The sequence below is a fragment of the Genypterus blacodes genome, unplaced genomic scaffold (genome assembly GCF_046128005.1).
Source record: "Genypterus blacodes isolate CSIRO-AG114 ecotype Tasmania unplaced genomic scaffold, CSIRO-AGI_Gbla_v1 ptg000154l_1, whole genome shotgun sequence".
Lineage (NCBI taxonomy): Eukaryota > Metazoa > Chordata > Actinopteri > Ophidiiformes > Ophidiidae > Genypterus > Genypterus blacodes.
Genome location: NW_027466956.1, coordinates 957,142 through 1,101,320, shown reverse-complemented (window position 1 = coordinate 1,101,320; position 144,179 = coordinate 957,142). Strand labels below are relative to the sequence as shown.

General features: G+C 41.0%; 4 protein-coding genes across 6 annotated transcripts in view; 3 read left to right on the top strand and 1 right to left on the bottom strand.

Annotated features, from left to right (window-relative positions):
* The first annotated feature begins 16,269 nt into the window (after positions 1 to 16,269).
* Positions 16,270 to 21,961, top strand: LOC143012754 (microfibril-associated glycoprotein 4-like). The gene is made up of 7 exons (XM_076166054.1): positions 16,270 to 16,301; positions 16,872 to 16,938; positions 17,852 to 18,001; positions 18,664 to 18,702; positions 19,786 to 19,882; positions 20,400 to 20,570; positions 21,632 to 21,961. Exons 2-7 carry the CDS (start codon positions 16,933 to 16,935, stop codon positions 21,886 to 21,888), a joined length of 720 nt encoding a protein of 239 aa, XP_076022169.1. The 5' UTR covers positions 16,270 to 16,301; positions 16,872 to 16,932; the 3' UTR covers positions 21,889 to 21,961.
* Positions 21,962 to 28,508: 6,547 nt separating this feature from the next.
* Positions 28,509 to 51,666, bottom strand: alkbh1 (alkB homolog 1, histone H2A dioxygenase). Of its 3 annotated transcripts, XM_076166079.1 has the most exons (8): positions 51,526 to 51,666; positions 43,623 to 43,731; positions 43,345 to 43,507; positions 42,568 to 42,684; positions 40,028 to 40,118; positions 36,196 to 36,389; positions 29,462 to 29,905; positions 28,511 to 29,320 (listed from the first exon to the last, which is right to left on the bottom strand). In XM_076166079.1, the coding sequence occupies exons 1-8, from the start codon at positions 51,661 to 51,663 to the stop codon at positions 29,308 to 29,310; spliced, it is 1,269 nt and encodes a 422-aa protein (XP_076022194.1). In that variant the 5' UTR covers positions 51,664 to 51,666; the 3' UTR covers positions 28,511 to 29,307. The 3 variants fall into 3 exon arrangements, with proteins under 3 accessions (XP_076022196.1, XP_076022194.1, XP_076022195.1); XM_076166081.1 differs by lacking the exon at positions 51,526 to 51,666 and having other exon boundaries at positions 28,509 to 29,320; positions 42,568 to 42,706; XM_076166080.1 differs by lacking the exon at positions 42,568 to 42,684 and having other exon boundaries at positions 28,515 to 29,320.
* A 6,545-nt stretch (positions 51,667 to 58,211) lies between these two features.
* adck1 (aarF domain containing kinase 1) lies at positions 58,212 to 105,193 on the top strand. The gene is made up of 11 exons (XM_076166072.1): positions 58,212 to 58,298; positions 59,161 to 59,300; positions 60,640 to 60,723; positions 65,754 to 65,957; positions 79,496 to 79,654; positions 80,274 to 80,432; positions 81,686 to 81,802; positions 90,020 to 90,169; positions 91,418 to 91,615; positions 99,417 to 99,610; positions 103,059 to 105,193. Exons 2-11 carry the CDS (start codon positions 59,169 to 59,171, stop codon positions 103,285 to 103,287), a joined length of 1,626 nt encoding a protein of 541 aa, XP_076022187.1. The 5' UTR covers positions 58,212 to 58,298; positions 59,161 to 59,168; the 3' UTR covers positions 103,288 to 105,193.
* A 26,687-nt stretch (positions 105,194 to 131,880) lies between these two features.
* Positions 131,881 to 144,179, top strand: part of nrxn3a (neurexin 3a) — a 187,108-nt gene continuing 174,809 nt past the window's right edge. Inside the window, 4 exon segments of the mRNA XM_076166051.1 lie at positions 131,881 to 132,565; positions 140,611 to 140,631; positions 142,169 to 142,195; positions 142,505 to 142,516. Of these exon segments, the coding sequence (XP_076022166.1) occupies positions 131,881 to 132,565; positions 140,611 to 140,631; positions 142,169 to 142,195; positions 142,505 to 142,516 (745 nt within the window).

Below are 144,179 nucleotides of genomic sequence, written 5' to 3'. Positions count from 1 at the left end.
GTTCTAACAAATCCTATGGCCCTAAAATTGTACATTTTTGGATGTTAGTCCAAAGTGAGATTAATAAAATATTTGGCATAGACAAACCTCTAAATCCATATCATTTTGTACTGGGATTAGACTCCAATAACGAATGCAGGTACAGGTACTTTCTTAGAATCGCTATGTATGCTGCACGCCTCACAATACTACAAAAATGGTTAGACAAAGACCCCCCTGATATTTCAGCGTGGTATGAAAAACTTATGTCCATTTTGCCATTGGAAAGGTTGTCACATGTATTAAGAGGTACTTTTGCGGAGTTTGTTAGAAACTGGTCCCCAATAGCAATATTCCTGAAAGAGGAATGATCACGAGTAATAAGTATGGGGGCAACAAATATATAGCAGTTCAAAGTTATGCCTTTGGGCTTAACTAATGCCCCACCAACATTTCAACAAAAGTTGGAGCTGGTGCTCTAGGGTCTTCACTGGAAAGAATGCATGATTTACTTGGATGATGGCCTTGTGTTCAGTCGCTCTTTTACAGATCACATACAGAGCTTGGAAGACGTGTTCAGGCAGTTTTTCTCAGCATATAGTCTCTGATCATGGACTCCAGCCAGACGCAAGGAACCTTGGTAAGGTTCAGGGATGGCTACCCCGGGACAACAACTGAGTTGAGAGCATTTATTGGGCTATGCTCCTACTATCATGGGTTTGCCAAAAACTTCTCCATTATAGCTGTTCCCTACACTCGCTCACACAAAAAGGAACAGTATTTAAATAGACTGTAGAGTGACCTCAAGTACTCCTGAAATTAGCTATACACTGTCATTTGATTAGAGGAACCTGCAGGAACAGCAAAGTGAGTATGAATGTCACAGTACCGTCATTACATGGCTAGAGGACAATGCTTAAAGACCACTAATAGATTGCCTCAAATACTGAGGAAACTCTGGCATGAGTATCCCAAATTGACTATCCGACATGGAATCCTCTGCAGGAATCAAAAACAGCCCTACACACCTGCAACCTTTCAAGTTGTTGCCTTGTTGTTGCCTTGACAGGGTTGCATGGAAATCATTTCAGTGGCCGTTTGAGAGCAAACACTATAAAGAACGAGATGCATCTGTTATTGGCCCCTTTATGGCTCACGATATCCACAGGTTTTGTGCTGACTGCTTGCCATGTCAAACCCACAGCTCCCCTACTCCACAGAAACGGGACCCACTCCAGCCCATACAATCAGACAGGCCATTAAAGAAGATTTATCATGACCGCTCGTCTTGATCATAACAAAAAGGGAAGACAACACAGTACAGGGTTTGGTTCAAACAAAGGTTCGTACTTTTAATTAACCAAAACCAGCCAAAACATCATAGTCAACAAACTCATAGGGCGGTTTAGATAGAACCGAGAGAAGAAGCCGGCTTCAAGGCCTTATCTCGAGGTGGGATCAATCCTGCTAATTGCCTCTGTCACAGGAAAGCAGATACCTGGATAGGAGGAGCAGAGAGAGAAAGGCACACCCATGCAGGACAAACCTAGGGGCCGTCATAGATTGCTGCAAACATCATCGTGCCTACAAGGTAACGGATGTTCTGGCAGTAATGTTCTTCACCTTGTACACCATGGACTTTCAATACAACTCTGGGTCTTGCCACTTGCAGAAGTTTTCTGGCGACTCTGCAGTGGTTGGGTGTATGAGGGATGGACGGAAAGAGGAGTAGAGAAAACTGGTGGAAGATTTCGTAGAGTGGTCTGGTAGGAATCATCTGATTCTGAATGTGGCCAAGACCAGGCAGATGGTCATCGATTTCATAAGGAAGAGGAGGATTTATAAGGCCCCTGTGCATTCTGGGTGAGGATGTTCATGTGGTGGAGGATTATTAATACCTCGGAGTCCACATTGACAACAGGCTGGACTGGAAGACCAACACTGAGGCTGTATACAGGAAGGTGATGAGCAGACTGTTTTCCCTGAGGAAGCTGAGATCTTTCAATGTGTGCAGCAGAATGTTGGAAATGTTCTACCAGTCTGTTGTAGCCAGTACACTTAATTACACTTATTAAAGTTATTAAGAAGGCTGGCTCTGTAATGGGCAGCAAACTAGATACCTTTGGGACTGTGATGGAGAAGAGGTCACTAAACAAACTGGTATCCATCACTGTCACAAGGACCAGTACAGGTGATCCGTCCTGCCCACTGCTATGTCCCTTTACAACTCCTAACCACTGTCTGATAGAGACAGATGATCTATCTATCTATCTATCTATCTATCTATCTATCTATCTATCTATCTATCTATCTATCTATCTATCTATCTATCTATCTATCTATCTATCTATCAATCTATCTATCTATCTGATGGACTATTTAACCAGATTTCACTACTGTTGCAAAGTGAATTTTTGAAGGCTATGTAAGACAACATGGCTTGCCAGAGTCGATTCACACGGACCAAGTTCACTAGTTTGGATCAGACCTCATCAAGGATGCATGTCACCTGGAAATGGTATATCACACACATCACCATACCATGCTTAGTCAGATGGTATAGTGGAGAGACTCAACAGGACGCTGAATGATAAACTTGCTCAGTGCATTTCGTAAATTGGTGGTGAATGGGACCAGTACCTGCCACAATTTGAGCTTGCCTTCAACTCCATTCAATGTCCATTCAAGTACTAGATGTTCCCCTTTCTTTCTCATTCATGGGAAAGAAGCAAATTTGCCCCTGGATATCATGTTGAACTGTAGCCCTGCTGTGACATCTTCCATATCTGCTTAGTCAGACGGTATAGTGGAGAGACTCAACAGGACGCTGAATGATAAACTTGCTCAGTGCATTTCGTAAATTGGTGGTGAATGGGACCAGTACCTGCCACAATTTGAGCTTGCCTTCAACTCCATTCAATGTCCATTCAAGTACTAGATGTTCCCCTTTCTTTCTCATTCATGGGAAAGAAGCAAATTTGCCCCTGGATATCATGTTGAACTGTAGCCCTGCTGTGACATCTTCCATATCTGGTTCACCGTTTGTCCAATACATTTGGGGATGCAGCCAAAATATCTACTGCAACCAAACAGCAGCAAAAGGCTCTGTATGACAAGAAAGTAGTGTTTCACCACCCTCATCAGCTGGGAGACATTGTTCTTCTGGATGACCCAGCCCAAAGGCTGAACAAGCTTGCTTGGAAGGGCCCATTTGTGGTCCAACAAAGAATGAACAGAGGTGGACATCCCCTTGTCACTTAAGCGATGACACATTCAAAGAATGCATCGGCATGGATGTGGATTGTTCACCATAATAGACTAAAAGCCTACAACATTGATGATCTCATGAACTGTGTAACAGGGTACATCAACTTCTGACTGTAGACTGTACGCTGCTTCCCCAACAACAAACCTTGGGTGACCAGAGACGTCATGGCCCTCTTGAACGAAAAGAAGAGAGCCTTCCGTGTCGATGATAGAGAGGAGCTGAAGCGCGTCCAGAGGCTGCTGAAGGAGAAGATCCTACAGGGCGAGGACAGGAGGGGGCTGGAGCAAAAGCTTCAGCAAAACAACCTGAGGGAGAGGTTTTGCGACCCCCCTCAACCCTTCAGCCACGCTGACCTTCCACCCCCACCATTCCCCCACAACAACACCATACCTGCTATCCTCCCCCTGCCACCACCTCCCCCCACCAATACCAGCACGACTCAGCCACCACCTCCCCCCACCAGTGTCAGCACTACACAGCCTCTCCCCAGAGCTGTGCAGACTCCACCCAGGAAAGGCTGCAGGTCCCGACGGCATCAGCCCAAGGGTCCTGAAAGCATACCTTGCCCAGCCGTATGGAGTCCTGCAGTACATCTTCAACCTGAGCCTCAGTTTGGAGGTGCTGTGGAAGTCATCCTGCCTGGTTCCAGTCCCAAAGAAGTCACGTTCCAGCACTCTCAATGACTACAGACCGGTGGCGCTGACGTCCCACCGGATGAAGTCCTTGGAGGCACTCGTCCTGTCACTCCTTCGGTCATGTTCTTGGACTACTCCAGTGCATTCAACACCATCTGGCCTGCCCTGCTCTGCAGTAAGCTGTCGGCGATGCAGGTAGACTCTCCCCTGGTTTCCTGGATAGTGGACTATCTGATTGGTCGGCCACAGTTTGTCAGACTGCAGGGAGGTGTGTCTGACACTGTGGTGTGCAATACTGGGGCCCCACAGGGTACAGTCCTATTACCATTGCTGTTCACCCTGTACACCTCCGACTTCCAATTCTGCTCGGAGTCCTGCCACCTGTAGAAGTTCTCAGATGACTCTGCAATAGTGGGCTCACCGAGGGGAAGGATGAGGAGTACAGGGGCGTTGTGGACTCCTTCGTCGAGTGGTGTGAGCTGAATCACCTGCAGCTCAACACTGACAAGATGAAGGAGCTGGTGGTGGACCTCCGCAAGAAGAAGTCACCCCCCACACCTGCGTCCATCAATGTGGACTGTGGACTCAGTGCAGGTATACAAATACCTGGGAGTCCATCTGGACGACAAACTGGACTGGTCTAAGAACGCTGAGGCAGTGTACAAGAAGGGACAGAGTTGACTCCACTTCGTGAGGAGGCCCCGGTCCTTCAATGTATGCAACACAATGCTGAGGATGTTCTACCAGTCTGTCGTAGCCAGTGCCATCGTCTTTGCGGTGGTGTGCTGGGGCAGTAGGGCGAGGTCAGCAGACGCCAATAGGATCAATAAGATCGTCAGGAAGGCTGGTTCTGTCCTGGGGGTTGCACTTGATTCGTTGGATCTGGTGTTGGAGAGAAGGATGCCGTGCAAGCTACGTAGCATCATGAACAATGAGTCTCACTCTCTCCACCAGGTGCTGGCCTCGTACAAAAGCACCTTTAGTAACAGACTCATTCCTCTCAGGTGTACTACTGAACGCCACAGGAAATCCTTCCCCCTGTGGCCATTGGACTTTATAATAAATCTACCCTGGGTCGGGTGTGAACAGTGGGGACATAGGAATCTGAGGCCTTGCCCCAACGGTGACCTCCCCCCACTCAAACTGTTTCACTGTCACTTTATAGCATATCGCACAACACTTTGCTGCATATATATACACGTGTATGTTGCTGTTGTATAAATTGTAAATACTCTTACCTCCCAGCCAGATGCACATTTTGTACTTTGTACCCTTGTCCTCCTTATGTTCTTAAACGGTTATGTACTTTGTTCCCCTAGTGTATGTACTTCGTACCCCTTATTGTGGGTTCTTTATTATCTGCATGCATTCTTGCACGTTTTTTTTAATTTTAAGGTGATTTCTCCTCTTTTCATTCTGCACTGTAAATTACTGTGCACAGTAATTTCCCAGGGGATAATAAACTTTTATCTAATCATAGAACAGGACAGAGCTGAATAGCACACAGTGTTGTTGGATTTGAGTGTTTCTGCGAATTTTGTGCCTGATGTCTAGGCTCTCTCTCCCTTTTCTCAGCTTCCTCTCTCCACATGCTCCATGCCTCTTTCTCTTTTTCTCTTTTTCATGATCAGTTTTTTCTGTATCTTCTAATTTCTGTTAAAATTGTCTATAACTCAGACTACCTTTTTCTAGAGAACCTATTTCTATCCAAATTCCAATTTCATTGGAACTTCCTACATACAGTATTTCGCATACATGAATACACTCAAATGGTTTAGTTTGAGGACTTCTTTCCACCTCAGAATTCTGTCTACTTTGTGCTTTAACTGTAGTAATGTTTCTCTGAACACCAAAGTTGTTTACACTATTACTAAGAAGTGTCCATCAAAAGCCTTATATACTTTTATACAGTTTAATTCAATTCAATTCAACTTTATTTATATAGCGCTCTACTCTACTCCCACGAGGACATCACTTTTTGATGTTGCCCCTATGATTGGCCCTCTGTCCTGTACCCTAGGCCTCTTCGTGACCGTCAGTGAGACGACCAGCTTTAGCAAATGAGTTGCCTCCTCCAAGCCCACTCCCTGCTTGCTTGATCCTCTACCTGCTAAAATTATTAAGGATCTATGCCCAGTGCTTGGTCATTAAACCTCTGCTAACAACAAAGGTCGAAGGCGGGCCGAAGGTTCCCCACCCCTGAGGTTCCCCACCCCTGCCCTAAAGGCTGGATGACAAAATATTTTTCGCTTCTTAATGTTAGCAAAATTGAAATGCCGATCATAGGGCCAAAGAAGCGGAGATTGAAATTTCAAAACCTACTAGTCGGACAATGGTCCTATCCGTTTCTCTGCAAAGGCAGAGAATCTGAGTGTAACATTTGATGAGGACCTAACATTGAGCAGCCATTAATAATAATGTGACAAGGGTTGCTTATTAACATATCCAAAAGATCGCCAAAATCAGACAAAGCAAAGCAAAGCAGAAGCTGAAACGTTAATTCATGCATTTGTCACCTCCAGACTGGATTATTGCAATGTCCTCTTTCTTGGTTTGAACTCCTCTGCCCTTAAAATACTGCAGCTTATTCGAATCACTGCATCAAGACTACGAACAAAAAGATTTGATCATATCACACTAGTCCTAGCATTGCTACATTGGCTTCCAATCAGTGCCAGGGCTGACTTTAAGGTCTTACTTCTTACCTATAAGATACTACATGGCCTAGCTCCTGTGTATCTTTCTGACCTTATTACCAAGAACCGCACGTTCTTTAAGATCACAGCTGGCAGGCCTGCTTGTCATTCCAAAGGTCAAGACGAAGACCTTTGGAAATAGAGCATCTTTGTACCACACTCCTTTTCTCTGGAACGCACTTCCTGCACTTGTTAAAGAGGCAGGATGCCTAGAAACTGTCAAATCCCTGCCAGAGACACACCTCTTTTCAGTAAATTTTGATATTTGCTCAATGAGCAGGAAGCATAGTCCCCTACTTGCAGGAGAGTGATTAGCCAACCCAGGTTAAACTCAGGGCTCAGAAAGACCCTGTCTACCCTTGGTTAGTGATAGTGTCAGTGTAGTTAGTATGAGGATGAGGGCACATTAGCTGATTTTCTCTCTCTCCATCCTTTGCTTACCCTCTCACCTTACATCTTATGTCTACTGATGTCTACTAATCACGTCTTTGGCCCATGGGCCCCACACCTTTGAGTCTGAGGTGCACAGATCAGCTGTTTTCCTGCTCCGTGGCTCCGTGGTTGTTTCAGCGATAGACAACTGCTTTCCCAGCTCTGTGAAAAAAAGGTTCCCATTGAAAATTTACTTGAAAAGTTACAGATAGAGAGAGGCATGACAGTATTTTCTTTCATTTATTTAAATTAAATTAAAAAAATGATTGCCACTAATGTATCTCTTATTTGGAAATCCATTTTCAGTGCAAAGCAATAACATACACTGGAGTGCACAATGTGTGCAATAACTTTTGTGATTCTGCAAGCAAGCAAGGAGCACCCTTGGTGCAGACAACTTTTCTTCATAATTCGAAATTTAAAGAAAGATGATGTATTTGCTTTTTCCTTGGTGATGCTCCGCTCTTCTAAGTGTGTGAATGATGTAACACTAGCTGTGGTGTTCATCGCTACTGCATATAGCAGCTGAGGAAGTAAATATCAGTGGGAAGAACACACTATCGCTGTGATGAAAGAGAACACGCCTTTGCTGCAGGGAACAGGAACACCTTCGCTGGGAGCAACACAGCACTTGAATAGCAACACAATACAGAGTCTATTTAATCTAATTATTAAATATTTACTATCATACTGGATTACACTGCTCATGTGTTTGAGTTTGAAAACAGTGTCTTCACATAATGTCATTATATTTACATGCTGTGGATTTAAAATCAGCTGGTTGTTGTCAGCAGCTGTACATTCAAATGAATGTGATGCTCCATCAACAGTTTCAGTAATTTTATTTATGTATAAGTTACTTAGTTACTTATTTGCAATATAAGTTAGTAGCTTGCCTTGCCCCTCCTTGTACATTTTTCTTGTTAACATTGACTGTCACTCTTCATGTTCCAGGTCCAAGTGAATGTTTACCATTTTATGAGAATGTAACAACACATCAAAAATAATGAACGAGAACAAAACAGGAAGACAAGGCAGGTGACATTTTCAACCTCGAGTGACCAGGTGATCAGGATTGGGTCATTATTTCTCTTGCTTTAGCTTTAATTTTACTTTATGTACACATTTGTTGAGCAAAGGATTGGTGACTGGCAGGCATGCAGCGGGAGCTGCAAACAAAGATACAAAGAAAAAAGATGGCATATCCTGATAGTCACAAAGGAGCAGCAGGGGTAATAAAAAATAAGGTTATGTCTCAATAGTTCAAAGAGCCCTAACCCAAAGATCTAGACCCCATAAATCATGAGACACTTTACTTAGAAATTAACTGAACAGGTTTACACATCAGACACATGTATAAATGCTTTACCCACTAACCCTTGTGGATTAAAATGACAATCAATTTCAAACAGTTTATACAGTGTAAATTTAATGTCTGACTGGAGAAACCCCCGATAGATCAATACACTTTAACAGATTATACACCCTTAGAGCCAGTTAAGCCCATTGCAAGTGGGCATGGACAGCAGTGAACACAGACCTTTGTGTCTGACTGAGTGGAAGTTTTGATAATTTATTGACTCACCAGTCTATCACAAACAGACATACATCTATGGGCAGTTTAGAGTTTCCAATTCTCCTGCGTGTGTTTGAAATGTGGGAGGAAACAGGAGCACCCAAGTCTGTCCTGGTGTTTAATGCAGCCAGAGTGCCAATATGACCACTTTTATTTAATACATCCAAAAGATACTTTAACTTCTGTACACATTCCCCTGTACGCATAATACCCCAAAACAACATTTGTGTACAATACATTTTTTAAATTTTATTCTTTGAGAATTAATACAATAAAGCGTTGATTTTGAGGTGCGGGTATACATCTTGAACAAGTAAAAACATAAAAGCCATTACCACCTTATTCCTTGAAATGGAAAAGCTACCCATAGCAATTTGAATGATATCATTATCAATATAAGTTTATTCAGAAAACACCGTGTAGCTATTGAACATGCATTAAAATTGTTTGTACTTCATGGAACAGGCTGTACTTATGAAGCGCTTTTCTCCAAATTCACCCATTCATGCACTCGTGCACCGATAGCAGGGGAATACCATGCAAGGTGCCACCCTCCACACCATGAGCAGTTAGGGGTTCATTGTCTTGCTCAAAAACGCTTGGCACACAGGCTCTCTATGAAGAATCCCGGAATCGAACCGGCAATGTTTCAAGCACTCGGCGACTGCTCTCTGTTGTAGATTCCTGGCATGGATGTTTCTGTTGGGAAACTGTGTAGAGATGGATGTTATGTATGCACTAGAGAACAACACCTTGCTCTATGATGGAGTAATTCCAGCATTACCCATCCTATCCCAGACGACTGAAAGCTCCTGTACTGTGCATACCGGAGCTTAGTTAAAGGCAGGGAGATGAAGATTTGTCCCATCAAGTATCATTAACAGCAATGTTAACACTCTCCTCAACCAGAAGAAGAAAGGCTTCAAGGATAGAGACAGGAAGGAGTGGACTACAAGTGGAAGGTAGAGAGTAAGCTGTAACAGAACAACACTAGAGAGCAGTGGAATGGGATTGGGGTCCATTACTGGTTCAACCAGAGGATGACCAATCTCTCTGGGTGGTTCAACTGAGCATCTTGTCCCATCAAATGTTTTGTCGCACAGGCTATTAGGGTTTATTTATTTATTATGTGGAGTCAAATGCACAGTGGGGAATCAATTCCTTTATAGGATTTTCTCATTCTTATCTTTGTTTTCACTACTGGCATGTCGTGGTTTCACCAAAAATATAAATATGAATATATAGTTTGTTTCTAAGTCGAGCAATCATTCAGTCATTCAACAACAAAAGTCCAACGCTTAAAAACCAAGCACAATCCAGAAAAAAAACATCAATAGAATATAAATAAGTTTTGTTAAAAGCCCCTGCTGGTGACATCATCTAATACGTTAAGGTTTACTTTGATGACACTGCTGGTGCAAACTCTCAAATCTTTGTCTCGGTAGATATTTTTTAAAGGATTTGTTTACAGATTCAAACTCTATCTTTTACCACCAAAAACTGACAAAACTACCACTGCAACAACAAACATATATACATTTATTTCAAATAATACAACAAATGAAAATAGCTTGGACAAAACGTGACACAAAATATTTGCCATAAATGCAGTTTCTCAACAAAAGTGTTTCCATAGCAGTTATCACAACGTTAAATAAAATATTACCGATAACTCCCTGTTCCATGAGCGAGCCCAGTCCTCAATGAATGTTTTGAGTACTCTCTTTTTACAGATCAATGTCGTACAGATGAAAGCACTGCCAATACAGCTTAGAACAAAATCCCTACATCATTTACCAACTCTTATAAGTATGATAAATTAGTTTTGAAACATAACGTTGAAGTGGTCCCTTTGGAAACTTCAGAAATAACGTGTAAGCTCTGTGGTTGAAATGTTTAAAGAGCCCCTCTAACAATCTATTATTCTTTTAATCTTGGTTTGTTGGTTTAGGGTCTCAGTAGAAACAAAAATAAGTTAGACAGCATTGGGAAGATGTGCAGCAAGATCAATTGATTCAATTGTCAATTGATGTCGGTGCTTTTGTTTGACTGCTCACTGTACACTATATGTTTGCTTGGGCACCATAAAGATTTACTCTACTCTACAAGTACAGGAAGTCCCCAAGTTACGAACATCACGTTACATACATCCATACTTACTAATCGTTTTCCATAAAGCCTGTTTTCAAATTACATATGTAACGTGGTTTGTGGTAACGAAAGGCACACTACTTTATGACGAACATCAAAACATTGTGCTACTTCAGCATTACGCTGGTATTTCATAGTTAATCTTTCTGATACTTATTTTGTAATTAATGACAATTTTTTTATGTATGCAAGGGGCTTTGGTGGTGCTGATGCTATATGACGCTGTTTCATATTATGCAAAACATCCACACTTACAGAGTAGGAACGGAACTCTTTCGTGATCTGGGATCTTCCTATAGTTGAAATGGTTTCCTTGGAGTGCTGCTTCCTCAAGTTTAATGGAGCCGGTAGAGATATTTTCTCTTTAAGTGAATCCCACTGGGCCACTATTATCTAGAACTGGATGGATAAATAGATTCTAACCCAGTTCAACAAATCCTCTGAATTTGTCCCCAGATTCATTTAAAATCAATGCTGTTGCCACTGGATGAATAAAGATGGACTTAGCCATGGGCCATGGCGTCCACTGTATTTTTGTTGGCATGAAATCAAGACATCAAGCCCTGATTTATACTTCAATGAGTCTGATGGGTAATTGGAAGTCGCTTTGGATAAAAGCGCCTGCTAAATGACTGTAAATTAAATTTACAAAAAATCATGGACTCATGGAGGGCAGATGGGCTGCAGGTTTTAACATGGGCTGAACAGCTGATTTTACGTCAGCATAGCGCCAGTCAATGAGGAAGATAGAATCAGAAAAACCTGCAGCCTCTTGGACATCCATGGCACACAGTTTGAGACCCATGTTTTCATATACGGCCTGTAATCATTCCACAAAAGTAAAAACACCTGTGACACATGTGACTGGTTGGAGCTTTAGGCAACTGCCTGTGGTGTGCTCCTCCTTGGTGTTTGCTCTCTGCTGGTTCAGTTAACACCTCTGTTGATTTTAGATTAAGTAGATTTGCAGTTCATTGCAGGTCACATTCAAAATTCCGTTAATTATGTTAAGCTGATCCAATTGATCATCATTGACATGTAAACCAATATTGTAAACCCCAATATTGAGGGGTGTTTAGGCTGACCAAAAATTTTATTTTGATTAAATCAATCAGGTATGAAGTAAGGCCCTGCCAAATGGTTCTACTGGTACATGTAATTGCTTCTGAGGTCTGATTGGTGGAAAGTAACAAATAATGTTCAACCCTTTAGGATCAACTTCCATGCATTCTTGGGGAGGCTTGATGTTACCTGAGTGATCCATATTCAAAGCATCCATTGCTGAGGCAAGAGGCAAACATGATTACCATTAGCTTAAAATGTTTGTAATCAAACGTTTAATTGTATTTTTTTTAATCCTGTCATAAAATCATGTATTATACTTATACAATGAGACTTCAAAAAAATTATTTCACTTTTTATTTGGCCTGGATTCACCTAAATTAGATAACTAACTTATGTCAATCACAACAACAAAAGTCACCTGAAACAGCATGCACTGCTCATTGAGGGAATCAAAAAAAGAAACCTGGAAGAATTTCTATGTGCTTCCTACTAAGTGAGATACTTTCCCTTCAAAGCATTTGGGACATATATCAAACACCCATCCAGGAGCCAAATCATAACCAATGTTATCAATGGTACTAAATCTGATTGTAGGGTGTGTATGAGAACGCATTCCTGGGATTCATATCAAATGCTTTTAAACTGCAAATACTAAATGGCGATAAAGGAAATTTACAACTGCTCCCAACCTATTGCAAACAACACAAACAAAACTTCATCGGTCCCCTATTTAAGTTATAAGTTATGAATGAACATAATGTAAAGCAAACAATGCTATGACATAGAGTAGAGGACATTCTAGTTAGTTTAATAGAAACTACTTAATACTTCACATGTCACCAGAGTGGCCTGCTTTGTTGTGAAGTAGAGTAGAATTCTGACTGTGCAGAATGGCTAGCCTACCTCCCTGTGGTTCAGCTCTGTCAAGCCGCAAATCATGTGCTCTGACGCACTCACCCTTCTTTTATCTACTGCATTTCATATGCATCCTTTATATTCCTGATCTTGTCCTCTCTGGGTGGTATTCTCTCTACAGTCTCTCTCTACAGTTGATGCCTTTCACACACTTATCCTAACACTAGTGACCATCATCCCGTCACTGCTGCAGGACAAGCTCTCCTAGCTTCACGTGAAGCTGGGGAAACATGTCTTGGATTCACGCACCATCAGCACTGATTCCCCTCAGGGCTGCGTTCTTTCCCCTCTGCCCTTTTCCTTGTACACCAATGACTGCAACTCCAGTCATCAGGCGGTCCAGCTCCTGAAGTTCGCGGACGACACCACCCTCATTTAGCTCATCTCTGATGAGGACGAGTCCGCCCTACAGGCGGGAAATTGACCGTCTGGTGAATTAATGCAGGCTCTAAAGACAAAGGAGATGGTTGTGGATTTCCGATTGAACGCGGCCCCACCCGCCCCTATCATTCTGTGTGGCTCCCCAGTTGTCACTGTGGAGTCCTGGGATCCATCATCCCAGGACCTCAAGTGGGAGCTCAACATCAGCTCCCTCACCAAAAAGGCCCAGCAGAGGATGTTTTTCCTGCGGCAGCTAAAGAAGTTCAGCCTGCCAAAGACAATGATGGTGCACTTCTACTACTCATTGAGTCCATCCTCACCTCCTCCATCACCTTTGGGTTTGCTACAGCCACTGCCAAGGACAAGATCAGGCTGCGTATCACCCGCTGCACAGAGAAGGTGATCGGCTGCAATCTGCCGTCCCTCCAGGACCTGTACGCCTCCTGGACCCTGAGGCGGGCAGGGAGGATTGTGGCCGACCCCTCTCACCCTGGACACAAACTGTTTGCAACCCCTCCCCTCTGGCAGGAGGCTGAGGTCCATCAGGACCAAAACCTCACGCCTCAAATCCAGCTTCTTCCCTTCTGCAGGGGGCCTCATCAACAAGGCCCGGGTCTGCCACTGACCACATAATTTCCTATGCAACGTGGACGTTTCATTTAGTTAATTTATTTAATGTTGTGTGTTTTCAATTTGATTTATTTTCTTTGCACAGTTGTTGTTTTATGTTTTATATGTTGATCGCACCAATAACCAGAAAAAATTCCTTGTAAGTGTTAACTTCATTGTCAATAAAAGCTTTTCTGATTCTGATTCTAAATTGTGGTGTCCTTTTTTTGAGTATTTGGGCATTGACTTATGCTAACCCCCAACTGACTAGAATGTGCATAAAAGATCATTTAGTCTACCAGGGTACAATCAAATTGGGTGTTGTGAGCTAATTTTATGAAACAGATGTAGACTTTTCTAACTTTGTTTGTATGCCTTAAAAATATTGATGAGTGAGGCCCATTGAGTGGAAAACCACATGCTACTTGACATGCTTTGATAAGGACAATCAAAGAGTAGATACATCACATTACCACAAACCTAACTGTCTCTGCTTTAGATGCCAAATTGGTCTAGATTTAGATGCATACACCTCAACAAAAAATAGTTTGCAACCATAGCTTGTTATCACATAAACAAGCAGAGCTAGAACCAACACGCATATCGGAGTTACCCAGAACAATATGGAGTAAATTGTTGAGATGTTTGATGAATGCAATAGTCATCAAATCAATTTCAACATCCCTTTAAACATTTGAAAGACACCTTTTGGTCACTCAAACTGAAGAAGTTAGGATGCAGGTACTGCAAAGTTAGACAGAATGTAGTTTTTCTGGTTTGTGGGAAGAATTTGTGGAGGCAAATCACAACAAGATTCAGGAGGCATTGCCTATTAACAACTTAAGGACAACTGTTGACCTTGACAGGCTGCACGCATGGTACGCCATGTATGTGTACCTTTGTTGTTGTCCAGCAGTGGTTGTTCACATTCTTGCCCAGTTTGGCACAAAGTCCGGAAGCAAGTACACTCGTGAACATGCATATTTTGTTTGTTTGTTTTTATTAGTAAGGGACCATATACAATATTAAACATGGAAGTAACCATTTGATGCATTGTACCAGAGTAAGCCTAAGACTAATTACCTCCTGCTGTCCCCTGGGAGGTCACAATAAAAACAGATAAATAAATAAAATCAGAATATCACGGTAGACAAATAAAACAAAATACATAATACAAATCACATACAATAAAATATCACACACACACAGACAAACACATTGTAAGCACCATGAGGAAAATAAAGAAGCCACTTGAAAACATTAAAACAAAATGCATATTTGAGTATTAAACAAAAAGCAAATAATACAGAGTCAAGGACAATGTATAGAATAGCTACTACGCAACAAAATAAATTATTTTACACTGCAGGCCATATTAATATTAAAATAGTGTATTAACAATATATCAATTTGAAATGAATTTGTTACACATGTTACACTATTCCGCTGAGGAAACATAGTCTAGTAGGATAACGTTTATGTTGAATAAAATTCAAAAAATTTACACATGGCATTTATTCTGAAGTTTATGAATGACAGCAAATTTATGAGCACATCCGATGCCATGCTTCAGTTTTAAAATATAGTTCTATAGTTCTATATCTCATGATCAATAAAACTTGCTAGAAACCCATCCATTCTCTTTGTATTAATATCATTAGTCATATTTACATTAGGGTTGTGGTGCAGTGACTGCAGCACTAGTGACTCACAGCAGGAACGTTGTGGTTACGAGACCAAGATCTGCGTGGGTTCCCTCCAGGCTCTCCGGCTTCCTCCCACAGTCCAAAGATATACAGGTGGTAATTTGGTAACTCCAAATTGTCCATAGATGTGAGAGTGAGAGATGTTTTTCTACTGGGGACCTGTCTAGGGTGTACCCCGCCCTTATCCGTTGACAGCTGGGATTGGCTCCAGCGACCCACGACTGGTGTAGAAGTGGTGATAGATAATGGATGGATATTTACATTACTATTATTTTTGCTGTTGCTGTGCCTCTCTGTGTGTCTCTCTCTCTCCTCTCTCTTCCTCTCTGAACTCAAACAGTCAAGGCAGATGGCCCTGCCTGAGGTGTCTTCCTGTTAAAGCGTTTTTTTATTTGCCACTGTCACCAAAGTCCTTGCTTATTGGGTTTCTTTAAATACTCCATATGTAAAGTGCCATGACAGGTTGTGATTTGGCTCTATATACGGTTTGTTAAAGTATGCCGTTGTCTTCATTACATTTACATTACATTACGATCATTTGGCAGACGCTTTTATCCAAAGCGACTTACATTACATTAACACCCTTCGCAGAGGGGGGAGCAATTTTAGGGTTCGGTGCCTTGCTCAGGGGCACCTCGGCAGGGGCTCGAACCGGCGACCCTCCGGTTCCCAAGCGGAAGCTCTACCCACTGAGCCACTGCCTCCCCGTCTTCATTATAACATTGATGCATTCATGCTATTACGTGAAGTTCAATTAAAGAGGATTGACATAGAGGAGGCAGTGTCAGTTCACAGTAGGGAGTGGCAGAGAGGAGGGGAGTGAGAGGCACACAGCGCTATAAAAGGGAGAGAGAGAGTTTACTTTAATGTTGACAGAGAAGATCCACTGTGAGTACACCTACCTTCTTTTAAATCATGAAATGGTACAGTTAAATGCTTTCAATTCATCTGTTGAGTTTAGTTTCAGAAATGAATTTTGTTTATTTTTTTCCCCATAACCATTGTTCCTGTTGGTTGATTGAGAAAAACATAAAATGTGAAAATTTGAATTATTTCATAGTTTTCTTAAATTCATGATTCACATGCTGCTATTGAGGTTGGTTGGTTTCAATGGTCTCCTTGTTTATTCTCATTTGTAGCTTTACCTTGACCATGGTTTATGGCTCAGGAAGGTAGAGCAGCCCTGGTTCAATTCCTCGCTTCTGTTGTTGTGTTGTTGAAGTGTCGCAAGACACTGAACTCCTAACTGCTTATGATGGATAATGGTTTGGCACTGAGGTCACTGTTGTAGTACAGTAACCTCAGTGCCAAACTGTAGCAGTACAGTGACCTCAGATGTACTGCTCACAGTCCATTTGCCATGGCTTTGATAATGAACTGAATGAAAGCTGAATATTGATTGAGTAACTCTTGCTGGATGTTTGGACTGTTGTATTAACCTTTGCTGTCCTCTTGTAGCAACGTCTCAGAGACATCAGTGCCCCAGAACATCCAGAAAGAACATTGCATAAACCAAACAATGCAGGTAAAATTTATAGACCATATGATCATAATGTCCTCCAGGACTGGCCCTAGATTTTGAAATTGGCCAAATCCTCAAAAAAAAGGATCACAGATAAATTTGTCTTCTGGTATTTAATTACAAATTTAACATTTCCGAGGAATTTAATATTTTAACATAGCACAGATTCAATATCACAACATAATTTGCATACAATATAAAACATAACTACATACATATTTGTGATGAAATCACAAAATACTGTGAACTTAACAGATGTAATTAAATTATTAATTTTAAAGAATAGTAAGAGACTGATTAGTAGTAGTGAAGCATACTTTACACTGCTGATGGTGAAGCCATTCATCACATATTGAAGAGCACTCAAATGATATTGCGACATGGATAATCTGGTTTTCATTAAGTATCTTGATAGTTACATTCCTCATTCTTGTTTATTCTCTTATTGTGTAGAGGGATTTGTTAGTGCCATGATTTTTGTGTAGATTGTACAACAGAAACTCAACTGACTTGATATGCTTATGTTATAGATTTCTCAATAATTTATACTTTGGCAAAATGCAGAAATGCCTAAATTGAGGTGGAGGATGCTTTCCATTGAATCATTTTTATTTCTAACACCATCTCTTTTTGGATAAATTAACACCAGTTGTTAGGGGAAACCCTGAGCGATCACTAATGTTCTTCAAAGCTGCAACTTTTCAAACATTTCCTTCCTCCTCCTTTCCTGGCACCCCAAAAAACATTTTTCCTGCCATGTTTCTGTGTTCAACGAATAGAAAACATGAATTCAAAGTTCTTCATGCACCGGCACAATAGAAACATTAAGGACAATATTATAGTACTATGATAATAATAATGATGCTCCATCTCTGTGACTGAACAGTAATACTGATGACCATTGCCTTTCTTACAGCTGGTATCAGTTATCTTCCTTGTCTTGGTACCAGTTTTTGTCCACGCCTCAGCTCAACCCAAAAACTGCTATGAGATCAAGAAGCAGGACAAGACAAGTGGCAGTGGAGTGTACACCGTATATCCCATTGGAGCCACATCTGCTATACTGGTATGCTTTATCCTCTCTTGCACATTGATAACCTCCACATATTTTACTTGTGTAGCACATTTCATAAAATTAATGTTGCGCAAAGTGTTTTTATTTTAGAGTTACACCCATCTTTATGTTGCTTATTGGCACATTAAAAAAAAAAATGCAGCTATTATGGTAGTTCGGTAGCTTCTCCTTTGACTCCTTTTCACTGTATTCTCTTTGTATTTGCATATTATGCTCTTCTTTTGCAAAAGCCACATCACAGCTGATGATTAAAGGTTAAATGACGTGAAAGTTCAAATACGCAAATATGACAAATATGCAAATAAGAAACATTTGCAAATATGCTTTAGTTGAATTAAGTTACTTGTTTAGTTTGATCATCATGACAGACCTTTCAGTTTTTCGAGAATGAGAATGAGAATGTATCTCACAGAAGTCGACCCCACAAAAAGATTGAGATGAAGCATTAAAAACAATTTAGTGTCTATGCTTAGAACTACAGGAATGTTTTAATGTTCCAAAGTGCTGCTTTAAGCTGTGTGCGCCCTCTAACCCCCACAGGACGTAATAGGATAAAGATTTGGAAACAATTCTGATTTCATAAGGGTGTGTGTGTGTGTGTGTGTGTGTGTGTGTGTGTGTGTGTGTGTGTGTGTGTCTGTGTCTGTGTGTAGGCTTACTGCGACATGGATACAGAGGGAGGAGGGTGGACGGTAAGCATCACAGTGCAACATGGCATAATGCCATTTAGTCATGTGACAATTCATCATAGGTACACTTACAGAAGCAGAAGGCAGGAAAGGGGCTACCTGCCATGATTATTTTGTTGTCAACATTGTCAGTTACGTAAACTGAACATTTAAAATCAACAAAGAATCCAAGCAATAACACCATAAAATATCATGCATGCAGTATCAGCATAAAAGAAGTCAGATCATTTCACCATATCACTGCATCTATTCAATTCTTTAGAAGTTACAGAAGCTACCATGCCACTTTTCTGAATGACAGAGAGATTGAGGGGAACTGAGAGAAACAGAGTAAAGTCTTCTCCAGGGGATGCTATTACTGGCTCATCCCCCAAAAAGTAAAAAATCATGAGTGAATCATGAGTGAATTTTTGGTGATCAATCCAAAGCAGAAACATCCACAGACAATTTGTCGCAATTGTGACCAGTCTGTGATAAAATGTTGAGACAGTACAGCATCTGAATCAGCATTTGTTTAGTGGTTCTCAGGTAATCAGTCCTGGTTCTTGTGTACCACATCCTGCATGTGTCCACTCCTAATGGGCTGAATCAGGTTAAGTAATCCAAAATATGTGTCTCTCAGACATTGATTGGTCTAACACATCAGATTTGAAAATTGAAAATCAGTGTAATAGTGTTCAGAACAACACTGCAAAGCTTGCCAATCACAAGTCAGAATTATGATATCGCCTTATTCACAAGTGTTAATATACAATAAATTGATGAAAAATTGAGATCAATTACTTGATCTAAACATTTTTTTTTAGATATCTGTATATGCCTCAGATATATTATATTTCTTATGAGCATTGTTATATACATTGTTATATTGACATATTTCATACTGCAAGGGGTGCAATACCTTTGTAAAAACGGTAAATCTGTAAATTCACACTAAAGAGATTCTTAACTGTCTTATCTTACATAAAGTATTTTAAGACATTTTAAATGAACTTTCATTATGAATTTATAGAAATGAACAAAAGCAGACACATATTATCCAGCCTGTAAATTAAACTCTTAATCTCTGCCTGTTGATTTCCCCAGGTGATTCAGAGAAGGATGGATGGCAAAATTAACTTCTACAGAGGCTGGGAAGAGTACAAAACAGGCTTTGGTAACGCTGCTGGAGAGTACTGGTTTGGTGAGAAATCATAATGTGCCAAACTCCACAAATTATTAATTTCTGTATGAACAGACTGTGCATAATGATAAGGACTTCCATAACCTCAAAATCTGTTATGTGAAGCCAGAAGCAGTGACTCCAGACTGTAACCATATTTTGTGATGAAAATAGTTTCATCCATCAGACCATCTTCACATTTTTTGCATTTTTAGTTTGAGGTGTTATTTGATGATTTCTTTAATGAATTTAATGAGAAATTGATTTGTAACAATAGTAAAAACAATCTTCTCAAGAGTGCAGGATTTAGGATTCAAATATAAGATGTCAAATGTAAATTCAATGTGGAAGGTTTTGATATATGATTTAAGACTTAAATGTAGCATTTAAAATGTACATTTAACATGAAACATTGTTCACTCCATATCGTCAATTTACAATCAAACACACAAAACACACAAAATTGTAAAAATTGTGTTTGTGTGTGTGTGTGTGTGTGTGTGTGTGTGTGTGTGTGTGTGTGTGTGTCTGTGTTTAGGTCTTGAGAACATCCATCATCTGACATATTATGCATCAAATGAGCTGAGGGTTAATGTCGAGGACTTTAAAGGAATTAAAGGGCATGCTACGTACGGAGAAATGTCGGTTGGCAATGAGTTGGACCACTACAAATTAATTGTTAAAAGTTTCAAAGGATCAACAGGAATTGGTGAGTTGGTTTTATTTAGCTGATTTCACTTTTGGATGCATTGGTTTGTATTTATTTGGTTGTATGTAAGTATTTGTAGCACACACCAACAGCGTGTGTTAACTTTTCAGAAGCAGCATTGTTGCAGATAAAATAACAGTTGGGCAGCAGCACGAGTTATTCGTTTTATATATATACATAGATATATACATGTATACCAATACTGTATATAAGTATATACAGTATATTAACCATATATACATTCATTTTATATATATGTAGATATACTTAGAGCGGTATGGTGGTTCATCGGTTAGCACTTTTTCCTCACTGCAACAAGATCCTGGGTCAGGTTTGCATGTTCTCCCCGTGTTCGCCTTGGTTTCCTTCCATCTGCAAACACATGCAGTTTAGAAACTCTAAAATTGCCCTGAGGTGTGTTTGCCTTGCGTTAGACTGGCGGCTTATCCTGTGTGTGCCCAGACTCTTGGCCCATCCTTTCCCAAAATATGGCTAGTAGCTAAAACAATACTGCACAGAGTCAAACTGTGGTCAGACAGAGCATTATGTTGCATAATCTCTAGTTAAAATAGTGAAGACAGTGGACACCTTTGAATTGAGCCAGCTGTTGTCTGGCAGATAAGATCATAATTTATTTTAGACAGACTCTTATCCAAATAGAATAGACACTCCCAATTTTGAAAAAAAGCTCTAACATTGATAAGTGTGTAAGCTTATCAATGTTTCTGTACATCCTGCTTTGAAGCCTCTGAGGCACTACTAATTTTTAGAGCAGGGCTGGTGAATGCTGGTGAAACACCCCTGTTGAGCCAATCAATGCAAAGAAAATGTGCGAGACTTTTGCTTAGACAGAAAATAAAATATTAGGCAAGCATTTTTTATGCATGTTTTAATCTAAATTTTTACGAAATCCTTCAAAAAGAACTTTTATTTGTGCAGTATTGTCTGTGTAGTCAAAAACGTATGACTCCATGCCATAAATGAATAGTGATTTCACATCACCTAGTACTAATAGTGATGTCAGCTGTCATGTTGTGATTATAGAATTTTTGCTTTTGTAGGAGACAGCCTGAGTCATCACAACAACAAGAAGTTCTCCACCTACGACAAAGACAATGATTACTCAGCGGACAACTGTGCCAAGCTGAACCTTGGAGCGTTCTGGTACAACAAATGTCACTGGACAAACCCCAACGGGATTTATCACTGGGGGTATGATCCCACTATCAAATATGTTGGAGTGACATGGTCCACCTGGAGGTCTCCTTTCTATTCCCTGAAGGCCATCACCATGATGATCCGCCCATTTAAGATATGATCTCACTCCTACAAAGATAGCTGCAATAATTACATTTGATCTTTGAATCTGAATGATTGTCTGCAGAACGATGACAATAAAAAAGAATCCTAGCAAGCAGCTGGTTGTGTTATTTTTCATATTCTTTTTTATTTTAAAATAATTTTGGTTAATGATTAATACATTGGAAAATAGATTGTTTGACCTTAAGGATGAACTGAATGGTCCATATTCAGAGCCGAGATATTGTATATGCACAAATAATTAATACCAGAACAATCCACCTATGAATTCAGTCTTCAGTCTCATTTGAGAACCATGTCTCAAGTGAGATATGAGATGTGGAGTTTCTCACAAGTACAGAGGTGTCTGCAGCTGTATCTGTGGCATTTCAAGACTGCTGATGTTCTTCATTGTCACTGTCCTGTTACTGATGCTGACTGCTGCCTGTACATCTTCCTCCTCCTCCTCACTAACCCTCCGCTGCTGCTCCTGTTGCCCCTGTCCCAACATAGTTGAAACGTGTAAAGCCTGGAGGTCCCGCCCTTAGCCCAACAATGGTAACTAATGCTGCGGGGAAGGCGTGGTTAAATCTCCAATCGGCACTCGGTGAAATGATCATGATGCATATTTTGTATTCTCGTTTATCTGACTCGATGAGATAAAAGTAAGTATTGCGAGTGATAATTTGGTCTCTAAACGGTTGATTCTGAAAATAGATCACCATTGCTCTAATTAGAATGAGAAGTTTTAAGTTTCTAATCGTTATTTTAGTGTGGGAATTCGGGATTAATTTGGCATTGAATAAACGTTCCTAATTATACTAAAGCTAGATTATTCGTTCAGACCGGGCGTATTTATATCGTTTAAGGATTACCACTGGCCAGGTTACAAGCAATTCTACAACACGTACAGAAGAGGTTGGATAATGTAAACTGATGGACATAACATTCCTATTAATTCAGTGACATGATTGCATTTACTTTACATGTATGTTTAATAGAATAGAATAGAATAGAATAGAATAGAATAGAAAAGAATAGAATAGAATAGCGTTTATTGTCATTGTACATGATAATACAACGAAATGCATTTGTGCTGTGCCTGAATCTTTGAACAGTAATAAATAAAAAGCAATAAACTATAAACAACTATAAATAAATAATAAATAATAAATAACAATAAATAAACAACACACAATTCCATTCATACATTAAAACACAAGTAGTCCCATAGAGCTCAAGATGTCCCAACAGCTCAAGATGTCTCATGACATGACATGTCTCGACATCCCATATGATATATGACATCACATGACATCACGAAATCCCAAATGATATCATGACATCCCATATGACATCATGACATCACAACATCACATGACATCACACAACACCCCATATGACATCACATGTCCCATGCCCCATATGACATCACATGACATCATAGCTGAAGATGACCATAGCTCAAAATGCCCATAGCTCAAAATGCCCAATATGTCCAAGATGCCCAATATGTCCAAGATGTTTAAAAAAAAAAAAAAAATGTTTTGAAGAAGTGGAATTGTATGTATCAAGAGAACTGCAGTTCATACATACATACATACATACATACATACATACATACATACATACATACATACATACATACATGCATACATACATACATATTTATATTTATATATATATATATTTATATATACAATATATATAATCGGCCCAATATTGCAATTGACTTTTGGGGTACTAACTTGTCTAATGTTTGATTTCGTTTTGCTCACTTATGGCCCTTACAAAGAAGCTGTTCTTCAGTCTGGTGGTGCGCATGTTCAGTGATCTGTATCGCCTTCCAGAGGGTAACAGACAGAACAGGGAGTTACAAGGGTGGGATGCATCTTTCAGGATGGTGTTGGCCCTGCGGAGACAACGAGTCTTAAAAATGTCCTCCAGAGAGGGCAGGGGAAGTCCAATTATTTTTCCTGCTGTTTTAACAGTCCTTTTGAGTTTTTGGCGATCTGTCTCAGGCCCTGAGCAGCTCTGCAGACAGGTGGTTCTTCTTCAATGTGTGGAGGAAATAGAATCGCTGCTGCGGCTTTTTGACAAGGGCCGAGGTGTTCACAGTCCAATTGAGGTCTTCACTAATGTAAGTCCCCAAGAACTTGAAGCAGCGAACCCTCTCCACCTCCTCTCCCCTGATGACAAGAGGACTGTGGTCCTCATGGTGTCCCCTGAGGTCAATGATGAGTTCTTTTGTCTTTTTAATGTTGAGTGTGAGGTTGTTGTCCATGCACCAGTCTAATCTAATAGGCTATACACTTAGCAACTCAGGGGCTTAGCATGGTATGCTTTAAACTTCACCATACAAGCGTGTTTAATAAGTAGACCCACAAATATTCTATTCCTTCTAATTCTTTCCCCTATGTTAGTCCGGCTCAGTCTGCCTATCTCAATGATTAGGTTTGAATTAATTCAGAGATTGCCGTGCATCACGCTTCGTGCAATTCAAATTAACCAAAGGACTACTCCCATTGCAGTTTTGGAAATAAGTCCTCTAGAATCTACAAAAATAATCACACAAAGGATAATCAGAAGTAAATCAACATGAGCAGTTATCAATTTATTTAACATTTGAACGTTTGAAAGTCTAATAGTTAAACAAATATCACTACTCATAAAACATAGAATAACATGAATTCCCAACACAAGGTATACCAGAATCAAAACATACCTGTTGGTTTGCCTTACACATAAAGTTATCATGCGTCTTGTGAAGTTATTGTCCATCTTGGCCTGGCCCTGGTCTCCTGCTGGGTCTGACCAGACCCGACCAAGCCCAAAGCTCTCAAGGAAGACGAGGAAAAACTCCAGAGCAAACCTAAATGGATAAGGAAAAAAGGAAGAAACCTCAGGAGAGGCAATTCCATGAGAAATTCCCTCTCCACGAATGGCTGGGTGTGCAATAGGAACTTCAAGTGGGATTATACAGTGCCTCCTGCCCATTTAGCAGATATCGAAGTTTACCAAAAAGAGATGTGTTTTCAAGTGGGATATGAAAACTTCTAGAGAACCTGCTGCTTCAACGGGTGCAGGAAGTGCGTTCCAGAGCAAAGGAGCGCTGTACGAAAATGCTCCATTTCCAAAAGTCTTCGTCCTGACCTTCCGACTGCCTGCCTGCTGAGATCTTAAAGATCCCGCGGGAACATACTTATACCTACTAACAAGGTTAGGAAGATACACAGGAGCTAGACCACGTAGTATCTTATAAGTAAGAAGTAAAAGCTTAAAGTCGGCCCTGGCACTGACAGGCAGCCAGTGTAGCAATCCTAGAACCGGTGTAATATGGTAAATTCTACGGGTTTTTGTTAGTAGTCTTGCTGCAGTGTTTTGAACAAGCTGTAGTTTCTTAAGGGCAGAGAAGTTCAAACCAGAGAAGAGAACATTACAGTTATCTAGTCTGGAGGTGACAAACGCGTGAATTAGCTTTTCAGCATCCGCTTTGCTAAGAATGATGATTCTGATTCTGGCTTTATTACAGATATGGAAATAAGCAACCCTTGTAACATTATTAATATGGCTGCTGAAATTTAGGTCCTCGCCAAGTGTTACACCCAGATTGTTTGCCATTGCAGAGCAACCGATGGGACCATTGTCAAAGTTAACTAGTAGATTCTCAAGTTTTTGTTTCTGCTTCTTTGTCCCAAGATCAGCATTTCCGTTTTATCAACATTAAGAAGCAAAAAATTGTTTGTCATCCAGCCTTTAACGGCAAGAGGACAGCACTCCAATCTATTGGAGATCTATTTGTTAGGTAGGATATGAAACAAGAAAGTGCGAGACCACTAACGCTGATGTGGCTCTCAAGGCGGTTGTGGAGGATTTTATGATCCAGTGTCAAAGGATCTAGGAAAATTAGTGCCGCAAAGGCACCAGAGTCAGCGGTGAGAAATAGGTAGTTTGAGACTCTTTGTTTTGGCCTAAAATGTAACCTTTGTTAAAGCCCAACTTCTTCATTACATATATCTATATTTTTCCCTTACACGAGCATCAAATTTAGAATGAGTGTATATTTACAGACAGACACACAGACACGGACAGAAAGCTTGATCAATTAAAAGATTAATCAGTTTGTATTTGTATTGTTCAATTGAGTGTACTTTCTCAATACTCGTGCATTTTAATTGCTCAGTGTTGTGACTTTGTTGTGTCCTGCGCTAGGTGATGCGATGTTATTCTCAAATTGCAGATTTATGTTCACTTATTGTTGTTTTGAATGCAGTAGAGGTTTTTGCCACATAAACCCATTGACACATCTACCTTTACAGTGACCTCCCATTCATACAGCGATGGGAATAGCATACCAAGCAACAAGCCAACCTTCAGGTCAGCATAGTTAACATTTTTCTCTCACCAACCTTGATGGAGTCCTGGGGGCTGTCCGGGACAGAGCTGGCCCTCCTCAGCAGCCTGTTCAGCCTCTTTCTGTCTCTCTCTGTACCTGCACAGCCCCAGCAGACCACTGCATATAATATGGCCGACACCACCACAGTGTCATAAAGGAGACCTGCACACTCTGAACCTAAGTCTCCTCAGCAGGTGGAGTCGACTTTGGCTCTTCTTGTACAGGACTGGTGTTATGTGACCAGTTTAGTTTATTGTTGAGGTGAACACCCAGGTATTTGTACCTCTCTAAACCTTGGATGTTCACAGCTGTGTTGGGATTTTTACCTACGGAGGCCGATCACCATCTCCTCCGTCTTACTTTAAGTCTTACTTTAATACTTTAAGTATAAAAAGACAAGATGTGCACCTTCTCTGAGGAAAACAACCTTTGATATATGTTTTTTAATATCATCAGCTACATCTGATCTCACTAACATGCCAGCCAAGATCGGAGATCTCTCCTTAAAAAGAAGAGGAATTGCAAGTCAAGTCAACTTAATTTGTATTACCCAATATCACATAAAATGTCTCAAAGGGCTTTACAGATTTAAAACATCAGGTTATGCGCTCAAAATCAATCTGGAAGGGTGACACTTGGCGTGGAAGAGGATGGAATCATAGAACTTTCAGGGCAAACCATTTCAAACACTTCTTTTTATAATGTGAAAGGATTACTATCAACATGATAAACTGGAAAACCAAACGATAGCAAGAAGTTCAGATAAAAACGGATTCAAACACAAGGAAAATAAAGCTTGAGTGTGTGTGTGTGTGTGTGTGTGTGTGTGTGTATGTGTGTACATATGTGTGTATGTGAGAGATGATCTGCAGGAAGTGGTGAAGTTATAAACACATGTGTATGGCTACTAAGATGGCAGCTTCACTTCTAGCTTAGTCTGTGAGGGAACAAGTGTGTGTGTCTCAACACCACAGGGGGGTTTATCACCCAAGAGGTGCAGAGAGAGAGAGATAGATAGAGAGAGCATGCAGGAATCAGTGCTCGAAAGCACGGTTAGAAAAGGGCGGAGTGAATCGCTGCTTGGTCCAGTTGAGTCACGGTCAGACACTTTTGAAAGCAAACAGAGGTGCAGGCCTTTGAGCTTGTGAGTTCACTGAAATGGAAAATTCAGGGCAGATTCTTGAGTTTCTTTCTCTTCCTTGCTGTTTGGTTGGGCTAAAGAGGGTTCTGGGTTCACTGGATTGGAGCATCCAGGGCAGGTCCTTAGGTCTCTCCCTCTTCCTTGAGTTAGTTGAAGAGAGTTTCTGGGGGGACCTGCTGGGCTTTTATACTGAAAATGACCTCACAGGCAAGAGTTAACCTTTTGGCCAATGTCGTCGCAGCTGATTCTCTGACATCTTCACATCAAGGTGTGAAAAGGGGGTTGATCCACTACAACACTAGGTTGTCTCCTTGTTTTGTGAACAAAAGACTGCATGCTTTATCAGAGTCAGCCATGTGAGGACAGGCTTCAAAAATGTGTTATAGGCCTCACATATTTTATAGCTTCAAACCTGTGTAAGCACCAGAGGCGGACAGTAACGGAGTACATTTACTTGAGTACTGTACTTAAGTACACTTTTTAGGGATCTGTACTTTACTCGAGTATCATGTTGGGGGAGTACTTATGACATTTACTCAAGTACATTTGAAAGGAAAATATCGTACTTTTTACTCCGCTACATTTCTATCCATAACCATAAGTACTTGTTACTTTTTCTAAAAACAAATTTGAAAAAAAAGCGGGGAAACCCTGTGGATTCAGTATTTTGTTGTTTCCTTCTCAAACGTGATTGGATTGTACAGGTGCCACTGACAGGGACAGCCTATCAGCAATCCGGAGAATGTCAGAAAAAATTACGGGGACTTTTACCTTCTGAAAAACGGTTCGGAAAAAGACCTCAGATAATACTAGTCCCGAGCGAATACGACCCTGTAAAAACGTATGTAGGTAGTCCGTCATGTCCTGTTTAAACGTAGTTTTCACCACTGTTGATGGCTAATATTTTTCTTCATTAATTATTATCAACTTGTCACACAAAGGCTTAGGAATACTGTGTGTGTGTGCGTGCGCGTGTGTTGTCACACATACACACAAATTAGCTGCATTTTCTTTTTTCTTCTTGCATATAAACCCATTCATTCAAGCATGATTTTATTTTCATAATGTGTTACATTCTTCCAGGTATTAACATTAAAGATTCCATAAATACTCCATCCAGGAGGTTTCTATAGGCAGTAATAATACAATGTTTAGAACATGTACTCTTGGGACTTGAGTACTTTTAAAAACAAGCACTTCAGTACTTTTACTTAAGTAAATATCTGACTGTAGTACTTTTACTTGTACTTGAGTAAAATTTAACAAGCGGTATCTGTACCTTTACTTAAGTAATGAAGCTGTGTACTCCGTCCGCCTCTGGTAAGCACCTACACCTTCCTGTGAAGTGGTTTACAGACTCACCCTTTACACACACATTCATATGTATAAGCCGAACCAAACCAAAACATAAAATATGAACTAGATCAAATTAATCTCATCACCATTAAAAAAGCATGTAAAGACCATGCACAACTTCTCTGAGGAATAAACATTTTATTCATAAAAAGTATCATGAAGAAAAAGCAAACGCATGGACTGAGTACTTTGAGTTGGATCTGTGCATACAACTTTCATCAAACATTTTGTTTCTTTATTTTTCTATTTCTATTACTGCTCAAAGAGCATGGTTTAGTCTGGGTTCTGCTGCCCTCTTGTGGATAAGACAAGTCACACCTGTCTGCTGCCTCCCCTCTCAATCTCCTCTCTCACTTGCATTGCATTGCTATTGCTCATTGCCATCAAGGACGTGTAGAGCCACTGAAAAAAAGAATAGCTGGTAATGGGCTTGAAAATGTCGGGCATCTGGAACACTCTTGAGATGTCTCTGAACTCGTCTGACTTGTGTGTCGCTGATAAATGCTAACACAGACTTGGTTCCAAGTAAGGTCTTTTGTATCAGATCATGAAGTTTGTCTGGAAAGGAAAAATCAAAGATAAATTGTAAAGTTATTGTCAGTGTAATTACAAGGCAGCAGCTTTTAAGGAGGGTGAAAAGTATTACATTTTGCTGTTAAGAACTTTAGCAGAAATGTCATATTTGAACGTCATACTTACAGAGGCATGGTGTAGCCTAGGTCACAGATGCTGCAACTCTCCTCTCCTTCTGTGTTATGATCATCATGGTCTGAGTTGTTGGTGTTGGTGGGATGGTGCTCAGGTTTTTGTGGGAAGCTCTGGTTCGGAGGCAACACCTGTCTGATGGTCACATTCACCCTGCAGCTCTGCGTGTACCTGTGGCACACAGCCCAGTCATTCTCTGACACAGGCTCCAGCAGAGTGCGACCTTGCTGGTGTGGAACACAGCCTGAGGCTTCGCCACAGGTTTGCATTTCTATGGCAGGATGACATTGGGGAGATGCAACGATGCGTGGCACAGCGTGGTAGAGGAGGCGGCTCGCTCCTGACATCACCATTACGTCACCGCTGTGCATGTACATGGCAGTGGGCTGGTCGTCTCTACAGGTGCCACCCAGGAGGAAGATGGCTGACTGCCCAAAACTGTCAGCAAAGAGAAATCACTGCTTTTATTTTTTTCAAGCTTTAATTGTTACTGCATTAAGGAGGATTTTTCATAAACTTTGTTGGTAACATATGAAACAATACATTACATTACATTACATTACGATCATTTGGCGACTTACATTACATTACCACCCTTCGCAGAGGGGGGAGCAATTGAGGGTTCGGTGCCTTGCTCCGGGGCACCTCGGCAGGGGCTCGAACCGGCGGCCCTCCGGTTCCCAAGCGGAAGCACTACCCACTGAGCCACTGCCCCCACTGCCCCAATAAAGACTATGAAAAGTCTCAGTGGCTTTGACAAAAACTTATATCGAAATTACCGCTTTTTGAAAAAATAATAATAATAATTTCAATGCAGTTATTATGAGTTTAAAAAGTCTAGCTTAAAGACCAAATTAACCAAATTTTTGGAGATTTCATGCCTCTGATGCCATGCCTCTGTTCAGACAACACCAATCTGCAAATCCAATTCAGCTCTAGTATACTCAATTACCTAAGACGAGGATGTAAATGATACTGAGCAGACGGAACTGCTGTGCAGGTATATGAACTGATGGGCCAAATGGAACAGAACATCTCCACTTTGTTGTCTGTTCAGTTCAACGATTGCAATTTTTAATCGCAATAAATCGCATGATTTCCTGTGATTAATCATGATTAATTACATTGTTATACACAAAATTCAATAATGAATTCAAAAATAGTGTATGCTCACTTTTATTTTCAAAAGTACTGCAATATGAACAAAAGTGCAATAACATTGTGTTGCAAACACTTTAAACAAATAAGGTGTTTTTGGAGCAGATACAATATTTCTTGTAAATCTCAACTTGATTAATTAACATTAATGTATGCAGATGTCTAGCAGCAGGAATAAAAATTCTTGCACTAAGCTAACTGCTGTCAATATGCATTTTGATCACTTATTGGCTGTTGGTTATACATTTGTTCAGCAAATCCTAATTGAGTATTGACTGCTATTCATATCTTTGGCAGTTTGAATGCTTATTGTTGATGGCTAATCGCTAGTGTATTATACTGTACACCAGGGGTCGCCAACACGTTGCTTACTGGCTACCTGGTTCTGAGTAGCTCGCGAAAGGTTCAAAGAATATGTACATTTGACAACACAACGTCACTTGGTGAAGCTGATTACATTTCTATTCAATCAAATTCACCAACATTCCGCCCCTTTTGTCACAAAACGGTTATAAACCAATCAGCTGTCAGTCCAACACATGACGCTGCTGTCAAGTTTGGTGACACCGTAACATTCAGCTAGCAGGTGCACGCCGGATTTGACGGTGACTGCCCTGAAAACAGCCCCGATAAAAGGCAACAAATAGAGGAATTTATGAGGAATTAAAGAAATGTACGAATGCGAATGTCAAGTGTGTGCGTGTCTCGTTTGCAGTGCGAACGCGTCTGTGGAGCGCCACATCACCAGAGTTCACAGCAACTTCTCACGGGACTTGCCGGCTGCTAGCAGGGCGTGATGTGTCGTTCGTGAACAGGCCGGCTCTTTTAGGTGAACGATGGGAGCTGGCTGCGGTCCGAGAGCCGTTTTTATTTATTCTGCAACTTAATACAAGACAGAATGATATGATGGATTTCTCCCTGCCATGAACACGGGGAAGACTGAATGTTTGAGTTAATGTTGTGCCGTTCGACCAATTCATGTGAAGACAGACAACAATCATAACATCAAGCAGGGAGGGGCGGGGCGTGCTGACGCTCTACTATACACAGGTACAGAGCAGGACAGGGAGAAGCAGAGATGAGTGAGAGCTCCAAAAAAGCAGCATTTGGATGCATTTTAACTATTGTGACAACATAAAGGCAGAATGCAGAATCAAGCCGTCATGTTGAGCAGGGTTCACAAAAAACCTTCACAGATATGAGAACCGTGCATCCAACAGTTCAGGTGGAAGGAAAAATTAGCTCCACCAAGGCTCTCAATCCAGTGTATGTTCTTCCCAACAGGAAAACACTCCGAAAAAATCGTCCAAAACTGTACGACAGAGAACATGCTTCACTGCAAGAACATTCCAGAACTATTTTAATTCCTCATGAAAACAGTATCACACTCTCTGTCATCTCCCTAACATCAGAACAGACTGAATGCATGTGAAGTACAGATGAGATGGGAACTACAGGGAATTCCCTGAATTACAGGGAATGTGAATTAAAGAGATATTGTGACAGTGATATGTGGACATATGAAAGGTATAGTATTGGTAAAATAGTAAAATAAGTAACTAATAATATAAAGAAATTAATAACGTTGTTTTGTTTTCTATGAGATGAATATGATGTGAATTTATTGGTGTGAGCTTGACACTGAAAATGTACAGAAAAAGACTCAGCTGGTTTGGGGGAGAATGAGCCATGTGGATAAATGTTACTAATAATGTTAAACATGAGTAGCTCTGAGACTTTGTCAAAGTACCTCTCAGAGACAAAAAAGATGGAGACCACTGCTGTACACTGTAACATACTTATTAGTGTGTCATACTTATGTCTAACTTACTACTTTCTAACTAGGTTCTTGCTGATTAGATTCTTCATCACAAACCAGTCTGTACTATCGTGTTATATAAACTCTTAATGTGTTATTAGTAGGTGTGTTGTATAAATGGTCATTTTTGGTAAAACAATAGTATTTGTTAGCATGTTAGCTTGTTGTGTCCCTTCGGACCATTATTGCATATGAGCTGGACTACAAAAATAATAATCTAATTTAAATTACTAGATTTACTAAACTAACCTGCCAGTGCCTTGCACCTTGGTATCTGCGACCAGATGGCAGCAGCCTGAATTCAGCGGACAGGGTGCGATTTTTGTTTGCCAGTACAGCCTGGGGCTTTCTTTGTGGCTCTGGCTCTGTACAGGAGTGAGAGGTCAATCACATCTACTCCTGAAATTTGGCCACACCAATTATTGTACTGTTTATTTCTACTTCATCAGCCTGACCATGAATAACAACAGATTGGTGGAGACCTCTTCCTGAAGCCAATGATCATTTCCTTTGTTTTGGAGACATTAATATCTAGGAAAGAGCATTCACACCAGAGGTTAAAATCATCCACCACCGGGCCGTGGTTGGTTTCATTGTCCCTGAGTGGGGACAAAACTCGGACTCGGACTCGGACACCGAGTCATCAGCAAATTTAATAATATGCTTGCGTTCCTGATGACAATTGTTTGTGTATAAAACAAATAAAAGAGGTGAGCGGATACACCCCTGCCTAAAGAAAAGCAAATGCAGAAAAGTTGTGGGCCACTTTAAACACACACAAACGCACACAGACTTGATTTGCTATCTTACCGTAATTTTGACGCAGAAAGTATCCTAAAAAAGACTGCATTTATAGACTTTTAGACTCACATTTGAGTGTGGACCTTCAACTCCACCCCACCCCTACCACCAAGCCCTATTTACCATGGACTAAGATCGGCAAACCCACAACCACGTTTTCGATGATCAAGGGTGCCCTACCTGAGGGAAGAGTGAGCACCAGTGATGCACATCTACAGGGCATGGATGCCATATAAGATGAAATCGGTAGCCAGCAACCTGTCATGTCAATGCGCTGCTACAAATGACAACACAATGATGATTTGTTTAACTTTGCAGTAATGAAAGGCTATGAGGCATTTCCTGAAATTAGAGGGGCTACTATGTCTGTTTGTCAGACAAAACACCTCTAAAGATAAGTGCCCACACCTTGGGAGCTTAAGGCCTCCGAATGAGAAAAGCAATCACTTAAACATTGTCTGTAGTTACAGAAGATAAAGGAGGAAGCATTCTCTCCAGTTTCACAGACTTTCCCTATGAATGTGTTTGCCATAGATCTGAGGTGGAGATTTGTACAAAGATCTACAGGCAGTAAATGCAGCTATTAATGCACGGGCACCCATTGTGCCTCCACACACTATACTGTAACAAGTTCTGATGAATCAAAATAGTCCTCTGTTGTTGTTTTGCGTAATGTATTCTTCAGTGTCCCAGACTCCCAGTTTTAGTTTGCATTACATTTAGGTAAAATCATATTCATGGACCAGGATGCCACAGGGCTATTTTAAATCCGCAGAATCCATCTTCTCTCTGGTTTTGCATAAAAGCTTCAATAATCTACATTTACCAGCAGGGAGTGTGCTGATACAGTATGTTGAGGATTTAATGATCTGATGAACATGACGAGCCTGTGAAGTAGACACAAAAGCTTTATTGATAGCTTTGTTGCCACCTTGAGTGTAAACTATACACTACTCACAAAAGGTTAGGGATATTCGGCTGAAATTTTAGGATGAACCTAAAATGCACTATAACCTATACAGGTGAACTTAATGTGACCTTCTCTAAACTTTTGAATGCACATATCCAACTGTTCAATGTTTCAATTCTTTTTGCACAACTTGCTGTTCTCTAACAAGGAGCTTAACGATAAAATTCACAACAGGTGTTGATCCATGAATCCACCAATAAATGTCCTGGTTCAATCAGAATTGGTATTTAAACAGTCCTCATCATGCTGTTCACATTTTCACATCATGAGACCAAGACGACACCTAACAACGGATCAACAGTACCTCGCCATTGCGAGGCTTTAAACAGGATGTTCTCAGACGGAAGTGGCCACTGAGCTTAGAGTGTCACAGAGTGTCATCAGCAGGTTGCAACAGAGATACAGAGAGACTGGAAGAGTCACAGAAAGGCATAGAAGTGGACGACCTTTGGCCACATCCCACACTGATGACCGCTTCATTGTGAACAGTGCCCTGCGGAACCGGATGATGAATGCCACAGGGGCAGGGAAATTTCAAGCAGACTTGACCCCCACTAATTGCGTGACACTAAATTCAACAAGATACGTAAGACAGATAGATACTTGATTGCCAATGCACATCAGACATACAATTAAACATTGTTTAGGGTTCCCATCCCAGAAACATAAAGGTCAGGTCACTGTAGGTCAGGGGTCCCCCCACATCTTTTCCTCTGAGAGCTTATTTGACCAAATAAAAGTGTCTGACAGCTACTCACGTTTTACTTTAGTAACATTTATTCACATGTCTCATTCTCCACTCAAAACAGCGGAATCAGCGTCTTTTGTGTTAACACACAAAATGTTGATGTCCAACACCCACATGTTATATCAACTCTTACATTCAGCAACATGAGCATGTTTTTTTTCTGTATACATTTTCCCTGTGTCAAGCTCACACTAATAAATTCACATCATATTAATCTCATAGAAAACAAACCAATGTTATTACTTATTTTACTTCAACTATACCTTTCATATTTCACATTTGATGTCTGTCCACATATCACTGTCACAATTTTCCTTCACTCCACACCTGGCCAGAGGGGACTCCAATGACTCTAATGGTGAACATAACAGCAGCCAGGAGGACTGATAGGAGTATCAATGATCCTGATTATGACTAATCAGTATTAATAGCCCTGCTAACAACTCCACAGAGGTTAAATCCTTAGAATCCCCGCCAGTCAGAAATGAAAACATTCCTTGGCTACGGTAAGGTGATGTATTCATCTTTAGCTTTTAGCTTAGCCTGCTGTCTGAGTCTGCTTCGCATTGAAAACATAGAAGCGACGATTCTGCTGGTCCAAAATCTCACTCATTACTTAACCAACAAAATTAACACTCACTGACTCGATGGTGCCGCCATTATAATAACGTTTACATTTTGTCCTATGACATTTTCCCAGATTCCTTGGGTCTAGCTGCATCAAAGTATTTAGGTCACAACCTTTGCTGCCTGACCAGATTTTTTTAACTCTTTAAAAACTGTTGTATCGTATCCCCTCCTACAATTTTGCCTCACAGTTTGCTAAACTTTGTATGTAAAATGTTGTTACAAAGACGAAAAAAGTTATCACTTTGTTTCTTGGTATCATTTCCCCATTATTCTGCTTTTGCCCCAAATGGCAGCCAACGTTGAGTGGGCTTGGCTGATTCAATAAAACGTTATATATAATATTTACTATTTTCTCCTAGCCCAAAAGATTAAAAGGTTGGGTATATGTCAAAGTTGGTAAGTTTGTAGTGCATCAGGAATTTCGAGTGTACAAACGCAGCCCAAATGCAGCCCAAGCTGCGAAATTGGACCCAATGCACTCATAGTGCCTCCAAAGACATTTGTTCAGCCAGGAAACACCCTGAAGATAGTTATACTTTCTTATGGTGTTACAGTTATTATAATATTCTGAGTGTTAGTTCAACACAATTCTTGTGGCTCACCTGAGGGAGATCAGTGGACGTGAGTGATCAAGCTCCGATTCATCTACATGGATTCCAAGTGAGGAATCTGGTTGGTAGTAGTTGAGTATTCCGGCCTCTGCAATGAATCCGGTGAAACCGCAGGCTGCTGCTATTTGGCTGGAGAGTGAGTGGAGATCAGCTGGAAAAGGTGTCTGGTGATTTGCAGAGTATGCCTATAAATGGAATTAAAAAAAACATCCAAACAGAGCTATTAAATCATTTTCATTCAAAATATAAGTCAAAACATTTCTATTGATCAGTGTGCAGTAATGAACTTTGCTTCTATTCTGGACTTTAAAGGATGCCACCTTCCTGTAAAGCCACATTACCTTGCTGCTGGAGGCCTAGGCATATCAATGCATTTCTAAGTCAAGTCAATTGTATTTATTTAGCTCAATGTCACATACAATGTCTCAAAAGGTGTTCCTCAGTTTTGTCTGATTTAGTAGGGGGAAAATTGCAAGTCATCCAGGTATTTGTTTAATTTTGTTGAATATTCTTATTTGACATGACAATGATCATGCACTTATGGGACATTTTTGGATCTTGTTTTTATACACAGCGAGGGGGAGAAAAGAAAAAAGAGAAAACCAATGAGAACAAGAATATGTGATACACATGTGAATGTGTGAGGTGCATGAGAAGACAAATTAAGGTGACAATTCTTTAACCCACTTGTCACGGTTCTGTTACATCTATCCATGTGTGGAACACTTTCCTTCAGGGGAATTTTTATTTTTTACATACAGATTAATTTTGTAATTGTTTGTATTTGTTGTTATTGTTTTTTTTGTTCTCTTATAACAATAACGAGAATCAAGCTGTGTAATGTACATGTGAATTAAGGCAAAGGGATAACAAACAGAACGACAGCAACTAACCACAGCCAGCTAAGGTTATGCTGAAATGTAAAAAATAATGTAACTGCAGAGTTTCATTAGTGTTGCTTGTTCGATAATATCATAGGCATCTTTTTAACAGAGTGACCGCATACCACCGTACAGACAGTTGCAAAGTGCATCATGGGCTAGGACGAGAGAAAGGAGGGGAGACACAGGGGGGAAAACAAGAAAGAAAAACAAAAAGGGGAGAAATCCCACCCAAAGTCTAATGTGTGACCACATCTGTGGGTTGACTCTTGGACATATTGGGAGAAGCCCACTGAGTCAATGAGGGTGGAGAAGGCTTTATTAAATGGATCGCTTCGATTCTCAAAGTGAATATTAAAGTCTCCAAGTATTATGATGTTGTCCACATGAGTCACCATGTCTGGAATTAATTTAAGAATTTAGTATAGGGGCCAGGAGGGCGGTAGATGACGACAGAACAGAAGGAAATTTGACTGCCTGTCTTAGAGGGTTAATAGTTCGAAAGATGAGAAGGCTGTGCTGACGCATCCTTTGGCAAGGTTGAGAGACTGGTTAATTATAAAGCCTACACCACCACCTTTTTTGAAGGTGTGTCCAGTATGAGCATGAGGGAAATTGGGGGAGGTGCCTCAAATAATGGCATAAGGTTATCATCCCTGAGCCATGTTTCACAGAGGCTCAGCCTATCAAGGCTATGCTCTTGGATCAGATCATTTACTAGTAGTGATTTGTTGGCTAGGGATCTGATATTAATAAGGCCCAAACTAATGCCATTCACTCTCACAGGGGGGCATGACAAGTCTGTGCACTTATGTTAATCATATTGGAAGTGTTAGGGTTACGAGCGCCTCTATAAGGAGTGTGCTGCGCAGATTCTACACAATCAATTGTTTTGCCGCTTTTCAACAGGAAACCACACATGCGAAATGTTAGAGATAGGCTCATACAGAATGGTAAGTGAGGAAGCATAGTCTCAATTGAGTGAGTTACACTATTGGGAGATTATCCATCCACAGTGCGCGAGTGCCTAACAGCTTCTATAGAACAGTGTTTTTCAACCTGTGTGCCGTGAGAGATCGTCAGGTGTGTGGTGGGAAATTATGCAACTTCACTTAATTAGTCCGATCCGGGCCGGGCGGGTCAGACTGGCAGATCGAGCGAGACAGACCGGCAGATCTCCTGAAAGGTTCACATCCCCCCACTCGAACTTGAGCTTCAATAGCCCTTCTCTTAAGAAAGACAGACCATACAGGTCAGGGGTGGGCAAACTACGGCCTGCAGGCCACATGCAGCCCGTTGTGCATTGTATTGTAGCCCGTCAAATATTGGTACAAATTTGTCCAAATTATAGTAAAGACTGCGTTCATTAAGCCTTTTTCTGCAACATCCGGCGTTTCGGTTGATCCCACTAGATGGTGCACTCCACACACACAAGTGTGACCTGCTACTAATGAATTTCCAAGGCTTATTAACCAATGAGTGACAGTGAATGCCAGGTGTTTAATATTATACAAAATTATTTTTCCCCGAAGCCCAATCAAAAGCTGTTGGTCTTATTTGCCAAGAGACTGTCAAAGGGTGACCAACAAACTGTTCCCCCTGAAACTCAAGGTACATTTAACTTTTTTCATGTAATGGCTTTTATTTTTTATATTTTTTTATTTTCAATAGACATCTCAACTACATGCACAAGTGTGCACGGGGGTAGGTTGCACCCCTAGTTGTTCACCTAGTGGTACCACAGTTTGAGAACCACTGCTCTAAGCGATTACAGACCCATTTCAAATCTTCCTTTTCTCTCCAAAATTCTTGGGCATCTAGTAGCAGATCAGCTTACGGACTACCTTGAGTGAAATAAATTATTTCAGCCTTACCAATTTGGCTTTAGGCCTCTACATAGCACTGAAACGGCTCTAACCAAGGTCTCCTTCTTATCGCTGATTCTGGTGCCAATTCTCCAGGATCTAAGTGCAGCCGTTGACACTGTAGATCATAATATCCTACTTGATCGTCTTGGGAACCACATTGGCATTCGTGGTCTCACACTTTCTTGGTTTAGAAACCTAACACATATGTTTTACTTTGTTTCATTTAATAATACTAATTCACCTCACTACCCTGTATAATTTGGCTTTACGCAGCGTTTTGTAGTGGGCCCATTACTCTTTTCAATCTATATGCTCCCTCTTCGAAACATAATCCGTCAGTTTGGTATAGATTTTCATTCGCACTCATATGCGGACGACACCCAATTGTATGTTTTCATAAATCCCAACAACCACTCTGGGATCACCAACTTGGAGTCTTGTCTTCTAGCCGTTAAAGGCTGGATGACAAAAAATGTTTCGCTTCTTAATGACAATAAAACTGAAATGGTGATCTTAGGGCCAAAATTTCAAAATCTTCTAATTAATTTTGAAGCTGATCAAAGAAGAATCTGAGCGTAATATTTGACAAGGACTTAACATTCAGCAGCCATATGAATAATGTGACAAGGGTTGCTTACTTCCATATCCAAAATATTGCCAGAATCAGACCTATTCTTAGCAAAGCAGATGCTGAAACACTAATTCATGCATTTGTCACCTCCAGACTGGATTATTGTAATGTCCTCTTTTCTAGAGCAGTAGATAAGGTGCCCTCACAACCTTTACTTTGACACTGAACAACTACTTTTCTCCAATTACGCCGTTATAAACAACCTGACTGTACAAGCCATTGGCCAGGGTCACAACCTCAGTCTTTCTCCCCCCCTTTCTGTATCAAAAAAATCATCTCCAAAATGTCCCATAACTGTATGCTCATTGTCATGTCAAATGCTTTCTTCAATAAAAATATACAACAAAAGAAAAAGTGATAGTTTTGTCTCTTTTTTGCTCACTACATCAAAATCATAATATTTGGTAAGTAAAACTCCAATGGATAAGCAGTGTGACACTGACCTTGGTGTCCCAGTTATAATGATATCCCAGCGTGACCCAGCGAAGACGCTCCAGTAAAGTCTTTGCTTCTCTCTTCCCAGACTGAGGCAGCCTGTCAGTTGTCAGAGAGCACAATTCAATTCAATTACACTTTATTTATACAGCTCCAAATCACAATCACAACAAATCTCTTAGTTCTCTCAAGGCATTTACACACAGAACATTTAAAGAAACCGAACATTAACCCATGAGCTTGGCAACAGCAGCAAAGAAAAACTCCCCTTTAACAAGGAGAAACCACAGCAGACCTAGACGCTGGGTGGGCGGTCATCTGCCTTGACCGTTTGGGTTTAGAGAGAAAGAGAAAGGAGAAAGGAGAGAAATACACAGAGAGGCACAGCAACCTCAAAGATAGTACTAATGTAAATACGAATCATGATGTTAATACAAATAGCAGGACACAGTCTGTCTACAAGACAAGCTTCCACAAGAACCTGTGAGACAAGAGAGCACAGGAAACTCTGAAGAAATAAAGTTTCTGAAATGCAGTAATGATGCAATAACATGGATATGCACATAGAGAGGGGAGGAGAAGAGAGGAGCTCAGTGCATCAGGGGAAGTCCCCCGTAGTCTAGGTGTATGGCCAGCCCTAATGATAAGCTTTATCAAAAAGTAAAGTTTTAAGCGAAAGTGTGTCTGCCCCTCGGACAGAATCAGGAAGATGGTTCCACAAAAGAAGAGCCCGATAACTGAAGGCTCTGCCTCCCATTCTACTTTTAGAGATACTAAGAACCACAAATAAGCCTGCATTCTGGGAGAGAAGCATTCTACTGGGGTAATAGGGTACTATGAGCTATTTAAGGTATGATAGAGCCTGACCAAGAGCTTTGAAAGTGAGCAGGAGGATTTTAATTTATATTCTGGACTTACTGGAAGCCAGTGAATATCTCTTTTCCTCATTTTTGTCAGTATATGTGCAGCTGCATTCTGGACCAACTGGAGAGTTTTTAGAGACTTATTAGGGCAGCCTGATAATAATGAATACAATAATCCAAAGTTCACCGGAAAAGAAAGGGTAGGGTGTTGTCGAGAACAGGAGAATAATCGCTTTCAATCGCTTTTGATCATCACACTACTGCACACCACAGACAATCACTGACTTGACATGATCTGCCAGGCTTACATTACATTTGTAACCTATTCTTGTATGTATGTATTGTTATGGAACCACTACCAGCGCAGAAGCGTGATCGCCCATGATTAAGTTGAGGGAGGCAAGGGGGTCGTGAGGCAATTTTCCTAGCGTACTGATTAGGGTTGGGTTGACACGGCAAACTGACCTCCGTCTCATGTATGTTTTCTGTTCAATGCAGATTGTAAAAGGTGGCTATTTGTGGATTAATGCATTGCAAAACCTTTGTTACATTTGTTTGTTTTCAAGAGAAGATGATTGAAGAAAATATTGAAATATTAATGAGATAAGTCTGATATTTATTTTGGGGGAAATAATTATTTCCCCCAAATAAGTATTGCATAATAAAAATAAATTCATCGACTAATCTTAAAAAATCAGTAGATTAATCGTTAAAGATAATCGTTAGGTGCAGCCCTAGTACTGATGCTAGTTTTTGCCCATCACAGGTTGATCGGTTCCAGCAAAAATCTGTATTTCATCATATTGGAATCGCCATAGGGGGATATGTGGAAGAAAATACTATATCCATAGCATTATGTGGAAGTAAACATTTTGTCTTTTGCATAATTGTACTACAAGAATCATATGAGAAAGGAAAAGAGCAAGTCACTGTGACATGGTTGCTTAGGCAGCCAGGATTTACAATAGAATAGTAAGGAAATGTTTACAGGCATCCACCCTGACACACTCTCTCTCTCTAGGAATAACTCAGTGCATGTATTCACTATGACTTTTGATACGTCTCTCATATATGATTGAATAAAAGAAGAAGTCTCTTAACTATCTCCGGTAAATTGATAATTGAAATATACTATATCATATGCATCACGTAAAGGGTTGACAAGAGCAACCTGCTGGATGACCAAACCGGGAGATGGAACTCGGGTGCGTCTCCCCACATAGAAATGGCCGTAAAGAGGTGAGCAGATTTGCTTTTTTAACAAGTATAGTTTTCTGTGTGAGGTGGCTGCCTAGAGGTCTGTCGCCCGGTTGGTAAGTTCAGCAGATTTTAACTCACACGCTTAGAGGGAGACTGAAGAGAGAGGCTGCGTATGGGTGTAGCGGTGTGTGTGTGTGTGTGTGAGAGTGAGATTTGTGCAACAAGGAAATCTGGGAAGTCCCAGTCGTCTTCAACCCGAGGACGTACACTAGTCAAGAGAAGAGACTTCAAACTTAGTTTTGAAACTGCTCATTCATGGGATCTTGAATGATTTTGACCAGGGTGTCAACAAATGTTGGTAACAGTTACTTCGGACATGGATATGAAGTTTTAATGTAATCGACCGTCTAACTTTACGTACTCAGAAGCACTGGACGAGCTAAGAAGAGACTTCTCTAGTAAAAAAACAATATGTGAGCGCTCACTGCTGTGGCTCACTATGAGGAAAGGAACAGATTGTCGAATTTCTTGATATGAGAGCAGCTCCATCCAAAGGTAGACCGACAGAAGACCGAACAGAAGACCACGGAAAAACGGGTGTCCTGTGTAAAGGTTGGTTTGTAACTTCAAAAATACACACAGACATTGTTTCTCAGAAACTGCAATGTCAATAGCAACATTAAATACATAACAATAATACATAACAACTCGTCTGGAGGAGAGATAGTGGAGGAGAAGTACTGTCGGTAAATAAAAGTCTATCAACAGAGAATTCAACTGAAGTAAAACGTGCATGAATTCACTATGACTTGTGATCTCTCATGTATGATTGAATAAAAGAAGAAGCCTCTCAACCATCTCCCCGGTAAATTTATAATTGAAATATACTATATAATAATAATAATAATAATAATAATAATAATAATAATAATATACTGAGTGACGGTTGAATCCATCCTTTAATTTATTGGAGTTATTATGTAATATCCCTGATAGCCGAAATGATCTGAATAACCTGTTGCACCTACATCCCCCACAATCATGTTTTTTTAGTTTTAATGTGAATATGCTGTGCGTTCAGATATGAGAACAAAAAGTAAACACGTTTACGCAACTCAATCTCCATGCCATTTAACTTACACCTACATATCCAGGTCTGAATACGTACCAAAGTAAATGATGAGCTTGACACTTCTAAAGTTGAAGGGACAGCAACTAAATGGTATCAAATAAAACTAATGTAGCTTTTTGTAATATATCACCTGAATTTGTGTACACTCTTGGCCCAGATGTCCTGTGTGTCGGCAACAGACAGGTGCATATCCAGGTTACAGACATTAGGTTTCTGTGGATAAATCTTCAGACACTGCCTTATCCAGAAAGACTGGGAGCCGTGGAGGAACGGGTTGGAGATGAAGATAAAGCCTGAAGAGCACACAAAGAACCATACTGGGAAACTGGGATGTCGCAAATTTGTCGTGGAACATGTTACTGCAGGGTTCATGTAACTAACTGCTTGTAGCATAATGTGTGCGTGTACCTGGGTGAGCCTGCAGGCTGAAGGCTCTCCACTCTCTGACAGGCCGCAAGCCCACCATGGCTGTATCTATATCATACACTGCTGTTGGATCCAGATTAAAGGGAACAATCTGTAACACACATATACAGAGGTTACTGAACAAAATTCAATTCAATTTATATAGCGCCAAATCACAAGAAATGTTATCTCAAGGCACTTCACGTACAGAGTATTGAAAGAAGCCCAACATCCCCCCATGAGCAAGCACTTGGCAACAGCAGCAAGGAAAACTCCCCTTTATCAGGAAGAAACCTTGTGCAGAACCGGGCTAGGTGGGTGGCCATCTGCCTTGAGCGTTTGGATTGTGTGTGTGTGTGTGTGTGAGAGTGAGAGAGAGAGAGAGAGAGAGAGAGAGAGAGAGAGAGAGAGAGAGAGAAAGAGAGCTACAAAATTACTTTAACTAAACTACATTTATTACAGTTACCATTATCGCTAAAGGAGGTCTGGGAATAACTAAACATGTGACACACCGAGCAAGAGAGTATGAGAGAGGGAGAGGGAGAAGCCATTATTAGAAGATAAAAAGTTTGTTTTGGCTACAGCACTAAAGTGGCAAGCAGTTCGGGGCATTTAGTGAGAAGTTGCTAAAGATGAGGAGAAAATTAATGTTTTTAGCCAGAACTAGCGTTCGCTTAGATGCACAGTGGCAATAATCCTTATTAAACTTGTATTGCAGTAAGGAAATCAGAATCAGAATCAGAAGAACTCAAGAAAGTTCAGAGCAGCCAAAATGCTTTCGCATTGCATGCATCAAAATTGCTAGGCTGTTTGTTTCAAGACAGTGTGCCAAGGGCTTGTTTCACTCTCTGAAAATCGATGTGTCCAGTGATATTTGAATCAAGCTCCTTCATTTGGGTAACACAGATTCCACACAAGATGTGTGCTAGCAAATTGAGAAGGACATCACATTGTTGGTTGATCCCCACTGATTACCCCACCCCACCCCACTGATCTGCATTTTCAGATCAAGACAAGCAAATCACCAATCAATCACAATTACGGTGGACAGTACATCCATATTTGTATCTGTTGTCATCACATGGGGCAACTTTGATTAACTAATGGCAGGATTTCTGAAGATGCACAGAAATCCACATGCAACTCATGCAAAATGTCATTGAAATAGAGACCGCCTGAGCGATTGCGCCAGTCTACTTTGTGCTCAACCAGTCTGGATGACGCCATAAATATCTTTCTATTTATTTTGTTCGAATTGCTCCCTCTTGCATCCTGTGTGGAATAGCCTTGCTAATCATGTGGCCATTTCATTAACAGGTAAGCCTTGAAACTTCACAGAATTCAAACCATTTAAAACCATCAGAAACAATGCTTTACTAAAGGCGTAGTAGTAGTCGTAGGAGCTTTGTAACGTTGCATTGTAAACTCAATGTAAATCGCTAGTTAGTTAATTTAATTCATTTAATTTAATAATTCATGTTGTTGTTTTATAGTAGGGGCGGTAGAAGTTCAGTCCGGGGCTGTAGTAGCTCAATCCATAGGGGATTCAACTTGGGAACTGGTAGCTGGTGAGTTACCAGTTTGCCTCCACTGCCGAGGTGCACTGCCGAGGTGCACACGAGCAAGGCACGGAACCCCCACCTGCTCCATGAGCGCTGAAAAATGGCTGCCCTGCACCCCCTCTGAAATGCATGTGTTTGTGTGTGTGATATGTAAGAGGGGGTGCAAGATAAATTTCAATTGCAGAGATGGTTGTCGATTTCCGATTGAATGCAGCCCAGTCTGCAGAAATCATTGGGGGTGGCCAGATGGGGCCACTGAAAGTCTTGGGGGTGGCCAAGATCTTCGATGACAGGGGGGGGGGGGGGGACAGGGGGGGGGGGGGGGGGGCGAAAGTGCCGCGACAAGTGCGCCGGGTGTACTGCGTGCCGCGCCAGCGGTGAGTGCACCAGCAGCGGTGAGTTCACCGCTGAGTGCGCTGGCAGCGGTGAGTTCACCGGTAAGTGCGCCGGGAACGGTGAGTTCGCCGGCAGCAGTGAGTTCACTGGTGAGTGCGGTGGTGCGTGCGCCGCCAACAGCGGGTGTGCGATAGTGTGAGTGATGGAAGGTAAAGTGGCCGGTGGGGGGGCCAGCGATTTTCCTCCCACCCTGGGCCCCCCCTGGTGGCGCCACTGACGCAGCCCCACCCGCCCCCATCATTCTGTGTGACTCCCCAGTTGACACTGTGGAGTCTTTTCGATTCCTGGGATCCATCATCTCCCAGGAACTCAAGTGGGAGTTCAACATCAGCTCCCTCAACAAAAAGGCCCAGCAGAGGATGTTCTTCCTGCGGCAGCTGAAAATGTTCTGCTTGCCAAGGACAATGATGGTGCACTTCTACTCTGCCATCATTGAGTCCACGTTATATATGTACGCACCAAGGACCAGAGCAAATTCCTTTTAAGTGTAAACTTAATTGGTGAATAAAGCTATCCTGATTCTGATCCTCACCCTCCTCCATCACCGTCTGGTTCGCTGCAGCCTACTGCCAAGGATAAGGGCAGGCTGCAGTGTATCATCCGCTGTGCAGAGAAGGTGATCGGCTGCAACCTGCCGTCCCACCAGGACCTGTACGCCTCCCGGAACCCTGAAGCGGGCAGGCAAGATTCTGGCCGACCCCTCCCACCCTGGACACAAACTGTTTTTAACCCTCCCCTCTGGCAGGAGGCTGAGGTCCATCAGGACCAAAACCTCACACCAGAAATCCAGATTCTTTCCCTCTGCAAGGCCCGGGTCTTGCACTGACCACACAATAAACCCCCGCACGTTCACTTTACTTCATTTAACAGTATTCAATTTAGTTAATTTATTTAATTTAGTGTATTTTTATTTTAATTATTTGCCGAGCTGCTGTTTTTATATGTTGTTTTTTGTTGTCTTTTTATATGTTATATATTAAATGCACCAAGGACCAGAGCAAATTCCTTTTACTTGTAAACTTAATCGGCGAATAAAGCTCTTCTGATTCTGATTCTATTCTGATCATTTAAGAACAACTTGTCTCAACACATTAGTGTGAGGAATTCAGGGATTTAACTATCTGCAATTCATAATATTATTAAAACATTTAGGGAAAGCACAGAAATCTCTGAGTATGAATGTCATGGTCAAAAACCATTACTGAATGCCCGTGATCTTCAAACCCACTGCATGCTTCTGTGATGATGTCACCACATGGGCATGAGAATAATTTGGAAAACCATTGTCAGTGACAGAATTTGTCCGTTTAGAGAAACCATATATCAACAACATACAGAAATGCAGCAGAACTCTCTGGACTTAAGCACATCCTCAGCTCCCAAATGATTGCTGAGTGTTGTTAAGGAAAGGTGATGTACATTTTTGTAATAAATGACAGGGAGCAAATTTACAATAAGGGTATAAAACGTATAAAAACAATAAAACTGATCAGTTACGTAAAAGATCAATGATCTTGTGTTTATACTGAAATAGAATTGACAAATCACTGCTTTCTGTTTAAAATTGGGGTAGTAGTGCATAGTATATCACTTGGAAAAGACTTTGACCATAAACATGTATACACATGATTAAAGTCAGCATAAATCAACTTAAACACAAGCATCACTGTGAGAGAAAATGTGGCAGTTATATATCATCATCAGATAATCACGCAGGTTTGCTTATGCTTAATCTTTTAACCATGTTAGCTATAGATTTGCCATGCTTGAAGGGGAAGTGGAAGAACACGTTTATTTACCTTAAATCGGTCTTAGTAGGTGTCCCTTAGTCTCAGTCAGTATGTGACAAGAGGCATGCTTAACCAAATATTTGTCTGGAGGATGCCCCCTGTGAAGGGATCATAGACAAACACCAGACGTGAGTACCCAATATGGGGAGTCGGTAGAATATTAAGGTGAACTAGAGATACGGACAGACGATGTATGTAGAACCAGGAGTATAAAGGAAGCATCCTTTCACATACTAAGCATGTATAAGCAAGGCTGCCTGCATGTGTGCCATACTCAAGCATTAATAAAAGTGTGACAATACTGGAAGAGATTGTTGTCTCATGCCTCAAAAGTCAAGGAATCGTTGCACTTGCTGAAGGTATAACTTGTTTTTCTATAACATATGCCCTTGAGGTTATTTAATGCAAATCAGAACCACAGAATGTTCAGAACCACATTTATTTTTGCTGATGCTTTCATAAGAGCTCAAATTTATCTCATCTCGGAGCAGTGTTTCCTGTTTCCAGTTTATCAATTACTTATATATCCGCAGAAGGAACAACCTTGTAAATACCCCCTAAGTGTTTTGTCACCTCTCCAGTCAGCACACTTCCTGATAGAAGGTCAGAGATAATACAGCAGATGAATATGTGGGGTATGTAAATGAAGCCTTATAAGATTGTCACAGGTGGACATGCTGGGCCATTTTGGCATTGTTCAGATGACATAATCCACTCCTTCCATTCACTTAAGGAATATTTGGAATACTGTAGCAGTGGTAATCACGCTACTGATCTAATTGAAAAGGAGACTGTCCAATCAGTAATGAGCAATTCCAGGTCTCTGATTGGATGAAAATTGTGGCAAAAAGGTAAAAAAGTAACATTGTGCGAAGTTCAACGATCAATCAATGCACTGTGCAGACAAACCTGAGCACACAGGGCAGGAAATCTGAGTTAAAAGAGTTAAAAGTATGTGAAAGAGTTTAGAATTGTGAGCCTATTTGGACAGAGGGCATTTGTTTGAGCACAGTGCCAGAAAAGTAGGTATTGCCAAAATTACCATGAGAAGAGAAATGAGGTTTGTTGATGAAAGGCCAAGAGTGAAAGCACGACTTGTGAAACATTCGATTCGATTTTAGGGTTACAGTTAGTTTATATAGGTGACCTAGATGTGAAAACATAGAATATGAAATTACATTTTCAATTTGCTTGATTTTTTAATTGCAACTTAATGCAATTGTTTTTGGAAGCATTAAGAATTGAGAAATACAAAAGTTTTAAACCCCCCTTTTTTTGACAGGATTCATAACAAAAAATTAGAGAAATTCGTATTTTTTCCACAGAAAGCTGAATAATGTCTGAGAGGTGGAATTACAACACAGCTGAAGTCAATCTTGAGGGGCCTTTAGTGATGGGTCCGGCAACACTGATGCGTCGGCGCATGCGTCGAGCTCATAGAGCAAAACCCCGTGTCGGTGCGCGTATCGCTTTCAGAAAGTCACGTGACAGATACAGGAACTGTTTCGAACTGACACTGCCATGCCAAACTGTGTTTATAAGGAAGCGTATCTGTCAACGGGATGCATCTGCCAAAAGAATCTCTGATCTTTTGCGGTTCATCGTCAAATTCATCAGTATCAAGAATTATGGAGCAGCCTCAAGCCAAAAGAAAGGTTTCCGCCGTGTGGGACCATTTTGATCTCATATTGGAAAATGAGGTATTTGTTTTAATTTCCTTGTTGTTTCATCCTGTTCCTCTTCAAAGTGACTCTTAGTTTACTATTCATATTATTTTCTGCAGGTTAAATGTCACATTTGTTCGACAGAACTTTCCTATTTAAACAAAAGCACCTCCTAAATGCTGAGGCATTATAGGGCCAGGCATGAGAATGAAGTCCCAGATACACCCAGGATAAACTCAGGTATACAGCCATTCTACAACTTACTCACAGTTGCTTTATTGATAATTAATTCCTATTAATTTATTCTTTACCTAATTTTTAACCATCAAGCTTCCAGAAAGCAGATGCTAGATGAGGCTCTGCTGAATTTCATCCTGAAGGACTGCCAGCCCCCCCTCAGCATTGTGGAGAATGAAGGGTTCAGGAAACTGGTTCAGGTCCTTCAGTCCTCATATGTTTTGCCAACCAGAAAGGTTTGTGTGGAAATTATCTAAAGTAGTAGTTGATATATCCAATTTATTTAATCTTTAATTTAAATATATTGATTTGCTTTTGGATGACTTGGTGTAATAATAATTTTCAGACCATCAAACAAATGGTGGCCAAAAAGTACGAGGAGGAACGGGAACGAGTGAAAATGGAAGTACAGCAAGCTGTGGCAGTGAGTATAACAGCTGACATGTGGACATCTGTGAACATGGAGGCTTACTTGGCTCTTACCTGTCACTACATAAATGAGAATTTGCAGTTGGGCCATAACCAATAAAGCAAAGTGTCTTGTGACCGACGCAGCACCAAACATGATTGCATCCACTAGACAGCTCCAAATTTGGCACTCAATTTGCATTGCACACAGTCTCAATTTATTAGTTAGAAAATCATCTGAGCAGATCCCCACACTTACATCCATCAGACACAAAGCTAGGCACATTGTCACATACTTCAGATCAAGCACTACAGCCAAGGAGAAGCTTGCTCAAGTGCAGCAACAGATGGGACGACAAACCCTGAAACTTATCAATGAGGTGCCAACACGCTGGAACAGCACATATGAAATGCTGTCAAGGCTACATGATGAGAGGGAACCAGTGTGGGTATCTCTGGCCTCTCTAAATACAGATTTGACTCCACTTACAGCTGATGAGTATACCATCATAGGAGAAGCACTTCTTGTGCTTGCTCCTTTCCATCAAGCTACAGTGGAGTTGTCTGAAGAGAGGCGAGTGTCAGGGTCAAAGGTCACCCCGATGATGAAAATGCTCTATTTTGCACTAGAGCGTAATGCTTCAACCTTGCACACACAGGCAGCCATACACCTACATGAACACCTGAAGTGTCGAGTCACAGACACTGCTTCCAATCTGGAGTGATTAAGTGTGTTGAACCTAGCAACGCTTCAGATTTGAATCATTCGGGTTCCGCAGTTCCTCCAAGTGCAATGAGGCTATCAGTAGACTGCGGTCAGAATGTGCATCTGTAATCGGACGCACAATGAAGCCCCAGCCGGGACCGTCTTCACAACGGCTGTCTGCACCCACTTCAGGCATGTTATTCAGCATTATTTCTTTGTTGTTGTTTGGAAATCATGTACTAAAATGCCGAATTTGTTATTTTTTAGATAACCTTTGGCAACATCTCGACATGGAAGTGGGCAGGCAGACCAAAAGTGCCAGAGCTGATGCCATCCAGGAGGTGCAGAGATACCTGGCAGAGGGCAATATTGCCAGGTCCCGGGATCCTATGAGATACTGGGACAACCAAAAGACAATCTATCCAAACCTCTTCCGGCTGTCCTTACAATTTCTCTGCACTCCAGCCTCATCTGTGCCGTGTGAGCGGGTGTTTTCTACAGCTGGAGAACTTGTGTCAAAAAAGCGTAACAGACTCAATTTCAAAACGTTGGAACAACTTATTTTTCTGAATAAAAATTTGTAAAAAAAAATCCCAGTCCACAAGCATCCTCATTCACAACACGTTCACTTAGATTTTCACGTTATGATACATGTTCACATTATTTATTGACTGTATCTCAAATTATCAAAGATATTTTAAATTTAAATGAAGATATGAAATAATACAATCTAAAATACAATGACTTCATTATTTATATATAAAATTATATTATTGTATATACTAGGTCATCAAATCAGTGTCAGTTGAGTCTGTCAACTAGGTTGCCTGTAGGGATTTTTAAGGTCCAGCAGGTGTCAGTATTCACTCAGTGACACAGTATCGACACGGTGTCAATACAGTTTGGCAATGTGTCGAAACGCTTCATGACGCCTCATCTACCCATCACTATTTTAAAGAGAAGAGCCATCACCATTAACGAAACATCTATGTTATATCTTTGTCTTACCAATGGTGGAGGACAACTGATCTGTGCATCTGCTTAGACTAAGAACACTCCAATAACAAGAACAGTATGTTACACTTCGTCTCTCGTGTGTGTCAGCGGATTTGTTTCAAATATAAACACGTTGTCTGCTCTGACCTTCTCTGCCAGCGTAGCTTTACTGAAGTCTATCACATCGGAAAAGTCGGGAGGAGGTTTTCTCCGCTTATAAAACTTGAACATCTTCCGAAATACGTCCTCTCCATTCTCCACGGCAGACGCTGCCATTTTAGCCATGGCATTAATGATTGACCTTTGAACTCGTGTACGCGACCAACCGGTTTTAAACGTCATTATTAGTTGTTATTGTTTGGTTTAAATGGATGCGTGAACGTGTACTTAAATACTATGGAACGAACGTTAAAAATAAAAACTAATATATTTTAAATATAATTATTTCATGTCCCAAACGTATCTGTGAGTGTCACGTGATAGTGGCACGGCGAAGTTCAGAGTGCGTATTGTTGAAGGAAACATGGCGGCGCCGGGTAAGCGGGTGTCGAGGCTTACTTGTGAAACATCCGTTGGACCAAAGCGGCCAGTAAGTCCACATTAGTGACGTTTTTACACTGTCTTTAGGCGTGCTAGACTCAGTGGTATCTCACAGAAAGCACAATGTGATATAACCGTCCTGGTCAGGCAGGTTACCGATGGAGTAGAACGAGTAGTCAACACGTCAACTACTTCCTTTTGCCTGAATGATATTGCGAATCATATAAATAAATTAAGCGTGTTTTACACCGATATTACGGCTCTATCCAATATATGCATGTTAAAAGCTTAAGTCACAAGTTAACATGGTCGCTATAGCTCATCCAGGAAAACTACGTGAAGTTAGCCGATTTTTACTTCATGTGCACAGAAAATATTAAATGTATGCTAAGTAGCATTGAAGCACTGTCTTTATATTTGAAAGGTCGTAACAGCGTGTTAACTACTTTGAATCTGCATCTTTCAGAGGAGATGATGGAATACTTTGGACAGTTTCGACAAATCAAGAAGTGTGCACTGCCATTTGTAAGTACAATGTCGTATTTATAATGTTTTAAAGGGGTTACATTTAGCAAGACAATATTTTGTATTTCCCTTCTACATGTCTAGCGAATGTAATCACTGTTGATAATCAAGGTCTCAGCAGCTCTGATTTGACCCAGGTATACTGCGCAAAAACTGCAATGAGCTGATGGACGGCCACTGCTGTCAGGTTCAGATAGGACTGACTCTGGGATCCAAAATGTATGAATGCCCGGTGTTCCACTGACAGGTCATGGCTCTCAAAGTACAATGTATAAAGACTGAAATAAGCACATAAATAGGTTACTGTCCTTGCCAGCTGCTGTGCAACCTAAGGACAACTGTATTTATTGTAAAAAGAGTATAATAAAATACAGATTACAACAAATTACTGAACAACTAGAGCAAGATAACTAGTGATGGCGAGATGAAGCTTCATGAAGCGTTGTCCAACCAATTGCTGGACAGCTTCACAACAGTTCATTTGCTCTACTGTGCCATCAAGTGGACAATAAATGTAAAACAGGCACTGATTGTATTGACACCATGGCTTTGGTGTGTGAAGCTTTGAATTGAATAAATCAGGAGTAGTTAACCAGCCTCTCACCAACTCACCAGCTACCCGCCATGCACTTAGCAGACTGAGCTTACAGTATCACAAATTAACGCTAACCATAGTTTGACCACATTAACAGCAGACCTCATGTTTACTGGGGCTGGAGTGATGTTATTACGTCAATTTGGATAAAAGTGCATTGTATAATGTATGTACATTTAAATCATTGATAGATCTTGACAAGTTGTTGTGTATTGTATATTGGTGAAATTGCACTTGTTTTTCTTAAGAAATTTCAGGTTCTCCATAATATATTTTGTAAAAAGATAGTTTGTTAAATGTAAACATATATTCTTGTACCTCTTTGCACTAAAACAGGGGAAACTTGGAGTTGTCCATTTACATCCATTTATAGGTTATTATGCTATGATTGTAATAATCCGGCCCACTTGAGTTTAAATTGGTCTGAATGTGGCCCTCAACTGAAATGAGTTTGACACCCCAGTTTTATACTGTCGAATGCCAAACTATGTTCTCACTCAGGGTACACAGAGACCCGTGAGAGAGAGGGAGAAGGGAGGAATGGGAGTGTTTGTGTATGTGCTTGGGTGTTTGAATTTAGATTTGCTTCAGATTGCAAGTGTTAGTTATTCTTGTTACTCAAATTGCACTCATTTTATATACATTTTATATTAATCTTATTATAATACACAGAAAACAGTTATGTTTATTAATATCTATTTAAGATGATTTTATGTTGGGCTGCTAAACTTGAGCTTGCACATTTATTTCTTCTGTGACTTGAATATCACATTCCCTCGTGTTTTTTTGTTGAATTCAATAAGCAACATGTTGGATTGTAAAACGGAGATTCTCAGTCAAAACGGGGCAATTTTTTGTTGTGGAATTATGCAGTATATCATTTTTATTTCATTTGTTTGTTTTAAAGAGGAGATGATTGAAGGAAATATTGATGCGATAAGTTTGATGTTTATTTTGGGGGAAATAAGTTTTATATTGCGTCATAAGTATAATCTATAGATTAATCGACTAATCCAAAAAATAATCTGTAGATTAATCCTTAAGAAAATAAACGTTAGGTGCAGCCCTAGTGTTAACACTAAAATGAGCCATCAAAAATTCCCAAATACATCCTCATGACCTGATTGTAATCCAGTGTTTTGCTCATTGTAATCCAGTGACACCAATGAAGAAATAAAAAACATTAAGTGTACGTGATTCATGGTGTGGGCCTTTAATGCTGAGAGTGTGTGTGTGTGTAACTGTTGTATTGTGTTGTCAGAATGAGGAGACGGGCTTCCACAGAGCTTTCTGCTGGATTGGATACACACTTGAGGAAGGTCTGAGCAATGTATTTCAGAAAGACCCTCACATCCTTGAGGGGGCCATGGTAAACCATGATAGGGACATTATGTAGAGGCCTTCAATAGATGTTTTTTTTGCACATGCATGAACTTGACTAAACCAGCCAGATGCACATATTGCACTTTGTACCCTTGTCCTCATGTACTTGTACTGTTATGTACTTTGTCCCCCTATTGTATGTACTTCGTTCCCCTCATTGTGTGTACTTTATTATCTGGATGCATTCTTTCACGTAGTATAGGTGATTTATCAGTCTCGTTTCATTCTGCACTGTACTGTAACTGTTGCACAGTAATTTCCCTCCTGATAATAAACTTTTATCTTATCTTAACCCGAAAGCCTTGGATTTCTCTCATTGAACTTCTACAGGCTGCTCCACCTGTGGTGAAAGATAAAAAGACCACGAATACCATAAAGATCATGTTGTTGTCAGCTTCTCAAAAATAATTTGAAATGTCTTGTAGTAATGGTAATTGTAAAAAATAATGATAAATGTGGATTAAGGCTGCTTTTTATTATTGATTGATTTATCAATTAATTTAAATTAGTTGTACTGTACGAAAGTAACACCTTGCCATCAGAGTGTCCCAGATCTCACTTCAAAATTACATTTGTCTAAAACTCAAAGCAATTACATTTTTATCAAACTAAAAAAACCATTATAGTCTCACATTTGAGAAAATAAATTCAGCAAATGTTTTGACTTGATAAAAGATACAATTATGCCATTTTTTTTTTTTTAAACCAAGACAAAAATATGACGATCTGCTAATGATATGGTTTGTTTTCAGCTGCAGGTTCAGAGCAATAGAAGACCTTTTGCTGAGCAGAGAGACAACAATAGTGAACTGGCCTGAAGTTGTGTTGTATTGTTTCTTTGTGTATGGGAACAAAGTCCATTTTTCTTCCATTGAAATTACATCAGTTTTCATTTTCTTCTCAGAAAATGTCTGAGTAAAATCTAATTATGATATTCAGTACCTTTTACAGACATTTTAAAACATCAATTTTATGAAGGCTTTATAGTTACACCCCCAAACCCAGTATTCCTTTTCTGATGCATTTTGTTTTGAAATTGTTAATGCAAAAAGTTGTATATTCAGCGGTCAATTGAATCCTTGTTATTCCATCCATATATATTGCTATCGAAAAATTCTGGCCATGCGCTACAGACGGATAAAAGCGTCTGCCAAATGATCGTAATGTAATGTAATGTAATGTTAACTTGTCGCCTGTCTGCCAATTTCACTGGTTGGGTAGGCACAGCAGAGAATGCATGGGTCCGCCACACAGTTGCTTAGAGCACTTTCACTTCTAAGTCTTCACAGTCTAAACCAGGGGTGTCAAACTCAAATACACAGAATCAGAATTGCTTTATTCGCCAGCTAAGTTAACACTTAAGAGGAATTTGCTCTGGTCCTTGGTGCGTACAAATAACATAAAAAGACAACAAGAAACAACATTTAAAACAACATATAAAACAACATATAAGAACAGCAGTTCGGGTATAATTATATAAAAAAAAACACACTAAATGTAATAAATTAACTAAATTGAATACTGTTAAGTAAAGTAAAGTGAACGGGCAGGGGTTTGTTGTGAAGTCAGTGGAAGACCCAGGCCTTGCTGATAAGGCCCACTGCAGAGGGAAAGAAGCTGGATTTGTGGCATGAAGTTTTGGTCCTGGGTCGGCCAGAATCTTGCCTGCCCGCTTCAGGTTCCGGGAGGCATACAGGTCCTGGAGGGATGGCAGGTTGCAGCCGATCACCTTCTCCGCACAGCGGATGATACGCAGCGAACCAGACGGTGATGGAGGAGGTGAGGATGGACTCAATGATGGCAGAGTAGAAGCGTACCATCAATGTCTTTGGCAGGCTGAACTTCATCAGCTGCCACAGGATGAACATCCTCTGCTGGGCCTTTTTGGTGAGGGAGCTGATGTTGAGCTCCTACTTGAGGTCCTGGGATAATATGGATCCCAGGAAACAAAAAGACTCCACAGTGACAACTGGGGAGTCACACAGAATGATGGGGGCGGGTGGGGCTGTGTTCAGTCGAAAATCCACGACCATCTCCTTTGTTTTCAGAGCATTAAGCTCCAGATTGTTCTGCCTGCACCAATTCACCAGACGGTCAATCTCCTGCCTGTAGGCGGACTCGTCGCCATCAGAGATGAGTCCAATGAGGGTGGTGTCGTCCGCGAACTTCAGGAGCTGGCCTGACTGATGACTGGAGGTGCAGTCATTGGTATACAAGGAGAAGAGTAGAGGGGAAAGAACGCAGCCTTGAGAGGAACCGGTGCTGATAGAGCGAGAAGCAGAGACGTGTTTCCCCAGCTTCATGTGCTGCTTCCTGTCAGTCAAGAAGTCTGTGATCCACCTGCAGGTGGAGTCGGGCACGTGAATCTGGGAGAGCTTGTCCTGCAGCAGTGAGGGGATGATGGTGTTGAAGAGCTGAAGTCAACAAACAGGATCCTGGCGTAGGTTCCTGCGGAGTCCAGGTGCTGGAGGGTGAAGTGAAGGGCCATAGTGACACCTTCATATACAGACCTGTTCTGTCTCTTGAACAGCCTGTTAACGTCCCTCTCGAAGAAGTGAGTGGGTTGTTGATGAGGTGGGGGAGGAGGGGGCCTCTGTGCGGACCATATGTGAGGAGGTGGAGGGGGAGGTGGGAGGGAGGGGGGGCTGGTGATGGCTGTAGGTGTCAAGGGGGACGGTGTCAGAACTGGCAGCTTCACCATCAAAGCGACAGTAAAACTCTTAGTTATACTGTCAAACTTATAGTTTGTTATTTTTCTGAGACCCTTCTACACAGATGCAGTGTCATTAGCTGCAAACTGCTGCTTCAGTTTCTCAGAGTCCAGTTTCTTAGCATCTCCCACCGCCTTGCTAAATCTGTACTTAGCCGCTTTGAACCCGTCTTTATCCCTGCTCCTAAATGCCTGCACCTTCTGCCGGCGGAGCTGCATGAGTCTAGTTTCGCTGCATGAACAAGGGCTAGATATAAGGTGAGAAAAATCCTGTTACTGGGCAAATTATGTTTTTTTTTTTTGGAATGCCATGTGATCTACCCACATTGCCTTCGCGATCGACAGGTCGACCGCGATCAACGTATTGGGCACCCCTGCAATAGGGGAACAAAGTACAACAAAGTACAAAGTACGTAAGGAGTAGAAAGGATACAAGGTGCAAAATGTGCATCTGGCTGGGAAAGTAAGTATTAACAATATATATAACTTATACAGCATACACTTGTGGTATATATGATATACAGCGACGTGTTGTATGATATGCTATGAAGCAGGGGTCGTGAATCTTTTGCCTGTGAGAGCATTTTCTGAATGTATTTCCTTATGAGCCATATGTTTTATAAAATTGGATGCAACTTTATGCTTTATGCATTTTTTTTAAGTAAGACATACATGTTTTAAGTATAACATCTCTTGAGTACTAAAAGTGCTATATATCATAAATATATTTATTATACACGCTGCATTGTGTGTTATGTGAGAGGAAGCTGGTTCCAAGTTTTAAGGATGAACTGGTCTTCAGGTTGAAGTTTTTAAATGTCTGTCCACTTGTGTTCACTCGCCAGCTCTGCACGCTGGTACACCTGGGAGGAATTTTAGAGAGCATAAATGTATTGAATTGTATTGTGCCATAATTGTAAATATAATTACGTATATGAAAACTCTGAAAGTCTAGATATAGGCGCGAGTCTGCACATGCGTGGTCCAAATCAAATGCTGGCATACTATATAATGCAACATTGGAAGCCCGGAAACTATTTGCGCATGCGTGGTTTAAATCGGGCTTCCTGGTCTAAATCGTACTACGATACCCAGAATACTTTGTACTACGTCACAGGGCTGCGACGAGGTCTTTACGAAACCGGCATAAGTGTGGACACGGCCAAGGTAACTTTCTGATACACTAGCTTTTTCTGTGTGTGTACTTCGAATATGTGTCGGTGTGTTTTTGTCTGTAATGAGTCACAGTCGGATCTCTGTCGCGCTCGCTCTCTCTCGGTCTCGCTCACCCACAAACAGAAACAAAAGCAAGACACAAGCAAGACAGACGCACGTAAACGACTGAATTACCTGTGATATGTGGATCAGGTAGCTAAAAAGCCATATTTTTGTATTTTCTGTCAATTTATCTAATTTTGTTTTGAACGGCATATCTTTCCGGCCACGCCATCAGTTTCAATAAGAAAAGGAGCCATGAGATGGAATCCACATAACAAGGAAACGTGCCAAAAAAGTGTACGAGTCATTATCAGATGAATATTCAGATTGCTGAGTGTGTCCTGTCTTCTTTCAGTTTCCCAGTCAGAAGCCACTATTGTAAATGTGCATTTCCAGATGTGCTTTAAGAGCAGCCGGATGCGGATGGCTTTGCATTTTTTGTGACGTTTATGCAGTAAAATGAATATAAGACCGTACGCCAGTGGCAGTGTGGCTGCTTTACAATGAATGCATAGAATGCAGACGTGGATAAGTAACTCAAACAGCGCGATTTGAGTGGAAACTCAAAACTAAAGGATGCCTGTGAATGTGAATGCCGGCGATTTAGGGCTTTACTCTTAAGAGCGTTTCTGAGAAGTTCTACACATGCTAGTCCAGTTGCTGTTGTTTATGTGATGTCTTAATGCAAATTTGTTTCTCAGCTTGTTTTTGGTTGTTTTTTGTTATTTTTTTCCACATGAAAGTCTTTATAGTTTCACACCTTTGTAAACATTTCTCTTGTCCCTTGTGTCTGTTCTCTTTTCTTCCTCAGTGCCTCTCATGGCTGCTCGGCTGCTCAGAGTGTCCTCACTGGCCACAGCAGTGTTTGCCTCCACTGGCTTTTACTTCTACAACACTCCACTGGACCTGAATGACCTGAGCATGGTCCGCTTTGGACGAGCTGCAGCCACGGTCAGTCACTGCACCACTCTGACTGTGGGTTAACATTTACATGCACGCTATTATTTGTCCTCAGTGTGAAATGCAACAATGTGATTAAGCCATATACATGAAAGAAATCAATAGCATTCAGCTGTTCTCCAATTATACATGACATTGTTGCATAATCACAGTTTGAGGCAGATCTGCCCAATGAGGAAATGCACATGGAGGGGGCATACTGTGATTAAGACATTTGCATGCCTTCATAAAGTACAATTTTTTGTTTTATTTGCTCTCCGCAGCAGTAATCACTCTTCTCCAGCTAGGTGCTTTTCAGTAAATGCTGCGTGTTTGCTCTGGAAATGTATTTGAACATTACACTGATTGTTGTTTGCTATTATTATTTCTCTATAATTTCTCTCCATATAGCAAGCACATTATTATCAATTTTCATTATTTCCCTCCCTGTATTGTTGGCAGTGAAAGAAGATGTATCTGTCCACGCAGAATCAAACTCTATGTCCCTCCAAGACTTGTTTTGGAGTTATCTATGGCTAGTGAGTCAGTTCAGTTCACATCATTACACAGATGTGGAAATGTATGTACATTTAAAATCATTTATAGAATGAATGAATTTTCAGGTTCTCCATAATATGTTTTGTAAAAAGATATTTTGTTAAATGTAAACATTTTCAATATGTACTTGTACCTCTTTGCATTAAAACAAAGGGAAAACTTGGAGTTGTCCATTTACATCCATTTATGTGGCCCTGGACTGAACTGAGTTTGACACCCCTGGTGTAACTGCTACTCAATCTGGCCTGATGAGATAGGATATTCATCAGAAGAAGTCGCATGAAATGACTAGTGTAACCACAGCCTTGCAGACCGATAATGTAAGTCCACTAGCTACGTCAACTGACAGCTGATAATTTGATGTAGAATGCATGTCATTGCAAAATCTGCTGGTAGTTTTACCCATCGTGTTCATGAAATGTAATTGATTGGTTGTGTGGGATCTCTCCTCTGCAGATCCTTGTGCGATAGATGTCCTGTCCTGTACAGGAAGTCGCTGTTCTGGGTGTTCACATTTCAGCTTCTGTGTTGTAGTTTGTGAAAGAGTAGAGTGATTTGAACAGTATTATTGTGCATTAGTAGCTTTGACAGCAGTAAAACAGGTCAAATCACTTTTATTGCTTAAACAGACAAAGTGCTGTGTAATCAACAACTTTTCATCATGTAAATGTGGCTTTACGTTGTCTTAGTCTTTTATTGCCCTCTGTTTTAAGCATTTTTGTTTAGTGCTCTTAATGTTGATTGGATGTTTGTTGATTTTTGAAATCCAATTGTCTTTGTTCTGTGTTTGCAGACAATGATCATAAGCTACGACTATCTGACAACACTCAGACATGTGGAATATGGCACAGAGGAATACTGCGCCCTGAAGTCCAAGGTACAAACACTCCTGAGAGAAGGCTCTCTGAAACTTACCATTAAACTTAGGCTTAACAGCTCTCCCATCTTCAGACAATCAAGATCTTGAAAGGAACCTTTAAGCAAATGAACAAATGATGTATACTTGATGTATGATGTAAACAATTCGGTGTGTGTAGAACAGGGAGAGATGGCTGCTCTGGTATTAAAGGACTACAACCGCAATCTATTGTTAGTAAGTCAGTGTAACAAGTCAGTAGCAGACTGATGAAGATAAATGCTTTTCTGTCTTCATTCAAGCTTTAGTTTCAAGCTAAGAGAGAAGTGCACTCAAGCATGGTCTTTAAAGATCAGACTATATCTAACCATATATTTAATCTAGATATGGATATATACAGTATATCTATATCTAGATTATTATAGATATTCCTGTAACATAAATTATAGCCATTCCATAAATATGTAAAATGGTAAATATTGAAGTCCTAGCAATTTCAGGAAGGTATACCACTATTATTCATCCTGCTCTTTCTTGTTTGTTTGGGTTAGAGTCATATTATGCAAAACGATTTTCCTCTTCTATATATAACTCTGCTGTTGTGGTCTGTACAAGCACAGAAGCTGTACAATGCCCGGTTTGTTAAGAGTCCTTGTTTATTCTAAAGCGGTCTGAAAAAACTCTCCCAATGGTTGCTTTGGAAAACCTGCCATTAATGACATTGGAAGATGCAGTGGCACTGCCAAGGTGGAAATACAGGGCACTCACTAAACAAACACCCACATTGCTTCACTTGGCTAATGCTGTATTCCATGTAGTTAGCCATTGTCAACAGTACCAATTTATAACAATGCATTACGCTGAATTTATTGCATGCAAACACCATAACAACATGTCCACAGATAGAAATTTGATGTTACTGTTTTAATGTGACACAAAAGACAGAAGAGCTTATATACAGTATATTACTGTTTATATCACAATGTTGATGAACTGAGCAGCCATCTTGGATTTTGAGGTCAGGGTTGGTGAGGTTCTTCCAACATTCTGCGCCAGAAATCTGACTTCAGGGGGCGTTCCAGTTGAAATTGGGAACTCAGAAATTCCAACTTCCCGGTTCACATGGAATGCACCATGAGTATGGAGTCATGTTTATGTGTCAACATCGCTCCTGCTTATATCCTCATCCCAAATGTTTTGTTAACATGGAGCAGTGCAAGCTAGATTTGTTTGGAGGTTGATTTTCATGGACAGCTCTATTCCCACTATACGTTACTCTATGGCAGGGGTGTCAAACTCATTTTAGTTTGGGGCCACATTCAGCCCAATTTAGATTCAAGTGGGCTGGATTAGTAAAATCCTAGCATTATAATCTATAAATGGATGTAAATGGACAACTCCAAGTTTTCCCTTTGTTTTAGTGCAAAGAAGTACAGGTTTATATTGCAAATGTTATGTTAAATGTTATATGATGAACAACCTGAAATTTCTTAACTCAGTGGTTCCTAAACTTTTTCTGACACCCCCCTTTCTGTAGATAAGAATATTTTTCTAAATTTCTTGATTTCTAAATGAACTAATTCCTTGCAAAAAAGAACACTTTATCAGCACATATTTGCAGTGACTGGTGTGGGCTCGCTTTGTGCTGCAGATCTTTTCAAATCGGGGTTGCAACTGTCAGACTGACACTTTTCAATGTTCCTATATTTTGTGTTTATTGAGGCTCACATAGGTAGGATGTGGCAAAGAAAGGAGTGTGGCCATGGCTCTCCTACCTAGCAGCGGGCAATCGCTCATTCTCCTGCGTTGTTAATACTAATAATTAGTTAAATCCCTTACGTCTGGGCTTGTAACGCTAAACTAACGACTAGCCAAGCTAAACATGCGTCAGACCAGCTGATCAGCGCAAACTGGGAAGCAGAACAAATACATGGAGCAATAATGTTAGCTGGAAACTCATTCCCCGGCTGTGATATGAAGTATGGCCTCATTCATTTGCCTGAGACGATACTTATTTGTATCACTCCTCTTCCCATTGCGTGGTGGGTGGTGAAAACCGATAAACTGATAACGGAGGATAAAAATATGGAGCAATAATGTTTTCTGGACGCTGCTGGGGCCTACGTGTCACATTCAAATCCATCCATAAGGCCTATGTGGGCACATGGCCTGTGCTTAACTCTGAAGGGACCATGTACTCCCTTTGTTCATAAGCATAAACGGGACAAGCCTGGACTTTCCAGTCCAGTGAACACAGAATCTCCAAGACCTATACATCTGTTTGCTTTCATCTTTTTGTCTGACCGTGACTCAAAATGTGGATCAAGAAGCGACTGGTTCTCCCTTTTCCCTCCACATCAGGACAACTCTCAAAATTACTTCAGGCTCAAAACCGAAGACCTGGAGCAGAGCTCACCACAACGGAACCACACATCAGCATGGACCCGCCAAGCACCACCAGGATGACCTACACAGGACACTCAGTGCAGCACAAAACAGACTTGATGCCCAAACATCCCCTTTGATGTTTGGGCAGATTTAGATCTAATTAGATAAATACATTATATCTCTTGTGATTGAATCTTATTATTGGAACATCCTGTTATTGTTTGTACTATTCTGGTTTATGATTTACATGGTTGAGACTCTTAGTTGTTATTGTTGTGAGTTAATAAATCCTTTTCATATTATAACAGAAGTGTCTTTTTGTTTGTTCAGCATTCATTGCCTCAGTAGAGCAACCAAGGTTCTTTAAGTCCCATCCCATCCTGGACATAACCTGTGTGTGACCTGCTACCTCTTGACACTTGCTACTGAGCCATCAGAGCAAAGACAGACTGAAAAACTGTTTCTACCTAAGACCCATAATTGTAATTATCTTGGCCAGATACTGGTCACTGTTCTCTCTCAACTGCACTGTACTTTACTGTACTGCATTGAAACAAAGACCACTGCAGATATACAGGACGTATACATTCCTAAGATTTGCATTTGTAGCATTTAGTTTTACGAGTATTTTGTGCGATCGTGAGAATGTACCATCAAAGATTGTCTCAAATTCTGTTGTACTCTGCAATGACAATATAGGCATTCTATTCCATCTATTCTACTCAACAGTGTATTGCACCTAAATGGCTCGGTATCTTGGAGTCTACAGTGTGTATTTATACTACACAGGCTTTAAATACACACCGATTCCATACCCACACACAAGCTAATCATGAGTATCCCCATAATAAATTAGCCTTGTTCATCCTTCACTGATCCAAGTCATTAAGATGTTGTGTGGCAACATAAATCAATTATTTCAGCTGGAGTCCAGCTTCAGGGCAAATGGATACCCCTGCCCTGCACAAATGGATCATTCGGGACATAAAAAGCACCAGCCTTTGTTAGTTTTATTTGGTTGCCAGTCAGCCCATTCTCCTGCTTCAGTTAATCACTGGGAAAAAGTAACAACACCCATAAGTTACATACAAGAGGAGGAACAACTCAGTTTGTGTCTGTGAAATCTCAGCCCCATTAAAATGTGTTTACCCTTTTCATGTCAGATGTAAATGATCACGGAGCACATGGTTATTTGCACGCTATCCAATCTGTAAGATGTGTATTGGCATACATTGTTACAGTCACAACCTGTCAGATGTGCAATGATTGATTGTTTGAATTTATTTGATAAATTATAATCACTGTAGTCTGATCTAGATGCTTGGATATGTCTTGAGCTATTAATCCTGCCTACTCTTCTGTTATCACTTGTATTTAATGCCCACGTGGGAGCCTTTGGGGTATGTGTGTGGGGGTTGGGAGGTCAGGGGAGCTAATTTCATGGCTTTTTATTTGCACTGGTCTCAGGAGAGAAGCATTCTGTGATCATTATCAGCTCCACCTGCTTCAAATGACACACACTCACACAAACACACACGTCTAGATATCCTAAACCCTAAAAGAACAAACTCGTTTTGAACCTTGTTAAAAGTGTTTGGTATGATCTGTTCATACCAAGAATAAGCAAATGTTACCATCACTTTATACTGAAAATCTCACAGTTGATAACACTGAAACAATAGCTGCAAAATGTAACTCAGGCTTCTGGTAAGTCATACAGGCATATCTCCGAAACCCATCATCAATCACCTCCAGTGATGTTAAATCCATCACTTAATAATATTCAGCAGTTACACATATGGACCCAACTAACAGATATGTGACTTCACTAGTATCACTTTGGTTCAGAACACAATTATTCATCACCATCAACACTATTATACACAAACCAACTGTATAGGTTAATAGCCTCGTCTTGTTATAATTTTGTCCACATGTGTATCACATTCCCAAGGTCCCATGTGATATTTCTTTCCTTATTCCCTTCACTGTCTATATACAGTAGATCTATATCTAGATCTATATGTACTGTATATATATATATATATATCTATATATATCTATATATATCTATCTATATATCTATGTATATATACAGTATATATATAGATATATAGATCTATATATCTATATCTATATATAATATATATAAAATAAGAATTCAAAAAGAATTCAAAAAGTGCTAAGTGGATAACTTTCATTTGAATGGATATTTTTAACTCCTCAATGTCAAATTGGCTGAGGTATGATAATTTATTATTAATTTATTGTATGTTAGGTTAGGTTATGTTGTATGTATTTCTCCTTGTCTCTTTTACATTAAGAAAAACAGACTGATGGATGAATACTCGAAGTACATGCATATACAATACAGATTGCTTGACAAATAAATTGAAATGATTGCCAAAATGATCAGTTGTAACATGCTAACCTACCTGTTATGATTTAGTTTTTCCACCTTTAAAACATTTCTGACCATTAAGCAGAGATGTTCTCATATGACAATGGTTGATTTACTTTGGTTCTCTTTGAGCTACAAATTCATGGAGATCCAATGTGAGAAAAGTCGTGGTTGGTTGAAAATGGGTGCTGGTTGGTTCAGTTGTTCTTTAAATACAGCTGTTAGTCCTGAATCTAATGTCTTTCCATGCCTTTTCCTATAGGTGCATCAGCGAGCAGCGGAGCGTCTTCGAGACTTGTGCTGTACCAATCGGGGAACATTTGTCAAGGTGGGCCAACACCTTGGTGCTCTGGACTACTTGCTGCCTGATGAATATACGTCCACACTGAAGGTGCTCCATAGCCAGGCTCCTCAGAGCAGCATCCAGGAGATCAAGCAGGTGATCAGAGAAGACCTGGGCAAGGAGGTGAGTACAGACTAGATTACTGTTGTTTATTTGCAGTTAGTACTCAAAGTTTTCTGGTATCAGGATTCTGGATAACCTTTTTCACAGCGGAGAGGGACAACCCATTGGGGTGCAATTGTATGTTGGAAGTGATCAACATCTGTACTTGCAGATAGTTGAAAGTTTTTAACTGTCTGTGGAAGACTGTACTTCTCTCTGACCTGATCAAAGGACATTACAATGCCACCCAATAAAGCCGCCATAGACAACCAACAACCATAGAGCCACATAGCTGAAATATAGCTGACCCGTGGACCCCTGTGTTTGGTCCTCGTCAAGTGGTACACCCAGATTCTTTGCCGTTGCGGAACATCGGATGGGACTATCGTCAAAATTAAGGTTTTGTAATTTCAATCTCTGCTTCTTTGGCCCTAAGATCAGCAGTTATGTTTTATTGACGTTGAAGCAGAAGTATTTTTGGCATGCTTTTAACGGCTAGAAGACAGGACTCCAAGTTCGAGTTGCAAGAGTGGTTGTTGGAATTTTAAACAAAGAATTGGGTGTCTTCCGCATATGAATGAAAATCTATGCAGAACTGAAAAATGATGTCTCCAAGAGGGAGGCAGTGGCTCAGTGGGTAGTGCTTCCGCTTGGGAACCGGAGGGTTGCTGGTTCGAGCCCCTGCCGAGGTGCCCCTCGCTTTGGATAAAAGCGTCTGCCAAATGATCGTAATGTAATGTAAAAGAGGGAACATTTACATTGAAAAAGGTAATGGGCCCCATGGAACGCCATATTTGACAGGGTAGCAAATTGGTATTATTTAATGAGACAACATGAAACCTATCTGTTCGGTAGGATCTAAATCAAGTAGGTTTGAGACCATGAAATATATTATGATATTATGATCCACAGTGTGGAAGGCTGCACTTACGTCGAGGAGAATTAGAACCGAAATTAACCAGAGTTAGCGGTGAGAAGTAGGTCGTTTGAGATCTTTGTCAGAGTGCTTTTGGTGCTATGTAGAGGCCTCAAGACAGATTGGTGCAGCTGAAATAATTTATTTGAATCAAGGTAGTCGTTAGCTGATCTGCTACCAGACGCTCGCAAATTTTGGAGAAGAAAGGAAGATTTGAAATAGGTTTATAACTGTTTAGAATGTCTGGGTTTTTTAGCAGAGGTTTGATGACAATGATAAAGAGTTTTAAAAGCAGCAAGCACAACACCCGTGGAGAGCAACTTATGTATGACATCAAGCAAAGAGGCCCCAAGCACTAGGCATATATCCTTTATAAATTTAGCAGAGAGAGGATCAAGCAAGTGGGCTTGGAAGAGGCAACTCATTTGGTAAAGCTGGCCAATGAGATGGGCTCAAAGAGGCTGAGGGTACAGGACAGAGGGTCCAGAGGGAGTGGAGTTGTCAATTACTGTTTTTATATCATAAACATTGTTCGTAAAAAAACTCCATGAAGTAGTTTTGTACGAACCCCGAGCTGATCCTGTGTTTTTGATTGTGATACTCCCTGTTTTATTTGTAGGGTTTTAGTATTTTGTGGTGCATGTTACCTGATTGTTTTCTTCTTTGTAATTGTCCTCACCTGTGCCCTGTTGTCATCAGCCCCGTGTGTGTTTAGTCTGCATTATCTGCGCATGGTCAGTGTGGGCGCTATGTCTTGTCTGGTAAAATAGTTGAGCATGATCAAAGCCGGATGCGTTGTGTGCTATACATTTTACGTTAGATTAGATTCAACTTTATTATCATTGCATGTCACAGGTACAAGCAACAAAATGCAGGTAGCCTCTAACAAGAAGTGCAAAAGCGATAATTAAATACTATATTACAATTAAGTATATGACAGATAGGGGTATTTAAAGTAAGAGCAGTATATACAGTGGTGCAAAGGCAATACAGTAGTGCAAGGATCTATGAAATGCAGATTTTTACAGTAGTGAGAGGATCTATGAAATGCAAATTTTACAGTGTATACAGTCGGAGGTTTATACAGTATATTCAGTAAAACAAAGTGACCAGTGAACGTGAAACTGCAGCCAAAAGTGCAGTGGTGACCACGTAGATCAGGGGTGCCCAATATGTCGATCGCGACAATGTGGGTAGACTGCATGGCATTCCAAAAAAAAACAAAACAAGTGCGCCGTTGCCCACTCGGCCGAGTCGGCACCCTCATCTAATGGTCTATGAGAATAAATGCTCTCAATGGTGTAGCAATAGAAGTTCACCAGGATCTCTGAAGAGAGGAGAGTTTTACCACCGCACCGTTGATGTGGATGGGTAGATGAGTGTCAGCAGTCTTCCTGAAGTCCACAATGCCATCGCACCACATAGCCAGGGATCCACCTGCTCCCTGCAGGCTGACTCATCGTTGTTTGTGATGAGGCCAGTCACTGTGCTGTCGTCAGCAAACTTGATGATGGTGTTAGAACTATGTCCAGGTCTGAAGTCGTGGGTGAAGAGAGAGTAGAGGAACGGGATCAACACACAGCCTTGTGGGACGCCAGTGTTTAGGGTGAGGCAGGAAGAGCAGTGGTGGTCTGACCGAACATGTTGGGGCCTGTTGATCAGGAAGTCCAGTAACCAGTTGCAGGTGGGAGGTGTGATGCCCAGATCTGCAAGTTTGTTGATCAGCTTAGAGGGGATGACAGTGTTAAATGCCGAACTGAAGTCTATGAACAGCATTCTTGCGTATGTGTCCTTATTGTCAAATGTGACAGGACAGAGTGCAGCGCTATGGAGACCGCATCGTCTTTGTTCCTGTTCTTGCAGTAGGCAAATGGTGGGGGTCCAGGTTGGGGGGAAGACAGGATTGGAGATTGGAGATGTGCCATAACCAGCTGTTCTAGGCACTTGGTGATGATGGGGGTGGGCTACCGGGCGGTAGTCATTCAGGTTGGGGTGGAGTTTTAAGGTATCGGTACGATGGAGGTGGACTTAAAAGAGGTTGGCACAACAGCCTGTGCCAAGGACAGGTTGAATAAGTCTGCCAGGACCCCCGCCAGCTCCCCAGCACATGCTCTGAATACACGTCCAGGGATGCAATTAGGGCCTGCAGCTTTGTGTGCGTTGATCTTGCTCAACACTGCTCCGACATCAGTGGGGGAGAGTGAAAGGGGTTGGTGGTCAGCTGTCAGCTCTGCTTTGGTTGCAGGCTGTAGGTTGTCCCTCTCAAAACGAGCGTTGAAGTTTTTCAGCTCGTTGAGAAAGGAGATATCAGAGGAATGGGGGTGGTTGGTGGGCTTGTAGTCGCTGATCACCTGGATGCCTTGCCACATGCATCAGGGTTGGAGTTGGTGCTCCTCAAACTTCAGCTTGTAGCAGAGCTTGGTCACCTTGATGCCCCATTCAGGTCAGCCCTGGCTGTACTGTAGGCTTTAATATCTCCTGATCTGAAGGTGATGTTGCGGGCCTTCAGCAGGAGACGGACATTCCTGCTCTTCCAGGGCTTCTGGTTAGGGTACATGGTGATCTGCTTCTGGGTGGTAACACTGTCTATAGTGGTGGAGATGTGGTCCAGTACAGTGGAAGTGTAGCTCTCATTATCAGTGCCGGAGTGACAGGTTACCTGGGTGGCAAACATATTCCAGTCTGTGTGCCTGAACCCGTCCTGCAACACAGAGTCTGTTTATTGTCCTCACTTTGGGTTCACATGTTAGATGAGTGGTGAATACTTGGGGGAGAGAAAAAGAGAGAGGTGGTTTGATTGTCCTATGTGGGGAGGTGTGTAGTCTTGTAGGCTCCAGCTAGTTGGTGTAAACATGGTCCAGTGTCTTGTTTCCTCTATTGTGGCAGGAAACATGTTGATGAAATCTGGTGCGGACTGTCTCCAGGTTGGAGTGATTAAGGTCGCCTGCAACAATAAAAACAGCCTGAGGGTGTGACGTCTGTTGTTTGCTAATGGCTGCATTTAGCTCTTTCATTGCAAGCTTAGCATTAGCATCTGGTGGTGTGTATACAGCAGTGACTATGAATGATGTGAGTTCTCTTTGGAGGTAATAAGGTCGACATTTTGCCATGAGAAACTAATATCAGAGTTGCTAGTGCACCAAGCACTGTTTGTGAAAATGCACGGACCTCCTCCTCTGGTCTTACGGGAGTCATCTGCCATCCTGTCTGCCAGTTGAGTGTGGGTCCTGCTAAATCAATAGCGCTGTCCGGGAAACTGCTCTTAAACCATGTCTCTGGGAAGATCATGACGTTAGAGCCGGAAATCCGTTTATTGTTTGTGATGCGTAGTCGTAGTTCATCCATTTTGGTTGCCAGAGACCAGACATTAGCGAGGTAAATGCTGGGTAAAGGGAGCCGATTTGGTGTTAGCTTTAGCTTAGCTCGTAGCCCTCCGCGCTTACCACGCCTTTGTTTACGATCTTGACTCCTTCAGCGAGCACTCCGGCCAGGAAGAGTTAGCAGTCTCTGGTGTTCTTGAAATCTCCATGATGTGTTGAAGGTCGGCGATAAAACTGGATTGTGAATTTTAATGTCACAATCCAGTTTGTAAACATGTCCAAGAACTCCCTTCTACTGTAAGATGTAAAGAGGTAAAACATCGCTAAATTGCGAAATATGGAGAGACACCGAGCCTCGCGTTGTGCACAAATCGCCATCTTGGTATGAATTTTTTATATTTTGGTCTTAGTTTTGGACAAAATGCTTGATGCAATTCACTCCATCCATTCACCACCTCTCGCCTTAAAAAGACAATAGCACAGACAAAATTGGCCACACGTCTATTCTCTTCTGTCTGTGTTTCAAAATCATGATGCACTTATGCCATTAATTGAAGCTTTTCCTCTTAACTTTACTCATGCTGATGCTGGACGCACCTCCAGAAAAGGTGGTGGTGTAGGCTTTGTATTCAACCACAGTTTCCTTGTCACTGCTAATTCCCCATACATTCATTCATTAGTTTTTACCTGTGATTTCCATTTTATTTTACTTAGCAGCAATTTGTGTAGTTTATTTATTTACAACAGCCACACTTAACTAATGTGTATGTGAAAATCTGAGTCTGTTTGTAACACTGGCGACTCGCTCTGTGTGTGTCTGAAGGTATGTGCACCTATGAGCATTATCTCTTCTTGTGTGTGTGGGCCTCCGCACTGCTCCTCAGTGTCTGTGTGTGTGTGTGCTACTTCTCCACTCAGCACTTGCTGCTTTATTTACATTATACTGTTTTTGACAACATTACACATTTTTGCACTCTTTGGCCAATCTGTTGCTACCTAGCGATCTTTGTCTCCACCTTGTGACGCGTGCTCTGCCCTCTCCTGGAGGTTTTACGGCTTCACTCTGAGCCTTTAGTTCAGAACTATTGCCAGATAAGGTGCCGCTACTCTTAAGTTGGAGCCTCATTAAAGCAAGGGTGGTAGCCGCAAACTAGTATTTAACTAAGATTTTAATTGTCCGCTCAAACCTCTTGCCAGATAGGATGCCGCAGCTCATAAGCTGGGGTACTTAAATCAGGAGCAGTATCCACAATAAGTATTTTTTTGTGTGAAATCAACAATATCTCTACTCTTAGAACACTGAAAGAAAAGTAACAAAATACCACCAATGTTTCTTTATCCACAGCACAGGGTCGTGCTCAGACCCTTTCTTCAACCACACCACCACAATGATACACACTCATTTAACATGCACTCACAGCTTGTTACGACATACTCCATTGGGCCTCTCAAATCCACTATAATAGCAGTTTCTGCTCCTACACTCACTACAATATTGAGTGTCACCACATGCTCCTTCGTTGTCAGCTCTTGCTTACACAAAGTCAGTCTCTTCCTCTCCTTTCTGTCTTCCTCTTATAAACAGCCACACTAATGTTCCAGCAAAGATTAGACCCAATGCATGAAAATATCTCCCATTTAGGACCCAGCCTCTCGTGGTGTCACAACCTATATACAGTTTTGGTCAAGAACATGTATGTCATGGCAGTCTTTAGATTCCAATAATTTCTACAACTCTTATTTTTCTGTGATAGAGTGATTGGATCCCATACTTCTTTGTCACTACAAACATTCATGAAGTTTGGGGTTTTTATGAATTTATTATGGGTTTGCTGAAAATGTGACAGAATCTGCTGGGTCAAAAGTATACATACAGCAATGCTAATATTTGGTTACATGTGTCATGGCCAGTTTCACCTCAATAAGTCGCTTTTGGTAGCCATCTACAAGCCTCTGGCAAGCTTTGTGTTGAAACTGTGACCACTACTCTTGATAGAAACAGTGTCGTTTAGCTAAATCTGTTGGCTTTCTGACATGGACTTGGACACAGACTTGGAAAGTCAAAGGAGCTCAGCACCAATCTGAAAAATGGATCATTGACTTGAACAAGCCAGGAAAGTCACTTGAAGGCTTTCAAAACAGCCACAGGTCTCAATACCAACTGTGCAAACAATTAGTTTCAAGTATAAAATATATATGCTGAGAAAAAATTGGATGATCAAGGGTCAACCATGAACCACCAAAAAGCTGTTCTGCCATGAATTAGAAACTGCTGGAACACAGGTGTCAGTGTCCACAGTCAAGTGTGTTTTACATCTGCATGGTTGAGAGGCTGCAGTGCAAGAAGGAAGCCCTTGCTCCAGAAGCTGTACCTTAAAGCTCGACTGAAGTTTGTTGCTACCACATGGACAAAAAAAAGTCCTTCCAGAAGTTCTGTGGTCAGATGAAACAAAGATGTGGCTGTTCAGCCACAATGACGAGAAATGTATTTGCAGTATCATACCTTTAACCCCAAGAACACCATGCCTACCATCAAGCATGGGGCTGGTAGTATTATGTTCAGGGCCTGTTTTGCAGGAAGTAGACTCTGTCCTTTCTTGTACACTTCCTCAGCGTTCTTAGACCAGTCCATTTTGTTGTCCAAATGGACTGCCAGGTATTGGTATACCTGCACTGTGTCCACAGTCACCCCATTGATGGACACAGGTGTGAGGAGTGACTTCTTCTTGCATAGGTCCACCACCAGCACCTTAGTTTTGTCAGTGTTGAGCTGCAGGTGATTGAGCTCACACCACTCGAGTCAACGACGCCCCTGTACTACTCATCCTTCCCCTCGGTTATACAGCCCACTATTGCAGAGTCATCTCAGAACCTCTTCAGGTGGCAGGACTCCAAGCAGAATTGGAAGTGTACAGAGTGAACAGGAATGGTGATAGGACCGTACCCTGTGGGGCCCCAGAATTGCACACCACAGTGTCAGACACACATCCCTGCAGTCTGACAAACTGTGGCCGACCAGTCAGATAGTCCACTATCCAGGAAACCAGGGAAGAGTCTACCTTCATCGCTGACAGCTTACTCCCAAGCAGGGCAGGCCGGACGGTGTTGAATGCTCTGGAGAAGTCAAAGAACATGACTCTCACAGTGCTGTTGGGTCTGTCCAGATGGGCATAGGCACGGTGAAGCAGGAGGAAGACGGCGTTCTCTACTCCCAGTTTCAGCTGATAGGCAAACTGGAGAGGGTCCAGTGACGGTGACGGTTTGACCAGGGGCTTAAGGAGTGACAGGATCAGTCTCTCCAAGGACTTCATCGGGTGGGACGTCAGCGGCACAGGTCTGTAGTCATTGAGGGTGCTGGGACATGACTTCTTTGGGACTGGAACCAGGCAGGATGTCTTCCACAGCACTGGGACCTTCTCCAAACTGAGGCTCAGGTTGAAGATGTACTGCAGGACTCCACACAGCTGGGCAGCGCATGCTTTAGGGACCATTGGGCTGACGCCGTCGAGACCTGCAGCCTCTAGCCCCGAGCTAATGAGATTAAAGGGGAAGTCTGTTTGATGGTGCTGCAAACTTAAGGTATTAATGGGGTAACATTCAAAACATTCAAAATATTGATTTTGTATGCAGAAAAATTGCTGAACGTGTCGAGGATGGACAGGACAACTGGAAGACTAGTGTTAGACCTGTAGTAACATTCCAAGCCTGAAGACCATGTGCTAAAGCATGTGCTCCTTTGTTCAAAAACAGACAAGAAACTACAAATCCCAAGACAACCTGAGTCATTTTCCAGTATAATAGCCCTGGAATCTCTGATTTCTTTCTCTCCGTGCTCAACCGATGCAGATAGGAGGAGGCAAAAACCCTACCCTGGACTTTTTGGTCCAGTAAACACAGAACCTCCAAGGCCTGCCCATCTGTTTGCTTTCATCTTTTGTCTGACCGTGACTCAACTTGTGGACCAAGTGGCGATTTACTTCCCCTTTTTCTTCCACATCACAAACACAATTGTCCTTACCCTTCAAGACTGATTTCGAGTGCAAAAAAATTCTTCTTAATTTGTCCCATTTAATTAATTGATAAATTCCATCATTGAAAATTGAGATAAGGGTGAATCCTTGAGGCTTAGGTCAATTATCTGCTATCTTTTCCCCTTTTAAATAAGGGATGGTCTTTAACTTATTTAAGTTATTATTTTTATTTTTATTTCATTTATTTTGATAGCAATAATTGAGTTGAGATATATATCTAGTTGAAACACTTACACTAGATATGGGGTCAGTTAAGTAGAGCAGCAAATTATTCGCTTAAGGCGATAGTTGATGTTCCGACACCATTACTGGTAACGTCTTCAAAGAGAGTGAAAGACTGTAAAGAGATGGCCAGTGGTCCAATAGCAATGCCATTTTTTTCCTTAATAATAGTAGGCAGGACCAAGTGAAGAGCAATTGTTTTGGCTTAGATCTTAACATTTGATAGGGATAGAGGTCTATGGGAGCCACAGGTGTCTTTTTGAAGGAGGAGGGCTATTGAAGCTTAACACAACGTGGGAGGAAGTGAGTCTTTCTCTAGGGATTCATTAAACATTGTAAGAAGTAGGGGTGCAAGTTTAGAACTGAATTTCTTGAAGAACTCTATGGGAAATCCATTGGTGCCAGGGGCTTTGTTGATTGTATGGCTCAACAAAAGGAGTGTAAGTCTTCAAGAGAAATTGAAGAATCCAGTGCTTTGCAGTGTCTGATTTGATGTTTGGGAAATTGAGGTTGGCAACTGAACTGATTCATCTCTGTGGTGTCTGAGGGAAATTCGGACTTGTAAAGGGAGGAGTAGAATGATTAAATGTGGTGTTTACTTCCAAGGGGTCAGTAGTGGAGGTGGTAGTTTCAGAACTGATTGGGTATTAGACGTTAGGCGGATTGCCTTTTCGACTGGTGTGCTAATAGACTGGCTTTATCGCCATGTTCGTAGTAAGGACCTTGGGTTTGTAGTCGTCAACGCTCGGTATCCTTGGTGGATATAAGATCAAATTTAGTCTGAAGGTTAAGGTGTTTCTTAAAAAGTTCTGTGGAGGGATCAGAAGCGCACTGTTGGTCAAGAGAGGTAATGGCAGCTGAACGTTTTTTTAACCTTGGTGTTGTGTTTTTTGCTGGAGTGAAAGGAGTAGGAAATAATGTGACCTTATAAGGACTGCTTTCAGCGACTCCCAGAGTAATGAGTATGAAGTAGAATCGTTTTTCAAAAGAAAATCATCAATGGAATCGGAGATTGTGTCGCAGAATGTGTTATCTGCCAGCTGTAATGAGTTAAACCTCCACAGGGAAGGGGAGTATTTGTAGACAGTTGAATATTTCATAATAATGGTGCATGGTCAGATATTAGAATGCCTAGGTAATCAGAGGAAGCAACACAGGGTTTGAGAGAGTTTTCTACAAGAAAATAATCTATCTTAGAGTATGAATTGTGTACCTGGGAGAAGAAAGATAACTTTTTACCGAGGGATTGCGCAGTCTCCAAGGGTCGACCAAAACATTCAGGTAAACAAAAGTAAGTAAGTAAAAAAAAGCTTTGGCCATTGCTGACAGGGATAAAGCGCTCGGATGGGACAATCTAATAGTTGGTCCAGTACGCAATTGAAATCGGCACCAAGTATTAGCTGATTGGTATTTAGGTGAGGTATAATACTAAGTAATCTCTTGGGGAACTCAACGCCATCAAAATTTGGAGAGTAGACATTTATCAGTAACACCTTGGTTTGCATCAGTGTGCCTACAACTAAAATAAATCTGCAGTTTTTATCGGCAAAAATATCGGTACATGAGGATTGAGTTCTTGTTGATTAAAATGGCAAAAATTCATTATTTGTGTTTTATGCTCGTTAGTTGTTGTCAATGTTTGACATTTGGATGCAGGTAATGCAGGTCTGCAGGGTGATGTGACAGAACGGGATCCTGGCAGCTTTGAGGGCTGGGGCATCAAAGGATCCTCTGAGTTGAGGAACCGGCTTGGTATTCTGCAGGCAGGACATTGTCAGGTCCAGAAGCCACACACAGTGTCAGGCTGGATTTCTGGATACTACTGGCCTTTACTCAAACACATACCTATAAATACTAAAACCAGAAAAACTGATAATGTTTCAGTGGTCTCTTAATTTTTTCCAGAGCTGCATATATGTATTTACATTATATATGTATGGCTTTATGTATGTATATATACTGTATATTTTTTTTGTGTGTGTTTGTGTGTGTGTGTGGGTGAGTGACTGAGTGAGAGATTACGCATTCACACTTGGCGAGAGTTGACATTTGTGGGTATTGACTTAATTTGCTGGTGTTATGTATGCGTGTTATTTTCACACCAGAAGATTATTTTGTTTGTTTTGTTTGGGTTCCTTATCATGAAAAAGTGTGAATTCATAAAATGAAACTTTTCTAAATCAAGTGCTTTAAAAAACTTATATTGTGGTATACTTTTGGGCAGTGAAATGCATTCAGTAACCACTGCTCACTGAGTTTGTTGTTGGGCTTACAGTTTTGCCTCTGAAAGAGTTATTGTTGCATAAATCCATGAAAATTACACCTGTCAATAAACTAATAAAATGTAATATTAATGCTAGATTGTAATTGTAATCATTATGATTTATGATAAACAACTTATGGTAAGGCATTGAGTTTGATAGATGCTGCTTTCATTTAATTGCAGGGCTTGAAATCGACAGCTTCTTCATAGCTTGAGTGCAACGGTAGATTAAACGCTCAACAGATACACAGAGTCCTCAACAAATTGAATGCCTCTGACAATTTTGTATAATGCTTTGGCGAGGTAAACTCGCAGTTCTAGTCATAGTTCTTTATTTGTTTGGTGTTGCTTTCATGGTCAACAAAGATATTCTTTGAGTCTCGTCTGTAGTGTGGTGACTTGAATGAACTGAATTTGCAGTCATTATTTCCGAATTTTTCCCTCCCAATTTGATGTCTCAGATGGCTTCTTTGCCATTGTTGTTTCTCAGTCTCAATTCTGATACCTCCCCTGTTGCAGTTACGCAGCTCCATACATGCAGTGCAGCTCTTTTGACACACACACACACACACACACAATCTAAAACAGGGTTTCTATGCTTGTCATTTTAATTTGACATGCAAGGAAATCACAAGACATACGAGGCATTTATACTAAGAATGCTTTTAATGCATTTCATCCAAAATCCCAAATTTTGTGAAATTCCATTTATTGTAGTGAATCCATTTTAATGACGTAATTCTGTTGGTTCTAACCATTTTTTTAAAGTGAAAATCACACAACTCCAACTCCTGTGCTGTGAAGTCAATAAATAAGCCATTAACAAAGCTAGGAATTCCAAGCAAGAATAACTACTATTGTACACCCAAGTTGAACAGAAAGCTGCCTAGGGGCATTAAATAGCACAACAGTTTAGTGAGGCCAGCACAAGGACAATTTAGGAAAGATTTGGACATTAAAAGGAAAATCGGGATTTTCCTTTTGAATTAAACCCTGGTGGTATGCTCTTCCTCTGCATACCACCAAAAGACAATATGTCATCATATGCTTTGAAGATGTCTCTTATTTTTAGAGATTTAAGATACTTTTATTGTCATATTACATGCAATTCAAGATCAAATCAAATCTCAGCAGTTAACCAGATAAACCTCCTCACCCTTTGACCTTTCATTTCTCAGACACTAATAAAGACAACCTGGTTTGTAACCCTGATTCAGATTACAAACAGGTAATGATCAAAATATCTTCCAAATGTGCAAAACAATATACATTTGTGCATGTTTCAAGCACTGCATAGGTTAAAACATTTTATTTGATATAAGAAGTAACAATTAATGTTACCTCAATTTAAACAAAGTGTTTATTCCTCATCTCTTCCTCCTGTATCAAGCCACAAGTAATGAACAAACCTTGTATTGTAATCATAATTGTGTCTAATAAGAACTCCACACGTTCCTCTACGTTATTTGAAACATTGAAAATTTCTAAATACTGTATATAACTGTAACGGTATTGTGTGCTAAAGAGGAACAGATATTATTCAGATACATTCACGTGTCTGTCACACAATTAGTCGTGCTGATACAATGAGGAGAAACACCTTTATATTTGTCATGGAATCTAAGTTCAAGTTCATTCAACTTTATTTATAAAGCGCAAAATCTCAAGGCCCTTTACACACAGAGCATTTAAAAGAAACCCAAAACCCCCCATGAGCAAGCACTTCACAACATCTTATACATTCCTTCAAATGATGCCCTATAGATTTGCACCCGAAAATCTGGTTTCAACATAGTTTCCTTCAAACGCAGGACACAAGCAGTGTGTCTAGCGTTCAGCATTTTGAGCAATCTGTCTGTTATAGCAAACTATTGGCTCAGGAGTAATTTATGCAACTTTGGCTAACTCCAAATAAATCTGACTTCTGTCTATCAAATTTACCTTATGGATAGAGTGCTGCTGGGATGGGTCTTATTCTTCACACTGTTTCGTTGAGTATTGAAGTGACTCTTGAAGATTCAGTGAATTGCTGTAATGACTCCAGATCCCTCGGAGAGCCTTCTTAACCTTCAAACCTACATGATTCTGTGTGCATGTTAGCATGTCTGTGTCCATGGCATTACGTGGAGGCTACTGAGTCTTCCTCATACAATCAAGCTAAAGATAAAGAACTGATGCTAGACCGAAGGCAAGGAAGGAGGACTTAAGTGCAGGGCGACACAGGGGTACTGAAAAGCAGATATTTAATGACCAAACACAGAGTAACACTTGCAAAATAATCTACAGGCTAAGGACAGAGAGGGAATGGGAAACAAGTGAACTCAAATAACAGGCCTCCAAGGATGGAACAAAAAGGCAGAAAATTAAAACACTAGGCATACAGCTAAAGGTTAACAAGTAAAACAAATACACCATTCATTTCTCTTCATCATTTTTGTCTTGGGAGGAGGCAGACACCGCCAAAGCTCTTTGGTTCCACTCTTGTCTTCCCTAATAAACTAAACCAAATGGCAAAAATTAAGCACAACTTAAAATGATATTTAAACAATGTCAAAGTAAACATATTTGGTCACTCATTTTGCATGTACCATACTCTTGATATAAGTAATGTTCTGTTTAAAGGCCTTCCTATGAAATCTGTGAACAAGCTACAGTTGATCCAAATCTGTGCTGCTTGACCTAAACTAAGCCAAGAAGAGGCATTTGACTCCAGTTTCTTTCTTTCTTTCTTTCTTTCTTTCTTTCTTTCTTTCTTTCTTTCTTTCTTTCTTTCTTTCTTTCTTTCTTTCTTTCTTTCTTTCTTTCAGCTGTCAGAGTTATTTGTCTCCTTTGAGGAGAAGCCTCAGGGTGCTGCATCCTTAGCTCAGGTTCATAAGGCAGTGCTGCATGATGGGAGGGCAGTGGCCGTTAAAGTTCAGCACCCCAAAGTCCAGAAACAGGCCTCTAAAGACATCGTAGTGATGGAGGTAAGTGATGTACATATGCTGAAAGATAGATGTTATTAAATGTGAAATGTCGGAGCTGTAGTTATTCCTGGGATTTTGTGTGATACGCACAAGGAAACACTGAAAATCATCCCCACATGACAATGAAAACAACAGGGAAACTCATGTAAAAATGTAAAAATAAGTATTTATTAGTAATCATCAAATGTGAATAAATTATAAAATATTGAAGTGTTCAGGTGATCAATTATATTACATTCCCAATACAATAAATATGGTGGGTATATACGTATATGTACCTACTATATTTCTTGTATGTTTGAAATTGGAAATGTGCTGGATGATATCCATGTAGGTGATCCTGTGTGATCACATACAAATATAATCGCAGACGGATTTACCACTTACAAGCCAACCTAGGCTTTTATCAGGGCAAGCCTATATGTTGCAGTGATTATTCACCACACTGTGTTCTTAAGATGATTTTTTTTTTGCGCTGGCGGGCCGTGCGGGCCAGATCGGTGGATTGGGCGGGCCGGAGGTTCCCAACCCCTGTTTTAGACAGATAACCGAAGGTTTGTGAAGACTGTATGCAAATCTACTAGTTGTGTATCAGCTGATGTCCATGTCTGCGTCCTAGGTATTGGTGAAGGCTGTTCATTGGCTTTTCCCAGACTTTGCCTTTATGTGGTTGGTTGAGGAGGCCAAGAAAAACATGCCACTGGAGCTGGACTTCCTCAATGAGGGACGCAATGCTGAGAAGGTAGCCCACATGCTGGCCCACTTCTCCTTCCTTAAAGTAAGTTCTCCAGAGCTGCCTATTACTCATCACTAATAGAGCAGAACAAAAATGGCCCAAGGTTTCTTTTCAGCACTTAAGCCATGCTTACAAAGAGCTATAACTGTATTGACCCATGTTTACCCACACATATCAGTAGAAATGACTTCATAAGCTTCAATGATGATAAAATTACAACAATTAGAAATGAAATCCATCACCTCCTGCCCTCAATAGGCATTGTTTTTTCCTCAATCACAGAAACAGCTGTAAAACCTGATATTTATTTCGATAGTTTCTTTCTAATTCCTAACTGAATTATCTTCAATGATTTCCTCATCTAAATCATCAACTTGTCTTTTAGACACAATTCCAAATAGGCTTCTCAAGGAAGTACAAAAAAGCACTGGTGAAAATCGCAAATGACAAACTGCATCAGACACAGGCCTCTCTGTGCTTGACCTGTTTGCCACCGTAAGGATGGATCTGATTAGGATTGGTAATTTTATGTCTGCATAAAATAAATATACTAATAAATGACTAATTTCAAGGACAGTCTTTCTCAATTATGTAATATTGCAAATATCAGGCACATTTACTCCCAAAATAATGCAAATAACTCCACACATTTGTTTCCTCTAGGCTGGATTATTGTTATTCATTATTATCAGGCTGCACTAATACAGTAACTCTCAAAAGACTCTGTCGGTCCAGAATGCAGCTGCACATGTACTGACAAAATCAAGGAAACAAGATCATATAATACGATATAAAACAATACGGATTGGCTGGTCGGTTGGCTGGTCGGCAGTGGTTCCCACTTCGGGATGCATTTCACTAACTTTACTTCCCCAGAGTTTTCTGTGCACTCTCGTATCACAGGTCCTTGTGGATCACTGTAGAGTTGAAGAACCTGTCCTGCTAGAAACCCATGCATTGTATTTGTATTGATATCATTAGTTATATCTCATTACTATTATCATTGTTGTTGCTGTGTGCGTCTCTCTCTTCCCCTCCCTCTCTCTCCCTCTCCCCTCTCTCTTTCTCTAAACCCAACCGGTCAAGGCAGATGGCCGCCCATCTCGAGCCCGGTTCTGCATGATTTTTCTTCCTGGAAAAGGGGAGTTTTACCTTGTCACTGTCACCAAGTGCTGCGTGATGAGGGAATGTTTGGTTTCTTTAAATGCTCTGTATGTAAAGTGCCTGAAGATAACCTTTGTTGTGATTTGGCGCTATATAAAAAAAAGTTGAATTGAATATCTGCACCCCTCCAGGTCCCTCAGATCTACTGGGATTTGTCAACAAGTAGGATCCTTACCATGGAATTTGCAGAGGGGGGACAGGTCAACGACAGAGACTATATGAAGAAACATGACATCAATGTGAATGAGGTAAATGGCTCTACAGTATATCTGGTTTTATGTTCCTGTTAACATCATACCAGACACTTTGCTTTTATTTAAGTTATGTGCTATGTTAAATCTGTCTAAACACGACAGCAAAGACAGTGGCACAATGCTCAGCATCATTTTCCGTAGAGTGCCAATACAAAATAAAAGACCGACTTGACCAAACTTTTTCCTGTTGAAAAGAGATGCAAATATGACCATTGAGTAATCCAGGTAGACGAAAATAAGAGGGAAATAACATGAGAAAAAAGGGTGTGTAATGTACAGTAAAAACACAATGTTTGGAATGAATTAGAAAGTCAAGTACTGCCAGCAAGGCGCCAGCATTCAGGAATATGTTCAACTGAAGAGTTTAACATATAACACATAGAATAGGTTGTTTTGGAGGCCGACCTAAAACGTGGGCACAATTACGCAAGGAGTGAGGAGTAGAAATCCTGGGGAGTCTATGTCGGCTGAGCATAGACAGAGCAGAAGCTGGATTGTTAAACCTGGAGATCCAAAGTGCAAATCAGGATGGACAACATGAGATCCTTTCTCAAGGAAAAGCTGACACACCAAAATACAGTACTGGTGCTTAAATACAGGGAGCTGATGATAGATGAATGGCTGATGGGTGAGAGGAGTGTGGATGAGATGGCGGGAACAGGCACCAGGTAACCACGCCCAGCGAGAAACAACAATCACGGAGAGAGAGAGAGAGAGAGACACAGACAGGAGCCCAAATGAAGGTGCTGATCATTTTGTCTAAAGAGTAAGAAATGTTTTGGAAGGAATAGAGGGAGAGATTGAAACAGGTAGACTAATCTAGGCAGAACATTCATTTTGATCACATTTATTTTCCCAATTAAGGAGAGTGGTAAACTGTTCCATCTAAAAAAAGTAAGTTTTCAGGGTTGTAGTGAGCGTGGTGTAGTTGGCAGACAGGAGGTCTGAGAATGTACAAGTCACATTGATGCCGAGATTCTTAAACCCCGAGCTACTGAGATTATAGGGGAAGTCTGTTTGGCGGAGATGCAAACTTAAAATATTAATGGGGTAACTTCACTCATTGAAATGTTGATTTTGTAGCCAGAAAAACTGCTGAATGTATCAATGATGGACAGGACAGCTGGAAGACTAGATATGGGGTCAGTTAAGTAGAGAAACAAGTCATCCACATATAGTGATAGTCGGTGTTCGATACCATTACGGATAATGCCTTTAAAGAGAGTGGAAGACTGTAATGAGATGGCCAATTGTTCGATGGCCAGAGTGGTGTTAGGGGGCACCATTATCAAGTTTGTAAATGACACCACGGTGAATGGCCTCATCACATCGTCGATGAGTCAGCCTACAGGGAGAAGGTGGATCTCCTGGCTACGTTTTGGATTGGCAACAACCCGCGGCTTAAAAACATTAAAAACTTAAAAGTCCTCAAATGTATCATTAAACTATAGTGAATATAAGTGTTGTGGTGCGCTGATGAAACCTGTTGAAGCTAATATGCCAGCAGCACGCTTTGTTTATCTCCAAAGTTATAGTATGGAAATTGACTTTTATGTAATATTTCAGCTGCCAGTGAGTTAAAATCATTTGCTTTGGAGGAGCTGTTGCTTGCGAGGCCTCACATTTCTGCTGAAGTTCTGTGATAGTCTTGGAGAGATTAGACCTCTTCTCATTCTCCAGTTTTTTTGATCGGCTGAATATGATATAATTTCTTTACAAGACTCACAAAGTTGTAGTTGCAGCAGGCACTTCTATGGTTACATTTGTGGAAATGAACAAAATAGCTTTTGAGATGTATAACAATTTCCCGATTGAACAATAAAAGTGAGTTGAGCCCGCTTGGGCTGCCACCGTAGCTTGCACATTGTCAAGTTTTGCAATTAATTCCTGTGGAAGTGCCTGTCCTGTTCTTTATCTTCACCTTTGTCAGGCGTGTTCACCTTTCTATTTGGTATTGGCACTTTCCGATGCAATGGGTGTAAACAAAACAAAAAATGAATGCCTCAATAAAATTAAGAGTATTTGCCGTTATTGATGTTCAGTTTTGAAGGTGCCAGCTAGTTGCATGTCTAAGTATTTTAGGGAGGACGTCATAACACAATAAAACCCCTCTTAGAATGCCACTCCTTACCTTTGCTGATTGGCTGGAAATTTTAAATATATGTACACCGGACACACACGGATAGAGAGGGAGTAAGAAACAATGCCAATAAGTGAAAGACATAAAGTGGGGGAAACAGAGACAGAAAGATACGCTATGCAATTGAGCGAGAATACTAATGACAAAACACATTATATATGAATCATAGGACTATATGTGTGAATGAACACACCAAGTAGAGACATGGACAAACGATGTTGCCATTGCACAGTGATGATGAGCGTTTTGAGACAACTGAGGAATATATAATAAACACACAGAGAGAGCAACAGGATGGATGGACTTATTAAATAGCAGTGTTGCCTGATAGAGTTTGCATCTGTCTCGAATCACAAGATTGATGAGGCTCAAATTGACTTTCTCCTGGACTCGGCCCTGTGACGTGACCAGAATGGTTTCATTTTATTCATCATCCGGTTTGCTGGTAACCACTATCAGTTTTGGAAATGAAAGTATATACACTAAGCAAGATTTCAAATTTACCGGGGACTCGTGTGTGCATACTTTTTGTATTGTTTTTAATGATATTTACGTTGAAAAAGGCAATAACTTACCTAAAACAAGCTGGAGAAGGATGATTCATCTCCATGTGATTATAAATGAGGATAGCCAACCTCCCCTGATTTGACAACAAAAAGGGCATTTCTGCCACTTCAGATGAAGCACACTGAGAGCTTTTGTAATGTTGTTGTTTGGATTTCAGAGGCTCGGAGGAAGGTTCAAAGCTTAAATAACAGGTTTTACTCCAAGTCCAAGGGCAAAATAAAAAAAATAAGAGTGAAGGATAGGATAGGACATTTATTTTTCTCACGGATGAGAAATTCAGTTGCCACGGTAGCAAAGGTACAGAAGAAGAAATACAAGATAAATACACACAACAAACAATATTCACACAAGAACCAGTATACCGAACAAACATTATACACACAAGAAACAATATACACAATATATAATACACATTCAATAAACAATATACAAACAATAAACAATATGTACACAAGCAGTATACACAATATGCAATAATATAATAATGATAACAGTAATATATAACAATAATAAACAGTAGGTCAAGAGTCGGTCAGACAAGGCAAAAAGGGCACTACTAAAGGGGAGTTTGGCAACACAACTAGTACTAGTTAACATGAAAAAAAGACTACATGGCAGAAGAGCTACTGCTTAAAGGCACCTAACAATCTGGCAAGAAACTAAGTCAACTAGGAGAGCTTAAATACTGCCAGTGATTGCAGGTCAGAATCAGCTATGCTGGTGAGACAGGAAACAGGGAACAGGAATGGAGTGAGAGTGAAACCTAGTGACTGGGATGAGCAGGGTCTGGAATGACAGGAGATGTTAGTGCCCAAATCAATACTCAGGCGAACTAGATAATGCAATGCTAGCATTACTAAACTTCCTCGTTGACCATGTACTGTATCCCTCTACCCTCTACCATTGACGAGACCTTGTCTTTCCTTCATTCATGTAGTGTTCATAGTAGTAGTAGATGTGCTTCAACAATATAGTGTGATACCTGCAAACCCATGGCATATTGGCAAATATTGCTGATTTGTAAGTCAAATCGACCGACAGGTAATACATACATTTCTGAAGTAGCATGTCTGATGTTTGCATCAGTACAGCTTCCACATATTTTTCTACTCTGTCTCTAACAAGGCCAAGCAAGGGAAGGCATGCAAGGCTATGTATTATTTGGCTATGTATTCATTTATACAGCACATTTCGGCAGCAGGGAAATTCAAAGTGCTTTACAATAAAATATTAAAAGCATCAGGAAAAGGAAAGGACACTTAAATACAATTAAAAACAGAAATAAATTAAAGAAAATTTAAAAGCTAAAACTGAAAAAAAATTAAAAATGAAATTTGAGTTGAATTAAGTTACAGTGCAGTGAAAGAGATGGACTATTTGGTTTAATTAAAGACAGAGGCAAACAGAAAAGTCTTGGGACTTTGTTCCATATATGTGGAGCATAAAAACTGAATGCTGCTGCTCCATGCTTACTTTTGGCTCCGGGGACAGAAAGCAGAACTGAACCCGACGACCTGAGAGGTCTGGATGGTTCATAATCTAGCAAAAGATCAGACATGTATATTTGGCCCTAAACCATTCATTGATTCATAATCCAGCAGTAGTATTTTGAAATCAATTCTTTGACAGACAGGAAGCCAGTGTAAGGACCTCAGAACTGGTGTGATGTATCCACTTTCTTGGTCTTAGTGAGGACTCGAGCAGCAGCGTTTTGGATCAGCTGAAGCTGTCTGATGGATTTTTTAGGTAGACCTGTTAAGACCCTGTTACAGTAGTTGAGTCTACTGAAGAGAAATGCATGGACGAGTTTTAATAAATCCTGCTGAGACATAAATCCTTTAATCCTTGACATATTCTTATGGTGATACTAGGCTGACTTTGTAATTGTCTTAATGTGGCTGTTGAAATTCAGGTTTGAGTCCATAACCATTCCAAGATTTCTGGCTTGGTCTACGGTTTTTAACATTACCGGTGGAAGCTCAGTGCTGACTTTTAATCGCTCATCCTTGGCTCCAAAAATAACCACCTCAATTTTGTCTTTGTTTAATTGAAGAAAATTCTGGCACATCCAGTCATTGATCTGTTCAATGCATTTACTTAGCGCTAGTATTGGACCATAGTCTCCAGGTGACATGTGTGGTTTTCCATAATCTGAGCCAGTGGAAGCATGTAGACGTTAAACAGTAGAGTACCCAGAATGGAGCCTTGGGGAACTCTGCACGTTATATTTGTCTGTTGAGATGTGTAATTACCTATAGATACAAAGTAATCCCTGTCCTTCAAATATGATTTAAACCAGTTAAGTACTGTGCCAGAAAGTTTTCTAGTCAGTCTAGTAATATGTATGTGATGGATCGCGTCAAATGCAGCGCTGAGATTCAGTAATTCTGAAATTATGCCACTATCTGCGTTTAAGTGGATGTCATTGAACACCTTAACAAGAGCAGTCTCAGTGCTGTGGTGTGCTCGAAAACTTGACTGGAAGACATTGAAACAATTGTTTAGTGGCAGGAAGTTGTTCACCTGAAAAACAGCTTTTTCAATTATTTTACTTGGGCCTATAATTGTTCATCAACAACTTGTCTAGATTATTCTTTTTTAAGAGTGACTTGATGACTGCAGTCTTCAGGGCCTGTGGGAAGACACCTGACAGAAGAGATGCATTTACAATCTGTAGAATTGTTGGTAGAATATCCAGGCAGCAGGAGGAGGATTTCAGATGTTGTATAATGTCCTTGAGGGTTTTATGGTTTATTGGATAAAATTGTGTCATGGTATTGGAGTTGATTTTAGGTGGACACAAAGGCAACACATGTCCTGTACCTGATATGGAGACACTGACTGCTTCTCTAATTTTCTGGATTTTGTCAGTGAAGTTAGGCAAATACATTGCAGGCTTTGGCGGATAGAAGTTCAGTGGCTACTGATACAGCAGGATTTGTTAGTCTGTCCACAGTAGCAAACAGTACACGTGCATTATTATTGTTTTTGCCGATGTCAGAGAAGAAGGACTGCCTTGCATTTCTCAGTTCCAGATTATATGTGTGAAGTCTCTCTTTATACAGTAGATTTCATTATGAACCTGGAGATTTGTGTTTTGCCACCTGTGTTCAGCTTTTTGACACTCTTCTTTCCATTCCTACCAGTGTGGCATTTCTCCATGGAGATCTTTTCTTACGAGAGAGTCTTCACCTTAATGGGTGCAATGGCATCGGAAACATTTGTAATTTTGGAGTTGAAATTATCTACAAGCTTATTGACTGACATCCAACAGAGGGTGGGTGTGGAAGAAACATTCTAGATAAATATTTCACTGATGTTTTCAGTGATGTAACATTTTTTGATTACCTCTGTTTGAATATTTGTGTGCATGGAGATAGTGCTCTCAAAAAAATACACAGGAATGATCAGACAAAGCAACATAGGTCACCACAACCTTAGAAATGTTCAGACCCTTGGAGATGATTAAGTCCAGGGTGTGCCTCTTATTGTGTGTGGGCTATGTCACATGCAGAATCAGTCAATAGTTATCAAGGACACAGCACTGTTATTTGGTCCATCTGTCCTGGGGGTTGTCGACATGGATGTTAAAATCACCAACAATAACTATACAGTCAAAATCGATACAGATTATAGACAGCAGCTCAGTGAAATTATCAAAAAAGGTTGCACAGTATGTCGGTGGCCTGTAGATATTTAGCAACATGGCTCGAGAGGAGGAAGTAAGCTGAAGAGCCACATATTCAAAAGACGCAAATTTCCAATAGGATATCTGCTTGCATTAGAGGGAGTCATTAAACAAAATGGCAACTCCACCTCCTTTTTTGTGCACTCTAGCCTCATTAATACAAGTTGGGAGTTGGGAGGGGTTGACTCGATGAGTACAGCTGCACTGTTACTTTGGTCTAACCAAGTTTCAGTTAAAAATACATTCATTCATTCATTAAGAATGTTTTCCTGCTAATTCCTGACGTTTGATACATTTTTTGATACATTTTTTTTTTCCCATTTTTTTTGGGACAGGCTGTGGCTGATGTGGAACTGATGCTAGGTTTCCTAAATTTGCACAACTGCTTTAGTGCTTCCTGTTTGCTTGCAGATTCACCATTCTTTTTCTGTTACATATCAGGACAGAAATTGAGAAAGCTAACGGCACACAGGGCCCCGGCTTGTTCTGGAAAAAGTCATGAATGTGATTAGCCTTGCAGCCTGGATCCTAAAAAGATGTCTACGGTCCCATAAGAAGTTGAAATTGTCAATAAAATGCACTGAGTGGACGGTACATGCAGTTGAAAGCCATGTGTTTAGTGCCAACAATCTGCTGAATCTCTCAATTCCTCTCTTCCATATTGTTGGGAAAAGTATTTTGGTGTGTTTTTTACTACACATACTTTTCACATCTTTTACAGCAAAGTCACCCACAATCAGAGTTTGAGGCCCAGTCGTTAGCTCTCCCCCCAGCCTTCCAGTCTCTGAGTTACTTTCAATCCTTATTCTGCGATATCCTAATGAGAGGTTATCCGGGTCATCAGACGGAGATTTTCATAGCTTGCAGCTGAGCTTTGATTTAGGCCAAATCATCCTCTGGTGGCACTTGGACGATCTCCAGCAGCTTGATGTTCTTTTTGTTGCACATTTTTGATTTACTACTACTAACCCAATAGTGGCAAAGGAAATGGTTGGGGTATCTGTAGTCAAAAGTGTTGAAAAGTGCAGTGATGTATAACAATTTTGATGGGATTCTGTGGGAGACTTTAAACACACATTTTACTCCTTAGGTTGCTCAGTAGCGTCCCAGCTTTGTTCTTTAGTGCACACACCTGTGAGCATGTGTGTATGTTTGTGTGTACATATACACAAATACAAAAGCACACCACTCTATAGGGTTTTGTTTCATACAAAGCACAAGTTGTAAAGTTGATGTTGTAAAGAATTGTTCTCCAACCCAGTCCTATAAGGCCCGCTATCCATCAGATTATCTATCCTGCCTTTAAATTAATTGCTAGCACCTGGTATCCCAAATATCTGAGAGCCCACCTAAAAAAATGGAATGCAAGGTAAAAGCAATTAATTAAATGGAGGATAGAAAACCTGCTGGCTATAGGGGACTAGTGCTCGTATAATATGTATTCAGTACCCTGGTAATGATTTATTCTTTAGTACAGTACATTGAGAAAACACACAGATTTATTTGTGCTTTAATGATAATATTTGGGACAATGTGACAACTGTGAAAATACTGTAATATTCCTATAATTGTTTTTGTTGTCTCTCCCTAGATGCTCCATAATTTAGTTTCTGAAGCACTGGTATGCCTAGCCTGTCCTGTGACCTCTAGCCTTTCTCATTAGTTATGTTTCCATCTGGGTTTCATATAGAATTTAACAAATATCTAAAATAGTGTGTAAAGAAACTGCAAACCTAAACGGTTCATGTCCATGTCTGACTTGGAGCAGAGCAGACCTTCTGTTTTTAACATTGTTGGTCTTGATTGTCCCCAACAGATCTCAGAGAACCTGGGTAAAATGTACAGTGAAATGATCTTCACCCACGGGTTTGTCCACTGTGATCCTCACCCAGGCAATGTGCTGGTTCGAAAATGTCTCCAAAGCAAGAAGACTGAGATTGTCCTCCTCGATCATGGTCTTTATCAGGTAAGAAATCATCCAGCTACTGGTTTGAAAAGAAAATCAATTTTCTTCAATATTACATTCCATTTTTCATGCTGCTGGCTGGAGCCTTGAGGTGAAAATACACCATCAACATGGATGCACAAACACAGACACACAAATACGCACTTTTAACAGTGTGCCACGGTGGCCTAACTGCTTTTTTCATTGATAACTAATTCCGTGTTTTGAAGAGAGATAGTGCTGTTTAAATTGTTGCTACACAGCCTTAACAAAGACATACACACACATACACTATTATCACACACACTCAAACATTTGCTGTCATCATGTAGACAAACCCAGGCATGTTCTAACCATGTAGGCATATACTGACACATAAACTCACTGTCATCATACACACTTTGTATCTTGGTCTGAACAGATATTTCCATAATTCAGAAATATTTGAATCTGGCAAGCAGTTTTGCATACTTGCAGTGAATTAACATGTAATATATGAATTGAGAACTGCCAAATTTTCAGGAAATGTTCATAAAATGATGCACAATGATGATGTTAAGTAGAATATTGGGATTTGGAATGTCAGAGCTATTAAAAACCTTTCAGACTGTGTAAACATCATCAAACGATGGAAAGAGAACATGTGTAGTGTAAGTAAATGCAATGTTTCTAAATGTTATAATGATAACTTAGAGGTTAAAATGTGACAACTGGCAGTAACCATAACTAACCTTTTAAAGGAACCCTGCATAATAAGATTTGTTTACTTTAATTAACTTTAAATAATTAGTGAATGCACAGCGTTCTCAACCCACATTGGGGATGTGTATTTCCAATAATCAAAGACCATGTACTGTATGTGCAATATTGTCTACTGCTAAGGCTGAGGGAGGGTGGCAAAGAAGAAGTATAGTCAATTCCAAGAATGTTTTTGTCAGATGATGCACCTGCAGATGGAGGTCAGCCATGGGACAGACACTGTCATCCATACTATCATGCAAGTTATGCTGAAAGCATAGCAGATTGACTGAAGTTGTCCTACTGAAATGTGTGAAACGTGTGTGCAGCTGTGATTGTATTAGCTTTAGCGTTACTGAATAGCCAGAGTAAGAGACCACTTACTATTGACTCTAGTAAGAGAGTGGCATCAATTGGTGTCATTACAAAGATTGCTTACCTTTTGCTGATAAACCTTTTATCTATTGCTATTTTACTGAACATTTTCCTTTCTCCCCTCTCCTCCTTCTTCTCCTCCTGCTTCTCTTTCAGGTGCTTCCTTCAGACTTTAGGTTGGACTACTGTCAGCTGTGGCAAGCTCTCATAGGAGGTGACATGTCCAGCGTGGAGCATTACAGCCGCAGACTCGGAGCAGGAGATCTCTACCCGCTATTTGCCTGTGTGCTCACTGCCCGCTCCTGGACCTCTGTCAATGCCGGCATCCAGTCCAGACCCATCACACACTCTGAGGTACACACACACACACACACACACACACACACACACAATTGCCTTTACATAGCAAAAATAATTATTATACATAGAGCTGCACAGCTAAGCATGCATCCCCTAAAATGGCCAATGCATGAGTCTACCATCATATTTGTTGACATCTTTTGATGTTGAGATCTTTGCACCAAGAACGTTCATCTTCTTTACCTACCCTCAAATTTCACATTTGCATGTTGCACTGCTTAGGCCGCAGAATCAGTTTCAGGGCGTTTCTGGCAGAATAAAAAAAATAAATAAAACATTAAACTTTCAGCACAAGAACCTCGATAATTGACAAATTGCTTGTTTTTGTGCTTATATCTCCACATATACACATCACAGAAACACAACAAAGCTGACAATTAAAGGGACATCTTGATTTTGAAATGTATAAATCTAAATGAATCACATTTTTCAATAAAGGAAAAGTCTTATATCTTCCGATAGATTGATTGCTCCTCAGTATGGAAGATGAGGGGTTAAAACCAGCATCTAAGATTAATTGACAGCAAGGTGATTGTCCATGAGAGGAAGAGGAAGCCCCACCCGCTTTGTATGAACACAGTCAAGTCTTTTGGAGCAGAATAATAGGTAGAGGGAGAGGAGAAAAAATCGCTTGTGAAATTGCTGCCCTCCGTGGAACTTTGCTGTAGAAGATTTTATTACTGGCTTTTAAATTTAAATTTAAATTTAAATTTAAATTTAAATTTAAATTTAAATTACTGATTTTGTTACTGTCATTTCCCGAGGGAAATGACAGTAACACTACATAGGAGAATGAAATGAAAGAATCATCTAGTGCAAAAAAAACATGCAAGAATGTGTGCAAGATAACAAAAGTCTGAACAATAAGGGGTACAAAGTACATACAGTAGGGGGTACTTGTACAAGAAAGTACAAGTACATAAGGAGTACAAAGTTCAGAATGTGCATCTGACTGGGAAAGTGAGAGTATCTACAATATATACAACTTGTACAGCATACACGTGTGGTATATATGATATACAGTGACGTGTTGTGGGATAAGCTGTAAAATGAAAGTGAAAATGTAGAGGGGGGGAGTGGGCTGCAGATGGGGTAAAGACCTCAGGTCCCAATGTCCCCACTGTCCATCCACCGGCTCGAGGTAGATCTTATGAAGTCTGATGGCCACAGGAAACTGGGAGGAATAAGTCTGTTGCTGAAAGAGCTTCTCTATGAGGCCAGCACCTGGTGGAGAGGGTGAGAGTCATTGTTAATGAGGCTGCAAAGCTTGCACAGCATCCTCCTCTCTGACACAAGCGCCAATGAATCCAGTTTAACCTGCCCTTCTGACGACATTGTTGATCCTGTTGGCGCCTGCTGACCTCACCCTGCTGGAGCCTCCTCAGGAAGTAGAGTCGGCTCTGGCCCTTTTTGTACACTGCCTCAGCGTTCTCTATCCAGTCCAGTTGGTTGTCCAAGTGGACTCCCAGGTATTTGTATACCTGCACTGAGTCTAGAGTCACCCCCTTGATGGACAAAGGTGTGGGGGGTGACTTCCTCCTGTGGAAGTTCACCACCAGCTCTTTCGTCTTGTCAGTTTGAGCTGCAGGTGATTCAACTCGCACCACTCAACGAAGGGGTCCACAACGCCCCTGTACTCCTCCATCTTTCCCCTCAGTGATGCAGCCTACTATTGCAGAGCCATCTGAGAACTTCTGCAGGTGGCAGGACTGAATTGGAAGTCAGAGGTGTACAGGGTGAATAAGAATGGTGATAGGACCGTCCCCCGGGGCCCCAGTATTGCACACCACAGTGTCAGACACACAGCCCTGCAGTCTGACAAACTATGGCCGACCAGTCAGATATTCCACTATCCAGGAAACCAGGGGAGAGTCTAACTGCATCGCCGACAGCTTACTCCCAAGCAGGGCAGGCCGGACGGTGTTGAATGCACTGAAGAAGTCAAAGAACATGACTCTCACAGTGCTGCCGGGTCTGACCAAATGGGCATAAGCACGGTGAAGCAGGAAGATGGTCGCATCCTCTACTCCCAGTTTCTGCAAACTGGAGAGGGTCCAGTGACGGTTTGGCCAGGGGCCGAAGGAGTTACAGGACCAACCTCTCCAAGGACTTCATCAGATGTGATGTCTGACGTGACTTTTTCAGGACTGGAACCAACTTACATTGGTTGGGGTGGCTGTGTGGTGCTGATATTGGTGGGGGGAGGTGGTGGCGGGGGGAGGATAGCAGGTATGGTGTTGTTGTGGGGGAATGTTGGGTGAGGGCATTCAGTGGGGCTGGAGGGTTGCGTGGGTCGGTGGCTGAAGTTGATGTGGCTGTTACACAGTCCGTGAGATCAGCAATGTCCTCTCCATACAAGTCACAGAGCACATGTCAGTCGGTAACCTCAAAGCAGCCTTGCAAAGCCTCCTAAGACCATCTCCTCACAGTCCTTTTAGTCACAGGCTGCCGCTGGACAGGAGGCTTGTTCAGGGCCTGCAGGTGGTTCAGGTTGTGATCAGACTTTCTCAGTGGAGGAAGGGCCACGGAGCTGTATGCCTCCTTACCATTGGCATACAGCAGATCAAGTGTTTTGTTGTCTCTGGTTGGACAGTCCACAAACTGTTTGAATGTGGGCAGTGTCACTGCCAGAGGGACGTGATTAACGTCCCCAGCTATCGCGAAGAACAAGTCCGGGTGCCGAGTCTGGAGTCTCGCGACGACTGAATGGATGACGTCAGTCGCGGGCGACGCGCTGGCCGAGGGAGGAATGTAGTGTAGCAATGGTTGATTTGTAATCTGTCTGTCATTCAGCTGGACTTAGTGGTAAATCATCTCCCACCTTCTGCAACAGAACATAAATAACTGGGTACTTAATTACTAATGAGATACAGCTGTCTCTTCCACCCAGACAACAGCCACCTTTGAACAATTAACTTGGACACCCCCCCAGAATATGTTTTTGCTGATTTCAAATGCATTATGGCAAGTACATTTAGTTTGAAGTGTGTTTGATGCCTCAACCTCTGCTGGCTCATGGCAATGTAATTCTAAGACCAGAATAGTGCATACAACAGAATTTTGAGAACTGTGATAAACTATTACGCAACATTCAAAATTACTCTGGTTAACAAGGTCAGGCCCACACCAAGAGACAATAATGATAAACCACAACAGATGAATCCTGAACCCAGCAGCATCAAGGGACCTCCTGGAAGTGCAGCGAGGCATTGCTAAACTTTACTTTAGCAGGGCACTCAGTTGCGTTGATGTGTGGTGTTTCAGTGAAAAGGAATGGGGTGAGAATAGTGATTTCAAAAATTGTTTAATTTACCCCACTGGAGGAAGCCATAGCTTTGCCTAAGCCCCATTCACACATGCAAAATATGCCAGCATAGTGCTGGGTTTGTTCCAGCATGGGGTCATGTTAGAATGGGCGCATTACTGGCATGGATCTGTTGTGAATAATTGCCCGCATGGTTTCGCCCCTCTTTAGACGGAGGCTTTCACGTGACACAGCAAACCAAGCACAAGACTCTGTTGATGATGTATTTGAATTGATGATGGGTCCACTTGCTGTGGTAGAGATGTGTAATTTTTGTTGTTTTTTTATTTCAAGACTCGCTGCAAATTGTGCAAACAGAGATATATGGGAGCTCCTCTCACAGTGCGCTCAGACCCAGCTGAGGCTAGCTGTCTGGAAGCTGCTATGGAGCGTTGCTTGCCAGCTGGGTTAAATTTTCTTGTAATATTTCTCCATTTCTCCTATTTTGAAGACCTGTAGTTAACATATTATTTTTTAAATAATTTAATGAAATGTTAAATATAAATGTCAAAAGTAAAAGTTGATTGTGAAGGACAGTTTGATTTTTGGACAGTGGATGAACGCACAAATGGAGGGAATTATCTGTGACATAGTCAATTATTTCTTGCTGAAAATCATCGAACATGAATGAACCTGCGTTCCACGCTACATCCAAATGAAAATTATGAGGATAAAGAACTGAGATAAGATAGGTCATAGCTCATATCTGTTAAAGCAACAGGACAGACAGCTGCTTCTTGAAACACAGGAACTTTATTTTTACATGTATATTTTTGTGTTTTCAGAACCTTTTTTTTTTGCTCTTTCACTTCTCACCCTGTTGTTCACCGTCCTCTGCTTTGGTGTGTCGTAGTTGATCTCATCTCCTTTTCCTGCATTATAAAGTCATAAAAGTCGCTTAGCTCAATATTTCATTGTGATTTGGGTCACTTTGGTGTGTTTGTGTGTTTGTGCTGTTCCAGATTACATGTTTGCAACCTTTCAACAATCACCTTGCCTATAACTATGAGTGTCATTTGGGCCTGTTGATTGGTGGTAGGCAGCAGCCTTTGAAGTGGAGATGCTGCACACTGGCATGGAGATGGAGACTCCAGCAGTCATCTTCAACATCAAAGAGAATGAAAACATTGTCACCATGGAGACATACATCTTCACCATTTCTCCTTTTCATCCTTAATCATTTATGTTTTCCATGATTTGTCACTTATAGTTCTGTGTTGCATCTTCCCTTAACAAAAAAATCCATCTTATTCTTTCTTCCATCCTCATCTTCCCTCTACTGTTTCAACAATTACACTGGACAAAAACATCAATGTAACATCCAATTATTCCAAAGTTTGATTAAAAATCAATTCATACATGTAGTGAAATTGATTAATTAAGCTCTTAGCTACTGATTTCAACTGGTTGGAGATGCAAGATCTGTTATGGTCACAGATACAGAGATAAACTGTGGGTGCTAGAGCAGAATTTGCACATTAGGATCCCTTTAGCGCTTTCTTGTAGCAGTTCAGCATAATGTATCTTCTTCACACTACAGTTTACTCCCACCATCAAAAACATGTATGTTAGGTTTTTGCTGTTTTTGCCCTTGATCAAGCTACTGGCTTGGAATAAGAGGCATCGCACAGTGACTGCCCACATGATACATTTCACTACGACTGTATTTGAGACGTTCAAATAGTCTTAATAAAATAATGCAGAGTTCTGTGAGCTAAAGGTGGCTGTAGAATGGAATTTATGCATGCAGCTATGAAAATAAGAGTCACAAAGCAAATATAAATCTTTTTGGTTTTCCAAAAATATCATTAAAAATAGTCATGTTTCAAGCAAACAAAGTACAAAAACATCAATGGATCGGATATTTAAATATATTCATTTATTCATAATCAGTAGTACTCACTTACTATTAAAGGAACTTAAAGATACAATTTTTCAGATTGTACAAAACAATATGCTTAAATGTGATAGAAATGTGTGATAGAAATAGTAAGATTTAGAAAGACTACAAATATCATCTTTTTATGAAAATATATGTATGTCAATTTATTGTGAGAGCTGAGAGCCAGCTGTTATGATGATTTTTTGTTTCAGTTTGTTTTGATGAAACCAAGCAGGAAGTGCAGGAACCCTGTTGCGTTTGCTCTGATTTGTATTGTTACTGTGATGAAGTTTGAGAGCCATGAACAAAAAAAAGGCTATAATGGTGTAAAACAGGTAGTGGTTTATAACTTGCAAATTGGAAGACTCCTATTTAAATAAACTTTATCAAGGCAAGTCAATAGAGCTAGCTCAATCTGTAAAGGCCACGCCCATTTCTGTCAAATAAGTTTTTCACAAATTTATTGGGACACTTTATGTTTCTACAGATACAGTTTGTCACAAATGGTAAATTACAGCTATTTAGACTGTGATTTATGGCTAAGATTTTATTTAATTTACATTTCTGCTTGTTATATTTAACACCTCAACCCCTACATTGGTAAATATGCTTTAAGAAAAACCATTTAGGGTCATTTCAAAGACACAAGATAAATTAAATGGACCTTTTCAAATTATTACTAGGATACTATTAAGAGTACAGCATAAAATACGCATATCAAACTTTATGAATCTTGAAGTTCAATCCCAAAATCCATTGCTGTAAAAGTTTTAAGCAAGTCATTTTTAATTTCCCTTACAAGTCACTTTATTTGAGATATATTATACAGACCTCTGAAAATGCTTCATCCTATATTTGGTACCTTTAAAAATTCAGGAGCAAGTTGTGGTTGGTGTCTTGCTCAAAGGCACCTCGGCATTGGCCTGGAGGCAAACTGGCAACTATTTGGCCTATTTAACAGCCTATTTTTGATGAATTGTCAAAGAAACGATACTTAATTTGCATAAGAGTTGCCAACAGGTGGTTGATACAGGTCTCAACAGTAAGTGATTCAGCTACACAACCTGAAGCCCTCAAGTCAGGGGTGAATCAACTAATTTATTAATTCCTTTCCATTTACCATTGCTCATTCATAATTTCAAGATCCCTTACATTCCATTATATTTTATATGTTTTTGTTACTTCATTTCATTATTGCATTTATTCAATTGCTAGTCCATTTACTTAGAAATAAACATTTATTTATTAGTAATGGTTTGTCTTTGTACATTACTTTGAAGCAGAGTACAAAGGAGAGTTCACTACTTCTGATATGAGATTGATTTCATTGAATTGTTTTAATTGAATAGAATTGGGTTTGATTAATTTCCTCCCAAATTAATCAACTAATTTTCCCATTGGGAGCCGGTGCCCCAACAACGTGCACAACCCTGTTTGGGTTTGTTTGCTCTTGTCATCCAGTAAAGTGGATTTTGGAAATCCTTAATTATTGCTAGCACATAATGGACACTGGGTCATTGCCAATGAAGCAGCATTAAGCATAGGGTAAGATGCCATTCAAGTACAAATGCCTAAGTAATTGTATTGTTTTATTTCCCCTTATCATTCTGGATAACAATGCCTGAAAATGATGATTGATCAAGACTAGATCACAGCAATCTTGTTTGAAATCAGTTGTGCCTCAGCCCTCATTTCACCATTCACAGGGCTGCAGCGGAGTCATGATAGTGACCGACTACATGGAGAGAAAATCAACCGCGACAATGTTGCAGATACTCTGGCAGCAAAAGAGATTGACAGAGATGGAAGTTTACAATGAGAACTATTTTTTGACCATATAGGGTTCTCCAGCCAGCCCTTGCTGCTCGGTCAAAAGACAGACGAGACTAATAAAACGATTGAGAGGGGAAATGCTTTTAAAGTGTTAAGTAACTTAGTGTTAAATAACTATTAGTTTGCTGGCTGAAAATGCCATGGCTAGTGCAATGCAGTGGCTAATGCAGAACCGGCGGTAAGGCACACATCACCCGGTTATGACGTCACTGTACTGTAGATAGATTTCAAAATGATCTTATTCATAGCTGTCCACCATTATTCCTTAATTTTTGACCACATGTTCGACCCAAGTCTTGGGTGGCAACAACACCCCATCAACATTGAAACCTAATTAGTACAGGCATGGGTTCTATTGATGTTTGTTTATTTTTTTGATCTTGATTGTGTTAGACTTTAGTCATTTTAAAGTTTTTTCTCTGTGAAGCACTTTGGGAAGGTTGCTCTCAAATAAATAAACCTCACAACTTTTTAACACAACATCTTAATGCCTGCCTTTCCTTCAACTCTATCTGAAGTGCCTCCAGACAACATTTGTTTTATTTAATTTAATTGAAATTGTCCATGATATTTTATAGAAAAAATCTTAGTGCCCCACAGCAAAAAACATTCCTGGCCGGTGAAAGTGAAGGATAGGGACTAATTGGAACATTCACGTATTCAGGATACTATCACATGACTGTAGGGAGCCTCGGTCTGTGAATGTTTCATATGAAATACACAAACCACTGAGGATGAAGACTTTCTCAGTATGATTTTTTTTTTTCTCCTGGCAGGATGTAGAGATAAGGACCAATGCCGCACTCTACCTCCCACAGATCAGTGAGCTGTTGAACAAAGTTCCCAGACAGATGCTGCTTCTCTTGAAGACCAATGACCTACTGAGGGGCATTGAGACCACCTTACAGACGAGAGCATCGTCGTCCTCCTTCATCAACATGTCCCGCTGCTGTATACGTGCCTTGGCCAGGTAAGAAACTGTTGTACTAACATAGCCATGATTGAAAGTTTGATGGAAATGTAAAAATATGTGTCTGAGAGAGATGGTGATGATCGTGACATTCTGCATGGCAGCTCAGTGGCTAGCACTATTAGCCACCGCACTAGCACATTTACCTCACAGCAAGAAGGTCCTGGGTACGATTCCCGGTAGGGGCAGGGTTTTTTGTGTAGAGTTTACATGTTCTCCCTGTGTTTGCATGGGTTTCCTCCCACCATCAAAAATATGTATGTTAGATTTCTCCTGTTTCTGCCCTTGACCAAGGCACTGGCTTGGAATTAGAGTTGGTTCCCAAACAGTGGCTGCCCACATGATACATTTCACAATGACTGTATTTGTGACATTAAAATAGTCCAGGGGTGACTGTCAACCACCTCGTCGCCTCAGGGTCCTAAAGGGGTGATGGCTACTCTCCTGGCCAGTGGCTTAATTGGGGCTGGTTGTCAAAGCCTCCCAGAGGATTGATGTGCCCTTGGCAGAACAACAGGGCCAGGCTGACATAGCTGCCACATTCCCCATCATTGGGGGCTCCATCTAGTACGGGGCACATGCCGCTGGCTACCAAACAGCTGTCTAGCTTTTGTTATCTGTATATTATGCTAAGAGCCATAGGGCAGATCATTTGTCCATGAATTAAAAAATTGCAGGGCTTTCCTGGATGTCTTTGAAAGAGGAGAGTGGGTTAGCCCAGTGGTTCCCAAACATTTTCTTTCACGCCCCCCTCACATAGATCTGAAGTGTTTCCTGCGCCCCCCCTGCAGTAACTCTGCGCCCCCCTAGGGGGCACGCCCCCCACTTTGGGAACCACTGGGTTAGCCATATCTGTCTACAAGCCAGACAACACCAGAAGCACTGCAAAGTCCATGACAGAGTCTATTTTGGTGAACCTATCAGAGATGTAATGGCAGGCTCTACATTTTGCATATTGTCTGACCGATATTGTCTGACAGATTGTTGGTTGCATCCTGCATGGATGGCTAAATTCTGCAATCTCTAGGAAGATGGGAAAAGCATTTGAGAGCTGCCCAGCAGCTCTTCAATGTAAGGAGCTGAGGGGGGACCGGTGCTGGCTGAGATGCCTAAAGAAAGGCACTTTGAGCAGCTTCCTATGTAGGCACAGTATACAGCCCAAGGCCTTCAAGTGCCATTAGTCCAGCTGGCTTAACTGATGTCCAACAAATCTCTGAGCCTCTCAATGAACTATGGCAAATCCTCTGTACGTAACCTTGGTGGTAGACTGGATAGTTCTCTGTCTTTGGATGGAGTTGACTCTCTTTTATTTTTTCTTCTAGAGGAATGTTGCCAAATGCCCTATTTACCGGTTTTAACAAAACTTCTTTAAATTGACTTCAGACTTGTAACTACCTATAGGCCAATAGGAGATCACATATTGCTCCCCTCTTATCTGGCTCCCAATTGAGTTTAGAGTGCTTTTTAAAATCTCAGTTTTAATTTGTAAAGCCTTTCATCGTCAGGCACCCCTCTTCCTTGAGGAACTCAGATAGACCTACTCCTCTTGTTCACTCAAGTCAGAAATTACTTGTGGTCCTCATACATTTATAGACCAGTGGTGATTGTGCTTTCCAGGCGATAGTGCCTTAACTGTGGAATGCCCTTCCCTCTACTGTTCTGTCGACTCTGAGGTGATGTTTAGAAGATGGAGACAATGTTGTTTAGACAGGCTTTTAGGTAGTCACTCTTTCATGTTTTCATGTTAATCTTGTGGTGTCTCAGCGGATCTCGGCATTGGCTTGGCTTATAGGTGGAGAATAATACCCATTGGGAGGTGATCTGAATTGTGTTCTTTACCCAAAGTTAGATTGTTCTAGATTGTTGCACCATTATTTTTAGATAATGCTGACATGCACCATTCAACATCACTCATTCTGGATCTCATCTCTGGCAGAAGCCACCATGCACACCCACATGCACAACAAAATAATCATAAAATAATTATTTCAACAACACAGCAAAGCTCCGACCTCGAAATGTCCAGCGCAATACCTTCAAAAGATGCAAAAAACTGCATGTTTGTGTCTGTCGTGGTTATTTTGTAATAAAGAAGAGTATGTACCTCCTCTGTGTTGTGTTATTACACCAAACACACCAACTTCCGAACAACAGCCATTTTATTTACTTTCTGTTTGAACATGATTATTTCACCACAACAAATTAATTTACGACCTCCCTGAGCTCCCCAAGCAGTGCTTGCTAATTCCTGCCTACACTGACTTGATCGACATTGGTTTCATTCAGTAGCAGAGCTTCTAAGCTTTCTGACTTTGCACATGCCAATCGGCCATCTGTGTCATTTGCCCTATGTCACAGAGAAGCCATGATGGCAAAGCAATTTTAATGGGAGTGTTTTCTGCCATTTTACAAGCCTCAGATGAAGTGAATCAATGTATTTTCTTGAAAAATTAGTCACAAATGCAGGTTTTGTGATGTGATTATGTACAAACATGAAATAAAATACACATGATAGCTTTTCTGAAGAGGTTTGACTACAATCTCATTAGAAAAGAATCACTTTGGGAAGCATTTTAATAAATTTTTACTGTACCAGGCCAGAGGGGTTCATTTTGGTACCCATCTGAACAGGAGGACTTGGAGCACAAACCCATGCATGTTAGAGAGTTCTATTACTCATTACTCAATTTTGTTAAAGATGTGGATGTGTTCTAATGGTGAAGTGTCTACTATAATTGTGAGCTTTGCTCTGTTTATGTGTTAAAGAGTTATAAGCGTCAACACATGCAAAAAACACAGGCGAGATTCATTATACAGTACTAAGAAATTCAGCAGCACGTATTATCTGAGTGCTCACATTACCACTTAAGCATGCTGGTTTTAACAAAGTGTGTTGAGTAGCAGTGTTGTGATCCTAATTTAGCCTGATTGCAGTGTTTCGATTTTGTCAAGCCAGTTGTAGCAAACAAAGCCAATATCTGTAAAGCTTCCTCAATCCTCTTATGATCTCTTGTGGGAGAAAAGGTTTTTCTTATTATATCATAATAAAAATATAACAATCATCAACAGAAATGGATTCCAGATTCCAATTCCAGACTTAAAGTCGCAAGCTGAAACAAAGATCTAATTTTGGTGAACAGTATGACCTTTTTGTGTCTCTTTATTGTGGCAATAGTGTTTGGGAATTGATGGAGACCTAAGCACTCTCTCTCTCTCTTTTCTCTCTTGGACATTTCTGACCCTTGACATTGTTGCGTTTACGGTTTTTAATTTTCAGTGCATGTGTAACATATGTTATTATTATTTTACACTATTACAGGTGAAGTGTTATCTCCACAATGTATTATAGATAACTCAATTGATGGTAGCCGAAAGCAAATTTATAATAATTGCTGAATTGATGAATATTGTTCTGATAACCTGTCCTCTGCTTTGTCCTTCTTGACAGACACAAGAGGAGAAAGGCTGTGTCTGGGAAGACACGTCTTCAGATCACACTGGCTGAATCAGTCAGCCTTTGGCGGCTCAACATTTATGAACTCTTCCTGTGGGTTAAAGGCTCAGCATTGGGATGCTATCTGTCTGCTCTGTTCAGACCTCTGAACCAACTGTGGGCTCATCATTGCATGTACAAAGAAAAAGAAAAAAGGAAAGAACTAATGAATGTGCCTGGTTAATCTCTAAACGTGTTACCTCAATGTATATATTTTTTTGATATCTCACACATTTCTTTTGATTGTAGCTTAATTCTCATTGTATCCAGTTCAGGCACTCCGTTTATGGAGATTTATTTTACATATCATACAAATAAGATAGTGAAGATCTAGTAAAGATCCTGTTACAGACATCTAGCTAGACATCATCTTCAACAATGAAAACAGGAAATCATCTTGTTACAAAGTGGTCTAGTGTCAGCTAAGCTAAGCTACTAAGTCAAATTGGTAAAGGAAACCTAAATCACTTGCTTCAGAGCTCCACACTTTCAAAGAGGAAGTACAGAATGCTGCAACAAACAACATCATCACTACTTTGAGTCCCAGCACGTGTTTAATTGTCAACAGATGGATTGAGAACATTGGTTAATTTTGTCAACAAATATTTTACAAGCTTTATTGATGTAACATTAATAATAATGTAGTGATCACTGATTAGAGACTAGATCTCTTTTAAAAAAATAAAACCTGCACAATTATGAAATAATGATTGACCACGGAACTGTTAATGATTAGACTAAATCAATGGTCTCCAACCTTTTTTGCCTCTGAGAGCTGCTTTTTGTTTTTCCAATGATTTTTTCAGAGTGTTTTCCTGTTTGAAAGAACAAATAAAAACGGCTCTCGGACTGGAGCCGGCTCCCATTGTTTACCTAAAAGAGCCGGCTCTTTAACGCCCTGCTAGCAGCCGGAAAACTCCTGTGAAAAGTTGCTATGGACTTTGGTGGACCTTTCGCAAGCTACTAAGAAACGGATGGTGAGCTACTGGTACTGCAAGCGACCTGTTGGAGACAACTGGACTAAATAAACAAAACAAACGCCGTCTGCGATAGCGCGATCAATCTGATGAAAGGACAAGTTACAGTTATTCTGAATTGCTAAAACACAGACACAAAACACAAACCCCATTTTCTAAACAAAATGTTTAGTGCTTTAAACCCTTCTGTCAAATCAATCACTTCTTACATCTTAAATGTTAAACACCATTTGCAAATCTCAACCGTCTCTTTTTACAAAACTCACACTCATTAAAACACATTTTGCACTGTGATGCACTTGTTTTAAACACAACTACAACACAGTTGTCATCATTTACAAATGACTCATAATTGTTCACACTTGTTTCTAACGATGTGATCAAAGTGTTCACAATATAAGCCAGTTCAAAGTGCACAGGTGACATAGGTGTGTTGAATGTTGACGCCTAGAATGGATGGAAACAATCTGGAAGGCAGAGGGGGAAGAGTAAATGTAAGATGTGGAGAATGCAGAGGAAAAAGGTTAGGAAGAGCAAGACAAGACAGTCATTTCAGCTACTGTGGTAGACCATGTACTTGTTCATGGAATGACAATGAGGGAAGCAGGGCAAAGCGTAATTTGAGCAGATTTTCTGTTACCTCTACAATCAGGACATTCAGAGAAGAGAGTGGACAATTGTTTCTTTTTCGGGTATTTTTAATTAATTGAAAGTGTAGTGTATGTGTGATTCAGTTCTCCACATTGTCAATAAAAAGGGGACTAGGGGGAAAAAAATCTTTCTTACCATACAACATTGTATGTCTATAGAAGTAATGTCCATTACTATTGTTCTGTACTGTTCTACTGCTACTGTATGTATACATTTGTGCAGTTCCCTTATGTAGAATTGCAAGACTACTACACGGGAGTGGAAGCAACAGCAAGAGACTCATTGTTGCTATGGTCCTTCAAAATAATGCATGCTAATACGATAGAGCGAAGAATTATTGAAGACTATAATGTACACAGAATTATCTATTTTGAAGGACAAAGTGCCTCCTGTTATGTGCCAATTGCTGTTACTGTGATGTGTATGATTGTTGTTATCTCAGTGTTGACTGGAGTAAACGCATGCTACCTGAATCCGAGCAGTTCATTGTTTATGCACTTGTGTACTATATATGAACTCAACAAATTGATGATAAAACCTATGTCTTGCCACAGACATGGCCAGGTCCAAGGAGCAACACAAGTGGATTAGCTAGCCAAGGGGACATTTTCGCTCCGTCATTGCTGAAGGATTCAAGTTTCACCAACAACACCAGAGCAAACATGAACGTATCTCTGAATATGTTACAGAACAGCAACATGTCTTTTTTGGCCCTATGACGCATTGAGGGACAATTTAGTGTGTGGGATTTACTTGAAAGCACACAAAAGAAGCTGCTTTTCCAAAAAGATTTGACCTTGGAAAAGGACCTCAACATTGCAATATCAATGGCGACAGCTTCAAGAGGAGCTTCAGAGATCCAACAAAAATCTTTGGATTATGCCACAGACAAAATGTAGCTGAAAGAGAGAAGTCAAGTCAATTTAATTTGTATAGCCCGATATCACATACAATGTCTCTACAGACCCACAACATCAGGAAAATTCTCGACCCTCCCCAAGGCTCTTTAGAAGGCCAAGGAAAAACTCGGGAGAGGCAATTTAAAGAGAATTTCCCTCTCCACGAATGGCTGGGTGTGCAATAGGAACTCCCAGTGGGATTATACAAAGGCACAAAAAAAGTACAGTACACACAAAAAGTCATGCATGCAAGACAGAGATGAGGGAGAGAGAGACAGGGAGAGAGAGACAGGCAGAGAGTGCGGTACTTGCAGTGATGATGTTGTATGGGGGCAGCTTGGCAAAGCAGGTGGTGGGAGGTTAGTTGGGGATGAGAAGAATGGCAGGATTTCACCAGAGATGGAAGGTGTCAGTTTGACACAGTCTCAGCCTGAAAATAATCTTTTACAATCATTACCAGAGATCACTGTTACCATTAAAACTGACTAAACTAAAAACATAAACAGGACAAGAAGTGAGGCCTAAAGGTAAAATGAACACAAGGGTGAAATACAAGATGAGGAATACAGGCAGAAGCTGTATGTATGGGAAAATGCTGGACCTCCGGTGCTGGGACTGGAATGGCTTAGGAAAATACAAATAGATTTGTCATGATCCTGGGTTTTGGTGTCTGTGTTCATTTCCTGTTTTATTTGGTATTATTTCTTGTTCTTGTTTCATTTAATTTGACTTCCTGCCCTTGTGTTTCTTGATTGCTACGCATTGGGTTCACCTGTGTCTGTTTTGTTTCCCTTTGTTCTATTTTACCCTCACCTCCTGATCCTCATCGCCTCCTTTTTCCCGAGTGTAGTTAGACTCCTTGTTTTTTGTTGCCCCTTGCCAGTGTGATGTTTTTTCTGAATAAGATGGGTTACCTTGTCTCTCAAAGGATTTCCCTTTTATCTCTATTTGAATAAGATGGGTCACCTTGTCTCTCAAACAAACATAAAGAATTAAAGCAGATTAAAACGAGCTAAAACAAACTAAAGCAGGTAAAATTAGGTTTGAGTTACAGTGCAGTGAAAGATGATTTTCTTTAATTAAAGGCAGCAGCAAACAGAGAAGAAGAAGACTTGATTTAAAAGATGTGACAGTTGCAGAGATTGTTCCAGATATTCAGAGCATAAAAAGTGAATGCTGCTTCTCCATGCTTACTTTTGACTCTGGGGACAGAAAGCGGACCTTAACACTCATTTGGCCTTTGCCTTGTGTTTCCCTGGATTATCTTCCTGTTTTAGGTCCTTCCTTTTTTGAATTTGTTTTTATTGAAGCTAACATTTTACATGACATTGCGCATACAACTATAGAATATTTTGGAGATAATTTTTTCATACAGAAAGAGGGGGAAAGGGAGAAAAAGAGAGATAAGTTTTTTTTTTCATTGTTGTTTTTAAACTTTATACGTAGACCATGAGGTAAAATAGGCAATATGAGGTACAAGAAGACGGAAACTTCTTTTAGTTTATAATCACGGTATGATCATTATCACTTGTCAATCGTGTAAACAATGTTAGCTCGGAACTTCAAATCTAAAGAGAGCCACTGCAGAGGGGCTGAAGAGCCGCATGCTGCAGAGGTTGTCGACCCATGGTCTGGCATTACCTGTAGATCTTTGAAATATTTCAACCATTTCTGATAGAACTTATCAGTGTGTCCCTTCATAATGTATGATTTTCTCGAGTTTAAGAAAAAACATCATGTCCCTCAGCCATTGTGAAATAGAAGGAGGTGTGAGGGATTTCCTGTCCAAAAGCAGGTGGTGTCTAGCAAGCAGATAGGTGAAAATTAAGATGTATTTTTGCGCCAAGTTAAATTGGTGAGTCCCAATATGACAGACATTGTGTTGAAGTAACCAAACCAGTAATTGTGTAGCCTGGAGCAGAGAAAAAACATGTGTCTTAGGTTATAGTGTAGATTTGTGGAGTCATAGCCATTTTCAATTCAGGCCTAATAATCAACCCGAGACCTAAACTAATTCTTACTCTTACACGCCCATCCCTGAAAACTGTCAAGGCCTGTTAAATTTGCTGTTGTGTATCATCCTCCTGACCCATACACTGAATTTCTATCCGACATCAAAATTAGTCCTGCGTACTGATTAAATAATAATATGGGACGTCAATACTGATAGCCTCATGACTGCTTTTATTTCATTTCTGGACTCTATTGGCTTCTCTAAGAGTGAAAGTACACCCACTTACTGCCATAACCACACCCTTGACCTTGTGGCTTATGGCATCGATATAGATCAGTTAATAGTTTTTCGACATAACCCTATTTAATCTGATCACTATTTAACAACTTTCCAATTTATAGTCTTGGACTACACACCCACAAGCCAGAATATTTTAACTAGATGTCTGTCTGATACTGCTATAGCTGAATTTAAGGAAGCAATCATATATTGATGATTCCTATTCTGATTTGTGTCCCTCCCAGATTGATTACCCTGCTGTACAGTACGGTCACTGCAAATTATTCTTGACTCCATTTCCCTTTTAAAAACGATAGTCAAACAAAAGAGGTCAGCTCCGTGGTACAACACTCCACACCTGTGAACTAAATCAAACATCACGAAAACTTGAAAGAATATGGCAGTTCCCACTTTAGCATCCTTTTCCCAGTAAATTCACTATCCCTCCTCTGTACATGTCCAAACCATCTCAGTCTGGCCTCTCTGAGTAAATCTCCAAAACATCTAACATGTGCTGTCCCTCTTATGTACTCATTCCTGATCCTATCCAACCTTGTCACTCCCAAAGAGAACCTCAACATTTTCATTTCTGCTACCTCTAACTCTGCCTTCTGTCCCTTCCTCAGTGCCACTGTCTCCAAACCATGCAACATCACTGTCTTGTACACCTTTCCTTTCATTCTTGCTGATACTCTTTTGTCACACATCACTCCTGACACTTTTCTCCACCCGTTCCAACCCGCTTGCACACACTTCTTCACCTCTTTTCCGCACTCTCCGTTGCTCTGGACTGTACTTAAAATCCCAAAGTACTTAAAATCCTCCACCTTCTTTATCTTTTCTCCCTGTAACCTCACCCCACTTGTGTCCCTCTCATTCACACACGTACTCTGTCTTACTACGGCTAACCTTCATCCCTCTTCTTTCCAGTGCATACCTCCACCTCTCCAGATTTTCCTCGACCTGCTCCCTGCTCTCAATACAGTCATCTGCAAACATCATGGTCCATGGAGATTCCAGTCTGACTTCATCTGTCAATCTGTTCATCTCCTTGGCAAACAAAAAGGGGCTCATGGTTGATCCTTGATGCAGTCCCACCTCCATGTTGAACTCCTCTGTCACACCTACGGCACACCTCACCACCGTCTTGCAGCTCTCATACATGTCCTGCACCACTCTAACATACTTCTCTACCACTCCAGACTTCCTCATACAGTACTACACTTCCTCTCTCGGTACCCTGTCATAAGCTTTTTCAAGATCTACTGCATCTGTGGTACTCTTTCTTGGCATGAAGCCATTTTCACAAATGCTCACTTCTGTCCATAGCCTAGTTTCTATTACTCTTTCCCACAGCTTCATTGTTATGGCACATCAACTTTATTCCCCTGTAGTTGCCACAACTGTGCACGTCTCCCTTGTTCTTGAAGATCGGCACCATCACACTTCGCCTCCATCCCTCAGGTATCCTATCACTCTCTAAGACCTTGTTGAACAACGGGATCAAAAACTCTCGTGCCACCTCTCCCAGACACTTCCATACCTCCACCGGTATACCATCAGGACCAATTGATTTTCCAATCTTCATCATCTTCAATGCCCTCCTAACTTCACCTTTACTTATTTTTGGTACTTCATGGTACACAACGGTCACCTCTTCTACTCTTCGTTCTCTCTCATTTTCCTCATTCATCAACTCTTCAAAGTACTCTTTCCATCTTCCTATCACACTTTCGGCTCCTGTCAATACATTTCCCTCTTTATCCTTCACCACCCTGACCTGCTGCACATCCTTCCTGTCTCTCTGTCTCTCTGCTTCGCCAATCTGTACAGATCAGTCTCTCCCTCCGTACCGTCCAACCTAGCATACAGGTCATTGTACGCCCTTGTTTGGCCTTTGCCACCTCTACCTTCACCTTACGCTGCATTTCCCTATACTCCTGTCTACTCTCTTCTGTCCCCTCAGTGTACCACTTCTTCCTAGCTAACCTCTTTCTCTGTATACACTCCTGTATTTCTTCATTCCACCACCAAGTCTCCTTGTCTACCTTCCTCCCAGATGACACGCCAAGTACCAAGTACTCTCCTGCCCGTCTCCCTGATCACATTCCCTGTAGTTGTCCAGTCATCTGGAAGCACCTCCTGGCCACCCAGAGCTTGTCTCAGCTCCTCCCTGAAAGCCACAAAACACTCCTCCTTTTTCAGCTGGGAGACTATGGGCGTTAGGGAGTTAAGAAGTGCAACAAATCATCCGTGCACAGCGTGATCGTTATTGGACACCATTACGGATAGCACCTTTAAAGAGAGTGGAAGACTGTAAAGAGATGGCCTGTGGTTCAATGGCCAGGGCAAAGAGGATTGGGGATAAGGGACAACCCTGGCGGGTTCCCTGTTGTTGTTTTCTGGACGAATATCATGGGGGGCGCTATTGAGCAACCAATGGAGTAGGACGCTTGCTTGAGAGTCTCCCTCGGTATCTCATCCAAAAGTGCTTTTCAATCAACATTTTTTACCAGTTTTTAGCGATACATCACTTGACCGAAGATTCCCCAACGAATTCCGCACCAGTAGGTTGTTAAAGTAAACAATATGAGCCCGAAAATATCCCCGAAAGGTAAACAGCTCCAGCTGCTAATGGCCACCGCGAAGTCTCCCTCCCCGGAGACCACCGAGCAACCCGCGGATGGAGATCACTTTGATCAGCTGGGGAAGCTATTCCAAACACTGAATACCTAAACGATAACAGAGTTGAAATCGCACACTCCCAAACGGCACTGAGACAAGAATTTGCAATCTCACAAACGGCGCTCAGACAAGAAATGGAGGCAAACTTCCAAAAGATACCGACGATGATTAACACGCCGATCTGAGCCACTGCTGCCCCAGTCCAAGCCGAGCAACAAGCTATAAGAAGTCAACAGGGTTCCTTCTAATCCCGTCTGACTGCCTCCGAAGCTGCTGCATAAGCCGCGCTGACCAAGGGAGAGAACAAATGCGAAGAATTTGCAGCCTACACGAGTCGCAATAACATAAGAATCATCAGCATACTAGAAGAAACCCCTATTAACACTGCCACCGCAGCTGCATGGCTTAAAGAAGTTTTCGAGCTCAAACAGGAGCCCCCGCTGGAGCGGGCACACCGCACGTTCCAGCAGAGGCCCAGATTCGAGGATTGTCTTCGCCCCGTCATCGTCCGGTTTTGCAACTCGATCGATGCTGCCAATATCCTCCACCGGGCTCGAGACCTTCATCTGACCAACACTGTTGGTACGAGGATCTCCTTGTTTCTCGACCATATGCCGAAAGTGGCCGGGGCTCGCCCACTTTAAACGCTGTCAGGAACCAGCTACGAAGCATGGAAGGACGCGATGGAGTCCGTTACGGTCTTAATTTTCTTTCCACTGAAGAAGCCCAAATCTATGTCAACACCATGATGAAGGGGTGATGTTATGTTGTTATCTACCCATTATGGGGTCTCAAAACAAAACACTCTAACTCAATAATTTTCGTTTGTGGTGCGTACGCGTCTGTGGAGCGCCACTTCACCAAAGTCCACAGCAACTTTTCACGGAACTTTCCAGCTGCTAGCAGGGCGTCATGTGTCGTTAGCGAACAAATCGTCTCAAAGAGCCGGCTGAACGATGGGAGCCGGCTCCCGTCCGATAGCCATTTTTATTTTGGCATGAACATGAACACGGAGAAGACTGGACGTTTGAACAGATTTTGTGCGGTTCGACCAATTCACCTGAAGACAGACAAGGATAACATTAAGCAGGGAGGGGTGGGGCGTGCTGACGGTCTACTACAGGTACAGAGCAGGACAGAGAGAGGCAGAGATGAGTGACAGCTGGAAAAAAGCAGCATTTGGATACATTTTAACAATTGTGACGACATAAAGGCAGAATGCAGAATTTGCACAATTAAGACGTCATGTCCACTCAATCCAGTGTATTTTCTTCCAAAAAGGAAAACACTCAGAAAACAACAGAGAGAAAGTGCTTCACTGCAAGAACATTCCGTAACTATTTTAATTCCTCATGAAAACAGTACCACACTCACTGTCATCTCACTAACATCAGAACAGACTGAATGCTTGTGAAGTACAGATGTTATGGGAACTACAGGGAGTTCCCTTAATTGCAGGGAATGTGAAGGGAAATTGTGAAAGTGATATGTGGACAGACAAATGTAAATTATGAAAGGTATAGCATTAGTTAAATTGTAAAATCAGTAATAACATTGTTTTGTTTTCTTTTAGATTAATTGGGGGGGGGGGGGGGGGGGGGGGGTGTGTGGATGTGGTGGTGGTTTCTTGGGCCTTCTCTGGTGAGCACCCATCCTTCACTTTAATGAGGCACTGTTTTATGAAGTCACCATCTGAGAAAGGTTTCCTTTCCTAGCTATTGTAGCATTTTCTTGTGATTTATTAGCCCGGAAAAAATACTGTTGTTGAGCTAGCAGGCTAGCAGCCATTTGATTAACCTTCTCTTCTTGCTCGGCACCAGTGTAGGCCGTGTAGGTCGAATGTTTAGTTTCGCATTGTCATCGTACATTATACTCTTTCATCACGGCTACAGTTTCATTGCAAATCAAACAGACTCACTTCCCCTTGACCTCTATGAAGAAATATTCATTCTTCCTTGGCACCAGTGTAGGCCAGTGTAGGCCGTGTAGGTCGAATGTTTAGTTTCGCATTGTCGTCGTACATTATACTCTTTCATCACGGCTACAGTTTCATTGCAAATCAAACAGACTCACTTCCCCTTGACCTCTATGAAGAAATATTCATTCTTCCACCGTGTCTAAAATTTTCTGCACTCACTTGCTATCTTGCTTCTTTGGCTCCGCCATTTTTGGTCACTCGTTGCAAAGTGTTTATTTGGTTTTCTTGAGTGGTGGTGTTGTGTTGTGTGTGGTTTTCTGCATTGTTCAAGACAGTAGCTCCATCTAGTGTAAAAACTAAGAAATACAATACAGTCAAGTGCAAGTTTCATGTGCAGGCCATATTTCATTATATTTTTAGAATTTGCTACGGGCCAATTAAAAATAGATCGCTGGCCGCAGTTGGCCCGTGGGCCGTAGTTTGGACACCCCTGCTCTACAACATGTACATTTCTTGGTGCATTTGTTAGAGTGGGATCCTGTAACTGAGCAGTTCCATACTGGCCTGAGAGAGTGGGGGTTCCACTTTGGGTTTCTGGGTTGTCTTCGCCGCTGACCTCCTGGCCGTTCGCCTCTGTATCCTCTACCTCTGAGTCGGACACAGTCTCATCTGGGGAGGTAACCGCATCTACCTGTGCGGGAGAGTCGGCTTCCAGAGAGTTAAAACAATCACTGGATTTCCTTCTCGGAGTTCGGCCTTACCTCCATCCTTCTTTGGTTCTCTGGTTAGCCTCTCTTTAGTATCTCGCCACAGTATTTTCAATACTGGACAATCCCATCTGATCAATACAGGGACTGGAAGTGAACCAACCACCCCGGCCTCTATTGTAACCGCTCTTGAGTAGTGGTTATCATTAACTCTACAGAGGGGTAATCCCTGTTGTCCCCATGAATGCAGGATATCGAGAGAGCTCTTTCAGGGTTATGGTCTGAGGGGTCCACTAGAGAATGATGCACAAGGGTAATCACACTACCTGAATCAAGCAAAGCTTCTACATCGTGGCCATTCACCGTCACAGGACATGTAGTGGCTTCTGTACCAGGGGTGTCGGTGCCACCCAGTAGGGAAGCAAAGTGGGCATGATGGCTGCCTGGATAATTCCGCACTGGGCATGGGCTCATCTAGCTGCTCACACTGCCAAGAGATGTGTCTTATCCGCCCACACCGATAGCACCTCCAGACATCCCTGTCTATGGGCTCTCTTCGCTGTACCGGGTGGTCTCGGAACATGGCTGATGGGCTGTGACCCGTAGGCTTACCCATTTTGGGGTCCTTTGGCCAGGCCACTCCTGTCCGGACTGGCAGGGTACTTAGGGCTTCCCTTCTGGAGGCGTGAAGCATCTCTACGGTGGCCTAATACTGCTTCACTGCATCTACCAACTGGGCCGCTGTAGACACAGAGGCTTGCCTGACTGCCTATTTGGCTTCATTAGGCAAGGCTCGTAGACAGCAACCCACCACAATGGTCTCAACAACAGCAGCAGAGTTGATGATTTCCGGGTGAAGCCATTTTGTAACATGAACCAATTCATGCATCTGTGCACGAGGGGTTAGGTCAGACTGGAAGGTTCAGGTGTGGAAGCACTGTGCCATGCCAATTTATTGAGCCCATTTCGACTCAGGATCTCTTGCTTCAAGTTATTGGCTAGACTAGGGTCCATATCCTAAAAAAGCTTTTTGGGATTCACCTGTTAGAAAGGGAGATAGCGGATTAGTTCATTGTTCCTTTGGCCACTTTTCCCAGTTAGCCTTGCTTTCAAATGCATATAGGTAGGCCTCCACATCATCTGCAACCCCATTTTAGGAATAAAGTCACTGGCTTGGATGTGTTTGGTACCTGCTATGCATCCTCCAGCAATTTCCTGTCTTTTCAGCTGAAGTTCCTGGGCTGTCAACAGGTTGGCTTTCCTTTGTTCCTCCAACAAAGCCAGGTGGGTTTCCTGCTACGTCTTGTTGCTCTCCATGAGTAGCCTCATCAGATGCTCCATGCTGCTCCGTTCTTCGGTTGTGGTCAGCTTGGAAAAACAGCCTAGTCCAGTTCTGTACTTCTTTGGACATCCGCACTTAGCCTTTTTAAAACGACCAAGTCAAAATGATCTACCTACATAAGGAGGGGGGTGCTGTCCATGACTTTCGTTGAGGGGGGTGTGCCGAGTGTGCCGTGGCCGAGGCCGAGTGTGGCGGCGCCGGCACTGGCAAATGCGCGACACTGTGAGTGATGGAACGTCAAGTGGCCGGTGGTGGCGCCTCAGCAATGTCAGCGCCGGCAACTTTCCTGTGCCGGTAAGTACTGCAGTACAATGCCGGTGCCTGCGCACTTGCCAGTGTCGGCTTACTTTTAACCATCGGCTAACTTTTTTTTCGAATCCAATGCCATGAGATCTACTCACATTACCATTACCCAATACGGCGATCGACGTATTGGGCACCCCTGCCGTAGACAGACAGACAGACAGACAGACAGACAGACAGACAGACAGACAGACAGGCAGACAGGCAGACAGACAGACAGACAGATCGACATTAACAAGAAATTACAATGTGCCGTTAAAACAGGCCGATTTTCACTTTACCTTCTTTACACCCATTCAGGACACCGCTGTCCAGCAGCTTCATCAGGTCCACTTTGACCTCAGGAACGTCGGTCATCCTTTGAAGTAGGTAGCGACAGACTGACAGACAGATCGACCGAAAGACTAACTTCACCAAGCTTGACACTTGACACCAGCTACTGTCAATATGTATCACTCTATAACACTCACACACTCTCTCTCACAAACACACACAGAAAGAGAGAGATACAGACTCTTAATAGTTGTATCAATATGTGCAAAATCAACATGTGCCATAAATGTGTGCATTTAAATTGACAAGAACACACACTTTCCTAATGGCAAGATTGAGTGATCTACTCTGAAGTAAAGAAGATGACAGAGTAATGTGATCAATAGCAGTAGTGATCTGTTTTCTTTGCTCTGAGGATATACATACAGTGTTTAAGGGCAGTATCTTTATCTTTGTTTCAGCTTATTTTTAGTATCATATCCTATCTATATAGGAGAGTGATAATAGTAATAGTATAATATAAAACTAAAAACAAAATCTCTATTTCACAAAAGGATAACTTTTCATTACAATGTAGTTACTTGTTCCATCAAAATCAGAGATGATGTGCCAGCTCAAATTGTGAGGAGATATGTAATCCATTGTGCAGTGTGTGCAATTTGTTATGTTGTATGAAGGCAACAAAATCACCCATCCATCATCGGTTTCACTACACGCTAATTTACATTGACGGGAGATTTAACCATCTAACCAAGAAAAAAAAATGGACATGGACTATAATGGAGGTCTACGTTTTGGCGATCTTCCCTTCAAACTTTTTATTAGTCTTTGCACTTATCCATTATCCATTACCTTATTAACCTTAAATTATCTTCCCTGTTTTTCTCTCTAATCTCTGTTGTTCACCATTTGTCCACTAGCTGTCACTCCTGAGTTCCCTGCCTTTGCCTGGTCATCTGATACTCATACTTGCTTCTTCACAACAATTTTAATCTTCTTCCTCGCCCATGGCTTAATGGTATACCAAATCTCTGTGAAATTTATTGTGAAGAACAACTAAATGGGCAAGTTGCTTTAAAGCACACAGTAGGTAGAAACATCAAATGACTGAGCTCTTCAACATGTGTTTGTAAATAGTTGTTTATTCATTTTGCATGTGATTATGTGGGTGTAATACAACCTTTATTTTAACACCTTTGCACTGCTGCCATAAGGTCCAAGAAAACAGGTCAATGTTTGCACACTGAAAACCTGCTTCACTTCATTTGATGGCTCTCTACTGGTGTGAGGAAAGCTATAATTGCTTTTATCTTCCAGGCTCAATAGATGCAAATAGCCCTTGAGTTGCCTGTACTACGTGGAGTATGAGATTCATTGGTTCCTCTCTCATAAACTTTCCTCACAGAGACAGAACAATCAGCATGTGAAAATCACTTAAACAAACCTAAATCTTTTGTTGTTCAAACTTTTGATAGTTCGAACCACTTCCTACTTCAAATGTTAATTACTAGAAAGGAAATTTCTTATACTTGTATATACACTTAAACTGAAATATGATTTAAAATATCTATTCGGCTCCTACAGTCAGGGTTGAATATATCTGGGAGTTCATATAAATGCCTTCAGTACTAGTGCATTCACAGTTGGGTTCACAGCACCTTGGATGGGAAAGGCTGTTGTGCAATGTATTGTAGTGACATTTCCATCATTATGTATGAATCATATCCTGATATCCTGTCTATTTGACCACAGTCAGTACATTTTGCACCACCACCACCACCTGCAAGTCAAGAACTCCACATCAGTAATTCTGCTTGTGACATAACAACTGTGGACCTTATCAGCAATGATGATGAAACAGCATAGGGAGAAGGTAAAACGCATAATGCACTTGTGTAAGGACAACAACTTGTTTCAAAGTATGAATAAAACTAAGCAAAGGAATGTATAGAGGGAAACAGGATGTGCATACAACCTTTACCATTAGGAGTTGAAACAGTGAATTAAATTATTCTGTGCGTAGCACCTCACCATTGTTCTCATTTTTAAAACATTGCATAGAATCCCAACAAAATACTCTGAAAACAGCAAATGGTGTACACAAAGAAAATAATCAGATTTAGATGTATTTAACTGTGAGCGCATACACTGTGTGCACAATCATTATGCAAGTGTATTTTTGAGGATTAATTTTATTATTGAACAACTACAGTGCTCTCGGTCAATCCAAAATGTTAATAAACCTCAAAGCTGAATATTTAAGAAAGTGAAATTGAGGTTTTGTCTATTAGGAGAATATCTATGAGTGCACAATTATCAATAATTAATTAGTAAACAGACAACAAAAAAAGTAAAAATATGTTGACAACCAACTTTTTGTGCAGCAGCAACCACAGCCTCCCAGACACTGTTCAGAGAGGTGTACTGTTTTCCTTCACTGTAAATCTCCCATTTAAGAAGGGCTGACAATTTCTCAATAGGGTTTAGGTCAGGTGAGGAAGGGGGCCATGTCATTATTCTTTCATCTTTAAGGCCTTTACTGACTAGCCACGCAGTGGAGTACTTCGATGCAACTTGCGATGGAGCATTGTTCTATGCTCTGCAGGTTTGGAAAGGCCGTTAGCAGCTCAAAGAGAGAGTGGCTGTCTCTATGAAATTTGACTGAGACGATAAGAGATTTAAATGGCTTTTTTCTGATAAGCAGAACATGCACGTTATTTCACAGCACCTTCATGCAACAGTGAAATCAGCACAATCCCCTTTTAGTGTACAGCTTTGCTGTTGGCCTTCTAGTCCAGTTTGTTGTCCAAGTGGACACCCTTGTACTGTACTTCAAATTCTCTACAACCCCCACCTCTTCACCCTGGATGAAAATGAGCGTAATCACTGTACATTTTCCACCACCATCTATCTGGTAATTTTGAATTTCAGCATCAGCAGATTCATCCCTCACCATTCAAACAACAGGGAGGATGTGGAAAAATGCCGGAGAAAACCTGAATGTATAAGGAAAAAAGGAAGAAACCTTGGGAGAGATTCCCCCTCCATGAACAGCCCGGTGTGCAATAGGAACTTCTAGTGGGATTATGGTAGGCAGATGGCAGAGGGATCCACAGAGCCCTGTAAGTGGACACACCCGGCGTCCCTCTGGGCGAGAAGCTGTCTACTGTTGATACAGCTCAGGAGCCACGAAGCTGAAAAATAGCTGACTTGTGGTCAGTTGAGTCATAGGATATAATACTAATGGGTTAAAGAAGGATAGAGAGAGAAAATCAGCTGATGTGCTCCACCCTCTCACTACACTTACACTATCACTGACCAAGAGTGGTCTATGTAAGCCCTGAACTAAACCTGGGTTTGCCAATCACTCTCCTGAAAAAAGGAAGACTGTTTCCTGTTCATTGGTGAGTTAGCAATTATCAAAGTGATCTGGGAAGAGGTGTGTCTTTAGACGTGAATGAAAAAATGCTCTCTTTAACGAGTGCAGGAAGTGTATTCCACAGAAAAAGGAGTGAGATACAAAAATGCTCTTTTGCCAAAGGTCTTCATGTAGGTGTTTTCACTTTATCAAATATTGCTATCAAAAAAATAACTAAACTACCGTTTGCTTTTTCATTGCCACTTTTCAGTACCAGAATGTGTAATTGCACAGCCGCTACCATAGGTGGCAGTGGCGCTTTCACGCCAACATGTAGTTCTCAAATAGGTGTAATAATGAGAGTAAATGGCAGGTAGTGTTCCATTTACTCTCATTGTTAGAGTTGGAAATATGAAGCACCGAGCATCCGCACACACGCACACAACACAGAGCCAAAGCCAGCACAGAAGACATAATAGAAAAATACTTAACAGGGATGAAAAGAAAGGCAGAGAGAGATGGAAGTAACGACGAAGACAAAAGTATCCCGAAAGCCAAGATGAGGAAATATGACGAATCATATGTAAGCGCTTGGCTTCACTGTGACAACGGTGGGAGACGAGGAAAGACCAGTGTGTTTATTGTGTCTAAAAATGTTGGCAGCGGACAGTATGAAGCCAAATAAATTAAGGTGTCACATGAACACCTCACACCCCAACCACGCTGATAAGCCGCTTGAGTTCTTTCAGCGAAAACGTGACGAATATGGCCAAAATATATAATAACAAATAACAACAAATAACAAATAACAAATATCCCGCTTTGTGAATGCTACTTCGGTGAACCAGCGAGCACTGTTAGCATCATATAAGGTGGCGTAACAAATTGCTCGGTGTAAAAAAACCCCACACCATAGCAGAGGAGCTCATACTTCCTGCAGCAGTAGAGATGGTCTCTGTCATGCTGGATGACGCAAGTGCCAAAAAATTAAAAACTATCCCTCTGTCCAATGACACGATCGCCAGACGTATACATGACATTGCTGACGATCTTCAAGAACAGCTGGTGCTGCTTGTTTATTTATATTCATTTAAGAACCTGCAGGAATTTGTTGAAACTACTGACTATGATCTCACCTCAGTGATTCCATGTATTAAGCAGCATATTTCATCACTGATGGGATTCTTTAAAAAGTACTTCCCTGAAAACAGTTCCCAGTATGACTGGGTGAGAGACCCTTTCAATGCACCAGCTCCCACTGGTTTCAGTTCTGCAGAGGAGGACCAGTTCATTGACATGACGTCTGACTCCACATTGAGACTGAGGTTCACATCACAGACACTGAGTGTGACATTCTGGCTGAGTGTAGAAAGGCAGTATTTATTCATTTTATTGAAGTTTATTTTCAGGATCAAAAGGCTCAATTAGTTGGTTAATGTGTTGATGTTGAAAATGTTTGGTATAGTATAGTAAAATAGTTTGCACTTTAAATCTTTTCTGGTTTACACTAAAAAACAAGGTTAATAAAGTTATTCTTTGTTGTAAGTGGATCTATTTCTTTCTTTTTTCTTCTTCTTTTTTTTTTAGTTTTCCTTAATGTTAATAAGGGTACAATGTTATGCAGAGGTGTACTTGTAACAATTTTATAGACAAATTATACTATTTATCGTCGTGGCAGAGTGCGGGGGGGGGGCTTCTTCCTAGGGGGTGCTCGACAAAAAACAATTGAGAAGCACTGCCTTATTACAAGGAGGAAAAAGATAGCAGATAATTGATTTAAGCCCCAAAGATTGACCATAAATCTTAATTATCAATTAAAATGATCGAAATAATTAAATAATTAATTAAATGGGAACAATTTAAGGATTCATTTTGCACTCAAAATCAGTCTGGAAGGGTGAGAACTTGGCGTGGCAGAGGTTAAATATAACAACATTCACACTTCTGTTATAATATGAAAAGATTTATTAACTCACAATAATAACTAAGAGTCATCACCATAAATATAATAAACCAGAAAGACAAACAATAACAGAACGTTCAAATGATAATGGATTCAATCACTAGTAAACTTTCCCCTTCACCTGTATGCACAATGTCATGTACAATATCTGCTTCAATCAAAACAAATTGCAAAAAAAAAGAGACAAACCAATCACTAGGAAACTTAAGCTTGAGTGCGTGCGTGCTTGTGTGCGTGCCAGACAGGTAGTGGCCAAGTTGTAGAACACCCACTAATGGGAACTGGGTTAAACCAAGATGGGGAATACAGCCCTAAGAACAGGGGCGATACAAAATGGCGGGTAGACACATGTATGTGGGTCTGATCACTAGTGGGCCGAGTCCATGGCGTTAAGGTTCACAGCCAAGATGGCGGATTCACTCCTAGTACCTATGTGTGGATATATATGCCTGTGTGTGTGGGCGTGTGTTTGTGTGTGTGTGAGCGTGGAGGTAGGCTTGATGACAGACCAGGAGAGGAGGGGGGTGAGTCAGTCCTGATATAGGTGATTTGTGAGGCAGGCTGGTAGACTCAGAGGAGTCTTGCACTACACAAAATCCTAGTCAGACACACAGCGGTGTTGCTCACTATCAAGAACACAGTAGCAGATATATTAATCATAGATATACAGTATTCCATACAGTGTATTTATTTACTTAGATCTAAATCTGACTCTAAATCTGCCCAAAAATCAAAGCCTTACTTAGTAGAATCACGTCAGTTTTGTGATTCTCTGGAGCATCGAATGGATAAGGTCGTCTGCTGCGCTGAGGGTCCAGTGAGTCGATGATTTGTCCGTTGATGAGCTTTGCTCCAAATTTTCGGTCCTGGACTTGAAGAAGTAGGTAGATTGTCTTTGTGGAAAAAGGGGACGTAATCACTCCTTGGTCCACAATTGGGGTCACGGTCAGACAAAAGATGAAAGCACATGGAGGTACAGGCCTTAGAGCAGGGGTGTCCAAACTACGGCCCACGGGCCAACTGCGGCCCGTGATTCATTTTTAATTGGCCCATAGCAAATTCTAAAAATATAATAAAATATGGCCCGCACATGAAACTTGCACTTGACTGTATTGTATTTCTTAGTTTTAACACTAGATGGAGCTACTGTCTTGAACAAGGCACAAAACCACACACGCAACACAACACCACCACTCGAGAAAACCAAATAAACACTTTAAAAACACTCGCAACGAGTGACCAAAAAAGGCAGAGCCAAAGAAACGCAAGATAGCAAGTGAGTGCTGAAAATTTCAGACACAGTGGAAGAATGAATATTTCTGCATAGAGGTCAAGGGGAAGTGCGTCTGATTTGCAATGAAACTGTTGCCGTGATGAAAGACTATAATGTACGACGACACTACGAAACTAAACATTCAACCTACACGGCCTACACTGGTGCCGAGCAAGAAGAGAAGGTTAATCAAATGGCCGCTAACCTGCTAGCTCAACAACAGTATTTTTTCCGGGCTTATAAAACACAAGAAATTGCTACAATAGCTAGCTACGAAGTAGCTCAACCCAGCAATGACAGGCAAGCGCAACAGTGATTCAGTCAGCGCTTCCAGGATTTTTCTATCATTGAGAAAGAAATCACACTCTTCTCCTCTCCCTTCCTGATGGATGCAGCAGAAGATGAAGACAGTCTGCAATTAGAACTTATCGAAATGCAGTGTGATGATTCTCAGAAGAATCAACATCAACGTCAGCGACTTCTACCGGAGCTTGGAAAAGGCAAAGTTTCCTATGATGTGACGCCACGCAAAAAGAATGAGGAGCCTGTTTCAGCTCAACATACATATGTGAGCAAACATTTTCTCTCTTAACTCTGAACAAAAGCAGACTGAGGACCAAAATAACTGACAGCCATCTCTGTGATGTCCTTCGCATCTCAACCACCAAACTTACTCCTGACCTGCCAGCCATCATTCAGTCCAAAGCGCAAGTTCACTGCTCATACTAAGTGCTACGCTGTTCCCATTACAGGTGAGTTATATATTACACAGTATTCATGTGTAAACAAGGCCAATTACTTAATAAATTCAGTGAATTAAAGTTGATAACATTTTCTTACAAACATTGATGTGTTAACAAGCCTAATCAATTATTTGCATAATAAGCTTAAATATCTCTCTCCCCTTTTCCCTTATTTTTCCCTCATTATACAGGGCTGTGAAGGGGGATCATCATCCTGACTGAGAAGCTATGAGGCTGCTGTTTTGAGAATGTGCTGCCAACCCTTTTTGTTACAAAAAAAATGAAAACCAATTAATGGAGAATTCTGATGTAGGGTGTTTTGTTTCTTTCAGCATATTCAACCATCGAGCATAATTAACCTACATTTGATTGATTTTGCTAACTTTAATACTGTAAAGGTGAGGCGATATACTTAATCTCTGGTGAGTGGCCCAGACCTTAATATATTTTTCTGTATGTGGCCCTCAGTGAAAAAAGTTTGGACACCCCTGCCTTAGAGGTTCTGTGTTCACTGTCCTAACATCCAGGACAGGATCTTAAGATTGGTAGGTCTCCTATCGGCGTCACTTGATCAACCAGGGAGAGGAAGAACTCAAAGTTGTTTGGGCATATAAAGCAAGGGTGACATCACAGGGTGTAGGTCACCCTTTGACCAATGCAGCCACTGGGGAGTCAGTGACATCTTCACATCAAGGTGTGAAGAGGGGATTGGTCCTCTACAACTCTGAGGATTGTCATTTTCTTGTCTCGTGAACAAAGGAGCACATGGCCTAGGCTTTCATGGTTTCATACAGGCCTCATATCTGCTTTATTGGCCCAACATTCGTCTTGACCTTTGGGATGACAAGCAGGCCTGTCTGCTGAGATGTTAAGGGGTCACGCAGGAACGTAAGTGGCAATAAGGTCAGAAAGATATACTGGAGCCAGGCCATGTGGTATAGCTAAGAAGTAAAACCTTAAAATTTGCCCTGACACTTGCTATGAAGCTAATGCAGCAAGGCTAGAACTGGCATGATGTGCTCAAATCTATGAGTTTTAGTCAGGAGTCTTGCTTCAGTGTCAACAAGCTGCTTTTTCAGAACAGAGAAGCTCAAGGCAGAGAAGAGGACAATACAGTAGTCCAGTCTGGAAGTAACAACCGCACGGGTTTCAGCATCTGCCTTGTTAAGGAACGGTTTCATTCTGGCAATATTTTGGATATGGAAGCTTGCAACGCTTGTAATATTGTTAATGTGGCTGCTGAAGGTTAGGTCCTCGTCAAATGTTACGTCGTTTTCAAGGTTAAGTAGCAGCTTCTGAAGTTTCAATCCCTGAAATGTTGATCTTAGTCTCAAAGAAGCAGTTTCTTGACATTCAGAAGCAGAAAATGTTTTGTCATCCAGCCTTTAACAGCTAGAAGGTAGGACTCCAGGTTGGAGATCCCAGAGCGGCTTTATTTGGCTGGATTTATGGAAAACATACAACTGAGTATCGTCCGCAGAAAATCATTGCCAAACTGACAAATTATATTTCCAAGTGGGAGAATATAATCTGGAAAGAGTAATTGGCCAAATACAGATTCCTGTGGAACGCCAAACTTTACAGGGTAGTGAGGTAAATTGCTATTATTTAATCACACAAAGTGGAACCTATTTGATAGGTAAGATCTAAACAAGGAAAGTGCGACACCTGCAACATAAATGCCACTGTGATTTTCTAGACCAGGGGTGTCAAACTCATTTTAGTTTGGGGCCACATTCAGCCCAATTTAGGTCTGGACTACAGGGGGACTTCCCATGAAGCTCCTCTCGCCATTGCATCATCACTGCATTTCGCTAATTTTCCTTCTTACAGATTTTCTGTGTCTCTCATCTCACAGGTTCTTGGGCAAGCCTGTCCTGTCGAGGTGAAGACCCTGTCATGCTCCTTGTACTTATAGCATTAGAATATATTAATATCATTTGTCTTGTAGTTGTTGTTGCTGTGTGCCTCTCTGTGTGCGTCTCTCTCTCCCCTTTGTCTATCTTTCTCTCTCCCCCTCTCTCTCTCTTTCTCTCACTCTCTCACCCTCTCGCTCTTGCTCTCTCTCTGTTTCTCTTTCTCTCTAAACTCAACTGGTCAAGGCAGATGGCTGCCCACCTAGCTGGCTGGCTTTTTCCATCTGGCTTGAACACAGTAGCATGTGTGGAGCTCTCTAAGGTGGTACACATCACGGCAGAGGACACTGATTTGGCTCAATTATTAGAGCCTGTACATTTATATTTCATCACTTATTAAATGGTATACATAGAGCCCACTTTTAGTTCTACATGAGAATTTGACACAGTCAAAACGTCTGCCCACAAGTCCCACTATGAGCGGTGGTCAGACCAATCATCTTGATCTGCCCAAGAGCAGTTGGTTCAGACAAACAGATTGATAACCAGGTTTAATTTCCTTTGACAAATGATAAGCATTTTCTTTTACATCACAGAAAACTGCTGCTAACTTGAAAACGGTTCTGGCTGGAAACAAAGATAAAGTTCCAGTTGTAACAAAGAGCGGAATCGACTTTATATTTACAGAATACCTTGTCTATTTGTAGTAATTTGATTAACCACACAAGTCGGAACATGTAAACAATAAAACTGTACATTTTCTCAGAGAACTTCTGAAATGGTTGGTAAGGTAAAGATTCGGTCATACATTTCAAATAAAACTGTTGTGTTTCGTTTTCCTAAAATTACAAATCAAATTATCAATTATAACAATGTGGGTGTGTTTGCAAAAAAAAAAAAAGCATTTTTTAAAGAATTTTTAAAATGCGATTTTGTAGTTCTGCATTTCTGTCTGCATCTGCTCTTCTGCAACTTAAATTTCCAACTGGCAGAGATGGCGAGAGAAGGTGAGATTTTTAGGTATACTGTATGTAATGTATGTAATGTTTATAGGTTTTCGTCGACAAAAATATGCAGCAAGAGTGAAATAAAGCTGTATTGAACATAATTGCAGGCCAGTGTGGGTTTTTTAAACTTGAGTAGGCTTGTTCCGAGTGCATTTTTAGTTCAGTACTATTATTGTACAGTACTCCTTAAAATTAACCAGTATATTTGTCTTTACGGAATAGGACAACTAGCCTATTTGAAAAACAATGAATCGGCTTACACATATACAGATACAAAACACATCAAAAACAGGAATGTTATGGAACATGAACTGTACCATTATTATGCACATCAGCTAATTGGTAACATAAGAAACAAAATAAATCAGTAGGTGATTCCAGTAGGTGAACACTTTGCCATAGTTTTCAACTAGTCTTTATACTACAACAGCGTTATAGAATTCCTGAAAATTCAGTTACGGCCTTTTGTTTTGGTGGGCCTCATCAAGATTTTGAGTGGCCCCATTTGTGTTACTTGAGTTCAGTCGATCCTGTTATGAAATATTAAACGTGTGTGTCAGCGCGTGTGCATGCGTGCGTGTGTCTTTAAATGGCATGTGCTGGCCTGAACAGTGGGCGGACCTGAATGACTATGTGTGCGTGCCTGCGCGTGCGCGCCTTTGCCCGCAACTGCTGCCACTTGCAGGACACGAGCCGCGGCGCTGTGCGTGCTGCTGCACCGGTGAGTGACGGTGAACAGCCCGGTGCCGCCTGGACCTCCGCGCTAACCCGAGCGCATATCTCTGCTTTCACGGAATTCTCTGACTTTCAGTGGAGTTGATCGCTGGATTCAATCCGCCGGACAATCTAACAGACTGTAAGTGAGGTCAGTGTATATTTGACGAAAACCTCTGGATATGGCCCAAATGCGCTTTCATCACTTGTAAATGTTATTTCTGACACGGACAGACAGGGAGCCCGTGAGGGGTGCGCGAGACAAGTGAAGGCTCCGGTTTCAGCCTTTAGGCAGCCACGGGAATGATCTCATAACTTCCACTTTTCCGGACAGTTTGCGGTGTTTGTGAGGTTTGGTGGTTGTGCGCACTGGAGCGCTGGTAGACAGCGGGCTGGAGGCACGCAGATGCGGCTCTCCTTGAAGGAGCGGCTGGGCTTGTGCGCGTTAACGCTGCTTGTCGGCCTGTAATTTCTGGGCAGGAGCGCGGTGTGGAATTACACACTACACGCTCTGCTGAGAGGCGAAATTTTATCATTTAAATGATTAATTTCATTTGTAGCTCTTCTCCCTTATACGGACGATTTATGATTGAATTTGGTTGAAAAGGGGCGACGTCAGCTTCGTGTTATGAAGGCTGTAGAAAGGCTCAAAGTGCGACATGCAGGATTTCCTTCTGGGTGTTTCTGGATGATGAATAAATAATTATTTGGAAGCTGGTGTCCGATGTCCAACTATTGTTCTCCTACAGCCTCTTGTTAAAATGTCAAACAGGCCGTGCACGTCCTTTTTATGCCAAACCTACACACACGCGCGCACATTGTAAATATGACATGGCTTTGGATGAACCGGATCTTCGTCTTGGCGTTTAATATGCGAGCGTTTTTATTCGCCGTTTTCTGTGGTAGAAACGACAGAAACCCGATGAGCGGGTTAAAAGATTATTAACCTACAAAACATCACCGCAAAATTATAATTTACATGGACAACCCCCGCTGATATGTTAACTGATAGTGATGGAGGTTCAAATCAGCATCCATCTCATTCTTTGACGCTGGGATTTGATTCCCTGTGGGATTAGAAGGCTCCAAGGGGACTACAGGTAGCTCTGGGACATGTCACCCCTCGGATGGCACTAAAATACAATTCATGTTGTGCGTTGCGCTTCAAACTTTTTTTCTTCATCAGTGCAGAATCGATGAATAGGTTTGGCCTGCTGAGGCTCAGGGTTTGGATGCGGTGATTAGATATATTAAGGAAATTCTTCACTTGTCGTTAACATTTTGGTGGATGGATGGAGGGAGGGGAGGGATGGAGGGAGGGAAGGATGGATGGATGGATGGATGGATAGTGGATTTCCGAATTGCAGTTTGGATTGCGCATTGAGCGGGCCGCAGTCTTAGGCCGTAGCGCGCTGCGTGGTGCAGACTAAGCAGTGTGTGTGCGGGCTCAGGCCTTCGTTCTCAACGTTATTTTATCAGTTTTTCCGCGCTTTGCTTCATTCATTCTCGCGTTATACTGATGGAATTCACTGCTCACTGGCTTCATTTATTGACGTCCCGGATGACCGACTGATATATTTACATTCTGTTTGCCATATTAAGTGTGCAGGATTTGATTAGTTCATAGGATGAGATAAATATTTTTGCTTTATGCGGGAAAATTCCTAATCGGACAGTGGGTGTGAAGATGGGCGGGAATGCGCCCAAAGGTGCTCCATCACCTCTTACAGGGAAACACACACACACACACACACACACACACACACACACACACACACACACACACACACACACACACACACACACACACACATTGCAATCAATTATAAATCATAACATTCCCGAAAAAAAGATAATTTGCTGCACAATTCTGCAGCCAATTTTCCAGATAGAACGACTAACTCGATAAATACGTAAATAAGATGTGTAAAAAAAAAAATTGAACAAAACGAATCATGTGATGTGTGATGATGTTACAGTGTGAGTGTGGCTGGTGTGCTGATAACGGCTTAATGTCGGCTTGTTTCTGTTTTCGGGGTGGGGGTGTTGGGGCTGTTTTTGGTGGGTGTGTGTGGAGGGGTGGGGGAGCCTCCCCCCCATCCAGCCGATTAACTGCACTGACAAATCCAGCGCATGCAGCCAAGGGCTCTCAAGGTAACAGAGATCTGTGAGCCTCCAACATGTCAGCGTGATGTTCTTCACCTTCACTCCACCTCTCCTCTCCCTCTAAAGCCAAAACGTCTCTAACCACATTTCTCTATTTAAACTGTATTTTTTTTTTGTATAAATATAGCTATATTGAAGATGAACGAAGGAGAATTGAGAAATATAATTTATGTCTCAATGATACATGAAAAAAACGACTCTCTGTAAAATATCCATGACATTTACACACAATTCATTTCTGCTGCAAGATTAATCAGTATTGTTTCACTTTAATGGGACAAATATATTCGTAATAGAGAAATCGGAAATGATGACAAATCTAGTCACAGAGTAAATAATAATATTGATAACAATAATAATAATAATAAAAGGTATAATAACCATAACAATAATCATGTTAACAGCCAGACAGACCTAAACGTGTGCTTGCGTGTGTATGCGCGCGGGTGTTCAGACGCTGCTGTAATATTATATATAGGTGTTTGCATGTATCTGTGTAGTATATAAGTGTTCGGGGTTGTGTGTGAGGGTGTGTAAGCATGGCACCGCTCTCTCTCTCTCGCTCGCTCTGTGTGTGTCTGTGTAACTGGGTGATGTAATGCTGTGCAGTGTGCTGCAGTAGAGCCACAGAGCCACAGAAGGCGTGTCTCGCCTGCAGAGTAGATGGACGGCATCAGTGTAGCCACGCTGCACCTCCGCCAAAATAACGCTCACCATCCACACCGTCTCACACGTTTAGTCTTTATGCCTTTTGCAGTCTAAACACTCATATAACACACACAAAACAGTGTTTCCCTTTGCAAATGAAGAGCGAACTACTAATTACATTGAATAAATAATAATAAAAAACAGATTTTATTTCAAATGTCGCAAGAGTGCTTACTCAATAAAAATAGAGCTCAATCAGTCAAAACTGACAGAATCCACCACTGTTTCCTTTTTTCTTCTGTGTGTAACATTTGCTTCTTTTTGCCTTGACTTGCAATTTAAATGACAAAATTGGATGACCTCATGGCAATATGAATAAGAATGTAGTCATTCTTTACTTCAGATTGTGCTGAAATGAGGAGCTCGGGAAAATGAAAATGGTGGTGAAATCCTTGTTGTGTGGAACTATAAGCTCGTGGGTGGTTTTGTAATGGCAGGAGTGTGTGTTTGCAGCGTGAGTATAGGAGAGGAAAGGAAAGGAAGGGCTGGTGTGTGTCTATCTCATGTGATGCATGAGTGGGAGTAGATGAGGTGGAACATCCCTCCCTCTGTTTCTGTCACGCCCCCCCTCCATCACACTTTCCATTTATCCTTCTTCCCTTTTTTTTGCTCTTGGATCCATCATATTGTAAATGTCCTGGTCAGGTGAGTGTGTACCATTGCAGCGAGCATGCGCAGAACAAGATGCCTTTTAATATTTGGAGTGTGAGAGTGAGGATGTTAGCTTGGTGAGGCCCCGTACTGAGCAACTAGACAGAAGGAAAAACTGCAGATATCATCTATTCACTGAGGAGGACATTTTGTCACTGTATCTTGACGAGAGAGAGCGGAAGGGAGAGAGGGAGGGGAGACAGAGAAAGAGAGAGAGGGGAGAGACAGAGCGAGAGAGAGAAAGCACCTGCTGTAAAATTAGTGTTAGACACAAGGGGCCTACTGGAGGGCCTCTTCTATTTGAATTTACACGCAAACACACATACACACAACCTCCACCGGTTGTTAATAGGATGCAGAGAGCCACCGCCTTTTGTCAGTGTGTGTATGTTGATTTGTCTCTGTGGGGTTCATCAAAGATCCTTTCACTGAGAACAATGATCCACTCCGTTTAGCCTTTTAACCCCTAATGCTCCCTGCGTGGCAACAAAAGACCAGTGACCACCACCACACACACACACGCACGCACGCACGCACGCACACACACACACACACACACACACACACACACACACACGCTACCACCACTTTCTGACAAACTGAAAGTGATGGTTGATGTCTGTATTTCTAGACAAAAAAGAAAAAATTGCTGATATGTAGACGCAAGATAGAGGGATGTGTGTGTGTGTGTATGGAGTATGTGCAATATAACTATATGTATTTAAATAGAATTACAGTACACCTTTTGCAAAATGTGCAAGATAATTCAGTCAGTGGGTGTCCAGGGCCTTGTTGATGAATGATGGTGTGGTTGGACTGTTCCCCATAATGAACACACACACACTTTTTGCTGTAAGGTGTGTGTGTGAAGTGTGTGAGGAAGGACTGCTTTCTGTTTTCACGTGCGGACACATGAAGATACAGATCTCATATTTCCTTTATTAATTTGTTTTCATGCGCTTAAGTATTCAGTGCTTTATTTTTCTGGAGCATCTTATGTCTGTACAATCTAATTTAATGAATTAATGAATTGTAATAAGTTATTTTTCTTTCCCTGCCTGGATGAAGTATGTGGATACAGATGATATGTTAATGTGTGTAAATACAGTAAATGGAAAAAAATGTATTTAATGAATGGAGTTAACATTTGAATAGTTGGAAGTCTTTTTATATTATTATTTTCTTACTATATTTATTATTGTCTTATTTTAAAAGACCTCAAGGTCATAGAACAATTTAAAACATAAAACATATTGAAATGTGAGAGGATTAATTGACCCAACCCAGAGATGAAAAATAAAAATATACTTTATACTGTGTGTATATATACACACAGTATATGTATATACTGGTAAAGGAACGACATATATATGCTGTATATATACATACGTACAGAGTATATATATATATATATATATATATATATATGTCGTTCCTTTATATATAAATAATCCTACATGGTGTGTAGTGGCTTTGCATGAAGGAAGAAACAGAATCCAGATGAAAGATGTCAAAAGACCAATGTCCTCTGATGACAGTCAAGCCTATAACATTCATATCCATTCTCATTTCAGCTGATTTATCTGTGACTTTAACCCCCCCCCCTCTTATCAGATAAAGGCTCTCTTTCTTTCATGTAGTGTGATGAGAATAATGAGACGGATTGAACAGCAGATAAGTGATACAGCTGCCACTATTCTGTGTGAGGAAACATGCAGCTACATTAGAGCCACTTCAATTTGTGTTAGTGATGCAACAATACATGATCAAGATGTGTATATGCAAACTATTTGAACTGACACTTATCTAGCCATGACTATAAACACAATGAACAGTAATCCACCATAATGCAAAATTAATGAAAATGATAGTTGTGACTGACCCTGGTATTTGTGTTTGTTTTTCACAGTGACGGGCGTGAAGGAGGCTTGCACATCACTGGTCAGCTCCATATCCCCATGGTCAACATGAAAGAGGACATTCCACTGGGCCTAAGAACTTGTGTCCAACACAATAAACTGTACAGCATGAGTGCTGATAACATCTGCTGTGAAGAGTAAAGCAGATTACACCACCACCCTCCTCTCTTTAACAAGGCCCCCATTGAGCCCTCTGCCCCACAGAGAACGTCTATCTCATGTGGATGGCCCTCAAACTGTTATACCTAAAGACTGTTCTCCTGCGACTGCCCTTATCCCTAAAAAAGATTTTTCTAAGTAAATATTCATTTGTAAACACCTGCATGCTTTTGGATACAGCTGTGAATACTCGCCTCTTAACACGGATCTAACAGTCCAAGATTTGAATTCCACGTATAACTGGGATTAGGAAGTCTTAATTCTGTGCAACAATGGATCTTTTAGGTTTATTTGTTAGGCTACAGTTGTTTCTTACCTCGTGCTCTGGCCTGGAATTTTTAGGCATGCGGGGTCAATGGGCACGCTACCTCCGCTGGGATGCTAGCGCACGCGGTGACCTCAGCTTCCAGTTCAAGACTGATGCCTCACAGGCACTACTGCTATATTTTGATGATGGAGGTTACTGTGACTTCATGCAGCTGTCAATTGTGGAGGGCCGCCTGCAGCTGCGCTTCAGCATTGACTGCGCCGAGACCATGGTGGTGTCTGACAGGCGTGTGGACGATGGCAGCTGGCACTTCACCATGCTAAGCAGATATAATCAGCGCACCTTGCTTGCGCTCGACGGCCAGGCCAAAGCAGATGAGGTGCGGCCTCAGCGGCAGTTCATGAAAATAGTCAGCGACCTTTTCTTGGGCGGAGTGCCACTGGATATCCGCAATGGTGCACTCACGCTGCCCACAGTGCGCAACACACCACCATTCAAGGGAGTGATTAATGACCTCAAGTACGGCAACTCGGAGCCCCTCTTCCTGGGAAGCCTCGGGGTTCCCCTGGAGTCAGAAGGCTGGTGCACGGTGAACCCATGTGACAACGGTGGTACCTGCTCAGTGGTGGATGGAGAGCCGGTCTGTGACTGTTCCAAAACTGAATACAGGGGCCGCTATTGCAATGAAGGTAAAACAAAATCACTGTCACTGTGCAAAAAGCCTATTCCTTCCCTTTGTAATCATTCAAATAATATATAATCCTGTCATGAAGTAACATGTTTTCAAAGCACATTGGTTCGGAATGTCTCCAGAATCAGGTTCGCTTGAAAATAAGGACACTCACAATCAAAACAATTGGGCTTTCTTGACTGGGCCGTTCCCACAACCCTTAACAATAACAAGGGAGTTGTCATACTTTGGTGCCATCATTGCCCATTGTCAGGTCTATTGGCTCACTGTATAAATACGTTTTGTCTGAGCAAATGAAGATCAATGGGGCCAAATTTACAGAGACAGATTCATGACCGCTGCGTTATGATGCTGAATGTTTGTTTAGTGAGTGTTCAGAGTTTATTTGCATGTGCCTAAATTTACATTAAAAGATTTTGGCAATATGGCAACCAATAGGAATTTTCAAAATGTATTGAAATATAGATAACAAACAATAAACAACAAGTTTGACATTTATAACAATGAAGAAGCTGAGTTGCATAAACATAAAACTAACAAAACAATTTTTGGCAATAAAGCAAATAAGCCAAAATGACCATCGCCTATACTGGTTTACAGCAATAAAAAAAAGAGTTGAATCTGTCAGTGTGTCCATCCTGCTTGGAGCATCAGACGGGTTATGACTGGTGATGTCACAGGAAAGTTGATATCATATCTGCTGGGTGTTTTTTTCACATATGTCCTTGACTCTGCAGGTTGCTCCTGCTATGACACCAGGATAGGTTCTTCTGAGGGTTTCTGACTTGTGGGCTTGTTAGGATCTTACAATGATTGCTGTTATGGCTGTGTGCATGTGTGTGTGTGCGTATGTCTGCACTGTGAGGCAGCCAGTGAGGTGCAGGTTAAGAGTCCTGCATGCAGCCATGAGGCCACTGAGAACCCGTGATGACAGGTGCTCATCCTCTTGTGGTGCATAAAAACTGACTTTTATTTTGTCTATAAAAAAACCCCAAATCCAAAATAGAATACTTCATCATCTGCTCCATCTGCTCAGTTGATTCAACATCAATACACATTCATCCAGCTAATTAGATTCTAGCAGATTGGAATGAAGTTAAGAAAAAGTCAAGAAAGTTACCAATTAATTCACATTCAGAGTTTTTTTTTCCAGAGTAGCTTGTTGGCCATCTTCTTCCACCTACTTCATCAGTGATGGTGCCTCTGATGCCACATGGATCACTCAGAGTGGTTGCCAGTCAAATGTGATAAAAGGCAACAAATATACTATTTTCATAAAATAATGTACGACTGTGAATGAAAAGTGTGTGCATGTCTCGTTTGCGAGGCGAACCCCACATCACCACAGTCCACAGCAACTTTTCACAGGACTTTCCGACTGCCAGCAGGGCGTCATGTGTCTTTAGCGAATGCACCAGCTCAAAGAGCTGTTTTTATTTTTTCTGCAATTTAATACAAGACAGAATGATAGGTTGGTCTTCTCCGTGCCATGAACACGGGGAAGACTGGACGCTTGAACTGAGGTTGTGCCGTTCGACCAATTCGGATGAAAACAGACAAGGATCATAACATCAAGCAGGGAGGGGCGGAGCGTGCTGACAGTCTACTACAGGTACAGGTGTACAGGTACAGAGCAGGACAGAAAGAAGCAGAGATGAGTGACAGCTGGAAAAAAGCAGCGTTTGGATGCATTTTAACAATTGTGACAACACAAAGGCAGAATGCAGAATTTGCAGAATTAAGCTGTCATGTCCACTCAATCCAGTGAATGTTCTTCCAAACAGGACAACATTTCAAAACTGTACAACAGAGAACGTGCTTCACTGCAAGACCATTCCAAAACTATTTTAATTCCTCACAAAAACAGTACCACACTCACCGAGTCAGATGTCATCTTATTAACATCAGAACAGACTGAATGCATGTGAAGTACAGATGTTATGGGAACTACAGGGAATTCATGGAATTACAGGGAATGTGGAGGAAATAGTGACAGTGTTAACAGCAAAAGCTCATGTTGCTAAATTAAAGTGCATTTTGATACAAAACGTGAGTGTTGGATATCAACATTTTGTAAATGTTTACACAGAACACGCTTATTCAGCTGGTTTGGGTGGAGAATCAGCCATGTGGATAAATGTTACCAATAATGTTAACCATGAGGAGCTCTCGAACACTTATATTTTGTCAAAGTAGCTCTCTGAGGCAAAAAGGTTGGAGACCACTGCTTTAAATACAAAATAACATATGGTAGTGAATGGATGAATGGAGGCCGAAGATGTTATCTTTCATCTATTACCAATGTGTGTCATTTGATCTACTGTGCTGTCAAATGAATCTACGAAGCCATCAAAACTGCAGCGTCACTTGGCAGCCCACAGCCATGGGTTGTTGAATACTTCCAAACTAGTCTGAAATCCCTCCAAGGTCAACAGACATTCATGAGAAAATCAATGTTTATACATGCCACAAGGCCCAGTTTGATATAAAACACAATTTTATACAAAATGTATAGTAGGGGGTCCCCGCTCCATCTCTCCATCATTTTGGGGGTCCTTGGCCTGAAAAACGTTGAAGACCCCTGATCTTTGGTATTGCTTAAATGTCATGCCTCACATGGTGAACACTCTGGATCCAGTCTGGAGTGCCATTGTGTTTTAGCTTGGCCAATGTGTGTATAATGATATCAGAGTTACAGCATATGTTGTGTTTGTCTTTCGTGTTTCAATTTTCTTTGAATTCAGTATGCAAGTACCATTATATCTTTTCGAATAATTTGAGTATTGATCTCATTTTGCTGTTAACATCAAAGTGAAGTCTGTGTGTGCAGCATGTGGATGAACTGAGGCGGTTCTCCCCTTCTGAGGGTGGTACTGGAGGATAGGCATGAGGGTCATTAAACCAACTTCATCCTCTGGAGGGTCTTTCACTGAATTCCAGAGTAGTTTCTGGTACACAAGTAAATATTTGGCTGGATGGTGGTACTAAGTGGAAGGTCATATTTTAAATTGAATCCTTCTATCCTTTATAGACCATGATTGTCCACTGCAGATTTCATGGAAATCCCACCTTTAATTTTCAAGGAATTTCGAGGAACTTTTGACTTGGATACTGTGATGAGGGCTTAAATGTGATGTGATCTGGATATCCATATAACATCACATTTCATCACATTGTTGACACCTCACAGCAATCAGTACATGCAGCAGGCCTTTGTGGTCTCAGGAGATGCTGTGTGACACACACACACGCACACGCACACGCACACGCACACGCACACGCACACGCACACGCACACACACACACACACGCACACACACACACATACACACACACACCCCCTCTCCAGTTCGGTGAGGTGTGACATGGTGACCTGTGCAGACTCTTTTTACAGCCTTTGCCTGAGCTGATTTATGTCTGACTATTTCTCTACGGCCTAGCTGCCTGTTTGCCTTCTGCAGGGCCCTGATATGAGAGCAGCTCTTTTATCTGAGGGTTTTGGTCACTTACTTTAAAAAATAAAAATAAATAGATTGTGAGGAGGTGTGGCAAAATTGCAGGAGTAAATGTGAATGACCACTCCTCTACAGAGCCGGAGCCACAAAGAAAGCCCAGGCTTTACTGGCAGGCAAAAATCAACCCGTCCACTGAATTCAAGCTGCTGCCATCTGGTCGCAGATACATTTTGCCAAGGTGCAAAATGATGAGACGCAAGAACTAGTTTGTCTCTGCTACCATTGGCCTCTTAAACAGCATCTCGTAGCGTTTGGTCCCCTCTGCACTTTGATATTGTATGTCATGTGTGTTTGTTTTTATTTTCCGCTGGTTGTAAAGCAAATTGCCCCTTGGGGATAATAAAGTTGACCTTGACCGAAATACACTGAAATCTGACTGACTGCTAGAAATCTTTGGGTTTGTCAATTGTCAGTGGATAAGATATGTTGTGGGTAGCCTTACTACCAAACAGATGTAGGCAAATACAGATCCTAATGCATGATGACTGACATGGGTCAAAAAGGTCAAATAGGAACACTGACAAACACAAGCACCTTGCTTTGTATGCTGGCTCTCTCTGTGGTGTCTCCAACTGGTGGTGCTGCAGACACCCTGGCATGACCAGATGCTTTCAGTTCACTTTCCCACAGCCAGCTGTAGAATTGTGTCACAGTTTAAAGTAACAGTTTTGAAAACCAATATAAATGTATCCTGGCCACCTTAACACAAAGACTTAATACAATTTAATACAATAGATAATCAAAGGTTCTTAAAAAAGTACAAGAGAAAAACTGGAGTCCAGCTAATGATCCCAGCTGATATACTGTATATGGTTCTTTCACAGTCAGACTTCACTGCATTGTCCATCTCGTGCTGTGTCTCCATCGTATCCTGCCTACTCATCAGTCAGATGACTACGAATGGAGAGACTTCTCCCATGTATCATGATGCGTGGCCACACTGTCCATAAATAATTTACACACTTAAAACCACAGAAATTAAATCACATAAAGATATAAAACATCCACTCCATTGCCAAACCACACAAAATACAATTTAACACCACATCACCAAAGCAGTGTAGAAACACACTTCAACACTACCCACCCTTTTTTGATTTGTTGCCCCGACTACTCCATCACCTGTACCTAGCAGGTCTAATACCTCTGGTTGAACACTCGGGCCTCCTGGGTGACCTGTTCTGGTGGGCCCAGTCCTCTCTCTCTTTCTCCCTTGCTTCTGGCTGAGCTTCCCTCTATAACCGGAGCTGTTTTGGGGCTGCTACAGGCCCTGTAAAAGAAGAGTTTTGTGTAAAAAGAGTGGCATGGCAGGATACTCTGGGCCTCACACTACATGGTTCCCCAGGCTCTTGATTGGGCAGTTCAGTAGGTGGGACGGGGCATGGCTACAAGTTATTCCGATAGATTGTTGTCTCTGCCCCTCTCTGTTCTTCTGGTCGAAGCATATACATGGGTGAATCAGCTGTAAAACAACAATAAAAAGTGATGCCAATTTACCTTGATTGTCACGTCTAAGGTTTCTTTAGCTCCTTGGGTCAATGGCACATCCTTTACATGGCAATCATGCCGTATTTGTCTTTATTCTGTTGCAGTTAAGTCCGGGCCTGTACCCCTTTTAATGCACACATAAAGGCTATGTGGTGATAGTGTTTCCAGTGAAGGGTGCATTTACTGTATGGGTGAAGTTCTCCTGTAGCCGCCAGGCATGCCATCCAGCCAGCAAAGTGTGGGGCGAGTCCTGTAGTGGAATGAATGGGGTTGTTATAGGCAATAGCTGCAATTTAAGTTATCCCTCTCATGTTAATCACATGCTGAAAACACTTTGGCAGTATTAATGGAAAGATGTAAAACAAACACACAGACGGATAAACAAGGGGAGACAGTGACAGAAATGAAGGCCCATTCACACATGCAGCATATAATGCTGGGCAGTTTCAGAAAGTTTTTTGTTGATTAGGGCAAATTATGAATTACATTATAAAGCTACATATACATTGTATTGCCCTTATTGAGTTGTTGTGTGGAAGTGTGGGACAACACATATATAAAACCAATATACTATAAACCTTACAGACAAAAATAATTTACATAAGGTGGGCTTTAGATAACATGAACAAAGCATTTCATTAGTTCATCATTAGATAATATGATAATATTATATGATTTTGACATACATAGATATAAAGCAAAACAGATTATTGCCTAAAAACACGTCTCAATTCAAAAATATATTTGTGGAAAAGAATATAGAAGGATCTAAAAATGTATGAATATCATTTATGTTCAGCACATTGTATGCATGTATACATTTTAGACAGGCTTTCTTTTTTTATTATTGTTTAAGTCAATGTAAGAAAATTGATCATGAAATTGTGAAAACAATGCATCCTGTTTTTGCGTTGAGATAAATAATGGTAGTGTTTACAGATCCAGAACACCCCTGGCACCTTTGCTTCAGTCTGTGCCTTTCCACTCACCGTAGTTTTTTGTATTGTTTGTGTATTGTTTTTGTTGTTTTGTTATTTGTTTTGTTTTTGTCTATTTTGCTTGCTTAATTATGTTATAAAGTGTGTTATAAAGTTATTGAGTGGTCAAAAAACAGATTTATATATGATTTCTATAAATAGATATTCTGCCCCAGCTTCATCCAAGGAACAGTGCTGGGATAGTCTCATTAAGGCTTACACCCCTTGGCAAAATACGCTTTCATGTGGAGCGAGCTAATCACAGAACTTTGCTGATGAAGTAATCATCGATGCGTCACTTTGGGTTGGTGGAGAATTTGGAGTTGTTGTTGTTCAATTTAATTACAAGAATGGCTGCAAATTGGACATTTGCGCTGAAAGTGTGAATGCTAAAAATATACAGCAATGCCTGAAAGTTTATCCCAGTATTATGCCATCATCTACGAATATATGAAAAGGGCTTTAGTGACATGTGATTCTTTCGTGTGTGTGTGTGCATGCCTGTCACTAGCAAGTGGATTACTCATCATGAGTTGAATAAAGTGGGAGAGTGGAGTGATTAATGGAGTGATTAGTGATAGATAGAACCTGTCGGTCTATCTATTTTATAATCTGTCTTCCTTACAGAGCTCAAGGAGCTGTTTGTTGTGCTTTGTATGAATACGGTTTCCCTTAAAACAGGGGTGTCAAACTCATTTTAGTTCAGGGGCCACATACAGCCCAATTTATACTCAAGTGGGCAGGACCAGTGAAATCATAGCATAATAACCTATAATTGGATGTAAATGGACAAGTTTTCCCAACAAGTTTTCCCTTTGTTTTATGCAAAGAAGTACAAATACATATTGAAAATATTTTGATTTAATGAACTATCTTTTTACAAAACATATTATGAACAACCTGAAATTCCAAGTTCAAGTTCAACAATAAACAATAATAACAGTACAATATTATTACAGAATTATTTTAAATTTACATACATTTCCACATCTGTGTAGTAATGTGAACTGAACGGACTCACTAGCCATGGATAAATCCCAAAAAAGGTCATAGAGTGTTTGATTCTGCGTGGGCAGAAACATTTTCTTTCACTGCCAACAATACAGGAGAGAAATAATAATTAATAATAATAATGTGCTTGATATATGGGGAGAAATTATAGAGAAATTATAATAAATAAGAAATGAAGAAAGCAAACAACAATCAATGTAATGTTTCAAGACATTTTCAGAACAAACACGCAGCATTTACTATAAAGTACCAAGCTGGAGATTAACGTAAAACAGAGGTTTTGATACTGCTGAGGAGAGCAAATAGAATTTCAAGTAGATCGTCGAATTGCGCAGAAACCTGTTCACAGACGGAGATCACATGAAATAATAATTTACTAAAATATCACCAAAGCTATACTTCAAAAACAAACAAAATTGCTCAGAAAATTACACCCTTAAGAAATTAAGGGCATTTATTCAACAATTTTATACTCAGTCCATTGTGGCTTATTGAATGCCACTTTTGCCTCACAGCAAGATGTTTGTGGGTTAAATCCCCGACCACAGATTTTCTGTTTGGAGATGTGTGTCAACAGTTTTCTTTCTGTCTTTTTCCACAATTTCATAAATGCAACGAACGATAGTTATTTAATAAATAATATAACATATATATTACACACATAATATATAAGGGCCATCAGTTGTTCAGTTCAGTGTTGTACTGAACTTTGAACTTCAGTGAACAAATTAGGAATACCAGCTTTTTTTATTGAAAATTTGCAGTTAATGTCTTTTTCACACTTTGCCTGCTGGCGGTATGTTTGACACCCTTGCATTAAAGATAATTAATTTGCTAAGAGTATTTTGTACAGTTAACACATCTGTGTTAACTGTCCTGGAACATTTTTCTCAATGTACATATTCAAACCACATACATATGGTTGTGCCCTGTGCCGATCCTTTGTATGAATGAAGTGTTTTTTACATTGCATGATAGTCAACATGCAAGTAAGAAGAGTGTGTCTAATGGTGCTTTTGTGTGCTTCTTTTCTATTTCCCCTTTTGTTCCAGAGATCAACAGCAACCTGCCAGGTGAGTTTTGTCAGACAGTTTGCATAATTGCAAATTAAGAAAACAAGTGTAACTGTGATGATGGGATAAACTCTAATCATTCAGAAGATATGACATAAAGAGACTCAGACCACACATATTGTTTGTTATTGATGATAGGCTGTGTGCCGATGGTTCTGGAAATGTGAGGTATTGCTAAAATACTGCAGCTGTCATGCAGTAATGTTTTGAATTATCAAGTACCCTTGTCTCCATCTTGAGTGCATTTTATCACTGTATTGCTATACTACACTTTAGCGACTTTATAAGTTCAATACAAATATTATTATTGACAAAGAGATCAAACAGAGTGATCATATTGAGAAAGAAATTTGAACACGAAGGGCAAGATGAACTCTATGAACTTTAAGGGCAGGGATATTATTATTGTGGTTAACTACATAGTCTGTTGAATTAACATGTCATGCAATCAGTCAGTGTCAATTCTGCACGAAATCTCTCCACCTCCAAAGAGTCACCAAAGGTGTATGAAAGTCACTGGTATATCATAATTTGCATTTTGGCCCACACTGTCCCTGGTACCGAATACACTATTACAGTGCACATAAAACATATAAATCAATTTCCCCACAGCCAAAGAAGATATTCAAAGCACTAAACAGGAGTTTTGTGACACTTCCCAATGTTATTGCAGCCATAGATTGTATACTGCTTGACCTTTCGGTCACTGAACACATTTAGCGAAATCAAAAGCACACATTCCATCAATGTGCAAGTAGTCTGTGATACAACACAAAGAATCACAAATGTTGCGGAAAAGTATCCTGCCTCTGTCCATGACAGTTTCATTTTCAGGAAAAGCAACATCTACCGGATCATAAGTATAAGATTTTAGTAATAGCCACCCAAATTAGGGTTTTAGCAGCTGAATTTGAGTTGCGTGAAATGTTTTAATATTGTTTTACTTCATTGATTAGTATTTGTATTTTATTATCACTGAATTAAGATTGTTTTCTATTTTCCAAGCTTGTTGAGTGCTCCATGTTGGACAGATACCATCATTCAACTGCACCTTTTAAACTCTCATGCACAGCTAAATTCTTATTAGGCCTAGTAAGGCACTCAGTGTCAATGATTTATTTGGTATGATATTGTCTCCACTGATTCACTGATTCAATGAGGTCACCCCTTAGCACTTCAAAAAGCATTGCATCTTCATGAAAATCCTTAATGAAATCTCTTTATTTGGCAGCTGGTTTATATAATAGCAGTTACTCATACTTATTTTGGAATTAGACAGCTAAAGATGATCAAGATTAAGTTGAGTTGAATGATGAGTGAATCACACATCAAGGCATGTTTCTGGAGCTTTATCACTTCCTGTGAGGAAGCTTCCTGCTTAGTTGTGGGAAGCTTTGATGTTCTGTGTTCTGTGCCGCCATGCTTTCCATCTTGGAAAAAACATGTCGTCACAATACTAAAGAGTATTGTAAACAAGCTTTCTGAAGTTTTCTTTCTCTTGTTCCTTCCCCGTCTTCCTCTGTGTCATCTTTTCAAGGCCTTGCACATATGATGGCAGAACAAGGTAGACCTCTTTATCGGTTTTCCGTCACGTCTAAATTTCTTGTTTCAAATCTGTTTGTGCATGTTTAGTTGATGTGAAACACTTGGAAGTGCATTTCACACGTTTTATTGCAGTGTGATATTACTGTTTACTGAGTGGCTTGATGTATAATGTGCGATGATGCATGTTATTGCTGATGCCATGTATTCACATACATTGATATATTTAGTGTTTGCTGAAATTTTAAGCTAATGTTTCTTTTCTTCTTCCCTGCTTGGGCTCTCTGACTGTGGATGATCTCTTCTTTCTTCAACTCCTCTGCTCTGCTAGCCAAAAGTAAAGGTACAGCTTTTTCGAAATCTTTCCTTTTCCACCTCTATGAAAAGCGGCGCTTGCTCTGTGAGTGCTGTAGAGTGATGCAGTGTAACATGTTTGTGTGTTTGTCACTGATGTGTTTCCTCTGTAATGTTTCTCACCTTAGTAATTATGATAACCATAACTAAAGGAAACCGGAAAAAAAGCATGTGTCACTTTCAGTTAGGTTTGTGGGCTCAGGTCGCAAAAGGTTCACAGAATACTTACATTTGACAACACGTCACTTGGTAAAGCTGTTAAAATTTCTATCCAACCAAATTCACAGACAACCCGCCCCCTTTTGTCACTAAAGGATTATAAGCCAATCAGCTGTCAGTCCAATAAATGACACTGCTGTCATGTTAGGTTACGTGACACGGTAACATTTGGCTAGCAAGCGCACGCCCGATTTGAGGATGACCGTGGAAAATAGCCCCGCTAAAAGGCAACAAATATACTATTTTCATAAGGGATTAAAAACATTTACAAATGTGAATGACAAGTGTGTGCGTGTCTTGTTTGCAGTGCGAACACATCTGTGGAGCGCCACTTCACCACAGTCCACAGCAACTTTTCACGGGACTTTCCGGCTGCTAGCAGGGCGTCACGTGTCGTTAGCGAATGCAAGAGCTGTTTTTATTTTTTCTGTAACTAGACAGAATGATAGGTTGGTCTTCTCCGTGCCATGAACACAGGGAAGACTGGACGTTTGAACTGAAGTTTATTTGTATAGCCCAATATCACATACAATGTCTCAAAGGGCTTTACAGACCCACAACATTAGGACAATTCCCGACCCAGCCCAAAGCTCTCAAGGAAGACGAGGAAAAACTCCCAAGAAAACCTCGATAAATATGGAAAAAAGGAAGAAACCTCGGGAGAGGCAATTCAATGAGAGATTCCCTCTCCACGAATGGCTGGGTGTGCAATAGGAACTTCCAGTGGGATTATACAGAGGTGCAAAGGCATGCAGGACAAAACATATTAAGTCATGGATTAGGGAATAACATGCACGACAGGGATGAGGGAGGGAGTGAGAGAGAGAGAAGGATGACAGAAAGGTTAAGCACAGTAGGAATGGACTTCTACATAAAGTCTTTCTCTTAGGGCAGCGATCCATGCAGGTGGCAGAGGATGTTGCAAAAGGGGGGAGGGGGGGGGATTGCCATGAAGGAGGGGATGGAAGGCAGAGTGGGAGGGGAAGCTGCGAAGTCCTGGTTGTGGGGCACCCCTGCGGCCGTCCATGGATGCGGCCGTCCATCACTGAAACAGCCATGGAACTGAAAAACAGCTGGCCCGTGGACCCCACACTCAAGGGTGTGGGGCCCAGAGCCAGAGGCGTGATCAGTAGACATCAGGAGACATAGGGAGTAAGGTGAGAAGAATGGAGAGAGAAGATCAGCTAATGTTCCCCATCCTCTTACTACACTGACACTGTCACTAACCAGAGTGTACTAATTCTAACTGGGCCCTGACTTTAACCTGGGTTAGCTAATCACTTTCCTGCAGGTAGGAAACTGTGGCACCTGCCCATTTAGCAGGATTTGAAAGCTTCTAGAGAGCCTGCCTCTTTAACGAGTGCAGGAAGTGCGTTCCAGAGCAAAGGAGCGCGATACGAAAACGCTCTACTACCAAAGGTTTTCGTCTGGAT

What these genes read in the sequence shown, in the direction of transcription:
- LOC143012754 (XM_076166054.1), top strand. An exon ending in GAGCCACATCTGCTATACTG is followed by an intron (nt 18,002 to 18,663) that starts GTATGCTTTATC and finishes GTCTGTGTGTAG; the next exon opens with GCTTACTGCGACATGGATAC. An exon ending in CAGAGGGAGGAGGGTGGACG is followed by an intron (nt 18,703 to 19,785) that starts GTAAGCATCACA and finishes TGATTTCCCCAG; the next exon opens with GTGATTCAGAGAAGGATGGA.
- alkbh1 (XM_076166079.1), bottom strand. Translation starts at nt 51,663, where the DNA reads ATGGCTAAAATGGCAGCGTCTGCCGTGGAGAATGGAGAGGACGTATTT. An exon ending in AAGCTACGCTGGCAGAGAAG is followed by an intron (nt 43,732 to 51,525) that starts GTCAGAGCAGAC and finishes TGTGTGTTACAG; the next exon opens with ATTGTTCCCTTTAATCTGGA. An exon ending in ATTATAACTGGGACACCAAG is followed by an intron (nt 36,390 to 40,027) that starts GTCAGTGTCACA and finishes TTCCATTTATAG; the next exon opens with GCATACTCTGCAAATCACCA.
- adck1 (XM_076166072.1), top strand. Translation starts at nt 59,169, where the DNA reads ATGGCTGCTCGGCTGCTCAGAGTGTCCTCACTGGCCACAGCAGTGTTT. An exon ending in TTGGACGAGCTGCAGCCACG is followed by an intron (nt 59,301 to 60,639) that starts GTCAGTCACTGC and finishes CTGTGTTTGCAG; the next exon opens with ACAATGATCATAAGCTACGA. An exon ending in GACCCATCACACACTCTGAG is followed by an intron (nt 91,616 to 99,416) that starts GTACACACACAC and finishes TTCTCCTGGCAG; the next exon opens with GATGTAGAGATAAGGACCAA.